This window comes from Bicyclus anynana, chromosome 21, assembly GCF_947172395.1.
Source record: "Bicyclus anynana chromosome 21, ilBicAnyn1.1, whole genome shotgun sequence".
In the NCBI taxonomy this organism is placed as follows: Eukaryota; Metazoa; Arthropoda; class Insecta; order Lepidoptera; family Nymphalidae; genus Bicyclus; species Bicyclus anynana.
This window is the reverse complement of record NC_069103.1, coordinates 11,026,004-11,170,182: the sequence shown is the minus strand read 5'-3', so window position 1 is coordinate 11,170,182 and position 144,179 is coordinate 11,026,004. Positions and strand designations below refer to the sequence as shown.

General features: G+C 38.5%; 10 protein-coding genes across 12 annotated transcripts in view; 5 read left to right on the top strand and 5 right to left on the bottom strand.

The window, feature by feature from the left end:
- The window catches only part of LOC112046452 (metastasis-associated protein MTA3), a 112,324-nt gene extending 93,994 nt beyond the window's left edge, over window positions 1-18,330 (top strand). The window contains exons 6-17 of the mRNA XM_052888111.1: window positions 490-692; window positions 6,300-6,488; window positions 7,536-7,669; window positions 8,799-8,920; window positions 10,511-10,611; window positions 11,979-12,101; window positions 12,288-12,507; window positions 13,208-13,426; window positions 14,191-14,328; window positions 16,566-16,732; window positions 17,562-17,668; window positions 17,943-18,330. Of these exons, the coding sequence (XP_052744071.1) occupies window positions 490-692; window positions 6,300-6,488; window positions 7,536-7,669; window positions 8,799-8,920; window positions 10,511-10,611; window positions 11,979-12,101; window positions 12,288-12,507; window positions 13,208-13,426; window positions 14,191-14,328; window positions 16,566-16,732; window positions 17,562-17,668; window positions 17,943-18,150 (1,931 nt within the window). The 3' untranslated portion in view covers window positions 18,151-18,330. The remainder of the gene's footprint in view (window positions 1-489; window positions 693-6,299; window positions 6,489-7,535; window positions 7,670-8,798; window positions 8,921-10,510; window positions 10,612-11,978; window positions 12,102-12,287; window positions 12,508-13,207; window positions 13,427-14,190; window positions 14,329-16,565; window positions 16,733-17,561; window positions 17,669-17,942) is intronic.
- A 10,541-nt stretch (window positions 18,331-28,871) lies between these two features.
- On the top strand, window positions 28,872-53,036 carry LOC112046439 (uncharacterized). Of its 2 annotated transcripts, none has more exons than XM_024083055.2 (2): window positions 28,872-29,283; window positions 45,049-53,036. In XM_024083055.2, exons 1-2 carry the CDS (start codon window positions 28,989-28,991, stop codon window positions 45,225-45,227), a joined length of 474 nt encoding a protein of 157 aa, XP_023938823.1. In that variant the 5' UTR covers window positions 28,872-28,988; the 3' UTR covers window positions 45,228-53,036. The 2 variants fall into 2 exon arrangements, with proteins under 2 accessions (XP_023938823.1, XP_023938822.1); XM_024083054.2 differs by lacking the exon at window positions 28,872-29,283 and adding an exon at window positions 36,365-37,252.
- An 869-nt stretch (window positions 53,037-53,905) lies between these two features.
- LOC112046411 (U3 small nucleolar RNA-associated protein 25 homolog) lies at window positions 53,906-60,672 on the bottom strand. The gene is made up of 8 exons (XM_024083017.2): window positions 60,045-60,672; window positions 58,630-59,235; window positions 57,944-58,186; window positions 56,369-56,643; window positions 55,798-55,953; window positions 54,884-55,079; window positions 54,627-54,803; window positions 53,906-54,214 (listed from the first exon to the last, which is right to left on the bottom strand). The coding sequence occupies exons 1-8, from the start codon at window positions 60,477-60,479 to the stop codon at window positions 54,050-54,052; spliced, it is 2,253 nt and encodes a 750-aa protein (XP_023938785.2). The 5' UTR covers window positions 60,480-60,672; the 3' UTR covers window positions 53,906-54,049.
- A 325-nt stretch (window positions 60,673-60,997) lies between these two features.
- Window positions 60,998-75,561, bottom strand: LOC112046431 (zinc finger protein draculin). The gene is made up of 10 exons (XM_024083047.2): window positions 75,209-75,561; window positions 74,834-75,118; window positions 73,533-73,683; window positions 72,724-72,830; window positions 70,108-70,295; window positions 69,132-69,259; window positions 67,702-67,910; window positions 66,839-66,997; window positions 66,356-66,490; window positions 60,998-65,682 (listed from the first exon to the last, which is right to left on the bottom strand). Exons 1-10 carry the CDS (start codon window positions 75,392-75,394, stop codon window positions 65,449-65,451), a joined length of 1,782 nt encoding a protein of 593 aa, XP_023938815.1. The 5' UTR covers window positions 75,395-75,561; the 3' UTR covers window positions 60,998-65,448.
- Window positions 75,562-76,083: 522 nt separating this feature from the next.
- LOC112046445 (TRAF3-interacting protein 1) lies at window positions 76,084-85,537 on the top strand. 2 transcript variants are annotated; one of them, XM_024083064.2, is made up of 6 exons: window positions 76,084-76,275; window positions 77,408-77,525; window positions 78,550-79,568; window positions 79,643-79,807; window positions 79,878-80,089; window positions 85,254-85,537. In XM_024083064.2, exons 1-6 carry the CDS (start codon window positions 76,273-76,275, stop codon window positions 85,405-85,407), a joined length of 1,671 nt encoding a protein of 556 aa, XP_023938832.1. In that variant the 5' UTR covers window positions 76,084-76,272; the 3' UTR covers window positions 85,408-85,537. The 2 variants fall into 2 exon arrangements, with proteins under 2 accessions (XP_023938832.1, XP_023938831.1); XM_024083063.2 differs by having other exon boundaries at window positions 76,084-76,450.
- Window positions 85,538-91,299: 5,762 nt separating this feature from the next.
- Window positions 91,300-125,612, top strand: LOC112046440 (mucin-5AC). The gene is made up of 7 exons (XM_024083057.2): window positions 91,300-91,482; window positions 105,029-105,191; window positions 111,847-112,085; window positions 114,957-115,130; window positions 116,032-116,220; window positions 118,815-118,993; window positions 125,473-125,612. The coding sequence occupies exons 1-7, from the start codon at window positions 91,431-91,433 to the stop codon at window positions 125,482-125,484; spliced, it is 1,008 nt and encodes a 335-aa protein (XP_023938825.1). The 5' UTR covers window positions 91,300-91,430; the 3' UTR covers window positions 125,485-125,612.
- Window positions 103,868-104,784, bottom strand: LOC128199263 (NADH dehydrogenase [ubiquinone] 1 alpha subcomplex subunit 8-like). Its single transcript, XM_052888064.1, has one exon. It carries the CDS (start codon window positions 104,461-104,463, stop codon window positions 103,924-103,926), a length of 540 nt encoding a protein of 179 aa, XP_052744024.1. The 5' UTR covers window positions 104,464-104,784; the 3' UTR covers window positions 103,868-103,923.
- Window positions 125,613-126,573: 961 nt separating the features above from the next.
- On the bottom strand, window positions 126,574-128,804 carry LOC112046448 (40S ribosomal protein S29). The gene is made up of 3 exons (XM_024083069.2): window positions 128,509-128,804; window positions 128,321-128,420; window positions 126,574-126,622 (listed from the first exon to the last, which is right to left on the bottom strand). Exons 1-3 carry the CDS (start codon window positions 128,568-128,570, stop codon window positions 126,614-126,616), a joined length of 171 nt encoding a protein of 56 aa, XP_023938837.1. The 5' UTR covers window positions 128,571-128,804; the 3' UTR covers window positions 126,574-126,613.
- Window positions 128,805-129,412: 608 nt separating this feature from the next.
- Window positions 129,413-143,671, top strand: LOC112046412 (adipocyte plasma membrane-associated protein Hemomucin). The gene is made up of 6 exons (XM_024083018.1): window positions 129,413-129,715; window positions 129,817-130,025; window positions 131,006-131,294; window positions 132,690-132,883; window positions 140,746-140,963; window positions 141,931-143,671. Exons 1-6 carry the CDS (start codon window positions 129,594-129,596, stop codon window positions 142,972-142,974), a joined length of 2,076 nt encoding a protein of 691 aa, XP_023938786.1. The 5' UTR covers window positions 129,413-129,593; the 3' UTR covers window positions 142,975-143,671.
- LOC112046413 (transmembrane emp24 domain-containing protein 5-like) lies at window positions 138,587-140,720 on the bottom strand. Its single transcript, XM_024083019.2, has one exon. It carries the CDS (start codon window positions 139,486-139,488, stop codon window positions 138,766-138,768), a length of 723 nt encoding a protein of 240 aa, XP_023938787.1. The 5' UTR covers window positions 139,489-140,720; the 3' UTR covers window positions 138,587-138,765.
- Window positions 143,672-144,179: the final 508 nt, after the last annotated feature.

Here is a 144,179-nt window from a genome sequence, read left to right as displayed (position 1 = left end):
ACCTATTGTGTAATGAATTTACTAATTTTGAAAAAAAATCGTACAACTTAATAACTTGTCAAAGTTTCATTAAAATCGGACGATAATTTAATTAGATAACACAAAGCAAACTTAGGTCGGGCCATGACATATTGAACTTGTTTTTCATTCAACAAATTCTTAGTGTAAATTCTCAGTCTGGCGCTAAAAGTTGGTGGTGTTACACACCTCTACCTCAGAGAGCGCGTTATACCTTTTTATGTGAAGTCATAAGCCATCTATTAGCCTTAGGCATAAAACAGGTCCTTGAAGTGTACAAAAAGGGATTGTTTCAAAGTTATCTAAGAACGCCATCTACTGGTAGCTTAAAATAACAAACACTATTTCATTAAGCCTGTAGATGGCATCACGCGCCGCCCGATTACACTTTTCATGACGCATTTACTTGTTTATTTAGTCAAGAGTGAGTAAGTTATACTTTATGAAATTGGTGGCGTTTGGTGGTTGCAGGCGAGGAGGACACGCGCACGAGCTCGGAGCTGGAGACGCTGGTGTGGACGCCGGCGCACGGACTGTCGGACCGGCAGATCGACCAGTTCCTGGTGGTGGCGCGCTCCGTCGGCACCTTCGCGCGCGCGCTCGACTGCTCGTCCAGCGTCAAGCAGCCCAGCCTGCACATGTCGGCCGCCGCCGCCAGCAGGGACATCACACTCGTACGTTGTGCTCACACTCGTGTGTAACTCGCTCACTGCTCGTCCAGCGTCAAGCAGCCCAGCCTGCACATGTCGGCCGCCGCCGCCAGCAGGGACATCACACTCGTACGTTGTGCTCACACTCGTGTGTAACTCGCTCACTGCTCGTCCAGCGTCAAGCAGCCCAGCCTGCACATGTCGACCGCCGCCGCCAGCAGGGACATCACACTCGTACGTTGTGCTCACACTCGTGTGTAACTCGCTCACTGCTCGTCCAGCGTCAAGCAGCCCAGCCTGCACATGTCGGCCGCTGCCGCCAGCAGGGACATCACACTCGTACGTTGTGCTCACACTCGTGTGTAACTCGCTCCACTGCTCGTCCAGCGTCAAGCAGCCCAGCCTGCACATGTCGGCCGCCGCCGCCAGCAGGGACATCACACTCGTACGTTGTGCTCACACTCGTGTGTAACTCGCTCACTGCTCGTCCAGCGTCAAGCAGCCCAGCCTGCACATGTCGGCCGCCGCCGCCAGCAGGGACATCACACTCGTACGTTGTGCTCACACTCGTGTGCAACTCGCTCACTGCTCGTCCAGCGTCAAGCAGCCCAGCCTGCACATGTCGGCCGCCGCCGCCAGCAGGGACATCACACTCGTACGTTGTGCTCACACTCGTGTGTAACTCGCTCCACTGCTCGTCCAGCGTCAAGCAGCCCAGCCTGCACATGTCGGCCGCCGCCGCCAGCAGGGACATCACACTCGTACGTTGTGCTCACACTCGTGTGTAACTCGCTCACTGCTCGTCCAGCGTCAAGCAGCCCAGCCTGCACATGTCGGCCGCCGCCGCCAGCAGGGACATCACACTCGTACGTTGTGCTCACACTCGTGTGTAACTCGCTCACTGCTCGTCCAGCGTCAAGCAGCCCAGCCTGCACATGTCGGCCGCCGCCGCCAGCAGGGACATCACACTCGTACGTTGTGCTCACACTCGTGTGTAACTCGCTCACTGCTCGTCCAGCGTCAAGCAGCCCAGCCTGCACATGTCGGCCGCCGCCGCCAGCAGGGACATCACACTCGTACGTTGTGCTCACACTCGTGTGTAACTCGCTCCACTGCTCGTCCAGCGTCAAGCAGCCTAGCCTGCACATGTCGGCCGCCGCCGCCAGCAGGGACATCACACTCGTACGTTGTGCTCACACTTGTGTGTAACTCGCTCACTGCTCGTCCAGCGTCAAGCAGCCCAGCCTGCACATGTCGGCCGCCGCCGCTAGCAGGGACATCACACTCGTACGTTGTGCTCACACTCGTGTGTAACTCGCTCACTGCTCGTCCAGCGTCAAGCAGCCCAGCCTGCACATGTCGACCGCCGCCGCCAGCAGGGACATCACACTCGTACGTTGTGCTCACACTCGTGTGTAACTCGCTCACTGCTCGTCCAGCGTCAAGCAGCCCAGCCTGCACATGTCGGCCGCCGCCGCCAGCAGGGACATCACACTCGTACGTTGTGCTCACACTCGTGTGCAACTCGCTCACTGCTCGTCCAGCGTCAAGCAGCCCAGCCTGCACATGTCGGCCGCCGCCGCCAGCAGGGACATCACACTCGTACGTTGTGCTCACACTCGTGTGTAACTCGCTCCACTGCTCGTCCAGCGTCAAGCAGCCCAGCCTGCACATGTCGACCGCCGCCGCCAGCAGGGACATCACACTCGTACGTTGTGCTCACACTCGTGTGTAACTCGCTCACTGCTCGTCCAGCGTCAAGCAGCCCAGCCTGCACATGTCGGCCGCCGCCGCCAGCAGGGACATCACACTCGTACGTTGTGCTCACACTCGTGTGTAACTCGCTCACTGCTCGTCCAGCGTCAAGCAGCCCAGCCTGCACATGTCGGCCGCTGCCGCCAGCAGGGACATCACACTCGTACGTTGTGCTCACACTCGTGTGTAACTCGCTCCACTGCTCGTCCAGCGTCAAGCAGCCCAGCCTGCACATGTCGGCCGCCGCCGCCAGCAGGGACATCACACTCGTACGTTGTGCTCACACTCGTGTGTAACTCGCTCACTGCTCGTCCAGCGTCAAGCAGCCCAGCCTGCACATGTCGGCCGCCGCCGCCAGCAGGGACATCACACTCGTACGTTGTGCTCACACTCGTGTGTAACTCGCTCACTGCTCGTCCAGCGTCAAGCAGCCCAGCCTGCACATGTCGGCCGCCGCCGCCAGCAGGGACATCACACTCGTACGTTGTGCTCACACTCGTGTGTAACTCGCTCACTGCTCGTCCAGCGTCAAGCAGCCCAGCCTGCACATGTCGGTCGCCGCCGCCAGCAGGGACATCACACTCGTACGTTGTGCTCACACTCGTGTGTAACTCGCTCCACTGCTCGTCCAGCGTCAAGCAGCCCAGCCTGCACATGTCGGCCGCCGCCGCCAGCAGGGACATCACACTCGTACGTTGTGCTCACACTCGTGTGTAACTCGCTCCACTGCTCGTCCAGCGTCAAGCAGCCCAGCCTGCACATGTCGGCCGCCGCCGCCAGCAGGGACATCACACTCGTACGTTGTGCTCACACTCGTGTGTAACTCGCTCCACTGCTCGTCCAGCGTCAAGCAGCCCAGCCTGCACATGTCGGCCGCCGCCGCCAGCAGGGACATCACACTCGTACGTTGTGCTCACACTCGTGTGTAACTAGCTCCACTGCTCGTCCAGCGTCAAGCAGCCCAGCCTGCACATGTCGGCCGCCGCCGCCAGCAGGGACATCACACTCGTACGTTGTGCTCACACTCGTGTGTAACTCGCTCCACTGCTCGTCCAACGTCAAGCAGCCCAGCCTGCACATGTCGGCCGCCGCCGCCAGCAGGGACATCACACTCGTACGTTGTGCTCACACTCGTGTGTAACTCGCTCCACTGCTCGTCCAGCGTCAAGCAGCCCAGCCTGCACATGTCGGCCGCCGCCGCCAGCAGGGACATCACACTCGTACGTTGTGCTCACACTCGTGTGTAACTCGCTCACTGCTCGTCCAGCGTCAAGCAGCCCAGCCTGCACATGTCGGCCGCCGCCGCCAGCAGGGACATCACACTCGTACGTTGTGCTCACACTCGTGTGTAACTAGCTCCACTGCTCGTCCAGCGTCAAGCAGCCCAGCCTGCACATGTCGGCCGCCGCCGCCAGCAGGGACATCACACTCGTACGTTGTGCTCACACTCGTGTGTAACTCGCTCCACTGCTCGTCCAACGTCAAGCAGCCCAGCCTGCACATGTCGGCCGCCGCTGCCAGCAGGGACATCACACTCGTACGTTGTGCTCACACTCGTGTGTAACTCGCTCCACTGCTCGTCCAGCGTCAAGCAGCCCAGCCTGCACATGTCGGCCGTCGCCGCCAGCAGGGACATCACACTCGTACGTTGTGCTCACACTCGTGTGTAACTCGCTCCACTGCTCGTCCAACGTCAAGCAGCCCAGCCTGCACATGTCGGCCGCCGCCGCCAGCAGGGAATCACACACGTACGTTGTGCTCACATTCGTGTGTAACTCGCTCCACTGCTCATCCAACGTCAAGCAGCCCAGCCTGCACATGTCGGCCGCCGCCGCCAGCAGGGACATCACACTCGTACGTTGTGCTCACACTCGTGTGTAACTCGCTCCACTGCTCGTCCAACGTCAAGCAGCCCAGCCTGCACATGTCGGCCGCCGCCGCCAGCAGGGACATCACACTCGTACGTTGTGCTCACATTCGTGTGTAACTCGCTCCACTGCTCGTCCAACGTCAAGCAGCCCAGCCTGCACATGTCGGCCGCCGCCGCCAGCAGGGACATCACACTCGTACGTTGTGCTCACACTCGTGTGTAACTCGCTCCACTGCTCGTCCAACGTCAAGCAGCCCAGCCTGCACATGTCGACCGCCGCCGCCAGCAGGGACATCACACTCGTACGTTGTGCTCACACTTGTGTCTAACTCGCTCCACTGCTCGTTATGCTGATTATATACTGGCTGATCGTAAGGCACGCTCTACACTCACAATGTTCTCGACGATGCGGCGTACACGTTCATGCTTCGCGCCGTTCGTCGTTATTTGCCTGTTTCAAAGGGATTTCGTATGGACGCGCGACGCGTGAACGCGAACGCAGTCTCGTACTTTTTCACAGTGTGGCACTGAAGTCAGAATGTCGTCGAAAGTGGGTCATATGCATATTTGTTTATGTTATTTCGTGTAGATCAGGGTTTCTCAAATTTTCGGCCCCACGAACCCCTGTTAAAATTTTCAAGTGACAACAAACCTCGTACTAACTAAAATAATAATTTGACTGTTGAAGAAATAAAAATTTTAATAAAAAAAATTCAACCGACTTCCAACTCAAAAAATAACTTTAACTAAAAAGCAAAAAATAACATCCTACCTATGTGCTACCTTCTGATCAGTTTGAAGGCGGTGCCAAGCCAGTGATGTTTTAATTAAATACGTTTAAACTACAAAATTTCTGAGGTTATTCCAGAAACATCTTTAATTAAAACACGACACTGTCTTGGCACCGCCTTCAAACTGATCAGAAGGTAGCACATAGGTAGGATGTTATTTTTTGCTTTTTAGTTAAAGTTATTTTTTGAGTTGGAAGTCGGTTGAATTTTTTTTATTAAAATTTTTATTTTTTTTATTTTTAGTGTTAGCATACCCACTGCTTGTGTACAGTCACAACCTATCTAAGTGGAAAGTTCTTATCAATACAAAATTATCAAGTCCAAACACAAGATAGCTACTGTGAGCCGTCGAGGAGTTCTCTTCACTGTGCTTCGTCTTCATCACCAGACCCTTAATACAGTCGCAATCCATCTAGGTGGAAAGTTCTCATCAATACAAATTTATCAAGTCCAAACACAAGGTAGCTACTGTGAACCGTCGAGGAGTTCTCTTCACTGTCCCTCGTCTTCATCACCAGACCCTTAATACAGTCACAACCCATATAGGTGGAAAGTACTCATCAATACAAATTAATCAAGCCCAAACGAAAGGTGACTGCTGTAAATCCTTGACGAGTTCCATCGTCTGTGTTTCGGCTCCATCATCAGACCAACTCCAAACCTTCATAAAGTTGTAGTGGTTTAAAATACCTTATGGAAACACTAACAAACGTACTAGCCGTCTCTACAACTTTCGAAAGTTCCCCTCAATTTCTCCAGGATGCCATCATCAGATCCTGACATGAAAAAAATGGGACCACCCTGGAAGTAAACCCTACAAAACAAAAAAAGAATTTTCAAAATCGGTCCATAATTGACGGAATTATCGCTGGACATACATAAAAAAAAAAAAAAAAAAACATACATACAGCCGAACGTAGAACCTCCTCCTTTTTGGAAGTCGGTTAAAAAAAAAACAATTTGACTGTTGAAGAAAATAAGGTTTGTAATTTGTAATATTAATGGGTGTGCTTGTTTCTTGTCACAAATGAATTCAATGTTAGGAGTAATTTTGGGCAATTTTAACCTTAAATCTGACTTGGTATCAGTTATAAATCTTGTCGCGAATCCCCTGCCATCAAATGGCGAACCAAATGGTTTCTCAAAGTGTGTACAGTTGACTGAGTGTACAGCCTAACCATAACCCATACTAAAGCTCAATGTCGATGTTTTCAGTTCCACGCGATGGACACGCTACACAAGTCGGGCTACAGCATAGAGGCGGCGCTGTCGTCGCTGGTGCCCGCGTCGGGGCCGGTGCTGTGCCGCGACGAGATGGAGGAGTGGTCCGCCTCCGAGGCGAACCTCTTCGAGGAGTCGCTCGACAAGTACGGCAAGGACTTCGCCGACATAAGAAAGGACTTTGTGAGTCTTTTGGACATTGTTGTCTTTATTTTGGGATGGCTCTTTATATTTCAACTAGTGGACCCGGTCACACACACACGGTCGGTCGGTTGATTTACAAGACGGAGGTCCTGGGTTCAATCCCCGGCTGGGCCGATTGAGGTTTCTTAATTGGTCCTGGTCTGGCTGGTGGGAGGATTCGGCCGTGGCTAGTTACCACCCTACCGACAAAGACGTACCGCCAAGTGATTTAACGTTCCGGTACGATGTCGTGTAGAAACCGCAAGGAGTGTGGATTTCATCCTAGTCCTAGCAAGTTAACCCGCTTCCATCTTGAATTGCATTATCACTTACCATCAGGTGAGATTGTATTCAAGGGCTAATTTGTAGAGAATAAAAAAACAGTCAGTTTAGGACTCTGAGAAAAAGCTTGGTGTTAAACTGTAATATACGACTGTGTGCTTAGTTTTAAATAAGTTTGTAAAATGGTGGTAAACGAAAAAAAAAACCTTGGCTGAGTTTGTTGTGGGCTCTTCTCGGACCAAGGCGCGTTTGGAACCCTCGTAACTTTAGTTTTAAGTTTACGACTATTATTACCACCATTAGATTAAATTAAATTATGACATAATCTTGACCTTTCAAAAGTGCTTGTAAACTAAGCCTAATTGAAATAAATGAATTTTGACTTTGACTTTGACTTCTGAGATGGTGTTTTGAGCCAAATTGTGGGTCAATAAATTTACCGTGATAGCCCAGTGGATATGACCTCTGCTTCCGATTCCGGAGGGTGTGGTTCGAATCCGGTCCGGGGCATGCACCTCCAACTTTTCAGGTGTGTGCATTTTAAGAAATTAAATATCACGTGTCTCAATCGGTGAAGGAAAACATCGTGAGGAAACCTGCATACCAGAGAATTATCTTAATTCTCTGTGTGTGTGAAGTCTGCCAATTCGCATTGGGCCAGCGTGGTGGACTATTGGCCTTACCCCTCTCATTCTGAGAGGAGACTCGAGCTCAGCAGTGAGCCGAATATGGGTTGATGACGAAGTTTACCGTCGCTGGTTCCAGTTGCCATGGAAGACGCTAAAGAACCTGGTGGAGTACTACTACATGTGGAAGACGACGGACCGCTACGTGCAGCAGAAGCGCGTGAAGGCGGTGGAGGCCGAGTCCAAGCTGAAGCAAGTGTACATTCCCAACTAGTGAGTGTTTGTACCACTTTACCACTACAATACTACCTACTGTGTGTTATTGTTGTTTTGCCCTTTTGTTTCGTTGCTTGTGCTGAGCAAATTTGAACCTTATTGCGTTTAGTTTACAAGATGTATAATTTGTTAAGATTTTAATTTCAATGGTCTAATATTCTGTCTACTGTCCGACACTTGTCTGTACAAGGCTATATATAGGCTATATATTATCCCCGTATTCCTACGGGAACGGGAACCACGCGGGTAAAACCGCGTGTCGTCAGCTACTTAATAATGTAATGATTGTAAATTTATTTCGTTCAGGATAAGGCATACCGACAATCATTTTGCTGATATCTCGCTCTTTTTCATCCCTTTGAGTTGCAAAGGGATGAAATCAAAGGGTGTTTGACATCAAATTTAGTATGTTAAAAAATTAATTGCTAATAGGTTGCCTAAAAATTTCCTGGCCAAACCATTATTAACTATCATTATTGATAGTTCAGCCTTATCCTGAACGAAATAAGTTTACAATCATTACATTACTAAATAGCTGACGCCGTGTGGTTTCACCCGCGTGGTTCCTGTTCCCGTAAGAATACGGGGATAATACATAGCCTATAGCCATTGATCTTCTATTTAAAAGTGGATGCACAATCAGCTACCAAAAAACGCCCCCACTCAATGAGTGCTAACACAACTTCTTGGCACTCGATTCAAGTAGTCGCATTTGCAAATTCAACCATAAACTCAATCCTTTAGATTGAATTTGCTCTGAATTTGGGATTTTATTGAATACTGGACTATATTTAAAGGTATAATTTTTTTTACCAATAATTCTAAAACTGTCAAAGCAAAATTGGCCAGTTTTAAGTGAAATTTTCTACATGATTGTGCGTCCTTTTATTATAAGAGGTCAATGCCTATAACCTTCCTCGATAAATGGGCTATCTAACAAAGAAAGATTCCTGAGATTAGCGCGTTCAAACAAACAAACAAGCTCTTTAATATTAGTATAGATTCTTGTGCGTTACATGGTAGGGTGGCCTTGATTGCTGTAGCTAAAATGTGTGAATGCTTTTTCTGTTTGTTGGGAGAGTATCAATGAAGGGGCGCATAGACTAAGTTGTCGTTGGATTTGCAGCAACAAACCGAACCCGGCTCTGATCAATAGTGCGCCCAACGCGGCGAGTAAAGGCGCCGTACTCAACGGCGGCACCAACGGCACGGCCGCCGTGTCGCCCAGCCTCTGCGCGTCGTGTCAAGGTATGTAATGGTCATAGCTGGGCATCGTTAATCAAATAGTTAACTTCGTTAATCGTTAATCCGCTACAAAAAAAGTTAGCTTCGTCGTCAACCCATATTCGGCTGGGCTCGAGGCCAATAGTCCACCACGCTGGCCCAATGCGGATTGGTAGACTTCACACATGCAGAGAATGAAGATAATTCTCTGGTATGCAGGTTTCCTCACGATGTTTTCCTTCACCGATTGAGACACGTGATATTTAATTTCTTAAAATGCACACAACTGAAAAGTTGGAGGTGCATGCCCCGAACCGGATTCGAACCCACACCCTCCGGAATCGGAAGCAGAGGTCATATCCACTGCTATTGTTAAACGATAAAGCGCTACATTCCGGAAGAATAAACGCAAGTTAACCCGTTAATATGACTGTGTAATATTACATTTTTATATCATTGTATGTGATCACCATTGGAAAAATAAGAATGAACACTGGGGAAAAGTGCCATAATTTGTTTTTTGTTGATGTTATCTATATTTAACATAAATATAGTAATTTGTTGATTTCTTTGAAAAAAAAATATTCATTATTTCTTACTTGTCTGAACCTGTTTTTTGCGTCGCGCGGCAAATAGCAGGCATTGGATTAACGACTTCTGCATATTAACGGAAATTAACGTGTCCGTTAACATTTTTAAAAGTTAATCCATTAATCGAAATGTTAACTTCATTAATTAACGATTAACGGATTAACGAGTTAATGCCCTGCTATGGTAATGGTAACTAGCAGACGCTCCGTGTAGTTACCGTTCCCGTGCGAATATAGGGATTAAATATAACCTATGCTATGACACTCGCAAATAACGTGACCCTCTATTGGTATAAGAATTTTCAAAATCGGCTTAGTAGATTCAGAGATTACCTCTAAAACTTCACAAACTCACAAACTTTACCTCTTTATAATACTAGCAGATGCCCCGTGATTTCAGTTAGTTTGTTAAGATGTAGCATTCTATTAGTAACGTAATTTTCAAAATTGGTTCAGTTTGGTTCAGAGATTACCCCTTTTCTTCCCTAACTTCAACAATGGAAATTTAAAATTAAAAAAAAAAGGTAAATTCGCCATATCTTTTAAATATGACCAATATTCCCATTCATCGTACAGCGTTTTTCGACTTTTTGAAGGGGAAATAGTCGGAAAAGACTGTTAGGAGTGGGTACGACAGTCCAGCGGGCGGCATCCGAACCAGCACCTCTCGGTGATGAGTCCGGCCCCATTACCGTTGAGATATTGAGACTCCTTTTAAAGTGTTTTACGGTGACAGTTGCCTTATGATGTCCATAATTCGTACTATTTAAAAGCGAAACGAACTGTCACCCTTACCGTGCTATCTCAGAAATACTAGGAAAAATTGGGTGGCACAACAATCCCAACAATTTAATGATAGCGCGAAAATTTTGGTATTTTGGATGTAAATATACTCAGAGGCACAATTATCCGCCCTCTTTAATATGACACGAGTATATTAAAGTGAGCGGATAGTTGTGCCTCTGAGTATAGTTAAGATTTTATATATTGTAGTGCTCATAAAGAATACATTATTTCATTTCAGTTACAAATTCAAACCACTGGTATTCATGGGGTCCACAGCATTTACAATACAGATTGTGTGGCTCATGTTGGCAGTACTGGAAAAAATATGGAGGACTAAAGGTGAGTTATTTTACAATAATCTTATTAGTATATTCCTTTGTTGATTTAAAAAAGCAGTGTGCATAGAAACGACTTTAGTAAAATTATTTTAAGAAATTTGACTTCCGTTGGCCTCGCTCGATTACACTTTTCGTAACTCATTAACTAGCTACTCCCCCAAGTCAAGCGTGCGTAAAGTATGAACTTCAATAATATTTAAATTTCTATTGAAGTAAAGTGCATTTGTTGGAACTTGGAGCCCCCGGAGGACCCCGAATAAAAGCTGATTATTCTATTTTGTAAAATATAGGGATCAGCAGATCACTTGAAAGAACAGATAATATGACACTTGAATGTCCGAGAGTTTTGACCATTAATAACAGGACCTGCCTCGCTAACCGTTATCCCTCTGGCAAAGATCAAAGATCAATGATCTAACACGGTTATAAAAACTGTTGCACAGACTTTCAAAAATACAAATGACAAACTTAGCCCGGGATCTGTGGAACAAATTTACAATTGATTACTATCAAGTTATTTTCCATGAGTAACTTCATCTCGATGAGACGCTTAACTTTTTCATTTACGAAAATTCTTGATTTAACTAAAATCAAGAAGTGTTACCATAACCTGGTACCAGGTTATTTTTATTTATTTATTTATTTAGTTAGTTATGAAAATTACTGAGCGTCGGAACGAGACAATGTACCACGGAATTTGTAGGACATTGTGGCTGTTAAATTGCCACTAAACAAACTATAAATAAACTATTAATTAAGCAGTAAAAAAACAGCTGGTTAGTAACAACTTTTAATAACTTTTAATAATACAAGTTGGGAGGAGAGTAGTTTACCAAAAGTTGTTACTAACCAGATGTTTTTTATACTGTTGCTTAATTATAGTGTTTTTAGATAGCATGAGTACGGTGACAGTTGCCTTATGACGTTCGTAATACGTACTACTTAACAGTCACAATGTCTTACAACTTGCGTGGTACATTGTTTCGTTCCGACGCTCAGAATTTTTTATTCCCAGAAAACCCAGTTAGCTACCAGAATCAAGAATTTTCGTGAATAAAAGAGTTGAGCGTCTCATCAAGATGAATGCACTCACGGAAAATTAACCTGATAGTAATCACTTGTAAATTTGTTCCACGGATCTCGGGCTATATACCTTTATAGACAATCTCCAAACCTTCATTTGATTGTGCAGAGCCTTGTGTTTGTGTTTTTTTTTAAGATTGTATTTGTGTAAATGCTGCAACAGTCACTGGTGGACCAAATAAATAAATAAATAAAAAAATCGCTTTTAGGGTCATCTTATTGTCGCGATCTGTATTACATGTTGTTATTTAGTTGTTGTAAAATGTGGGCATTGTTGTGTTCCAGACAGCGGACGTGTTCGGCGAGAGCGAGGCGGAGGTGGTGCGGAGCGCGCGCGCGGAGGGCGAGGAGACGGCGCTGTCGGTGTCGCACCGCCCGCACCGCTGTACTGTTGTCAACTGTGCTAAGGTACTGCTACTTGTTGCTATACCAAGCTTTTGTATACCAACGACTAGCGGTCGCCCACGAATTCGGCCGCGATTTTTCCGAGATGAAAAGTAATCTATGTATTAATCCAGAGTAAAGTCTTTTTTAAGGGCTAACTTGTTGAGAATTAAAAAAAATGAGTGCAAGTATGAGTTGTGGCTGTTGCAGGAGTTCAAACTGCGCGCGCACCTGGCGCGGCACGTGGCGACGGCGCACGGCGGGCCCGGCGAGGGCGCGCGGCCGGTGATGAAGACGCGCGCCGCCTTCTACCTGCGCGCCTCGCCCTTCACGCGCCTCGCCCGCCGCCTGGCGCGCGCGCTGCGCCGCCCGCGGCACTTCGCGCGCTCGCCCTTCTCGCCCATCAACCTGCACCAAGTGAAGCACGAGTGTGAGTACACCCACCATAAGTGCGCGTGTTGCACCCATTTGAGCATTATTATATTTCGGAGTAACTTTTTTTTTAATTAAAATTTAATACTTTTGACGAATGATTTTTAATTGGATAAGTTTAATAAGATTAATATCATATTTACCTTCGTAAGTAATGCATTATTTAAGAGCAAATTATTATTACTACTAATTGGTTATAGTGAGTTAAAGATAGTCACAATTTGTTTTTGAACTTAAAAATCCGCGCGGGCCAGGGTGTGTCTAGCGATGAATGAAAAACTCACGACTGATGCACCTCACTTCCCCGCAGGTACGATTTCACAGACGCGCAGTCTTTCTCCCCGTCGCCCGCGTTTTGACTGGTGGGAGGCTTCGTCCGTGGCTACCACCCTACCGACAAAGACGTACCGCCAAGCGATTTAGCGTTTCGGTACGATGTCGTGTAGAAACAGAAAATTGCTGTGGATATTCATCCTCCTCCTAACAAGTTAGCCTGCTTCCATCATATATTGCATCATCACTTACCATCACGTGAGACTGCAGTCAAGGGCATACTTGTAAAGAATGAATAAAAAAATAGACTGCCAGACTATAAGAACGGATGCGACAGGGCTGGATCAACGAAGACAGAGCCGCTAGAATTAGTATAGAAGTATTTATATGTATTTCTAGAAGTGACCAGTGTATGTTTCTCGCAGGTACGATAGCGATGGCGGGGCTGGGCGGCGCGGAGATGCGCGGTGCGGGCGCGGCGGGCGTGCCGCGCGCGCGCGGGCCCGTGGGCGCCGTGGCCACGCGCCTGGCCGCCGCGCTGGGCACGGCCGCGCCGCGCGCGCAGGAGTGGCTCGTGCTCACGCCGCGCGACCGCATGCCCACGCCCAACCACGTCGCCTTCCCGAAACCGCCCAAGGCGCCAGGTCATATTACTGCACTGTTGTTTCACTAAAACTTCTGTATGCACGTGTGACACGAGTGAGTGTCATTAGCGGTCGGATTGTGTCGTCACGACTCGAGATAGTACGAAGTGTTCCGTGAGTTAGTTGGGGAGCAGAGAGAGGCAAGAGCCGTGATAGCCCAGTGGATATGATCCGACACCGAGAGGGTGTGGGTTCGAATCCAGTCCGGGGGCGTGCACCTCCAACTTTTCAGGTGTGTACATTTTTAAGAAATTAAATATCACGTGTCTCAAACGGTGAAAGAAAAACATCGTGAGGAAACCTGCATACCAGAGAATTAACAGAGAATTTTCTCAAGAGAGTCAAAAGTCCCAAGAGTCTCTCTCGGGGTATGATTGCAGTCCCACTGTAAAGCAAATTCATTAATTAAAATTTAAATCAATTGTATTTATTTCAAGCAGATGCAATTATAAACACTTTGAAACTCAAACAATGAACACTTTGAAGTTTTTCTACTACCAGTTCTTAAGGCAAATTTCACTTGCAATTTAAATTGCGAAGTTGAATTTTTAATAATAAGACCTTAAAGGGGCGAATTCGTTCGCGAATCACGCGCGAGTTAAGAGTGCACGCGATTTACGCGCGTATTTTGAATTCGCGCGATGCTTGTGGACGCGATGTATTGATGTCTAGTACTTCGACAACGCGCGTATGAATTCGCGCGATACGATTCGCGACGAATTCCCTCCTTCTGGACAAGGTCTAAATGTAAACGTCGTTTGCAGACGGCAGCCTCATGTACGAGCGCGTGCTGTCGCGCGCAGAACAAGAGGCGCGGCGCAACGAGGCGGCCGCGCAGGCAGCGCTGCCCGCGCCGCCCGCGCTCAAGCGCCGCGCCTACGACGACGTCAACGGACTCGACAGTCAGTATCCGCCCCGCCCGCACCGCACTGCATCACACCGCATCACATCACATCACATCACAACATCACATCACACCATCACATCACACCTCGCGACGCCACGTTACTTCACGTCACACCTGCACCGTACTACACTACACCACACCGCACAACGACCATTCCTCAATCCTCAGACCAATTACCTTTGGACTTTGGAAAAAAGCCTGTCATTTTTTAAGGGGCATGAGGACATCGAAAATAATTAAAAAAAATATATCTTCGTCTTACACTACACACAACTCTATATTTAAATTGTAATACAACACGTGTAATTTTAACATGAATGAAACATTGATTCTATAGAATAGCGCAGTTTGTATAAACACTTTAGATCGTCATCATATACTTTTGACAGAGAGGTAATGTCTAGGGAGGCAGGTCCTATGGTAATTGGTCTGAGGCTCAACCACATCACACTACATCACGCCACATCACGTGACATCATCACAGCACATCACCTCACATTTCTTCGTCATCCAAATTGCACTGTGCATCGGCTATATATTTATTATTTACCAGTGACGAAAGCTGGTAATATATATTTTAGGCGTATTTATGTATCATTCTTTAACAAACTATCGCGCACTACTATTATTTGATTAGCGAATTACAATATAATGTGAGAGGTCCTTTGATTTGTCTAATTTGTCTAATTTGAATAAAAGTTTTTTTTTTTAATTTTCATAATAGCTCTGATGCAGCATCTATTTCCTAAACACATGCAATAAATTTTCACATACAATTTATGTTTTATACTCACGAACACATTTGCCACTACTAGTTATACCGGTATGGTCAACAACAGTATTTTTATATGTATTAATTATGCCTTTGCAAAGGTTTTCTAAATTTACTTGCTCAATATAAACAGATGGGTCCTTAAGTTGTACTATTATTTAGTTATTATTATGTATGTGTATTGAAAATATATTTATGATATCTTAATATATAAATGCGAAAGGTCATTCATTACTAAATTTCGATAACCGCTTGAAGTACAAAGATGAAATTTGGCAGGGAGGTAGTCTATAGTTAGTAGGTATCCGCTAAGAACGGATTTTGCGATAGGGCCGGATTAAAGAGGTCTAAGGGCGCCCGTTAGTGTATTTATAAAGTTAATATAAATTAATTAAGAAAATTTATTTATTTCTGAAAAACAAAGTTAAAAATATCATGTGGTAAGTGGCATAATTTAAAAAATTGAAGTTATATAAATACTAATTGCCTGTTTCTTATGAAATTATGAAGAATAACAGTTTCAAGGGACCAATATTTCTTTGTTTGTGCTGCTTTCTCTTGCTGGAGTAGCAACAGGTTTGAAACCATATTTTTTTACAAATAAAATTTATTCGAGTCTATTCATTTCCCACACAAACCACCCCTTATTAAAGTGATTGAATTATGTGAATTTTATTGAGCCCCACCTCCGTCCCAATATTGACTTATTAATATTGTATATTTTGCTTTGTTGTGAGACCACCGGCGTGAGGTAAAAAATGCACCACCTCGGTAGGTAATTAGATGTTGTGCGAATGTTTTATTTCACTTTCTATTATTATTCTTCCTTATTTTTTCAGTCATAGACAAAGCAAACATTAAAATGAAAATTACAAGCTTTGTTCATGACATCTATCACAGAAATAATACAGTCACAAAGATCTTGTATGTTAAATACAAGAATGTTGACTGTATAATTTCAAGGGATACGCTCAGCGTTTTATGTCTGGATGTAATTAACTGTGCATTGTACTGGATAGCAAAGTTCGCGTGGCATCTATTTTGTTTATATAATGGTGGAATACCACTGCTAGCGTTGATATCGCTGCTACATGCACAGTTGAGCCTCTCTCAAACAGATTTATTACCGTGTATACGGTTTAGCCTCTAAAATCGCACGGCGTCAAAATCTGTGTGGCAGAGGCGTTACATTTACCACAACCCAAATAGCTTGAATTGTTAACAACGTTGAAAAGTATAAAACTATTTCACAGTATTATTGTTAATGAGAGCTACTTGTGTACATTCATAGCATGACCGCCTAATTCAAAACGAAAAAAGATTACTAAATTTTTGATTAAAAAAAAATATATATAATTGTTATTATTGTCGCTCAAATGGTCATGCTATGTTGCAATGTGGTAATAAATGTGATGTGTCAATTGCTAGGCAGTAGTAAAATGTTGCCCTGTGTACACCAGGAGGCGCGGGCGGCGCGAGCGGCGCGCGGGAAGGCGGCGCGCCCCCCGCCAAGCGGCCCAACAAGCACCCGGCGCCCATGCAGCGGCCGTCGCGCGAGCAGTACGCCGCCATGTGCGCGCGCGCGCAGGCCACCGGACAGCCGCTGCCCGCGCACGTTTTTGCACACGTAAGTGGATAAAAAAAAGCAATTCGTCATCATCATATCAGCCGATGGACGTCCACTGCAGGACATAGGCCTTTTGTAGGGACTACCAAACATCACGATCCTGCACCCAGCGAATCCCTACGACTAGCTTGATGTCGTCAGTACACCTAGTGGGGGGTCGACACTGCGATTTCTAGTGACCTTAGGACCATAACGTCCATCGGCTCTTTAAACTATGTCCCCCGCCCATTGCCACTTCAGCTTCTCGTTGAGCTATGTCGGTAACTTTGGTTCTTCTTCGGTTCTCCTCATTCCTGATTCGATCACGCAGAGATACTTCGCGCATGGCTCGTTCCATCGCCCGCTGTGTGAATCTGACCCTTCTTAAGTGGCCCATAGATAGCGACAATATCTCAGAACCAAAGAAAATAATCAAGCTTACTGTTTTATTATCTCTGATGGGATGAGACGATAAGATTCGGACCACGCATTTTTGGAATCTCACAACCAAATATTTAAAAAAAATATTTTTTCCTAATTTGATCCTAAGTTTCTTCCTAATTCGATCCTAATAACTAATTAGCTCTTAACTTCGGGAAATAAAATAATTTGTCAGATCAGTACGACTTATATTTCTATGCTGATCATGAAAAATATTAAAAACATACAGAGGATTTTGGAATTTTTTGAGCGAAACGTGTTCATAAAGCTCAAAAACGTCGATATTAATGAAATCACGAATGCTTTATTGTAATTTTTTATTTCATCACTCTATGCCCATGATTATTTAAGTCATTGAATTATTTTCTTTTCATTTAATAATCACACAGTTTATATTCCATTGTCCCAGGTGAACGGCAAACCGACAAATTTGACTGGTCGCGGTGGCCGGCGTCACGTCATCTCATGGATGGACGCGCCCGACGACCTCTACTACAGAGCTACAGAGGCTGCCAAGTGAGATTTCTTTTTATTTATCATTCTTCGTAAATTTGGCAGGTCGCGGTGGCCGGTGACCAGCGTCGTTTGCTTATAATTACATCAGTAACAATACCATTTTTTTACCAACATTGGTTGGTTGCTTCCTAAATGTACTCATAAAAGCTCTGTCGCCATTGAAGACATGTATACTACCATTGATAATTTTATTCAATGACGTGATGGAATAGACGAATGTATTACACGTATTTAGTGTGGTGTGGTGTGTGTGACGGCGTGTGTCGGTTCGCAGGAGCGCGCGGCGGTCGCTGAGCTGCGGCGACCTGCGGCGCGGCGCGCGCGCGCCGTGGCGGGCCATGCGCGGCGCGCTCGTGGGCGTTGGCGCGCTGGCGAACGCGGGCGCGCTGCTGGGCGGCGGCGCGCTGGCGGGCGCGGGCGCGGGCAAGGCGGCGGGCGCGGGCGCGGGCGCGGCGCCGCTGCAGCTGGTGATCCTGGACTGACAGCAGCCGCGCCCGCCGCCGCCGCACCCCTACACCATGGAGGCGCTGCTCGGCTGAGCGCGCCGCTGTATATTGCCGTGTACAGAGCCCGAGGCCCCGCCCCGAACGCGAGATTGTATTTTTGGTAACCGAATCGCCGACGACGGATTCTGTAGATAATATTTTAAAACTATATTGTTCTTATGTGGTTTGATCTGGCGATGAGCAAATAATGTATTTGATACATAAAACGATATGTAAGTCTATTTCATTCGGAGATTCATTGTAGGATAATTTACAATTTTTTTCATAAATAAAGCACAAATTGGAATACTGCGTATTTTATTTCTGTGTATGTCATTTATTCACCCTTCATGAGCAAAACGCGACACGGTCTTGGCAAAGGAAGCTTGAAGACGAGGTGGCTTACTAAGCATATTTGCCATATCTTTTGAATATGACCAATATTCCCGTTCCCCTCCAATAAATTAGTCGGAACAAGACATTATTATTACTCGCTTATTATTTGTGATGTGACATTAGATATTAGTTAGCTAATCAATTATTTATACTAATCAGTTAGAATGCATTGAATGCACATAATATTCGTGATGTCTTTAGATGCGCTTTTCATAATAATCTTATACTTATACTTTTTGAATGCATTTACTGCACTTATTATTTGTGATGTCATTAGCTTTGCTATTCCTAATAATCACTTTCACATCTTGAATGCATTTACTGCACTTATTATTTGTGATGACTTTAGCTACGCTATCATAATAATCACTTTTACATCTTGAATGCATTTACTGCACTTATTATTTGTGATGAGCTTTGCTGTTCATAATAATCAATTGGACTTGTTGAATGCATTTACTGCATTAATTATTATTTGTGATGACTTTAGATGCGCTTTCCATAATAATCACTTATACTTTTTGAATGCATTTACTGCACTTATTATTTGTGATGTCATTAGCTACGCTATCATAATAATCACATTTACATCTTGAATGCATTTACTGCACTTATTATTTGTGATGACTTTAGCTACGCTATGATAATAATCACTTTCACATCTTGAATGCATTTACTGCACTTATTATTTGTGATGACTTTAGCTAAGCTATCATAATAATCACTTTCACATCTTGAATGCATTTACTGCACTTATTATTTGTGATGACTTTAGCTACGCTATCATAATAATCACTTTCACATCTTGAATGCATTTACTGCACTTATTATTTGTGACGACTTTAGCTACGCTATCATAATAATCACTTTTACATCTTGAATGCATTTACTGCACTTATTATTTGTGATGAGCTTTGCTGTTCATAATAATCAATTGGACTTGTTGAATGCATTTACTGCATTAATTATTATTTGTGATGACTTTAGATACGTTTTTCATAATAATCACTGACTTTTCGAATGCTTTTATTACTTTTCATAGCATTACATACGTACGCCATTAATAATGATCGCTTGACCTTTCAAATGCATGTACTGAACTTTGTGATGTCACCATTTCATAATAATTACTTGGACTTTACGAGTGCATTTAGGTAGTGCACTCATTTTTGTGATGACTATGCCTATGCTATCATAAACAATAATGGTCTTTTTGAATGCTTTTACTGAACTTATTATTATTATTTGTTATTACTATATAGTATATACGCTTTTCAACATAATCTCTTGGACTTTTCGAATGCATTTACTGCGCAATATTATTTGTGCTAACTTTAGATCGCTGTTCACAATAATAACTTATACACATTTCGAATGCATTTAAAACTCTGTGAGTTTTACTTGCTTTATTTTCATGCTTTCTTTCACCAATTTTTTTCTTTTTAAATTAATATGCATGTTTTTTATTTGTGTTATTTAAGTTATTTTTTATTTACTTTTCTTCATTATTACATGATGTGTTAATTTGTAAATAAGTACTACATTAAATTGATTTATAATCTAGTTAAATATTATTGTCTTAGTTAGTGTAAGTAATTGTAAATAAAACTAATAAATACATAAATAAAACTCCATTTCGAGATGCTTCTTGCATTTATCAAGTAAATAAATATTTATTCCGAAACTTTGGGTGGGTTGGTTCCGTTCTTACATTAGATCGAAAACAAATTATCTGTAACTTGTGTTAACACACACTATCAAGTTAACCGTCAAATCTGCAGCGCACTTAGATATGTGGGCAATGAAAATAAACCCAACCAAGGGCGAGTTGGACTCACGCACGAAGGGTTCCGTACCATTATCACGTGTGTTGTATGGGACCCCTTTTAAATATTTATTTTATTCTATTTTATAGTATTTATTTTGTTATAGCAGCAGCAGAAATCTGCTAAAATTTCATCTGTCTAGTGAACTGAACATATGGTCCCGTTATATCGTTTACTTACGGAACCCCGGAAAATATCAAAAACTATAAGCATGGCCACATTTTGAAATCTTTTTACTGCCTACATCCCTATAGCGCTGCAGACTTGACGGTAAACTGGATCGTGTGTAGCTGGTGTTATACTAGCCACCCTCGGGGTGGCTATACCAGTGCTGCAGAGCATTACAAAGAACGTTCCCCTTCTCAATGACTTTCCAAGCGCCAGGCCCTTGGCAAAGAACCAAGGCCCCGCTCCGCAGTCAACAGCAGAATGTTTATTTTATTTATTATATTAATTGTTGTCATTTTGTTTTGATGCACTTATCATCATCATGATCATTCACAACCCATATTTGGCTCACTGTTGAGCACGAGTCTCCTCTAAGTACGAGAGGGGTTAAGCTAATAGTACATCGCGCTGCCAAAATGCGGATTAGGAGTGGATATGACCTCTGCCATCGATTCGGAGGGCGTATGTTCGAATCCGATCCGGGGCACGCATCTTTAACTTTTCAGTTTGTGCATTTTAAGAAATTAAGATGTAATTATACCTATATACCTACTTAATTAGTGTAACTGGATTTTTCGTTCTAATTAATCTATATAATTAATCTATACTTATAATAAATCTGTAGAGAGGTCAATTCTGTACATGAAATATATTTCCAAAATAACTATCAGGGGATGATTAGTGATCGATACTGATGACAAAAATGCAATCAGTAAAATTTTTGTCTGTCTGTCTGTCTGTATGTTCTTTATAGAAACAAAAACTACTAGACGGATTTTAACGAAACTTGGTACAATTCTTCAACATACTCCTGGGCAGGTTATAGTATACTTTTCATTACGCTACGATCAATAGGAGCAGAGCAGTGAAGAGAAATGTTGAGAAAACGGGAGAAGTTACTCAATTTTTTAAGCTTACGTCGCGTGTACAGCCTTAATGGTTAAAGATACATAGAAATCATGTATGACGGAAATGTTCTCCTTAAAATTATCTATAAAAACACAATAGCATATATATGTCTATCTTTTATGGTTGACTCACAATAACACTTGTAACTCCCGATAGCTTAGCAGTTCGGAGCTTTCTAATTATATTTGTCTTCTCTTATGTTTATAACACTCATCACTCACTTCCTAATAAGAAAGTTAACATTATTACCTATTCAATAAAAAAAGAATCATAAAAATCTGTAAAGAAACACCAAAGTTATACATGAAATACGCCAAGCCATCGCGCGTGAATACTAATTCATGCTTTAAGGACTTTAAGGATTATTTTTGTGTAACGGTTGCCGCGCTCGACGCGATTTGCGGTGGGAGGAATAAATAAAGAAGTGCAGCCTTAATGAGTAGGGTAGGGGTAGGGTAGAGGTAGGGTAGGGTAGGAGAGGGGTAGTTGAAAGTTTACCACGACTTTCACGCGGACGAAGTCGCGGGCGTCCGCTAGTCTATACTAATATTATAAAACTGAAGAGTTTGATTGTTTGGTTGAACGCCCTTATCTCCGAAACTACTGGTCCGATTTGAAATATTCTTTCAGTGTTAGATAGCCTATTTATCGAGAAAGGCCATAGGCTATATATTATTCTGGTATTACTACGAAAACGTGAAACCGCGCGGCATAAATTAATAAATACCCACATGTCTGCAACTCGTGTGTTGGTCGCGATTTTAGCTTCAAGTGGAGCCTTCATGCATATCGCGACCAACACACGATGAGTTTTACTGGACGTCATGCCTGCAGGCATGTGGGTATATTGGACCGTGGGTGGCTAGCATTAGACTTTACGTGGATCGTACAATGTAAAAATAATATAGGATCGATACCCATACCAAAATAAAAATTAATATTTCAATTAAATTAACTAAGTACATTATTACCACCTTTTGTTTCTAAAACAATTAATTAGTAAAATTTATTAGATAAGCCAATTCGTATGACTACGCTATTCCCTCGCGACATATTTATGAGCATAAAGTTAAATTTAGTGCCCGTTAATAATATTATTATAGGTGGGTGCCTATGTAATTACGTATGTATTCATTTGTAATAACTGAAATTGTACAGAACTCGGAAACATCATATGTTCATTTTAATGGGAATAAAGATAATCTGTTTGTTTATATGGTCCAGTGTTAACCAGGTTTTTGATCACGAGATCCTGGGTGGGGTTAAAACTAAATTAAGCCTCAATAGCTCAACTGTAAGAGCGGTCGAATATATCACCGCGGGGTGGTGGTTCGATCCCCACCCTGTTGGTCTATTGTCGTACCCACTCCTAATGCAGTCTTTCCTGATTAGTTAAGGTCATATTTAAAAGATATAGCAAATATTCTTTAAAAAAATACCGAGGTTTTCTATCTTCTAAGAAATTTCCAGTAAAATTTCCTAGCTCGGAGTTGGGATGAAGAAGGGTTACGCGCCCTGCGTCGCCAAGTTACCTACCTTTTTTTACGTGGGGGAATCCTCATGGATACCTTCTCGCCACGGGGAGGCAAGAGGGTTATGTCGGACTTCAACCAACTAAAACCCCACGATGTTCCGACTCGCCGCCTGTTGACTGAGCCACGGAAATGTTTTTTTAAGTGACCGAAACCGGAAAGTTATACCTACGTTAAGCCGTCCCATATAAAATGTAAGATCTTTTCACTACGTAAGATTAGCTAATGGATTCACTTATCTTTTCCACCCCACTGAACATTTTCTGTGACAAGTTAGAGATTGATTGATGGGGTGCAGAGAAACGAGTTTATTTGAGCTTCGTATTTTATAAAACTCACAATACTACGAGTAACCGGCAACAGTTTGACGACCTCCGTGGCCACGTGGTATGCGCGGTGGATTTACAAGACGGAGGTCCTGGTTCGATCCCCGGCTGGGCCGATTGAGGTTTTCTTAATTGGTCCAGGTCTGGCTGGTGGGAGGCTTAGGCCGTGACTAGTTACCACCCTACCGATATAGACGTACCGCCAAGCGATTTAGCGTTCCGGTACGATGTCGTGTAGAAACCGAAAGGGGTGTGGATTTTCATCCTCCTCCTAACAAGTTAGTCAACTTCCATCTTAGATTACATCATCACTTAATATCAGATGAGATTGTAATCAAGGGCTAACTTGTAGAGAATGAAAAAAAAAGCAGTTGATACGACTGCGAGTAGTATCGATGTTCGATATCTTGAAAAGAACCTCAATAGTTTCTCAAGTAAGTTGCCGGACTCAACGTACGGATCATGGGTTCGATCCCCATCCGTTGGACTGCCTATCGCTACTCAAATTATTGGGCTAGCAAGAAAATCCTAATGTACTCGTAGTCTTATCAGCTATTACTTATCCGGAGACTCAAACCCAGTATCTACCCGTAATTAAGTTAACCACTACACCAAGAAGGTAAAGTCGACAAACATGTTGCTACAAATAGCTGTTAATGGGAAAAAGTGCAGCTTTTATGAAATCATTTTACACGTCGACAGGCCAGTCACATGAGCTTGATTGATTACATACTGTACTGTGGATCTAAATACCTACCGAGGTACAATGAAGCAATAATATCGCTAGATCGCCGATCCAATTATCCCTAATGGATGAACTCCCTGTGGCCCAGTGCGGGTAAGTCGTAGGGTGAATTTGGAAAATTGATAAGTTTTCCTTGAAAATAATAATGTCAGTTAGCATAAATTTACGTAAATTAGTTTTACTGATACTTTTATGTAAATTGTCATGATATTATTAATCGTAATATCATACGAGTAATATGGGTTTGGATCGTGATGTCAGGTTCATTTTGTTTTGTAATAACTAGACCACGCCCCTAAGATATAGCCTACGATACTCACAAATAACGTGGCTTTCTAGCGGTAAAAGAATTTTCAAAATCGGTTTAGTAGATCCAGAGACTACCCCCTATAACACCACAAACTTTACCTCTAAATATTAGTATAGAAAAGTTGCATTTCCTTCCAAGAAATTCTAGATTTAGAAGAAAAAGCGCGGAGAAAACCATATAGATTGGACAAACGAAGCGTATGTAATCTTAAAATACACTCAGAACTTTTTGGTTACGGATTGCCATCATGTAAATACCAAGCAGCCCATATGCTAATTACTTAAATAATTTCACTAATTTATAAGAAACCACCGTAACCGTAAAAGCCGTGATATAATTTCGATTGAACAGTTTACTTCGATTCGGAGGGCGTAGGTTCGTTCCGGGGTATGCGTGTTTAAAAATTAAATATCACGTGGCCAAATGGTGAAGGAAAAACATCATAAGGAAACCTGCATAAGTAAGATTTTTTTTATAATTCCCTTGGTGTGTGAAATCTGCCAATTCGCATTAGGCCAGCGTTGTAGACTAAGTGTTAGCAATGCTTCTCAGGCAACTCAAACACAAGCTACACGGCGTCTTCGTCAGCGAAGACGAGGTCCCCGGTATCTGACGTTACCCGGACGTGGGCTTTCTCACGATCGCGGGGGCGTCCAGACTGATACACTCAGGCCAAAACATCCTTCCCGAACGGCCGAGATCCGAGTCTCAGAGGAGACGCCCTTAGAAAGTCGCTCCGCCAATTCTGCTTCATTCTGCTTCTGCCTTACTACTGCTACGGCACTTACACAATCAGAAAAAAAATATTAGCCTAACCCCTCTCATTCTTAGAGGACACTCGTGATCAACAATGACCCGAATATCAGTTGTCAATGATGAAACAATACCTATAGGCTCGTTGGTCTAGTGGTTGGTAATGAATGAATGATGATAAGAAACGAGACATGAATGTAACTTTCAACATCAGCACCCATCCATTACTCATCTAATGGTGTTGTTGTGCATAGTTGTCAATCTTCTTTTAGGCCTTTTCAACAAATCCCTAATGTGTATGTGGGAATGAAGTGTATTGACTATTTGACTCTTTGATTATCTTTCTACAGCCATTTAAAAAATAAAGGTAAAACGAAGATATAATCGAAGAACGTATAGTACCTTAGCCTTACCCCTTGAGATTTTTAAATTTTTTTATTACGTTACAAATTAGCCCATGACTACAATCTCACCGGATGGTAAGTATCGATGCAATTTGTGCAAATTGTGAAGAATAAAAAAAAATCGGTACATACGTCTTTGCCGGTAGGGCATTTTTAAACGTGACCAATATCTTTCCCCTCTAGCTAAGCGTAAATTATAAGGTGATTGTCCTTGGGGGACCTCGGCTTTTTATTGACCCGGATCTCAGACTAAACACCCTAAATCAGCGCTGGTGTTTTTCTTCGTGATACCTACCTACTATTGCTCAAATGACATCGCTGAGGTGAGAAAAATAACTAGATTATTCCTATTTGAACGTCTATATTCAGTGAAACGTGTAAGTCCGTGAGTTGATTCCTCAAAGTAAACACGACTTTGAGCTTGATACCATACAAAGTAAGTAGGTAGATGTAGTAGGCGTAACATAAAAAGAGCACTGTTAATTGAAATTTGAAATTCAGTAACCGAATAGCTACAATTTATTATGTTTATTCATGAAGTTTTTTGATAAATCTTTAAGTCTTTGGCATACACTTAATATAAAGTACGAAATAATGTGTGTTTAATACTGGGGTCTTTCTTTAAATTTTCACTCCGGTTCAAGTCACGATTTTATGGGTCTTAACACTTCTAACACGTACTCTGCATCACACACAGACACAGATTTACTACTAATCGAATGTGAAAGAGAATATTGGTCCAAGTATGGCAAATATTAAATATATAACGTGTAGTGTACCTACTACTTACATTACCTACCTTTGGTAGGATTTTTTTTTTGTATTATAGCAAAAAAATATATATGAAAGGGAGATCACGTTGCAAGAAAGAGATCGAGTGCCATCATGAGACAGAACAACATTAAATAATGATAACAATATTATTTAATTTTGCAAAAATCATCCCATTCGCTTAACTTCTGACGGGCATCTTTTTCGATGACTCGACGTATACCTATAATCTGAAATATTAAATCTTATAATCAAATTGTGTGTCACGTAATAAGGCTCGGAATATAGAAGGGTAGGTGCATCGGCGTAATTAAATTTAACTCTGCGTTGTTGCTAGTGCAGTAGGTATTTACTTCTAAAGTTTTAACTATATAGTAAATCTAAAGGCCTCTATAGCTCTAGAGAGGTCGGACTCAGCACCGATATAGTCTCACCGGTCCAATCCCCGCCTCGTTGGTCTAAGGTCGTACCCATTCCTGATATAGTCTTTCTCGAATAGTTGGAGGGAAATGGGAATATTGGTCATATTTAAAAAGATATTGATAATATAATTTAAAAAATATAATATATTAAAAAAAATACAAAAAAGGTATCTATCACACTAATTACTTTAATATTATAAAGGCGAAAGTTTGTCTGTGTGTGTATGTGTGTAAGTATGTATGTTTGTTCCACCTTTACGTTGCGGTTACTTAAGCGATAAGGCTGGGAATGGAAATAGATTTTACTCTGGATTAACGCATAGGCTACTTTTATTCCGGAAAAATAAATGTAATCTATACTAATATTATAAAGAGGTAAAGTTTGTAAGTTTGTAAGTTTGTAAGTTTGTAACAATTTTTTGAAATGGGGTAATCTTCGGAACTACTGGACCGATTTTAAAAATTCTTTCACCAGTAGAATGCTACGTTATCGGGGAGTGCTATAGGCTATATTTTATATTTCTATCATATATAACTACTGAGATATCGCGGGTTTTCTCTTACAGGTCAGACCGAAAAACTTACTTATTCGCATGCGCTGCCTCAACCATTGCGTATAACTGAAATAAATGTATGGAGGCTTTTTGAACCTTTAAAAGTTCTACAAAAAAGTCCGCGACACCATATATCTATCTTTTATAATTTAGCAGATATAGTACCTTTAATAAATTATTTAAATTTTAAACTAAGGTTTACGTCATTATTTACACAAATAAACTTAAATCCTTATCAAAATAAATTATTTAATAATCACAAGGATATTATAGAGATAAGATTTGCCCTTTACAGTATGTTAATTAGTTATATAGTTTCGGAGATAATACAAAATTTCTGAAAGTCGCAGAAATGCCGCTATATGACGCCCCGCGGTTTCAATTACGTGGTTCCCGTTCCCGTATGAATATGAGGACCAAACATAGCCTATGACACTCGCAAATAATGTAGCTTTCTATTGGTAAAAGAATTTTCTAAATCGGTCCAGTAGATCCAGAGATTACCCCCGACAACCACGCAAACTTTACATCTTTATAGTATTAGCATAGAAGTTGCTTGGGAAATTATAGTCTTTTGGTCATTGCACCACGCACAAAAGGCTGGACCAATTTTGCTGAGGGTAGGGATAGGATAGAGGTAGGGAAGGGGTAGGATAGAGGTAGGGTAGGGGTAATTTAGGGAAAGTGTAGGTTAGGGTAGGGTAGGGTACGGATAAGGTAGGGGTAGTGTAGGGTAGGGGCAAGGTAGAGGTAGGGGAAGGATATGGAATGTATAGGGTAGGGGAGGAGTAGGATAGGGGTAGGATAGGGGTAGGGTAGGGTTAGGGTAGGGATAAGGTAGGGGTAGGGAAGGGTTAGGGTTAGCGGTAGGGTAGGAGTAAGGTAGGGGTAGGGTAGGGGTAGGGTAGGATAGGTTATGGATAGGTTACGGGTAGGGTTAGGGTAGGGTAAGGTGGGGGGAGGGAAGGGTTAGCGTTAGCGGTAGGGTAGGAGTAAGGTAGGGGTAGGGTAGGGTAGGGTTGGGTAGGTTTACGAGCAGGGTAAGGTAGAGGTAGAGAAGTTTACATCAATTTTTACGCGGACGAAGTCGCGGGCGTCCGCTAGTTTAAGTATAAAGTCGTATTTGTTCAGAAAAATATCATACATATTTTTTGGCATTTACCTACTATCGGTCTTGAGATCCCCCATATATCAAATTAAATATATCAATAAGTACGAGTATACCTATAAATTAGGTATCAGGTAGGGTTTTCTACCCTCATTTTTAATTCATTTGTTGATAAAACATTCACAACAAGTTTGCCTCTATTATAGTTAAAATTCAAGTTACGCAAAGCCAAACTCAAAGAGTTTTTTAAACTCGTAAATAACATTTATTTCGGGGTTTCCGTGATATGAATGAATTGCGAATGACGGTTGGATCTTCGGCGGAGTATAAAATTGAATACGACTAGCATGACGTGTGTAATCGGTTTAACGTCGGAAGGTGGAAAGTGTCCAGCGCGCGCCGCCACCGGACGGGCCGGACGCTGCCGCCGGACGGGCCGGACGCCGCCGGTCGCCGCCGGACAGGCCGGACGAGTCGTCTAGTCTCAGCCTCGCAGTTCGCACACTCGCTCGGAACATCCGCGACACGCCACATGCGGACACTCGACACGCGTCTAACGGACTGCATTTTGAACGCGTAGTCATTTGAACGAAACATGGTTCGGTAGCGCGATGTCGGGGTCCGCACAGGAAGGCGACGGCGCCGCGGCCGAGACGGGCGCCGCCGCGACCGTCCAGGACCTCTACCGAGAGAAACCCTCGAGCACGCTGGTGCGAGTGATGACGGTCATGGCTTATCTGTTCTCTGTGTCCTTCGCGGCGATCCTGTTGTCGATTTACTATATTTGCGTGTGGAGATCACCCGTTGTCGCTAAGTTTACCGATAACCGGGAGATGCTGCTGAATGCGAGACGCGGCGAAGCTGGCGACTACCACTTCACGTACGACGATCCTCACAATGTTACGGGTAGGTGGACTTGAATTTCAGTAGGATTTCAACGAAAACAAATAATATATGGAAACAAAATCAGAAGAGAGCAATTCATATAAAAAAAAATGCAAATTAACAGAACTGATATCAAAATATGCAGACTTAAACTATTTAGGACGTTGATTTAGTTTACTCATTTAGCTGACCCGGTGAACTTTCCACCCTATATTAGTTATAAATATTCTGGGTTCAAAACAATCACTCTGTTGAAGAAAGTAAACGAATTTTTTTTTCGGAATCTGTTAGTCCGATTCCAAAAAAATCTATTCACCGTCCTTCACGCACCCCTCATTTTTTAATCGCGAAATTTTTAGTATTTCTTTATGAAAGAAATCTATTCTAATAATTCATTTGTTAGCTAATGACAAATTTTATAAATATTGTAAGATTCAATCATCGATATAGGATAGGTAGGTAGGTCTTTCTCCACTCGGTTTTAATATCTTGACAAAAACATAGATTAACCATTTATGACATTTATCACACAGGTAGGTAGGTACCTATATCATATTTTTACGCTATAGGTACCTGTACTATAGCTATATTATTCACATAAATTCAATATAATGTGTTCATTGGATAATAATATTATATGACTGGTTCTGTAATGAAGCCATACTAAGGTTACTTCAAACTAGATATACTAGGTCAAGTTTGCTAGTAACACTATTAGTAAATGAGGTACTTAGATGTATCTACTCGCTGTATGTTTATTGAGTGAATTTTGTTGAAATGAAACTAGTAAAAAAACTAAGCAAACATTGATTAACTTTTAGCTAAAATCAGAATTTAGTAAATAGCCCCTACTTAAACCATACTCTATGTACTGTTTACCAAGTAACAAATTAAAAATCGCTAGTCAATAATTAACTTGTTCATTGCTGTCGCAGCGATGAATTGACAAAAGCTCGGAATACAAAAAAAAAACGACAAAAGCATTGGCTGACTAGTGGTTTATATTTGTACATTTTGTAGAGTAACTATTGTGTAAGTTTACAGTACCTAGTATCGCTGTAAAAATGTAGTAGGTAACTTCTCCCGTTTTCCCAACATTTGCCTTCACTGCTCTGCTCCTATTGATCATAACGTGATGAAAAGTATAGTATAACCTGCCCAGGAATATAAAGAATAATTGTACCAAGTTTCATTAAAATCCGTCGAGTTTTTGTTTCTATAACGAACATACAGACAGACATAAAAATTTTACTGATTGAATTTTTGGTATCAATTACTAATCTCCCCAAGATTTTATAAAACCGTTAAACCTGTAAATAGCGCGAACCTAAGTAAACAAATATAGAGACATCTGCTTTTTCTAGCGGCTAAACTTTATTTAACAAAATGCGGGTAACCTACTTAAGTACTTGGAAATTCTCTAGGTAATTTAATCTACTAGGTATGTATTTTCATTCTTATTGTAAATACTATTATATCCACTGTGCTTACGCTTTGATATAAATAAATAACATACCTACAATCAAAATGTTAGATAGCGATTCTGTTGAAAGTTACTACCTACCTACATTTATTTACGGAATAGCATTGTATAGAATACAAGTAGATAATTAGTACCCCTTCTAATAAGCACTTCTTCTAATAGGCACGTCGATTCTCTATCTACGATCGCTAACGCTTCGAAATGTAGAAAAATTTATAGGAATGACATTTGCTATCGAAAGGTCACGTGATCAGATCTGTCATAGCAAATGCCTTTCCTATACATTTTTCTAGTTTTCAAAGCGTTTGCGATCGTAGAAAGAGAATCGACGTGCCACTTGGCTACAGGGGTAGCAGTTCCTGAGATTAGCCCGGAGTTGCGAAGTTGGTGATGTTACTAAGAATTTCTTCGAAGAAAGAAAAACTTGAACCTAGGCCTCAAAATCCGAGGTCACGTAGTCTAACTACTGGACCAACGAGCACCATGAGTATTTATTTCTTCTTTAATATAAACTGCGCACCATCTTTTTAAATTAGACTAGCCGACAGAGATCTCGTGAGAATACGGGGGTAAAATATAGCCTATGACATTCGTAAATAACGTGTCTTTCTAGTGGTAAAGGAATTTTCAGAATCGGTTTAGTTGATCCAGAAATTACTCCCTTTAACTAGCGTTTTCACCCGCGTAGTTTCTGTTCCCGTAAAAATATAGCCCATGACACTTATAAAAAACGTAGTTTTGTAGTGTTTTCAAAATCAGTTCAGTAGATCCAGAGATTACCCCCTACAATACTACAAACTTTACCTCTTTTTAATATTGGTATAGACTAGCGATTTCATCCGCTTAGTTTCTGTTCCCTGTTGTTAACGTGTCTTTCTATCCAAATTGCTAATGTTTTATATGGTATTGATAATGTAGCTTTAGCACGGTTGAACGCGCTTGCCTAGAAGGTGTCTGTTCACTCTTGACTTGAAGTTATAGGTCGTAGGGAAAACGGAAGCTGGAAGGGCATTCTATAAATTCGCGGTGCGAATCAGTAACAAAGATCGAAAACGCTTCTTTAGAGCCCAAGGGGAATCAACTACGTATGCATGCAGATTCCTGCGATGCCTGGCATGCGACGCCGGCGAAGACGAGGTCCTCGATATCTGACGTCACCCAGACGTGGGATTTTTAACTCACGATCTCGGGGGCGCCTGGACTGATACACTCAGGCCAAAACATCCTTCCCGAACAACTCTTAAGCCGAGGTCCGAGTTTCAGAGTAGACGCCCTTTAGAGTCGTTCCACCCATCTACTCTGCTTCTGTCTTCCAATCAGGCGATGCTTCTGCGCTCGCACAAGCCCCCGGTGAAGCCTCTGAGGTCCTGAGGTCTGAGGTCTAAGGAGCCTACGGCACTTACACAATCAGAAAAAAAAGATGCCTGACAGTTCTATAATAAAAAAAGAAGGAGGAACTAGTCTGAAGAGTCCCACTACAAGAAATACTACATTATAACAGCTATTCCTAAAAGGTGTTCTGCGGAACCCTGTGGTTCCGTGAAAGGCCTGAGGGCCTCCGCGAAAATTGAAGATTTCCATATTGTAAATCGTTTCACTAGTGATAATTTTCATACATTTATCTGGACGGACGGCATACTAGTATGTCTCTAACCATAATAAATGTATGAAACAGATATCCTTCTGGCGCGCTACCACACGCCACGAGACGTAAGTGTATTTCCGTCTTTAATTTACTTCTTTCTTAAGATAGGGTTCCGCCGAAAAATTGTGAAACAAAAAGGGTTCCGAAGTCAAAAGAATTCGGGAACACATTATAAAATGTGTTAGCAATATACAAGTACCTATGTTTTGGCAACAACTAAGTAGATGTGTAGATATATACTTAAAGGTGTTTAGGTGTGAGGGGTTTCTTTATCATCCAATTAGTGGTAGTACCAAATTGTGTTGAACATCAATTACTCTAATTTAACTTAGCAAAGTAGGTGCCTACGTGTCTGTGGTGTGACAATGTTTGTGACTGGGGCAAGCACTAAATAGGTACGTTTAAATAAAAGTGACGATAGATACATTAACCTTTTATAAAAAACTTCTCGATGGATAGATACATTGAACTTTTATAATTAAAAAAAACTTCTCGTTTGATACGAATACCTATTTATAAGTTATTTTGGTATTATCAAAAAGCTTTTGATCGTCTTTCGGCTAAGGCGATAAGTCTTATCGATAAGTGTAGTGCACACTCAACATCGTAAACACAAGTGCACTTTAAATTTCCCCATAGTACCTAGGCAATATATGGGCGACCGAACTGTGGTCGGTGTTTAATTTTGAGAGTCCGTGATTTTGTATAGAAAACTGAAAGTTTCAGTGGTGCTTTTATAATAAAAGGAAATCCAGCAATGTTGCCGCTGCGGGCAAAGATAAATTTTGCCATTATTTACATAGGTACACCAAAAATACTTTTTTTATTATTATATCAGTACCTAAATTATATTGTTAGAGTATATAGACCCTCCCCTGGATCGGGCCCTGATAAAAGGGTTTCACTGTGTGTGTTTCACGCTATCTCGTATCTATACTAATATTATAAAGCTGAAGAGTTTGTTTGTTTGTTTGTTTGTTTGATTGAACGCGCTAATCTTAGGAACTACGGGTCCGATTTGAAAAATTCTTTCAGTATTAGATAGCCCCTTTATCGAGGAAGGTTATAGGTTATATATTATCCCCATATTCCTACGGGAACGAGAACCACGCGGGTGAAACCGCGCAGCGTCAGCTAGTACTTTATATTTATAAGATCAGTTTTGTACCAGTTCAGGGACCTACCAGTCCACCATAGCGAGAAGTCAAAAATATTACGAAATAGTATCTAAAACTCGAGCAAGATGGCGTAACGAGTAAGTAAAGTTTGTAAATCACTTTGTGATCTTTTCTGCCGCTTTTTTGAAGTATGTTTGAAACATTTAAAACGCTAAAGCTAAATTTAATTTTAATCGGTCTATCGGTTTCCGTTAGCCCGCATATTAAAGCAGCGTGCATTCACCATCCCTTCATCATAAATAAGAAGTGAGGCGTGCTCTAGGTCCAGTAGTGGGCCATTGAAATAGGATGATTGATGAAGATAAATATATTAACACAAGATATGTACTTGTACGTATATAATTATGTATTTTACTATAATCGAAATGAGTTTATTAAGAGATAGCGTTACTTAATCTAATACTAGTCTAATGTACCTATATTAATATTATAAATCTGAAGAGTTTGTTTGTTTGATTGAACGCGCTAATCTCAGGAACTACTGGTCCGATTTAAAAAATTCTTTCAGTGTTAGATAGCCCATTTATCAAGGAAGGCTATACGCTATATATTATCTCCGTACTCCAATGGGAACGAGAACCACCGTAAAACCGCGCGGCGTCAGCTAGTATTCGTATAATAAGAAAACATAAGGTATTATTTTCATGCAAAAGGTACGAAAAAAGAAAAACATCAAGCGAAACATTCGCCCTTATACCTTCCTAAATAGGTACTCTACTTAAAAAGTCACTAGTCACCAGATTGCATTAGTTTCGGGACGAATTAGTTTTACTGTTTAATTCAATTAGACTTATACGTACGTAGTCGCTTACATTAACTTGGCTTTTATTCTAGTTCAGGGGTTCCCAAACTTTAAGATAATGGAAAACACACGTTGATTAATCTTTTATTTTACGGAACTCTGTATAAGAAAATAATATACATGACAATGTATCATTTAAATAAGAACATAAACAGTTATTTATGTTTTCATTTAAATTATACAAAAAAAACCTATATTGCGGAAAAGATTGACAATTTGCAGTATAAACTTAATACCTACCCTACCTACGATAACTCTACCTTTCCTCTAGGTATCGTGCGTTAGGTATCATTTAAATAAAAACATATAAATAACAGTTCATATTCTTATTTAAACGATACAAAAAAGCTTTTATCGCTGAAAAGTTTGACAATTTACAGTTTAAACTTTCAGTACCTTCGATACTTCTATCTTCTCTAGGTTCCGCGGAACCCACTTTGGGAATAACTGCTTTCTACCCAATGAAATAATTCCGCCTTCAAGGGGATGAATTATATATCATCCGGACTCACACAGATGTCAAAGGTTTGATCCGCACTATCGTCGCGTAAACTAACACAGTCTTTCCCACTAAGTGTTCATTTACAAGAGCAGCAACTGCTACAGACGCGACTGTAGTCGGCGACGTCTCGGCGGCAGTCAAAGGCAGTCGACTGCAGTCGGTGACGTCTCGGCGGCAGTCAAAAGCAGTTGACTGCAGTCGGTGACGTCTCGGTGGCAGTCAAAGGCAGTCGACTGCAGTCGGTGACGTCTCGGCGGCAGTCAAAAGCAGTTGACTGCAGTCGGTGACGTCTCGGCGGCAGTCAAAGGCAGTCGACTGCAGTCGGTGACGTCTCGGCGGCAGTCAAAGACAGTCGACTGCAGTCGGTGACGTCTCGGCGGCAGTTGCTGCTCGTGTAAATGAACCCTAATTCAAGGGGAACGAATGGGTACATATTTAAAAGAGTTATGACAATTCGTCATATACAGTTATACCTAAACGTGTAACTTAACAAGAACTTAAAACTAAACAAAAACTTAGGATTAAGTAGGTTTTAAGTATACGAGTAGTTGTTTGTTAAGCTTTGAATCTCAAAATCAACTCATTAAACTGAACTGGGTTAAGTGCCGAAGAAAAGATAGGGGTAAAGAAAAGCGAGAAAAATGGCATAAAATAGTTGCATCAGCAAGTTTTTCCTTGCTTGTGTTATAACTGACGTCTCACTTCAAAGAAAGGAAAAGCTCTCAAAAGCTCTCCATATGAATAGCTTATTGTTTTTTTTGTACATTTATTTTTCCGACGTTTCTTAGCTAATTTCCGTGATTTTAAAAGTTGGGAGAAGATGTGAAATCGTTCAAAATTAGGCTAAAATGGTTAATGTTTCTGAAAATTTTATAAAAACATAGCCCAAAACATAAATGATTTATATTAAAAAACTTTAACCCCTTTTTAACTCTTTAAAAAATCTTTAGTTACATTTTTAGTATTTTCTACCTACACATACCAATTTTTACAAATGTATCTTGAAAACTTGCAATCCCTATTTCACGCCGTAATTTTTTTTTCGCGTATTACAAAATGAATGACATATTTTATTTGAATTCCTTCAGTAGTTTCGGCAGGATGCCCCGTCAACAAAAAGACAGACGGACACAAAAATCAAGAAAAAAATATTTTTGGCTTCCGTAGCTATTAAAACTTTCAAAATATCTTTAATGTACAGGATTTTACCTGTTACAGTTTTATTATAAGTATTCTCGAGATATATAGATTTTACCACTACGGCTATTAGTAGACAAAGTTTCCCTTAAAGTCGTTAGAGCTAGTAGGTACCTAGTGGCTGTAGATAGCCACTTTTAGGTTGTAAGGAGGTAGTTAAGACAAGGTAATATAAATTAGAGGGCATTAAAAAGAAGCGATGTCAGCGAAATTGTAATTGGGATTGCGAATTTATTGATCAAGTGTGAAGTTGCGGAGGAGAAGCGCCTGCTCGCCGCCCGCCCCCGCCCCCGCGCCCGCCCTCGCCGCCTGTCACTAGTGCCGCGTTATCCTCTGCCAAATTAACTTTGTTTGCGTATTGTTACTCGGACAGCACTCGACACCAATAACGCCGACCCAAACATATGTCCGTCCGCTCGTTATCGTCGGATCGCGTACCTACGCGTCACGAGTGACTAACCGAGGAGAAATTTCATCCGCCATAACCTACACACGATTGTTTTTCATAAAGCCGGCCGGACTCATAAAACAATACACAATATTTTCCGGAACGGGGGCTCATGACAAACGAATCGCGTTTGTGCGACTACGTCAGTAACTGGAATAGATTCAGATATTGCGGGGCGTGAAATTAAAGGATAAACAAATGAAGTCCGCAGCGGGCGCCACGATAATGAAACAGCAGTCGGCACCAGGAGGTGTCGCGCTGCAGACACGGGCGGCGTGACCCGGGACACGGCCGGGCCGGCGCAGCGGAACTGGGCCATATCGATAAGCGTGGCCTACTTCGTGGCGCGAGCGGTGCATTGCGGGCGGGCGCGCGGCCAGCGGATGTCGAGCAAGTCGTGCACGTCGGGCAGCGTGCGCTCGGGCGCGGGCAGCGTGCGCCTGGGCCAGGGCAGCGTGCGCCTGGGCCCGGGCAGCGTGCGCCTGGGGCCGGGCGCGGCGCACGAGGTCGTGCTGGACGCGCTGTACGAGCGCAAACGCGACAAGAAGACCGTGCGCGTCCTCACCGTCATAGTTTACGTGTTCTGCGTGTCGCTGGCGGCCATCATGCTCTCGCTCTACTACGTGTTCTTCTGGGAGCCCAAGGACGCGCACTACGCGCAACGCAAGGTGTCAAACACAGTCACGCCGCAAACCAGCACCACACCAATGCCCACATGCTTTTTGCCTCACACCGGTAGGTCACACTGTCGACACGCTTCTCATCTCATATCTACTTATATCTTTTCTTGTTTGGTAAACCATTCAAATACTAACATTCCTCAACGTCAACTCCTACATTGCTGTTCGGTCGCGTGCACTATGCTTTTGATATTAGATAATATAAGTACGGTGCACAAAATATTAGCAATGTTGTAAATAATGTAAGTCAATGTCTAATGCTCACATGTATAACATTTGAAGACAATAGTTTGTAATATTATTAATTTTATCTTTTTATAAGTAGGATATGTACCTATTTGTGTTCAGTTGTATAATTACTATGATGGTAATCTAACGGGTTTTGGAAGTTAAGTAGGAAGACGAGTATCAATGTCCGCCTACGTTTAGTAACATCTTCTTAACAATATTAAGAAAAAACATGCAAGGACATTCCCAAAAGCTCTATTACGAAGAACTTTTAACTACTCGAATAAAAAGTTTTGGAAATTGCTGCCATGGTAATCAAGTCTGTGTGCGAAATACGTCGATCATATGAAATGTCCGTCCATTTATGATTTTGTTCATATCTATCTATCTATCTATCTACTCAAACCTCAAATTCACAAAGTACCTACAGTGTTTTGGAAATCTATACTTTTAAAAAATTGTAACAGAACCAATTACATAATTATATCCAAAGATACAAATGAACATCTTTATCTGGTGACTACATAATCCGAAAGTACGGAATAATTCAAATGAAACTTGACACGATTAAGAAGGAGGTCAATAGTTCTCTTAAGGGAATGATGAGGGAGGGAACGAAACTCAAAATGTCTAGTGGGCTGAAATGCATTAACGGCACACAAAACTTTGGCTTTATGGTAGGAAAATCAAACTTTACTGTGATTTGCCGAAAAATGGGGGTCGAAAGTTTCAAAATAGAATTTTCATTTCTTTCATCCATTTTCTTAATTTTCTAGTGATAATTGATTACGTAGACCAAGTTTAATTTTTATACTTACTTAACTAGCGAACACCCACGACTTTGTCCGCCCTTAAACCTCTTCAATCCGGCCCTGTCGCAAAATCCGTTATTAGCGGACGTCAACTAACTAATTATAATCTACCTCCCTGCCTTTCATTTTCTACGTGAAGTGGTATTCGAGATTTCTTTTGCTTTTATTGTATTTACTATTTATAAAACTACTATAACTTTAATATGGATCATACGCCTGTGATAGCTAGACTTGTCAAATTCTGTAGACTGAAGATATTTTGATTTTTGAAAATCGGTTGGGAGGTAGCTAGGCACCTAACTATATCATAATACATTAATAACTTACCTAACATAAACAAGAAAATCGAAGTAATTATTCGGTAGTTATTATTTAAGTACCTACTTAAAATATATTTTTTCATTATCTTCCTACATCCTTTGGAAGTTTGAAAAACGCGAGTCTCCGATCCTTATTATTATTTAGACAGCCAAATGCATAACAATATTGTTTTCCCATTTTTTTTTTTTGGTTAATAATAATATTCATATTAAGCACGTCGCGCAGCGTGTGCAAAAGCGTCCGATCCGAGGGGCGACACTCGCCTGTTTAAGTCACCCCGGGGTGACGCGACCATGTACCTGTACGTTTGCGCCTGGAGTGCGCCAGGCCTGCCAATATTCCCATTCCCCTCCAACTAGTCGGGAAAGACTGTATTAGGAGGGGGTAAGACACTAGACCAACGAGGCGGGGATCGAACCACCCCTCGGTGATGAGTCCGACCGCTTTACCGTTGAGCTATTGAGGCTCTATTAAAGTAGTTGTGACAAAGGAGATGGTCCATATCAGGTCCACTCTTGTAGTCCGTATCATTAAAATTTAAAAAATACAAGGATTTTACTAAAATCTAAATAAGTGAATAAATCTAACTAAATAAAAAGAAAGAAATAAAATTATAACTCAAATTTTTGAGTTATCAAGATGGCGCCCTTAAAGCAACTATGGCAGGACAATTGACAGCAAACGTCAAATAGACTACTACATTGAACACGTCATCAATCCGCCATTGTTACCCATATTAGTGTTGCATTTCCTGGGAAATAATGAATATTTTGAAAGAATTAAAGTCAAATCGTAGATTTGTATAATCAAAAATAGTAAAAAAGAACATTTTCTTTTATTTCCGCCAGGGTACAATGACTGGTCCTGGGCTCCATACAATTTTGAACCATCTCCTATAATTTTACGCTGAAGTCTCATTTTCACACATAGTAAAACTTCCGCCTTTTTAGAATTCATATAAAAATGATACAATTACATCGACTAAAAGGAATGTGTAGGCGGCAATTGTTATTGTACGTGTTAAAGTGTAAAACTAAAAGTTCCGCGGACGTATTTGTGATGATGTAAATAACCACGAGTAAGCCCCGTTGGTTCAGTGGTTAGTCTATGTGGATTCGGATTAGCAAGACCTGGGTTCCAGTCTTAAGTCAAACTATTTGAGCTTAATCTTTTTTTTTCTCTATTGTAAAGTACCAATTTGGTAGTTCATAAAATTACGATCTAGCCTACTTATGTGACTAATTAGTAATTTAACTTTAATCTAAACTTACAATATATTATTATTATACTAAGATAATGTCCAATAACTTAATCTTAGTCTTTTACTAACTATTACGTCTTTAGATCACTTTGTTCACGTGATCTTCCATGTAGCACTTAACAATACACTATCGCTAGTCACTAAACACTAACTCAAATGGTTTGGTCCGTTTGAGTCTTCTCACTGTATTCGTAAGGTAGCTGGATTGTCTCGATGTTTACGTGATGGTGAAGTCTTTGTTCATGAGCAAGAGACATTTTTTGAGCTTAATCTGAGCTTTTATTTCTTATAATAGTTATTAGAGCTGTGATTGGATTTGATTGACTCCGTTTCCGGAGGGCGTAGGTTCGAACCCAGTCCGGGGCATGCACCTCTAACTTTTCAGATGTGTGTTTGCATTTTAAGAAATTAAATATCACGTGTCTTTAACGGTTAAGGAAAACATCGTGAATTCTCTGTATGTGTGAAGTGGATTGGTCTAGCCTTTCTCATTCTGAGCGGAGACTCGTGCTCAGCAGTGATCCGAATATGGTTTGATGACGACGATGATGATGATGAATAGTTATTCTGCTATTCGGGGTGACAAATCCTAAAAATCAAAATACTCGTATTATAAACATAGTTGGATGACCTCTTTATAACCTGCCCCCCTAGCCAAGTGGCACGTCAATTCTCTTTCTACGATCGAAATCGCTTTGAAAACTAGAAAAATATATGTGAATGACAGATCTTGATCACGTGACCTGTCGATAGCAAATATATATTGCAGGCAGGTATTGCCTGCCTTCCGAACCGGAGGTAGAGTCACTAGTCCATACAATTAGACAAGCCTGACGTTTGACTTCGTCTGCATGGAAAACTACTTCTAATTTCAAAGTACTGATATACCAATTTATCCTCCTCTGCTACTCCTGAGTCCTTTAAAAAGTTTTTTTTTTCAAATGTTACTTTTAGAGATTAGTGTATTAAACAATCATACAAACAGCTTCTTCTGTTTTAATACTAGCATAAATACATATAAAAACTAAATCTAAAATCCAAATTAAAATGTAATCATATTTCAGTCATGAATGTTGCAACATTACTCTCGGGAACGCTGCGGTGAATGTAAAGATATAAAGAGAGCACGGTGAGTGTTGCTGGGAGCACTGGGGCAGCAATAACTCTATATTTAGCCGGTAGTTACAATAACCGGCACTCGTATACACTGATCATGTTTATAACATATAAATCACTAACGATTTCAAACGAAATTGCTCTGGAATAGCTATCTGCACGCTGCGTCGCTCGATAGCGATATGTAGCAACGCTGTAGTATTAAATCGGCTAAGTTGACTGAATAGGCGTGAAACTACACGTAAAACAGCCTGGAAATAATGATGTTAATTACTGTTAGATGTGTTACTAGGTCATGGAAAATGAGGCGCTCAAAAGAGGAAATTTCCACATCTCAATGTTAGTTGTGGTCAACAACTAACGGTATTTAAACAAATAATACCTAAATATCGTCTATGTCGAGTTGTGTGTTCAGGAAGTGTAATAACTATATACACATAAATAAATAATGGAATTAAAGATAAAATTGTGCATGTGTGCGCTTAGTTTTGTAGTTTTGTATTCGGATCACTTTTTGTTTATGATTTTGCAGGGACGTTACCGATCTATAGTATAAAATTATCATTGTCTAAAAAAGGTTAACGTACAAAGCTACTTAGATCGAGATTAAAAAAATAAGTGAAGGTAGAGCTAGGTGGGTAGGTACTCTACGTTTTTCTTACTTTACTTTTTAAAAATGAAAAAAAAGCAATTTAAAATCGGTCGAGCCATTTTGGCGGAGTAGGTACCTACGACCATAAGCACGAGACTTTTATATAAGTACATAATATTAGAAGATCCTTTATAAACTGCTTCAAGAGTCAAGGCAATATAGTCTGCACTATAGTGTATTCCGTGGTCTGACTAGAACACAGTATTAAGTTCCGTATTCATTCGGGTAATTTAAAGGTGCCTATAGATAGGAAAGGGAAAGCTTTAATCAAAGGCTAGGCAGGGAGAACAGCATTTGCAGTGAAGGTGAAGGTTGAAAGGACCAAACCCTCGCCTATGTCACAAGGTATTGGAATGACAGATCTTGATCACGTGACCTGTCGATAGCAAATGTCATTTCCATACATTTTTCTAGTTTTCGAAGCGTTTGCGATCGTAGAAAGAGAATCGACGTGCCATTTGGCTAAGGGGTTGGGCTACTAGGATATTTTCTCTTAGCTACACAAAGGTCCCGAACTTCTCAAAAAAAGATTATTAGAAATACTTCATAGCCCAACCACAACTTATTAAGACTATTAAATCAGTCATCAATCGTATTTGTAGTATACAAGCATTTGCAGTAAGCAACACTTTTAAGGTAACATGAAACATCTATCTAAGTATACATTTTCCGCTTCGCGACTGAAGCCCAGAGAATTTATTAGTTAATTACCGTCGAAGGCCGCTCTTTATTGACTAATCTCTGTTTACAAACGAAAATCTACGGCTCTTGAAGTATAGATATCTACTGAATGAATGTTTATTCCGATCTCCATAAATCAATGTTACCGTTTCGGCAAACTCGGCCTTTTTATAAATATTTAAAAGAACACGTCTCTAAGAACATACGCGCTCGTATTTTTTCTGGGTTCTATTTTTTCCTTTATAGCTTACGTTGCCTATTTGAGTTTCTTTCACATCTTTTATGTTACTTTTTTCTAACTAACTAAGAACACATTGTTGTCTTACTAATAGATACCTACTACATAAAAGTGAAGATTGAGGGTGTTTCTTACTTTAGTGAAGCCGCAACCTCTAAACCGTTTGAGCTTGGAATAGAGACCTAATTATACCCTGGATTAACAAAGAAGCTTAACTATCTATCCGGAAAAAATCCATGGTGCCCGCGGAATTTGTGATTAACAGAATTTCACGAGTAGGTATTTATTCAATGGCGATCTTGATATACTCAGAAACAATGAACTTATTGGTATCAAGAAAATAATAATAATTGAAACTTTTCTTTTTGAATTTATTTATACCTAGTTATAATAATTATCAGTGCCAAACTTCCCTCCTTATAGAAAAGCGACTTATAGGGCTTGGACCAACTATACTGCTTAAATACAAGTTAGCGCACTTCGGCTGATAATGTACCAATTCTCTTCATCACAATCAGATGCTAGTGATAAGGAGAGGACGTGCTCTCCGGCGCACGTGAATGCTGGGGCTGAGAATATTTAGCTGTTTTTGGAAGAAATTGTAGCTCAGTACTTCATAGCCTCACCCAGGAACTAAAGCCATACGATCAATGAAGCAGGTCATTTATTTATATATAGCCTAATAAAATTTTACCTATAATCTTACTAATTGCGCCCTGCGAAAAATAAACATGTAATTTTTCCTGGATAAAAAGTAGCCTATGTGTTAATCCAGGCTATAATCTATCTCAATTCCAAATTTCAGCTAATTCTGTTCAGTGACCACGACGTGAAAGAGTAACAAACATACAATCTATCATAACCATCATTTTTTCGCAAATCTTCGCAAATACCATGGATTTTTCGAGATATAAAAGCCTACCTGTTAGTCTAGAGGGTATAATCTATCTACGTTTTAAATTTCAACCAAATCGATGCAGTAAGCGTTATAGAGTGACAAACATCCAAACATACATATACTTTCGCGTTTATAATATTAGTAGAATTTATTTTGTAAACAATCTTAGTTTTTTATGTATTATTTTTTTAGTAACTTTACAAACCTAATTGTAAAAATCTCTCTCTGAATAAAAGTCATCAAGTTTGTAGGGAAAATACATCGAGGTCACAATTTTTCACCTTCAACTCTGACCTAGATACAGTACGTACCTATGTAGGGCTCTTGCTTTATTGGGTACAGTATAGGTGTACAGTAGATACAGAATACAGATGCACTCTGGATAACAATGTACCTCACTCTAATTAATTAAACACAGTAATTAACCATATGAATTAATTTATTTGATGCGAAACCTCTCTATAACCTATGACCTTGGCCTCACTAGAAGTGAAGCACAGAAAACATATTATGTACATATTAGAACGAGTACCTACCCAAAGCTGCTCTAGTAGGACCGTAAATGGGGAATGCCCAACGGCCCATACAACGTTGGCCATAACCATATGGGCTATAAGAACCCAGGTATACCCCCGTATAAATAAGGAAATATTTTTAAAATTCAAACTCTAAATTGATTGTGAGCCGTGATAGCCCAGTGGATATGACCTCTGCCTCCGATTCCGGAGGGTGTGGGTACGAATCCGGTCCGGGGCATGTACCTCCAACTTTTCAGTTGTGTGCATTTTAAGAAATTAAATATCACGTGTCTCAATCTGTGAAGGAAAACATTGTGAGGAAACCTGCATACCAGAGAATTTTCTTAATTCTGTGTGTGTGAAGTCTGCCAATCCGCATTGGGCCAGCGTGGTGGACTATTGGCCTAACCTCTCTCATTCTGAGAGGAAACTCGAGCTCAGCAATGAGCCGAATATGGGTTGATAACGTAAACTCTAAATTGGTGAAATAGAGCTTAAAAGTTTACATTGATTTTCCACGCGGCCAAAGTCGCAGGTGTCCGCTAGTATATAATAAGGATCTGGTTCAATAATTAGTTTAATAAAAGTACGTTTCTTGAAGAAAAATACATTTTTTTCATCACTCTTTTATGGCAAAACAGTTGAAGCTTTTTTTTGTATTATTTTTTTCTGTTACCAACAAGAAAAAAACAAAAAAGCCAATCATAAGTCTTAAAAAAATGTAACACTCAGGTTGTATGGACAATGAGCTTGGAGCTTGTCCCCGTTGTGGACAAATTAAAGATGAATTAAAAATGTCGTAGAACGTTGTAGCCAACTTTTTTGGATAAAGTAATTATTTCATTATTAAAGTAGAATTATCAAGATTTTTTAGATATAAGTAAACTGCCGGGTAGTTAGGGTAGGCCTAGGCCGGGTATGGGCATTTCCCTTTGGCAGGGAGCGGAGAAGGAGAATTTTCCTCCAAATTTGATATTTAAAGGAATTCCTTAACCCTACGACCGCGGACCGCGGACCGCGAGGAATAAAGAATACCTTTCCTCGGAGTTATTCTCCACGTCCACATGATGGACCATCCACACGGTGTATCCATAGAATGCTAAGATTATTTTCTCGTTGTTTGCAGGAGGAAGCGATACCCCAGTGAATGACACAGCCACGCCACCGACCCTAGATAACATCGTCAACTTTACGAGCAGCAACGACACCGCGCTACCAACACTCGACTATCTCGACGACTCGACGTCGGTGGCGCCTCAAGACACCACCGTCGACGGCGAAGTCGACGTTACGACTGTCACATGACAGAGAGAACCCAGCAAGAATGTTCGCAATCAAACTATTTGTGTATAGTTACATTAGTCGTCTAAGCCTGTGATAGCCTTCGACATTTTACAAAAGCTGAAAGCCGGAGACTTCGCGCACTGTGCCGCTACGACCAATCCTTTGGCCGTGGTCACAAAAGGTACAGTTTCCCTACGACCACGACCACGACCGGTTCCGTGTCCATTTTAGCTGTCACAAACAGACAACGGAACAGTGCCTAATGGCAGTTTTTGAAGGAATTGAAACAGTTGTGCAGTAGTGTAACTAGATGGCGCTGTTTCAATTCCTTAGAAATTCGCGTTTACGTTTACGCGATCGTGACAGTATAAAAACATTGAAAACTCCCACTAGACACTCATGTGTACGCAGTGGTGAATGTCCTGCTTGTCGTTGCGTATGTTTTCAGACATATGTTGTCTGTCCAAACCATTGAAAATTTAATATTTAACGGTAGGTAGGTATGTTATCGAAGACGATGCTAAGTAGACATTGGGGACATAATTTCTCATATTATCCAGAAAAAAATATAACTTACTCCTAAAACTAGTCACCCACCTGTGTGGCTAGCAAACTTTCAGCTTCTATTAAATGAAGAAGGTCTAGTTATTACAGTCCCGCTCTAGTCACTGGTTGAGCGCATACTGCCGACTGATTTATCGCGGCCTTATATTGTGATCCAAAGTAACGTTCGCCGTCTTTAATGTTCTGTGAGAACATAATAATAACTCTATCAAAACAATGTACCTACTTACTTACATGTTACTTTTACATACAAAACATATAACAGATACTTTACAATGGGGAGCCGAAGAGGGGATTTTGGGATTTACCTACTCGAGCGTGTCAGTAAAGCCTAATCTTTCATGCTGTTGAGTACCTCCACCAAGTACTTACTTACCTACGAGCTCTCAATATAGAGCACCTTGAAAAATAACTTCATAAATACCAGTATGTCAGTTAAGAGAATGGTGGATTAGTTAATAGTTAAAAAGTGCATTTCGAAGATCGCTGATGAACCTAAGGGAACAGAAGGCTTCCAAAGTTTCCAAATAGAACCCCCGTCTTTTGTTCTCGAGCTAATGAACGCGGATAGTTTTTTTAGTTATTTTAAAGGGGGTAATCCTAAAACAAGAAAAACACACTGACAAAGGCAAGCTGAAATAATATTTAAATGAAAAATGTCTTTAAATTATGTAGTTTTGTTCTCTAACGGTAGAATCGTAAAATTTACCTACCTACGAGTATATAACCATTTAATTTTTCCTATAATTTAATCTACAACCCCGACGCTCGAGTAAGTACATGTTTAGCATCCTGGGCTCCCGTACCATAATGTGTATGTAATAAAATATATCAATACAGGGTCATCAACCATCAGTCAGCGTTCAAGGGACTACTCAAAACACCAATATATTTAACTAAGTTGTACCTAATTAAGTAAATATCGTAGCTATGTAAAATCTAGATGTATTTTGCGCCTAATCAGTTGAATACACGTATTGAGATAAATTAATTGTTAAAAACTCTGAACTATAGTTTTCGTAATGTTGTGTGGAAAAAGATATTTATTTTAAGAGATTTTAGGACGTACGTAAAACTTAATGGACAGAGTGTCTGGCAAAGTCAGACAAAGGTAGGTACATCATTTTCAGATGGCTGATTCAAAAAATCCTAAATTCATTTACGTGTATCACAAACAAGCTTAATTTACAAACACTTTTGAAACGTCAAGTTTGACTATTTATAACGACTCTACCACCGGCTCGGAAGGCAGGTTCTGCCGGCAAGAAACTTAAGCGTTTTGAAAAAGAAATCATACAATGATACAATAATTTACAATTGTTAACATCATTAAAAATTCTTTTAGTTTTACTTCCTGTGTGATAGTTTGTCAGCCTAGGTTTACCATAAACTTCATAATTGGCTAATGGTAAACTTAGTTTGGACTGTGATGACTTAGGAAGATAGTATGTTCCAAGGCTCCAAAATTTCCAAACGTCCAAATATAAAGCGTAGTTTTTAATATTTTCCTTGGCTTTATATTACAAATCATATGCTCACTTAAATTCGCGGCAACCTTTCGAAAAAACTTTCGTTATTTATTTTTTCTAAAGAGAACTTTAAAGTTCTCTAGCGAAAGGTTGCCACTCGTAAGAAGTTGATATTCTGTAGATATTCAACTAGAAAGCGCTGTGTTGGTCGACCCCTCACCAGGTGACTGAACTCTCCCTCCCTACAAAAGTCCCTATAAAAGTCCCTACAAAAGGCCTATGTCCTGCAGTGGACGTCCATCGGCTGATATGATGATTCTGTTGAAAATGTCTAAAAATTACGTTTATGCTTGAGCAATTGGGATCTGGAACTACTTTCCAAAGCTACCCCGGTACAACTTAATGAACTGTCGCACTTACCTAAAGTAGGAGGATGGCTTAACAAATCAGCCCTCCTTAAATGAGGTAGGTATGTCTGGCTATGGCAGACTCTTAGTGTATAAATAGAACCTATTATAATATATAATAGTCTAAGGTCCGGCATTAGAAATGTATACCTTCATCTGTTATTTATTAGTGATAAGACATACTTAAATGATAGATAATGTTTACAGTGACACATTGCAAAAAGGTTGCCTAGTTCAATTGCGACCAAACAAACTTTTCATACAAAATCTAGGAAACCATGAACTAGATCAATGGCAACCTAATGTAATAAGTTTTCATTTGACATATTAGACGACTAAACAGATGTTGAATATATTTAGATAACTTACTCAAGATGTATGGAAATGACATTTGCTATCGACAGGTCACGTGATCTGCCATTCCCATACACCTTTCTAGTTTTCGAAGCGTTAGCGATCGTATAAAGAGAATCGACGTCCCGCTTGGCTGGGGGGCAGTTTATATCTGAAAACTTCACAGTTACAGTGTGAAAGCAAATACGATTTATATTAATTAAACAATGAGGGAAGGACGTAGATAAAAAAAAATAATAATAATTTAATACTATCCGGCCGCAATTCAACTAGGCAACCTATTTGCAATGTATCAATGTGAATATTTTCTATAAATTTTTTTCTTGTACCAAATAAATAACAGATGATGGTATATATTGCTTACGCCGGATCTTGTACTATATACGAGTATGTATTATGTAAGTACCTTAATATACAACGTGTCCCAAAATTCAACGATAAGCGGGCGCCAAAAGATTGACCTGCTCATGAGCACTTAAGGAAAAATAATAAAAAAAATATACCTAAATTTTTTTTTTAGTTACAAAATAAATTTTAAAATTCTTTGAAAATTTACACCTTGTATGATATTTTGAACTACCGCAGCTACAATTTCTTAAATATGCTTAAGATTTTTTTTGTATCGGAACCTAAGTAGTACTACTATTCACCACAACTCTTAAAAACACCACAATGCCCGCAGTTTTTACACAAAAGAAAATCAAAATATTTTTTTTCCCTCAAATTTTTAAAGATTTTTACTTTCAGTCTACTTTGACTCATGGTCTTGCAAAAAAAAGTATGAACACCGCTATGGCAAGTTATTTTCAAAGTTGACGCAACTAATCAAGATTTCAAAATAGTATAATACCCTAGGATAACTAGTCACAAAAAAAATATGCGTACCATTTGTAAACAAGAACCAAATTTCTTAATTGTTCTTGTTGTTAGTAATAAATTTTACTATGTTCCAAAAATGTGTTTGTTATTTTAATTACACAACATTAAAGTAAATGTTCGAATTGTTTTCCACCGGCATTAATACAGGCACGACATCGCCTTAAAAACGACCGTTTTATTTTTCGCGCATATCTTCTAGCATTGATATGTGCCGCAGCCTGAGTGATTTTTTGCCGAAGCTCGTCCAATGTCGTAATCGGTTTTGCGTAGATCCTGTCTTTGAGACAACCCCAATAAAAGAAATCCAGGGGGTTTAGGTCGGGTGATCGGGGTGGCCATAGGATAGGACCAAGTCGCCCGATCCAACGCCCCGGATACTCGTGGTCTAGGTATTGTCTCACAGGACGAGCGTAGTGAGCTGGGCAACCATCATTTTGATACCACATATTTTGAAGGTCGCTTAGGGGGACGTCTTCTAGTAATTCTTGCAAATCATTTTGTAAAAAGTTCAAATAACTGTCCCCATCTAAGTTTCCTTGTAATTCAAAAGGCCCAATCACTTTTCCATTTAAAATGCCCGTCCATAAGTTGACCTTAAATTGATATTGGGATTTGTCTTCTCTCATCAGGTGCGGATTCTCATTGCTCCAGCTGTGTAGGTTGTGAAGATTTAAATAGCCATCTTTCTTGCAGGTTGTTTCATCCGACCATAGTACTTTATCCAAGAACTGAGGATCTTCCCGATGCTTTTGAAGCATCACTCGGCAAAATGCGATCCGCAGTGGATAGTCCCGTGATAGTAACGTTTGTACACGTCTGTAATGATATGGGTGTAGCCGATGACGTTTTAGTATTCGATGTGCTGAACTTTTTGGGATTCCCGTAGCTGCTTCTATGGCACGCACTGAGGTAGTTGAATCAATGTTTATTTCATTGAGAACTTCTTCATCGCATTCCGATCTAGGTCTTCCAGCGTTTCTTCTAGCTGACGGCAAACGACCCTCCGAAAACGCTTGATGCACATTCATAAATACCCGATAATCTGGATATCTTTGAGCGTTTGGGTACCTTTCTCGATACAATCTGCTAGCAGCGTTAGCATTGCACCGACATTCTCCATAAATGAGATGCATGTTAGCGTATTCCATCGGCGTGTATGGTTGCGGCATGATAACGCTAAACAGTCCAAAATACACCAAAAGTCCAATTCACAAAACACAGGCACAGTCCAAAATAATGCCAGGTCAGTTCAGTTTGCAGATCACTTAAGTCCAGTCCAAAATGCAAAGCCAAAAGTCGTTAGTACGAGAGCCACGTCAATTGAATACGGAAAGTTGCGCAGTAAACAAAGGAGCAGAGCGTACTGACTTGCTGGGAACAGGATTTTCTTTACCTGCATCATTGTCATTCAACAAAGAACATCTGTCTATCCCTCTCTAACGTATACTTATCGCTATCTTTCTCTCTCTCTCTCTCTCTTATTTTTAAATGTTATCGTTCGTTCCATTAAAATTCTAGGAAATTGCAACGTATGACTCACATCATTTTGTGCATAAAGTAAAAGTGATTTCTAGGAGCAAAAACATTTTAGAAATTTAGTTCTTGTTTACAAATGGTACGCATATTTTTTTTTTGCGACTAGTTATCCTAGGGTATTATACTATTTTAAAATCTTGATTAGTTGCGTCAACTTTGAAAATAACTTGCCATAGCGGTGTTCATACTTTTTTTTGCAAGACCATGAGTCAAAGTAGACTGAAAGTAAAAATCTTTAAAAATTTGAGGGAAAAAAAATATTTTGATATTTTTTTGTGTAAAAACTGCGGGCATTGTGGTGTTTTTAAGAGTTGTGGTGAATAGTAGTACTACTTAGGTTCCGATACAAAAAAAATCTTAAGCATATTTAAGAAATTGTAGCTGCGGTAGTTCAAAATATCATACAAGGTGTAAATTTTCAAAGAATTTTAAAATTTATTTTGTAACTAAAAAAAAAATTTAGGTATATTTTTTTTATTATTTTTCCTTAAGTGCTCATGAGCAGGTCAATCTTTTGGCGCCCGCTTATCGTTGAATTTTGGGACACGTTGTATAGAAACTAGCAGAAAGCTTAGCTAGTAATTCTTTTGTAATGATTAGGTAGATTTAAGATAAATAAAATAATTGTACTAGCCATATTTTTACAGAATTGGAGTAATTCCTTCAATTAAATTATGATCTCTTAAGATATTTCTAAGCCGCTTGAAGATTTAGTCTAGAGTATATAAATAAATACGTATCAATTATTATAATATTTAAGATAAGAAGTACATGTTTGACTAATTAGATATGATTTATTTTATTTATGCGAGTAGATTTTGTATTGTAAGTTTTAAAGGTATTGTTTAGATATTTTATTGTAAAATGTTGTTCTTATTAGGTAGGTATGTACCATTCGTTAAAAATGTGTTTGCATGGACTTTAATTTAATAGGTAGAAAATAAGTGCTTTTGAGCTTAGTATTTTCAGGAGTCGCATACTTGTAAGAAATGTTGGTCGTTAGTTAGTCGTTATCAACCCATATTCGGCTCACTGCTGAGCTCTAGTCTCCTCTCAGAATAAAAAGGGTTAGGTCAATAGTTCACCACGCTGGCCCAATGTGGATTAGCAGACTTCACACACACAAAGAATTAAGAAAATTCTCTGATAAACCGAAAACATAATTGAAAAGTTGGAGGTGCATGCCCCGGGCCGGATTCGAACCCACACCCTCCGGAATCAGAGGTAGAGGTCCAACTTTTCAGTTGTGTGCATTTTAAGAAATTAAATATCACGTGTCTCTAACGGTGAAGGAAAACATCGTGAGGAAACCTGCATACCAGAGAATTTTCTTAATTCTCTGTGTATGTGAAGTCTGCCAATCCGCTTTGGGCCAGCGTGGTAGACTATTGGCGTAACCCCTCTCATTCTGAGAGGAGACTCGAGCTCAGCAGTGAGCCGAATATGGGTTGATAATGATGATGAATAATCGATATATGAAACGGATAAAATTCTGTAACTGCTGAAAAAAATTGTCCATAAAAGCGTCTTGTTACCTAGACTATAAGATATTATTTATTACTCATACACACTCACGAATCTAAATTCTAAATAACATATTCCTATAGTAATATTTTTGATAGATATCCAATAATACATAGATATATCGACGCACGTGTTTGTTTGTTTGAAGCTAGTATGAAGATATAGATATAAATTGACTAAGGATTAGTGTTAGCTGTAAGATTAGATCGTTTGGCAAGACGTATGTTCTGTTTGGAGTAATAACGGACTAAAAGCTTTGGCAATAAATAAGACAAGTTAAGATTGTCTGGCATTTCTACGATCATGGATGGAACATAAAATTACACCAACATAATATTGTTCGAATGGTTAGGGAGATGATATCAATACAAATATTTATACCCAAGTAAATTGAACTGTCTGTCTGTGATTTCAAAATATTTGTGTTTTCTTCAGGGCTTATGACCACCTACCTAGTTCTTTACACAATACTAAAACATACATAAAACTTTTTTTTTAATTTTGTCTGTATGTCTGTTTTTCATGCAGAGAATTTTCTTAATTCCCTGCATGTGTGAAGTCAGCCAATCCGCATTGGGCCAGCGTGGTGGACTATTTTCCTAACACCTCTCATTCTGTGAGGAGACTCGAGCTCAGCAGTGAGCCGAATGTGGGTTGATAATGATGATGATGATGTCTCTTTGTCCGGGCTAATCTTTGGAAGGTAGGAATTAGAATTATATAGAATCTGCGTAGTTCAGCAAAAACAAAAAAATAAAGGTACCTAATAAAAAAAAATACATACAGCCGAACATAGAACCTCATCCTTTTTAGAAGTCTGTTAATTACCTAATGGCGCTAAAATTCAGTAGTCTATAGTACATGCGCTGGCCATTAGAATTTGAATTGGAAGCTTGGATGCCAAAGCTTACCAGCGAATAAATAGTGAAATCTCTCCAAAAACTTTCCATCCAAAGCTCTTTCTAAAATAAAATTGAAGTACCCACAAAATTCGTGTAGTTCTACTAATTTGTTTCCATTACCATGTTGTTTTTATAGCTGTATATACTTTATACTCGTAGTACCTTTTAAACAGTAAATAATATAGTCCGAAATTATGTTGTGTTATTTAACAATACCCTACATCATCCTTTTACTATTTTGTTCTTTATGTGTGTCATAGGCCGTACAGACTACTTCAGTATTTTAGTCGAGTACGAACAATTTTTGGATTTACCACCCAAAATTCGTTTGTACTCTACTAAAATACTAAAGTAGTCCGAACTAGGCCCTATGGATGGTACCTATGGCAAAAAAGATGTCCACGTTTATCTTCTTTCAAAAAAAATTAAACCTCCTCCTTTTTTGTCAACTATAAAAAAACATAGTGCCATCTATAAACCTCAGGCATAACTACATCGCAACAGGTTCTTGAAGTGTTCAAAAAGGGATTGTTTCAAAGCTCTCTAAGAGCGCCACCTACTGGTAGTTTCAAATAGCAAACACTGTTTCACTATGCCTGTAGATGGCAGCACGCAACACCTGATTATTTTCACACATTCACCAACTCACTCCTTAAATCAGTGTTTCCTAATCCAATTTAATGCGTCCAATCAATAAGCGTGCGTACAAAAGTTTTACTTCAATAATGGAACAGGTACAGTTGGATGCAAACTTTATGACGTCTCGGAAATTAGTTGTGGGTGAAATCAAGATGCGAGAGAAAGGCGCGCGCGGGGTGATGCACCGCTGCCCCGCCCCTACCTTACCGATGATACCTAAAATTTTATGTGCATCTTAACGCATGTCATAAAGTTTGCATCTATACTAATATTGTAAGAGGTGTTGTAGGGGGGCAATCATTGGATAAACCGGAGCCACGTTATTTGTGAGGCTTTATTTTATCTCTGTATTATAACGGAAAAGGGAACTATGCGGGTAAAGCCGCGTGGCACCGGCTAGTCATAGTATAAATGAAACAAGCGTGTGTAATGGTGGCATTCGTGTATTAGTCGCCGGTGACGAACATGTGGAGGGCGCGCTCGGCGGCGGCGGCGGAGCACGCTCGCGCGGCGCCCAGCACGCCCGCCAGGCGCGGCGCGTCGTACCGGCAGTACAGCGCGCTCGTGTATCAGTCGCCGGTGACGAACATGTGGAGGGCGCGCTCGGCGGCGGCGGCGGAGCACGCTCGCGCGGCGCCCAGCACGCCCGCCAGGCGCGGCGCGTCGTACCGGCAGTACAGCGCGCTCACCGACATGTTGCAGTCGCTGCCGCCGTACTTGTTCTGATTGCTCTCCTGTATTAGACAAACACATTTCATTTAATAATAATAATAATAATAATAAACTCATTTACATAAAAAAAAAATGTAATTTTACAAAACAAATTTATTGGTATGGTGTATACATGTACACAGACATACACAACCACAGTATTTATGTTAAGACGCCGGGTAGAAAAATATTTAAATAATTTGATAACACTCCCATACTATCGACCACGTCCAGTCGCGTGCGTCACTCGCAGTTTGGTTCGAAACTAGTCGGGCATACGCCGACAATAATCACATGAGTTTAACTATGTTTATATTAGTGTAACTATACCAGAATACTGTAACTGCATTTCGGAGAAGCGTAACGGTTAACTAGCAGTAGTTTCAGCTCTACCCTCATTTTAAAAGCAAACTAAGTATTTCTAAATCAACTTACCTGCATAAGATTACACATTTCCGAATAGAAATGCGGGTAAGTCGGCAGCTGGTAGAATATTATGTGCCTGATGCCTTTTATCCTTAACCTTCTAAAGAAGTGAACTCTCTCTGAATACAGAAGAAAGTGTGCTTCCGTGTGAAAGAACATGTCTCTAGCCCGAGCTATTTTTGCATCCTGGAAACAAAAGAAGAATTTTGTCAATTTGGTCATATTATAGATTTATGTTTATTAAAAACAAATGAGTCATTAATTACCTTCGAATATTCGCATATCTGTACGAAACTGATGTCTTCCTTCTTGAAGTAATTCCTCAAGCGGACGAAATCGAAGTAGCTCGGCACATAGAGCAGAGTGTGGCTCATGAGCGTGTCGCGTTGCTTCGGCAGGATCTCCTTCACGAAGTAATCAAATCTGGCGTCCACTGATGACAGCGGATTTGTCGCATTGAACCTGTAATAAACGAGCGAGATGTAGATAACATGACTGAAGTAAAACGTCGTTCAAAAATAATTAATTTCTTTTTTGCAGTCGGTTAAAAATGGAAAAAATAAACAATTTACCATCTACGAGCCTCAGGCATAATTGCATCGCAACAGGTTCTTGAAGTGTACAAAAGGGATTGTTTCAAAGTTCTCTAAAAGCGCCATCTACTGGCACTTTTAGAGAATTACATTTTCCTAACGTGCTCATAAACTTATTCCTGAAGTCAAGTGTGTGTAAAGACGATTTACTTCAAAAATTGGATAAGACACGGTACTATTCTTTTTTGGTACCAAGTGATTAAAAAAGTATGTCACTATATTTTATTAAGTCACTATATTATTGAAGTAAAACTTCTGCTTTTGTATACTACTATACACTAGTGCATATATCAGTACGCGTGCGGAGTCTTGCCACTTAAGAGCTGTGGCGTGCACAAGGTTTTTAACTAGGCTATGAACTTTAGGTACAAATTACACAAAATTGAAAATTCCTCCTCCAATACTGGTATGTAATGAATCCTCAGGGTATGGATTGCGTTTATGCATCTCTGAAATGTACGCCAATGCTTAAGAGTGAACTAGAAGTTGGACGACTACTTTATAACAATAGAGTATAGAGTGTTGCAAGCCTAGATAGTGTATAAATATAATAAGGAAAACTATTTCTATGTGTATTATATATATACCTGTGAAACAACTGTGGCACTTGTACTAATACTTGCTGAATGCTGCCCACTTCAGGGAAGTTCTCCACCAGCACCTTGCCGGCGTAGTTCTGACACTTTCTGTTCATTACTGACTTCAGTTCCGGCAGCGACACTGAAGAAAATACCAAGGTTTGCCTGGAGAGACACATTTTCTAAAATAGTCACAACTATACCCAAAACTAATTAAATTACATTTCGAAAATGGGGATATAATGCTTAAATTAATCTACCATGCTGCTTTAATTTAAGTTTTATCACAATATTAATTTGTATTGAAAAAGAAACACTTGTGAAACTACGTGTGTCTACTTTATGTGCGCCGTCCAAAGATTCGCAATCACTCATAATATTTTTTATATTAGATTACTGGTGGACCTGGTCAAGCTTCGCTTTGACTTATGTGAACTTCTTCGCAATCCCTACCTTACCCTGCCCTACTACTACCTTACTCCTACCCCTACTCTACCAGCCCTATCCTTACCCTACCACTACTCCACAAATATTTTCACATTTATAATATTAAGTATGGATGCCACAAAATCCCACTAACCTATAGTATTTTGCCCATCCGTTCACCGCCCAAGATCGGACTCTTGAAAAGTCAGTGCCGTGAGTCTTTTTGGGTTGTAAATGAAAGTGATCCAAGACGTGCAGCAAATGGTCCCAGTTCTGCATGTAGAAGACGTCGGCCTGGTCCATCACCAGCACCTCTACGGAGGCCAGGAAGTCGTAGTCGCGGTCTTCCTCGCCCTCCGCGCCCACTATCATCCTGAGGCCCAGAGGTGATGCTATCAGTATGTCTGATGAGTAGAAATCTGTGTACAGCTGTGAAATACATAATATGTAGACATAGTCATTGTCAACATTTAGAAAAATATTATCTTTGACCAATATTCCCTTTCCTCTCCAATTATTCGGAAACACTGTATTAGGAGTAGCAGTGATGTGCTCAAGGTTTTTAACTAGGGTATGCACTAAACTATTACAGAAGGAATTTTCCACTTTGTAATTGTACAAAGTGGAAAATTCCTTCTGCAATTCAGGTTTGTAAGAAGTCCTCTGGGTAGGCAGTGCATTCATGCATTTATGATATGTACGCCACTGAGGAGTAGGTACAAAAGACCACCCGATCAAACCCGTGTGACCTCTCAGTCCAAATTTACATTTATTTTTTCTGTACTAAAATATATATTTCACAGTATAATATCCAATGGAAAATATTATAATTCTTTCTATACTAAAGCCATATTCAGTGTTCAGTATGTATACACATGTTAGTAAACAAACAAACAAATCAAAAATGATTATGAAACACAGCTAAAACTCACGTGATATTAGGTCGGAGTATGCCAGACTAGTTTGGATCGTGCCGCATTGCAAGAACCATCATGACTAAGGGCTCCGTATGGGTTTGAAATGAGTCGGGCACACTCCAACCTAATATCACGTGAGTTTTAGCCGTGTTTCATAATAATCAATTAAATCAAAAATGTATGGTATAAATTGGTTCGTTTGTTCGTTATCAACCCATATACGGCTCACTGCTGAGCTCGAGTCTCCTCTCAGAATGAGAGGGGTTAGGCCAATAGTCCACCACACTGGCCCAATGCGGATTGGCAGACTTCACACACGCAGAGAATTAAGATAATTCTCTGGTATGCAGGTTTCCTCACGATGTTTTCCTTCACCGATTGAGACACGTGATATTTAATTTATTAAAATGCACACAACTGAAAAGTTGGAGGTGCATGCCCCGGACCGGATTCGAACCCACACCCTCCGGAATCGGAGGCAGAGGTCATATCCACTGGGCTATCACGGCTCTCAATTGGTAGTATAATACAACTAATAATAATTATAATTAACTTGTTTTGTAAATTAATAAAATTGAATTTCATCAATAAGCTTCAAACAACTAGATATAGTTAATATATTTTGAATAAAATTTAAAACAAAAGCAATACATAATTTAAACTAAATAAGTTATGACATGCATTTTCGACCTTCATTTCTAATTTGTTTGTTGGAAAATAATAAACATTGAGTTATGGCTTTAGTATTATTAAATTTGATAGTATAATTTCCTGCATCTACAATATGGCATGATTTAACTTTCAATATTTACCTTCAAGGTTTTTTTAGTCAACGTCAAGCCCAATCTGAATGTATCATCCGTGTTGCCGGTAAACAACAGCTCATAGTCTTCTGGTTTTGGATTTTTAGTGGGCATCAATATCTCTCCTCCGGTGAAGTCATCCTCAAACCTATTCTTGTTCACAACTTGCCCCGACCCTTTGGGTACCACTATATCTATTAATGTCTTCACCACTCTGTATGCTGCATCTTTGAAAGGGACCATAATAAGTACCTGCAACACATAAGATCTTAGAAAAGGATATATTATAATAATTAGTAGTGACCTTGAAAATCTTCCCTATTCTTTCAATTTTCTTCCTAATTGCTAAGAATAAAGAAAAAAAAACTTTAAATAAAAATAAAAACAAAAAAAAATACAAAAAAATTGCTAAGAATTGTATTTTATACAAAGTTCTGCTATAGCAGTTAATTTGTAAGCTAATCTTGTATCACAGAAGAAACATTCCTGCCAAACAAGTCTTTTTTTCTTAGCAGCAAAGATTGAGTTTTTATGCATTGAATTACAATAATATTAAACAAAAATAATATACCAAAACATCATGAAAATGTTGTCACTATGTAGTCAATTATTTACAGACTGGAAGATCTACTTTAAAAGGGACTGGATATCCTTGCCTCGAGAGTTAGTCTCTAAATAAGCAAAAAATTAATTACCTTTGGTCTAACTAATCCCTGATCCTGATAATCTTCTGATAAGTCCTTTGAGTTTTTAGCAATTTTTGCATTGTGATGCAATATTTTAGTTCTAGTTTTTAACATGTGATTCACAACATGGAGGCAGTATGTAAATCGGATTTCATCTGCATTACTGAATGTCCTCTCGGGGTAATATAGATCTTGATAGTTATTCATGATAGACAACAATTCCTTTTGCAGGGGAGTGAATATGTCAGTGAGCTCCAAATCTTTTTTCACTAAATTCGTTTTATTTGCGGATACAATGTTTCCATGAATTTGAGATTTAAGATGAAGTTGTTTAAAATCAACATTGTTTATTGTATGAGGCACTGTTGCTAGAGGTGCATATATTTTCTCTTCCAATAAAGAAAACTTAGGTTTCTGTAACTTCGAAGATGTCACAAGTGGTTGTGGTATACTAATTACTAGATTTCCAAGTGTAGGCCATCTTTTGTGAGTGTTTTTTACTGTTGATGGTGTGTTTGATAATGCAACAATGAGCTGATCTTCTAAATCATATTGAAGATGTTTTGTAAAAGGGTCATTTGAGGTATCCAATTCATTATCAGCTTGTAGCTCTGTCTAAAACATACAAATATACATTCTCATTAAGATTTTCTTACCACCAAGACTCACCACCAAGGGGTTCGACCTCCGCCCCGTTGGTTTATTGTCACACTAACTACTAATACAGTCTTTCCCGACTATTTCGAGGGGAATGGGAATCATGAATGGGTCATATTTAAAAGATATGGCAAATATAATATATAAAAAAAATAATTATAAACCTTTATGCAACCAGTACATATTAAGACAATTAAGGTGCACATGGTCTTGAAGTACACAAAATAGCAAAGCGATTTTGTATAAGTAGTTTTATGAGCATTGTAAGAACTACAACCATAGCATAGTGTGCGCTAAACTTCTGCTTGCTCTATAGTTGCAACACTCCAAGCTGTACAAGCTAAAATCTCACCAGGATATGATTTTGTACACTGCTCGACTCTTAGTGTCGCCATACACGGGCCAAACGGGACAGCCACAAATGCCGCCACAAGAAGCAAGAAGGGGCCACAAAAGTAGCTGAAGCGCGCGACAGCTTGTAGCTAGTGGTCGACACTTGTGGTCGGTGGCTGCTATTTTTTTAACCCACATAAAGTATCATAATCGCGCGAGTGGCGTGTTGCGGCGTTTGTGTCGGCATTTATTGTTATTGTAGCGTGTGGCGGCACATAAAATGTATGAAAACTACAGGAAATATGCCGGTAGCGGCGTTTTGTGGTTGTAGCCGGCGGCCCGTGTGCGTGTGAGCCCTTAGATACACTTCCTGTTCAAAACAATGTTTGAGGCATACTATACAACCTGGTCTGAAAGTAGGTATGTTTACTTACTACAATTTCTTCTGAACTATCTTCTTCATCAGAACTATGAGTGTCAGTATCACTCTCGTTTCTTTCTGTGTCCATTTGTTGTGTTGTGTCGTTCATCTCATCATCGTCAGACTCGTCACCAGAGGTGTCACCCTCACTCTCGGCAATCATTTTATTATTGCCATTTTGTTTGAAACAAGAAACTAGTTGTCCATACGAATCTTCCTCAACTTCTTCTTCACTCTCAGAAACAGGTTGTTGTTTTTGAAACCTCTGTTCCATTTGCCTTTTCTTTGCCAGCTCCTCCTCAACCTTCTGTTTGTCTTTATATCGATTAAATAAAGCTTTTTTATTTTTAGAATCATGTTCTTTATTTATATTATGTTTCTTCTTTTTATTTACGCCTTTGAAGGAACCTTTTCTCTTTTTATTCATGAACTTTTTGCCTCTGCTCATTTTTGCAGTTAAGTAATAAGCTAATTAGATGATAATTAATAATGATAATAGCATTATTTAGGGTATTTAGTACACGGAAATCTTACGTCCTATGTGCAAAAGTATTTTTATTAATTTATTGATAAAATCTCAATAAAAACATTAGTAGATTTTAGGTTATGACCACAGACCACAAATGAAGGTTATGATCACAAACGGCTAAAAAGATATGATGACACAGATCATAGACCAAATAATTGTCATTGTCAGTCTCAGTCCACAGATTAGTCTATATTCCGAGATTGCTTTTACTAACTATGGCTCTGGGTTCTAGCGTATCTAAGAATGATGATAGAAATGATAATAATTTCAACTAACTGTTTTCTGTATTTACACAATACACACACAAACGAGCTTTTTTTTTTAATTTTTGTCTGCTGCTCTAGGCTAATCTTTGGAATGGTTGAACCAATTTATTTTTTATTCTTTACAAGTTAGCTCTTCACTACTTATTAAAATAAAATAAAAAAAAACCTGAATCTCACCTTCAAAGTATTTTATTTATCATATTAACATAATTATAACAATATTATTTAAAATGCAATCAGTGCCAAAACTATAAAAATTAAATAACTGATAAAATCAACATTTTTTAATTATAAAATTGATTAAGTGAAAAATTATAGCTTACAAATTACGTCAAGAACTACTCTCGGACGATATTAATAGACGTTAGTCGACTAAAGAGCACATATTAAGTGCAGTGTTGATTTCTTCACCATACAAATAACATCACAATTACGTTCTCAAGTGGATCGAGCTTTAATTTCCATATTGAGGAACGTCTAAGAACGTTTTAACAGGTCTTAGAGCCTAAGCAGACAGTTTTTTTACACACAAAGAAGTTTTTACTCAAGAAGTTACTCACATACATATAACAAAATATGATGCTTTACAGTATTTGCTGGTAGGGCGGTAACTAGCCACAGTCAAAACGACTACACCAGACTTCAATTAAAAAAATATAAAATCCTAAATTGCTTCGACCTGGGAATCGAATCCAGGACCTCTTTATACAAAATGACATAATTTCTAATTGAGACAGTCTGTCTGTTTAGGCTTGAAAAACGCTAGTGTGGTCTTAAATATTTTAAAATAAAACAGTAATAATTATTATGAACACTGAACAGCATGCTATATAATTTTTTTTTCAATTATTTCATTTAAATCAATCAAACTATGTAAATGTGACATAATTTATAACAAGTATTTCTTTGATTTCCTTTAGTAACATAAAATCTTCTTTAATATATAAAAAAGATGTTGGCCAGGGTCAATTTTACATGAGCCTTTCTTTAATTATTATTATTTAAACACTATAAAAATAACTGTAATGTGAAACATTTCATTGATTTTAGTTAATATAATATAACTCGAATAAAATTTATTTCATAAAATTTACATAAAAATTACATGATTCTCATATAAGTCAATTTCACGATAAAGGCACATTAAGCATTGCTTGATTTTCTTTTTAGATGGAAATTGATCTGTTAAAATTCTTAAAATTACACTAACAACTAATTCTTACTGTACCCGTTACAAATATAATATAATGGAAGAATAACATAATTGTATATGATCGAACGATATTTTATATTATAGATGTGTTATGTCTCAATGATAATTTTATGCTATAGATCGGTTACGTCCCTACAAAATCACCGCAAAAAGTGATCTGAATAATAGGCTACAAAACTGAGCGCACACATGCATAATTTTATCTGTAATTCAATTATTTATTTATGTGTATATAGTTTTTACACTTCCTGAACACTCAACTCGACATTGTAGACGATATATAGATATTATTTGTTTAAATAACGTTCGTTGTTGCCCACAATTAACGTTGAGATGTGGAAATTGCCTCTTTTGAGCGCCTCATTTTTCATGAACTAGTTACACATCTAACACTATTTAACATCATTGTTACGTGCCTACAAAATCTGAAAAAAGTGATCCGAATTTAGCACAATCCACTGAGCACAATTTTGTGTTTACTTACAATATATATTTGTGTATATATATAGTTTTTACACTTCCTGACCACACAACTCGACTTTGTAAATAATATTTAGGTATTATTTGTTTAAATAACTTTCGTTATTAAGTAAGCGACTTAATAAAATTAAGACAATTATGCACATTTGTCCGCCTCAGTTTTGATGCGCTATTGCCATATCTCTAGTATAAAATATCATTGATGTGATCTAAAACATTGTGTGTATGACAAACACTAACATGATTCCATATTTGTATTTAAACTATACCCAACCATATTATTATAATATTAAACTTAATAATAAATATTCTATATCTCCCACCAGAGCAATGATAATAGTATGTATAATACCTTATACTATTAACTGCCGTCTAAAACACCAGCCCCCGTAGCCAAGTGGCAAGTCGATTCTTTTTCTACGATCGCTAACGCTTCGAAAACTGGAAAGATGTATAGGATTCACATTTGCTATCGACTTCGGTCACGTGATCAAGATCTGTCTGTCCCATACATTTCTCTATATAGAATAGAATCGACTTTTCGATTAATATAGAGAAATCTCGATTCTCTATAGAGAATCGAGATTTCTCTATATAGAATAGTATAGAATCGACGTGCCACTTGGCTTGTGGGGCTGGGCCTGTAGCCATGTGGCAAGTCGATTCTCTTTCTACAAACGTTAACGCTTCGAAAACTAACAAAATGTATGGGAATGACATTCACTATCGAAAGGTCACGTGATCAAGTTGTCGATCGGAGCTGTCATTCGCATACATTTTGTTACTTTACGAAGCGTTAGCGTTTGTAGAAAGAGAATCGACGTGCCACATGGCTACAGGCCCAGGGTACACCTCGTTCACAGACATGTCTTTTATTTTTATTAACTTAAGTTTACTCTAAACTAAAACAATAAGTTACTCTAGGTAATGATTTGATTGATAAACATATTAATAACTTAAATAAAATATTTAATTGTGATTAATTATTGCTTGTCTATGTCCATTAGCCCTAAGTTAGCGTCCCCCGACATATCGAGATGAAGACAAATCTCGACCAATAGCGGCGCATCTAAAACATCGCTCTGTTCTTGTTTGAGTTGGGATCAAAGAGGCAGCGATATACATGGTGCTCGGGAGTATTCCATTGGGGATATATTCTCTAAGGAAAATTAATTAAAAATGTCTAAGAAACATCTGTTCTAAAATGAATAGTTTCGTAGTGAAAAGTATTTCTTTTGTAAATAGATTTTAAATTGTGGCCCTTATATATGCGATATAAGCCTTATATTATGACCTAGCCAAACTTATTCATTGATAAATATCATGAAGTAGCTTACTAACGAAGTTCGGAGTGCCAGTTGCAATATCTAGTCGATATCGACAGTCTTACCACTACGATTACGTATTTAAAATTGCAAGAATAGATAAAGAGGCTTGTGTTACATGGATAGCTGGAACTATTTGAATTACTTTGTATGAAAACATTGAAATTTTTTTTGTTAAAAAAAAATAGTTATGCAGTTTTGCTCCTATAAGTGGACTTGTCAACACCCTCAAGTTATGGGAATTACTCCCGAGCACCCTGTATAAATTCCACTGAAGAGAAAAAGTATTGTCGACCAATAGCCGGTCGAAAATAGATTCTACAGATGTAGAATAGGAATATTTTATTTTGTCATAATATACATAATAACAGAACAAAAAATAACACTGTTGAGGCAAAATATGAATGAACTTTTTTATGAACATAGCTTTCATCACAACTAATAAGTAATTACCTTACACTAGTTACCTTATTACGGCGAATTGTTCTAAAGATTACATAATAGTCCTTCACTAGTCCTAAGCATAAACCCAACTACAGTATATTTTGTATAAATCGTAATAAAATATAAAATTCACTTATCAATAAGTTTGGAAAATCTTGTGTGCTTCCTTGATTTTCCAAAAAAAAAACACCATTTTTATATTTCATTCATGTATTTTTGGTATTGCAGTGCCACGTTTGAGCTTACCTAACTTGCCAGAAAGTGGTTGATTTTATTGCGAAATCTTTGCGGCATTTGATCATCGTCATGGCGGACATTTGCTGCAGAATTGTTTGATTTATTTCAAATTTTACAATCCCCAAAAATGTATTAGCTCTCAACGCACCTTCTCGTCTACCCTTCATGATTATGATTTTTCGGAAAACAGACATTATGTTTACATTTCATTGATATTATTTTGGCATTACAGCGCATTTACAAAGCTCGATGCGTGCCACGACAAATTTCGTAAAGACAAAAGGACATGTCGACCAATAGTTATCATCATCATCATCAGCCCATATTCGGCTCACTGCTGAGCTCGAGTCTCCTCTCAGAATGTGACGGATTAGGCCAATAGTCCACCACGCAGACCCAATGCGGATTGGCAGACTTCACACACGCAGAGAATCAAGAAAACTCTCTGGTATGCTGGTTTCCTCACAATGTTTTCCTTCACCATTTGAGGCACATGATATATAATTTCTTATAAAATGCACACAACTGAAAAGTTGGAGGTGCATGCACCAGACCAGAATCAAACCCACACCCTCCGGAATCGGTGGCAGAGGTCATATCCACTGGGCTATCACGTCTCATAAGTTTTAATGCAAATGCTTGTAGCTACGATTGATGACTGATTTATTAAGTCTATGCGGCTTAATAGTATGGGAGCCGAAGAGAAAATTTTTGCAGTTACTCGAGTGCAAGAGATGAAGTTATGGGAGTATATTTTGCACATTGTTAAGTATTTCCACCAAGTATGAGCCCTTAACATTGGTGGGTACATTTAGGGCAACCACGGCCAATAAACTGGAAATATACTTCGCATTGTTGCGTTAGGACGTTTCCGGTTCAGCCGCTATTGGTCGACAAAGTCTTTTTCTCTTCACGGGACCTACTTAACTTGCTTGCGTCAGCTCCGCGGCGTTCTGCTCGTCCTCATCGGAGACCTGCTGCAGGATGTGCTTGATGATCTGGTCGATGGTGTGCGTGTCCATCATGCGCGCGATGTCCTTGTCCTCGATGACGTACAGGAACAGGTGCTTGGCGTTCTCGCGCAGGCGCTGCACCAGCGTCCACTTGTCGCGGTCGGCGGCGCGCGCTCCGCAGTTCTCGATCACCTTCTCTAGCACCTGTTCATCATCATCATATCATCATCATCATCATCATCATCATCATCATCATCATCATCATCATCATCAACCTCAGACTATTTACATGAAGTCTGTAATTTTCTAAGGAAAACGAGTTTAGATTTTATACAGTAAAACCCGCCTAAGACGATCACGCTTAAAACAATTTCTCGGATAATGCGTCATTTTATGCCAGTCCCTACAACTTGTGACATGTTTTCATACATTTCCTAACGCTTAATACGATTCGTCATCCTGTTTAATACGCCTACATGTCACACACGTGTAATTCCAATTGCAACAAATAAATTACATCAGATAAATCAGGACATCATAAAGGTCTTTAAACAAGGTTGGAGGACAAGACTAATACATAATATCTTAAAGAACTGAAAAACCCTGACAGCAAACGACCCTTGACATGATGCGATTCTAAATTTTGAAAATGCAGTGCACAAGTAAAATTTAATTGAAATTTTCGTTATTACTAATGCATCAAAATCTTTTTGTAATACCAGAATAAGTGATTACTTTAGTAGCATAATTAGGTACACCAAAGACACAAATTTTTATAACTATGTATGTGTACATTAGTTATATTAATGAAACGAAAATGAAATGAAAGAAAAATATTGCTAAATAATCCAAGAGTTTCAACAGTTCTATCACATACCACATCAATAGATTCATCCGGCCATCCAAAGCACTCCAGCATTTCCTTGTCGATGAGCTGCATCAAGAGCTTCCTGAGACTTTGCGCCAGTTCTTCCTCAGACATCAAGGGCGACTCCTCTTCTTGCAATTCTTCCTACAAAAACAAAGAACAACTTTCAAAATAATAAAACTTTTGGACAAAATAGTACAATTACTCATATTATTCATAGAAACTACTACTTTATTTTTCTGTTCAAGCAATTGCATAATCTTGATTGCACACTCTGAATCTATAATTTGAATACATATCTCAAAAAGTACTGAAACAATTTTGATGAAATTTGATGATGATGATGATGATAATGATGATCACGACGACGATGATGATGGTGATGATGATGATAATGATGATGATGATGACGACGATGATGATGACGACGATGACGATGTAGATGACGATGACGATGAAGATGATGAATGATGATAACCGAAGTGAACGGACCTCCCTGGCAGCCTCCTCGCCGGGCGACATCTCGCGCAGGCCGCCGTACAGCACGCCCTCGCCGTACCCGCTGATGATGCGCTCCGACTCCGCGTCCAGCACGTTGAGGATCGACTCGATCTCCGACTTGCACACGCGCTCCACGCTCACCACGGAGCCCTGCGAACGATGGATTTACTTTATGAAGTAAAACTTTTTCACACACATGTCGGTATAACGGGTTAACATAAGAAGAGGATTTAAAAAGCTAACAACAATTATTCAATGATAACATATCAGGTCTAGCAATTCCTACTAAGAATTTATAACCTTGAGTGAAGTCCCGGACTTGTGACGGTTGTATGTAGGGTTAAAGAAAGAAGAAGTCTTAAAACTACTTAACACTTCCCTTCTCCACTCAAGTTATTCTCTCCGCCTTCTTAGCACTCGGCCTCCCACTAACACCTAACTTACGGAACACTTCATACTTTCTCGGGTTGTCGCGACCCAAGCCAACTGTAATCGGACGAGGCTTTTAAGATGCGTGCTGCCATCTACAGGCAGGCAAGGCAGTCAAACAGTGTTTGTTATTTTAAACTATCAATAAGATTACCATTGTATCATTAATCCCTTTTTGTACAAGGACCTGTAGCATGAGTGCGTACGTCATCTGAGTCTCATACATAGCGCTTTGTTTTTAATTTTTGAAAGAAGCCTTACTTCAGTCGTACGGTTTACATTCGTTTATTATTTCATTTTTTCCTTTGAGTAGCTCGGCTCTGGTGGTTGAGGTGCTCGCCGCGCGCCCTCTGTTCTATGTCGAGGGAGGCCTAACCCTGTAGTGGGCCGTTAGAATAAGCTGCTAATGAATGCAGCACGCTCACCAGCACGCGGCGCACGTGCTCCAGCCGCTCGCGGAACACCTTGGGGTGCGACTTGCGCACGTGGCGGATGAGGTGCTCGCCGCGCGCGTAGGCCCGCGCGCGCACGCAGTACATGCAGCGGCGCGGCTTCTCCAGCGCGTGCGTGCTGAGGTGGCGGCGCATGTTCGTCTCGTTCTGGAACCGCTTGTTGCACACCTCGCACTTGAACGCTGTAACGTTTTAGCTGTTTTTTATATATTGCGTATTAATTGATTATGAAACACGGCTAAAACTCACGTGATATAAGGTCGGAGTATGACCGACTAGTTTCGAACCCATACAAGGCCCTTAGTCTGTATGCTGGAAGGCGGAATTTGGTGTCTATTTAAATGAGATCTGACTGTAACTCGAATTCGCAATAAATATAATATGTATTTTGATTGATTGAAGTTGTAACTTTCATTTATTTACTTGCAAGCTGGACTAATAGATTTTTTATTATAAGAAAAAATTTGATACCTTGGATTACATTGTTCCAATTTAGGAAGTCCGCCATATTGGATTTAGACTGACGTCATTTAATTTTTCAAATGATTCTTAGAATGCCTTTTTATTTGAAATGAAGAAAAACTATTATTCAAAAATTTTACTACACAAATTGCCTAAGAACTATTATTGTAGTGGCCTCCACTACCTGAGCAAAGCAAGACAATTTGATACCCATATTTTAGATGCGATTATAAAAACTGTCTCTATAGAATTGTTGTTTCATAGTTGTAATGACGGCCTCCGTGGCGCAGTGGTATGCGCGGTGGATTTACAAAACGGAGGTCCTGGGTTCGATCCCCGGCTGGGCAGATTGAGATTTTCTTAATTGGTCCAGGTCTGGCTGGTGGGAGGCTTCGGCCGTGGCTAGTTACCACCCTACTGGCAAAGACGTACCGCCAAGCGATTTAGCGTTCCGGTATGATGTCATGTAGAAACTGAAAGGAGTGTGGATTTTCATCCTCCTAACCTAACCTAACCTAACAAGTTAGCACGTTTCCATCTTAGACTGCATCATCACCTACCATCAGGTGAGATTGTAGTCAAGGGCTAACTTGTAAAGAAAAAAAAAAAAAAATCGTGTTTGTAGGTTAAAGAGCTCCTTAAAAATACCTTTAGGTGTAGTTGGGTTAGGTTTAGTGAGTAAAAACCAGACAAAACTTCTAGTTTAGTATAAGTTATATACCAAATCTAAGTTAGTTTTCCTCAAAAAAGACAGACAATTTTGTTTGTGAATGACGGAATTGTTCACCTTTAAAAAAAAAGTCCGCGACAAAAAATAAAAAATATGTCTATCATATGTGTACAATTTTACGAAATTTTAACTATGATTAATCCTTAGTTTTACACATTTTGTTGGACACAATATAAGTGACGTTATCCTGGTATGTTAATCCTGGACTTACGTTCATAATGCAGTTTCAGGTGTTCTTCAAGGGAGTCCTGGTTCTTGAATCCCTTTTTGCTGAACTCACAGTCTACAAATGGGCATGACAAACCATTAGTCCTGTGTTGGTTTTTGTGAATTATTAATCTGTAATGAGATACATTCAGGTGAATAATAATCACATATTCTCGTAAAATAAAACAAACCATACCATATATACTTTGTCTACTTTTGGAAGTTAGAAGTCAGACATTAATGATAAAAATTACTCTGTGAGGTACAGGGATGTAACCATCAACCAATAACTTCCCATTTTTGGGTTTTTCTTACTGAATAGCTCCACAGTAAAGTGTTCTCATCACTGAGAGGTTGTCTCATCACCGACTGCTTCACCATTGTCAAATCCACTTTAGTCTCAGTCTTTTCCGACCAGTTGAAGGGGAACAGGAATATTTGTCATATTTCATAGATATGGTAAATCTAGGACATCAAGCGGGTTGCGGGGAGCGGCTGGATGCTCGCAGCTCGAGACCGTTTTGTTTGGAAGTCCATGCAAGAGGCCTATGTCCAGCATTGGACGTCCATCGGCTGTTAATGGTGATGATGGTAAATCTATACTAATATTATAGAGGTAAAGTTTGTGGTGTTGTAATCTCTGGATTTATTAAACAAATTTTGTAAATACTTTTACCACTGGAAACCCACGTTGTTTGTGAGTGAGTGAGTGAGTGATATTGGCTATTACCGCGAACGGGAACTACGCGGGTGTGTAAGTATTTAAAACTAGCTGACCGCGCGCGGTTTCACCCGCGTGGTTCCCGTTCCCTTAGGAATGCGGGGATAAAATATAGCCTATAGCCTTCCTCGATAAATGGGCTATCTAACGGTGAAAGAATTTTTCAAATCGGATCAGTAGTTCCTGAGATTAGCGCGTTCAATCAAACAAACAAACAAACTCTTCAGCTTTATAATATTAAGTATAGATAAACATTTACTTGGCCTCAGTCTTGAAGGTGTCCCCGCAGGTGGTGCAGCAGTGGCCCGAGTGGTTCTTCATGTGGCGCTGCAGCTGCACCTTCTGTATGTAGGAGCGCTCGCACAGCGGACACTTGTGCGGCTTGTCCGGCACGTGTGTGAGCACGTGGCGCCGCATCACCTCGATCGTGTACGTGTTGTAGCCGCACTGCGCGAGTGTGTGATCACCTTTAGTTATTGTATCTCACCTTCGTACGGCCTTATGTATAAACATGGAAACTAACATGGGAGACTAACATTCCAAGGGACAACAGTATAAAAGTGAATAAATATTATGACCTAACAAATGAACTAAAAATGGATGTCGTTAATATGTACGCCATAGAAGTTGGTGCGAGAGGATTACCAGCAAAATCTCTCTATAACTTGCTTAAAGACCTCTGCAGCTAGTATAGATTAGAACGGGTATCCACAGCTGTTCTAATAGGATCTTACCAAATTTGGCTAAGTAGGGAAAATAACACAAGCGGAGGAGGTGAGTGTTAATTGGTTCTCAAGGAATTCCTTAAACCTACATCCAGATCACAAGTCCTGGACTTTGCGCAGAGTTTTCAAAGTCAAAGAGTCAAATGATTTAGTGATCCGGTACAATGTCGTGTAGAAACCGAAATAAGTGTGGATTTTCATCCTCCTCCTAACAAGTTAACCTGTTTCTATCTTAGATTGCAATATCATTTACCATCAGGTGAGATTGTAGTGAAGGACTAACTTGTAATGAATAAAAAAAATATTTGTTTGCCACCATGCACCAGACACTTGTCTTCATGGCAACATTTCTCTAGAGACCCTTGAAGTTATTTATCTTTAATAGGATCTTAGAAAATCTTGGATAGGGTGCCTCTATCTATACTAATATTATAAAGAGGTAAAGTTTGTAAGTTTGTAAGTTTGTCACATTTTTTAAATGGGGTAATCTTCGGAACTACTGGTCCGATTTTAAAAATTCTTTCACCAGTAGAATGCTACATTATCGGGGAGTGCTATAGGCTATATTTTATATTGGTATCATATATATTAGCCGAGTTATCACAGTTTTTGTCATACAGGTCGGACTGAAAATCCTCTTAAACAGACTTATTCGCATGCGCTGCCTTAACTATTGTGTAAAATTGAAATTAATGTATGGAGAATTTATGTATCTTTAAAAGTTCTACAAAAAAGTCTATACTAATATTATAAAGAGGTAAAGTTTGTAAGTTTGTAAGTTTGTCACATTTTTTAAATGGGGTAATCTTCGGAACTACTGGTCCGATTTTAAAAATTCTTTCACCAGTAGAATGCTACATTATCGGGGAGTGCTATAGGCTATATTTTATATTGGTATCATATATATTAGCCGAGTTATCACAGTTTTTGTCATACAGGTCGGACTGAAAATCCTCTTAAACAGACTTATTCGCATGCGCTGCCTTAACTATTGTGTAAAATTGAAATTAATGTATGGAGAATTTATGTATCTTTAAAAGTTCTACAAAAAAGTCCGCGACACCATATATCTATCTTCTATATATTAACAGATATAGTACCTTTTGTGTTTTAAAAATTATTAATTTTATATACTTAGGTTTACGTCATTATTTAAACAACTAAACTTTAATCCTTATTAAAATAAATTATTTAATAATCACAAGGATATTACGGAGATAAGATTTGCCCTTTACAGTATGTTAATTACTTAAATAGTTTCGGAGATAATACAAAATTTCTAAAAGACGCAGAAATTCCGCTATATGACGCCCGGCGCTTTTATTTACATAGTTCCCGTTCCTGTGTGAATATGGAGAAACATAGCCTATGACACTCGCAAATAACGTAGCTTTCTATTGGTAAAACAATTTTCCAAATCGGTCCAGTAGATCCAGAGATTACCTCCTTCAACCACACGAACTTTACCTCTTTATATTATTAGCGTAGAAGTCTCTATTTCCCTTGGTCACAACTCTCGAAGGACTGGACCGATTTTGCTAAGGGTAGGAGTAAGATAGAGAACTTACAGGGTAGGGTAGGGTACGGGTAGGGAAGCGTAGGGGTAGTGTAGGGGTAGGGTAGGTTTAGGGCCGGGTTTAGGGTAGTGGTAGGGTAGGGATAGAGATAGGGTAGTGGTAGGGTAGAGAAACGGGTATGATAGGGAAGTGGTAGGGTAGGGGTAGGATAGGCGTGAAATAGGGGTACGGGTGGGATAGGGGTAGGAAAGTGATAGGGTACGGGGAGGGTAGGGGTAGGGTAGGGTAGATGTAGGGGTTGGATAGGGTAGGGTTAGGGTAGTGGTAGGGTAGGGGTAGTAGTAAAGTTGACATCGAAATTTACGCGGACGAAGTCGCGGGCGTCCGCTAGTACCTAATATTTTGGTCATAATTTTTTTTTCTTATTTTAAAGTTCAATGAAATGTATATGATGTAATTAATAAATAATGTGTTTATTACATGACATGTCCACTTACCAAAGCAGAGTTTCTCCAATTAGCAGCTTTTTGACACAAGAAATATAATTACTGATTTTTTTACAAACAACAATAAGAACAATATTATACTATTGTATTTTATACTAATGTAAATCAAATAACTGTTTCAACATACCACATCACAAGCATATTTCTTCTCCCCGTGTATCTCCAGATGTTTAGTCATCGCCGCACGGGAGCCCGTCATTTTTCCACAATAATCACATTCCAGCTGGAGGTTCTCTACAGGAAAACAAATTAGTAACTTTACAAGTGTTAAGGGGCACATAAGACAAATCAGAAATGTAAATAGTTATTGAAGCAAATCTTCTTCATGCACATTTGGAATGAGGACCCTGAGGTTTCATGTAGGATGGTGCAGGTGACAGTTTGTTTCACTCTTGAAAGTTTGCCACAATTCACCATAATAGTAGTAGAACTAATGACAGAGCACTGTTCACTAAACAAACACCTTTCGGTTCTATGTATAACCGATAGTCCCCTGTGCAGAGCATGCATGGAGGAAGAAGAAACCCCGATACATGTTTAGATGCAAAGGTATATCTGAACAACGTGTGTTCAGCGACCTGGGCAGCTAAGCTTCTGGAGAGAGGCCGAATGGCTGGAGTTACTCCAGCGAGGACCAGCACCAAATGGACGTACAATACCAACCCCTAGTGGCCAAGTGCAGAATAGACCCAGAAAAGAAAAAGAATAGTAGTATTATGAATGTCATACAGGTGACTGTCACCATACCCATGTTATGAAAAACATTAACACATAAAAAGTAAGACAACATGAAACAGTGCAATGGAATTTGGTTCTTATTAGAGTGAGTGAGAATCTCTTATAAGTTGTGTATATTATGCATATTATGTGTAATATCATTTTATTGAAGAAGTGTTATTTCTATTAATAACTAATTTACATTATTCTAAAACTTACCTATGTGAAACTTCTGTGTGTGTAAAATCAACTTGGAGAAGTTTTTGGTGCTAAACTCACAATGTTTGCAACTGTAATCTAATCTGCTAATGTGTTGCAGTCTGAGGTGCACCATCAGATTGTCTTTCCGCGTGAAAGAAGCATCACATATCTGAAAGTAAGAAAAATTACTCTTTGAAAACATCATACTAGCGGCCCCAGTCAAACTTCGCTTTCACTAATGTGAACTTCTTACCTACCCTACTCTGCTCTACCACTACACTAAAGAAGTAGCCTATGTCACTCTCCATCCATTCAACTATCTCCACTTACTTACTCTTACTCTGTCACTCTGTTCTGCCGTGAAAGACAGAGAAACAAACAAACAGACAGTCAGACACACACTTTCACATTTATAATATTAGTATGGATTGACTTAAATTGTTTATATGTAAATTGTAATAAAGTAAAAAGTTATGTTACTGCTCTTTATATGGAAAGAGTGTTATATAATAATAAATAGCCTTTTAATCTAAACTGCCTTTGGTATACATAAATTATATGTTTAAAACATTTATATTATGTCCCTCCGTTCGTAGTGTCATGCATGTGCTTCCACTGCACCCTGTTGTGTGTGTTGGGTTTGGATTGTTTTATAAAATTATATTTATTTTAATGGTGCTCAATGTAAGTCTCATAATCTAGTATTGTATGTTATTTCTTATCTATTCATTATATATCTAGCCATTTAGAGCACATAAGCTGTTGTACCTGGTCATTATAATCAACATTTGACAGTGGATCAACCTGCAATGGAGCAGCCTGAGTTGTTTTGAATTTGAAAGCTTAAAACAACAATTCTACTCCAGTGCAAGTTCTCTACTATGCACAGTGAGCCTTTAAAAATATGCTAGTTATGATCAATAGAAATTTTACACAGTAGTCTGCTCTGAAATTGCAACTTGCTGAATGGCACATGTGCATAATAGAACAGCTGCACAGATGATAATATAGGCACATTATGCAGATACACTTTCTCTTTAGAGCAATGAGACAAATATCTTAGCAATTGATGGATTCACTGTGCAGGTCTTGGAGAGAGAAAAACTTAGAGCAGAGCCATGGACTTGTGATCAATAGGTGTAGGGTTTAGGAATTCCTTGACAATCGGTTAACACTCCCTTTCTCAGCTCTTTTTGTTTCTCCTGCCTATTCAAATTTGGTGAGATCCTGTTAGAATTCACTAGAATTTTTATGAAATTTGGCATAATTTACAATTATAAACTATTTGGATTCTAATTGAAATTTAAATCAATACTCACTTCACAAGGAAACAAATTGACATTTTTGCCGTCGCAACCCTTCTGCTTCATATGTCTAGCAACATGGGAGCGTCTCACAAACTTTGTGCCGCAGTGCTCACACTCAAATATTTCTCTCTGGTGAATCAACTCTACGTGTCTGGTAAGGACCTCATCGTTTGGGCAAACAACAAAGCACTGTTTACATTTGATGCTGCCTGGAGTCCTTGAGTGTTCATTTTTGAGATGGTTTTTAAAGTTTATCTTTAGTTTAAACTTCTTGTTGCATTTAGAACAGTTGTAGGTCTGAAACGAAAATAGATGGTATTGTTCATTGACAAACTTAAAAATAATTGATGTAAAATACATGAACGATAATTATCAAACTGGTCATACCGTATCTCGTTTTTGTGCGGACTGCAATACCGATGTCTTGCAATATTGCAAATGAGCTTTGTACTGCTTGGGGGAGTCGTAAACCTCCTTACAAAATTCACACGCTTCGGAAACATCATCTATCTTATTTTTGATTTTGTTTTTAGAGCCTGGAGGTCGTCCTACTTTGTTAATCTTAGGAGGCATTGTGTAAAACGCATTTATTATTTAGTTTGCTCCTTTCTGAGACGTTTAGTTTAACTTTTTACGAGACCTCACTATTTAGATTGATATTACTTTCACTCAGGCGCTGTAGGTACACTTTTTATGACATGGCTCACCAAGATAAACGTCAAATGAACCACCATGACACCAACATGACCAAAGACTATAAAATCACCATGGACAAAACAAAATCATGTCATAGACAAAAATTCTAAAGCTGACACCACAGACGTCAAATAAAGGCTGACACATAGACCAATGACCAAGTAATTGCCAATTCGTCTGAGATATCTTAAAGTTAGGCAGTGAAAGAAATAGAAGATAATTACAACTGTATGTCAGACCGAGACAGAATGACAGGACTCGTAAACAGAGAAATTCATGGTTAAATACATTTGGTCACAGATTAAGATTACTTGAAGGTAACTTAGACTAATTATATAAGAACTAGTATCGCACCCAAATTCACAAACAAAATTGTTATTTTTCGAGGACAACAAGCTTAGATTAGGTATATAACTTAAACTAAACCAAACCACCATCCTACTTCACAAAATGATATTTTTACGGAGCTTTTTAAGCGAGGAACTCGATTACAACTATGAAACATCGAATAAATAGAAACAGTTTTTATAATCGCATTAGATCGTTGAATATATACCTACTTTGACAGAAAAGTAACGTCTAGAAGGTTGTTCCACAATGGTAACTTCGTCCAACGATTTTTACGTGAATTTGACTCCGTCGCTATAGTAACCAATGAAATTTTATAAACGTAAACAAATACTTAATTCTATTCTGTAAATAGTAGTTACCAGTCATCATATATTAATTTACTCTTTGCCAGTCATAATATTTTTATGGTTAGTCTACAAAAGTATCTTTTACTGATTATAATGTACAATGGAAAAGGAGATGAACCCCGAGATAGTAAAAGCTACTCAAATATCACTCGGGAAATACGTGAAACGTCCTCCACTTACTGATAAGTTGTTAAAAAAACCACCATTTAGATTTCTTCATGATATCATAACTTCGGTATGTACCTACTATCGATTCAAATCTAAACTTATTTATTTAAATTCATCCACTGCTAGACAAGCCTTTTGCATGGCTTCCAAACAAAATGGTTTCGGGCCGCCAGTATCGGACGAAAAGACGTCGCGGAGTTTCTCGAACGCTGGCCAACCGAGTTGGATTCGGTGATTTACCTCCTCAAAATTGGACCTACCTAACTAGACCGTGTGTCCTAGGTATATACCTACACCCACATCAATGCCTTGACAACCACATCGTCGGCAAATCGCAGTTGAGTGATTAACCTACTTGCCATTGATGTTGATGCCAAATCTACAGGTCTTCAAACGCATCTATACAATATATGTTCTCAAATCGTGCCAAGTTACATTTGAATTAATTTAGTAGTTTCAGCATGATGCCCTGTCAACAAAAATCCGGACAGACAGACAGACGCGAAAAATAAAATATTTTTGGCTTCAGTATCGCTAATGTCCTAAAATTTTCAAAATATATCCAATGTACAAATTTTGACCTCTTAGTTTTATTGTATTTTAAAGTTATAGATTAGTATGATTTCTGTCATACTGTGAAGTTAATAGGTACGTAGGTATAGATAGATATTCTATTTTCCGAAGACGTGAATGTGTGTAAGGTTTAGTAGCAACATGTAATCGTGTTCACTAGAAGCTAGAATATCGCTCGTCACCGATGTTTGATTCAAATCCTCAGTGTAGGATCCCCTTACCCGGTTCCGGCCCGCCGCCTGAACTGGTTAGACGTAACACGAAGGCAGGTTCTACTGGACCTGAAAAGGGCAAGACGGGCTTACCACGTCACATGTGTATAAACGCGGTGTAAATAAGTTTATTTACAACGCGTTTATTTACAATGATGACACAGCCAGACTCGCATACTGCGACCGAACGCAAAGAAAATAGATAATGTCATGACCTTATTAGTCTGGTGTTGTTACAGGTATTGAAATCGACAGGGTTTTTCAGTGGTTTATTTGATGAGGAAGAGTTGATTTCTGACAATGTTAAAGATAGGGAAAGTAAAATATTGTTTCTCAATAAAATAATAACCGTCATAGGTGAGTAACTGAGTACACATCTAATATTGTGACACAGGGTTATTATCATAGCTGGGCACCGTTAATCCAATAGTTAACTTCGTTAATCGATAATCCGCTACAAAAAAAGTTAGCTTCGTTAAACGTTAAAGCGTTACATTCCGGAAGAATTAACGCAAGTTAACGTTAATCGTTAATCCGTTAATATGACTGTAATATTACATTTTTATATCAATGTGTGAGATCACCATTGAAAAAATAAGGATGAGCACTGGGGAAAAGTGCCATAATTTGTTTTTAGTAGATTTTATCTATATTTAACATAAATATAGTAATTTGTTGATTTCTGTGAAAAAAAAAAACAGTCATCATTTCTTACTTGTCTGAACCTGCATTTCGCGTTGCGCGGTAAATAGTAGGCATTGGATTAACGATTAACGAACTTCTGCATATTAACGGAAGTTAACGTGTCCGTTAACATTTTAAAAAGTTAACTTAAAAGTTAATCCGTTAATCAAAATGTTAACTTCGTTAATTAACGATTAACGGATTAACGAGTTAATGCTCAGCTATGGTTATTATGTAACTCGGTGTACCATTCAAGTAATCAGTTTACATCGTTTTTCATTGTATTTTTGTTTTTGCAATTATCTATCATTGTGTTTTCAACGAAATGACACAATAATCGTCATTATATGTAAAGTAAAATTAGTCTAATAGTGTTAGTAGCAGGTAGTAACGTTATTTTAACGAATTACTGATATTTACGTTATTTTGTTGAAATATTCATGTTAGACGATTGTTAAAACAAAACTTCATTGCCACTTGATGTAAAATGGCGTAGTCAAGGCAATTTCGTAGAAATAACTATATTAGATGATCACAAAAACGAAAATACGACGAAAATCGATGTAGCGACTCATTGTTTGGATATATACAATAGGAATTCTCCTCCTAATAAATATGTAATAGTATGGAGCTATAATTGGCTCTATATTTTTGATACAATCGAGAATATTTTTTATTGTTATAACACTAATTTCAGGTACTACAACGGGAAAATCTTTGTCTGTTAAACCATCAAAAATAATAGCTGGTCAAGAGCCAGAAAGAACAAATGAACTTTTGCAATGCCTTGCTCTTGCTTTAGATAATAATTTATCTTCAGACGAGGCTGTAAAGTCATATAAAGAAACTGTAAAGTTGAATTCATCAAGTAACAAAAAAACCAGGGATGCTGTCAGCCCTGTAAAAAAAAGTTCCGAATCGAGAAAAATAAACTCTAAAAGTAGTGATAAATCGATAAAAAACGTTAAGAGTGATAATAATGGTACTAAATCTAAGAATAAAGAAATCAACAACATTAAAAAAGAAACAAATTCAAAAAAATCATCGCTTCCACCAAAAGCCACTAAAAAAGTTATAGAAAAAGTAAAACAAGCGAATACTATAAAAACTTCAGACGACGAAATTATAAGAGATAGTGACAATTTTGAAATAAAAGTTGATCAAAATTCTAGCCTCGATGTGCTTGATGATCTGGATGATGCAGATGTAACAAAAGAAGTTAATGCTGAACCCGATGTAAATGTTAATAATGAATATTTACCATCACAAGAATCATCAAAAGATGAGGATAAACATGAAGGGACATCTAAAACTGAAAACATTATAGCTGAAGATAATTTGACAAATCATGAATATTCAACATTTGGTACAGAACACGTGGAAAATAAATATGAAAATAAAGAAGAAACTATAAAATCAAACAATGAACTTGAACAATCCATACCTCATCAAAAAACTGAAGTTGAAATAATCCAGAAAAGTAATGAAAATAACAGTACAACCGATCACAATATTGTACAAACGCATGACAAAAAAGTCACTGACACTTCTAACATCAAGACATCAGACATCAAGAGACCGTCAAGCGTTAGACCATCTTCTTCAAGACCAGGTGCACCAAGGATTCGCGAAAAGCATGATAATATTATTACAAGTGTTGAAAATCTTGTGGGATGTAAAGTAAATATTATAGCAGAAAAAACAGTCAATGAAGAGGTATGACAAAAGAGAATATGAAGTAAAATGTTATTGCTGTGATCAATTATTACTAAAGTTAATTTTATTTATAGGAAGATGAACCTACCATCGTAATAATGGATAATACAGATAACATCACAAGTATGCAAGAGGAAAATGCCCATTTACAGACATCATCTGATCAGCATGGTCATTTGGTTCAACAAATTTTGAACGCACAAAAAGAATTTACCCAAGCTGCAGGAATTACAGAAATTGCAAGTATTTCTTTATAAGCTGATTTGTCTTTTTTGTATTCTGATTTTTTTAATAATCTTTTGTTATTAGGAGTGGCAATTTGGAGCTCAAAAAGCAAGAGATGTAATGCATCAAGAATTTGAACAAATAAGGTTTAATGTGCAAGCTCTTTCGAGAGTAGCTAATCCCCTCGGCAAATTATTAGATCACATTCAAGAAGACGTTGAAGTAATGCGCCAAGAACTGCAACAATGGAAGATGTCATATGAACATGCTTCAAAAGAACTACAAAAACAAAAAGCGTTAGTGGCTTTCATTATTATTATTTATACATAGGATCACAAATGGGTTCGAGTAACAAACTCGTCAGCCCAGAGTTGGGAAGTTGATTGTAAAACGCCCCCATGCCTCAGTGAGCATGTTAAGTAATCGGCTCCACTTAATATCATTAACATCATAATTTAATTATTGTTAAATATTTCAACTACTAGCTGACGCCGCGCGGTTTCGCTCGCGTGGTTTCAAACTCTTCAGCTTCTTCAGCTTTCAAATATTATCGACCTAATAGGCTACAAGCCATTGGAAAAAATTAACCTGTGAAATGAGCCAACTTGAATAATGCTTAGAAGGCTATTACTATAACAGAGGGGGTGTAGTGGAGTATTAGCGCCTGTATTGTCAGTCGGTTTATATCTACAAGTATTAAACGATATGGTCAAGTTAAATGCGTTGATACCCCACAAACTCTCTTCAGTGGCTCCAAGCAGCCGTATTGCACGCGGCGGCCACACCCCGGTAAACCGCGCTGATTCGCGGGCTAAACCTGGAAGAGGGGGCCTGACACTTCAGTGAAAGGCTTTCAGCGGATCCCTCCCGCAAAAGTGCATAAAGTCTGCCCTGGCGAGAAAGGCAACCCAACGCAGACATGCAACGGAATTGGCGGACTCGGCGAGGCAGCAAGGCAAGGTGGATGGCCTAGGGCGGCGGTAGAGGGCGATAGAAACCGTCGGCCAGACACAACATCTGATCTTCTCTCCAATCGTAGCGGATTTCCGTTCCACTGGACCCAGAGAAGTGAAGACGAGTGTGTGCATCTGTGTCCTGCGCAAACACTGCTGCACCCTAATATATCCTGCGCACCTGACTGCTTCCGAAATTTGGACTCCGATACAAATTAAGTCCTGTGGCGATGGGTTGAAGTAGAGAAGTTCGGTATGATGTTTACTGGATTTTGTCTGATGCCTACACACAGGCGGCTCCGGGGGTGTGTGATGCACCGTGGTCGCTTTTGCACTGCGCTTGGGGTGACAGTGTGAACTCGGCAACACCCGGGGTGACAAAGCAGCCCTATTTAGGGAGGCACTGCTTTCCCTGCGCCGCCAGGGAGGGAGCTAGAAAAGGTGCTCCAAACAAATGCTCACTCCACTATATAGGGAAGGTAGTAACCACGGCTGCCTCTACATCTGAAATATCGTGGTCGACGCTACAAACGTAACAATAGATCTATAACTTCTAGCATAACCTTAGGCGCATGGAATGTCCGTACGCTTCTTGATCACGATAATAATGCCTGTCCTGAAAGAAAGACGGCTATCGTAGCTCGAGAGCTCCGCCGCTTTGACATAGATGTGGCTGCTATCAGTGAAACGCATCTTCCTGATGAAGGAGAGTTAACGGAGCATGGTGGTGGTTATACTTTCTTTTGGAAAGGCACTCCGGAGACTGAAACAAGAAGGTCAGGCGTAGGGTTTGCTATTAGGAATAACTTAGTAAAGCGCCTCTGGGAGTACCCCATACATATATCTGATCGCATGAGCACTCTGCGCCTTCACTTAGAAAATGACAACTTTCTGAATATCATCAGTGTATATGCACCTACGCTTGACAAACCTATTGAGATTAGGGAAAAATTCTATGAGGACTTAACTCGCTATGTCCAAAGTATCCGCTCTAGAGAGCAAATGATAATTCTAGGGGACTTCAACGCCAGAGTGGGGAAAGATTATACAGTGTGGCCGAAAGTGCTAGGAAGACATGGTGTTGGTAACATAAATAGTAACGGCCAACTGTTACTAAGTTTCTGTGCTGAATTCGACCTAGCAATTACTAATACCATGTTTCGGTTAGCTGCCAAGTATAAAACAACTTGGATGCACCCAAGATCCAAGCACTGGCATCTAATTGACTATGCAATAGTAAGACATCGCGATCTATCCCAAGTGCAAATCACGCGCGTAATGCGTAGTGCGCACTGCTGGACTGACCACCGCCTGGTTATTACTAAATTGAAGCTCTGTTTACGTGCTCCTCGAAGATCTTGCAACGCTAAGTCCTTACGTTTGGATTTAGAAAAGCTTAGAAACCCAGGAGTGAGAGAGGAGTATCGGCAATCCCTGGAACAAACGTTTCCAATACTCGGATCAGATACTGTAGGTATTGATTGGACGATCTTCTCCTCTCACCTTCTGGACACAGCTGAATCCATAATAGGGCGTAAAGCGGCTAAGAACATAGACTGGTTTGACGTAAATGATGAATGCCTAAAGGCTGCTATTAGTAGGCACCGATCTCTTCTACAACAACATACAGGCAAGCGGCAAGGGGAGTTACCTGCTAACATCAAGATGAGTGGTGTGGAGCTGCGCAAGCTCTGTCGTGAAACGAAGAACAGATGGTGGCAGGACAGAGCACGTCACATACAGTGGCTTTCTGATACAAATCAGTTCGGAGAGTTTTACTACAATGTTCGTAGGCTGATTGGTGCCACCCCTCGCATCAGAGTACCGTTGAGGACTGTCAACGGTGACCACCTACTAAATACCAAGGAAGAGGTACTGAACAGATGGGCAAGTCATTTTAAAACGCTGCTCAATGTTGATCGAGGAGTGGATCTTCAGCATATTGCAATGTTGCCACAGCTTCCCGTATTTACAAATTTGGACGAGCCGCTGTCATTGTCTGAGGTCGTCATTGCCATTAATCAACAAAGGAACGGTCGAGCGGTGGGTACGGACCTTTTATCAGGGGAGCTTCTAAAATACTGTGGCGAGGAGATTCACAAAGTCATCTGGAATCTTTTTGGGCGTATGTGGGACGAGGAACGTGTTCCAGATACATCACAGATTATTCCTCTCTACAAAAACAAAGGTAACCGCTCTGAATGCAATTCCTATCGGGGTATATCTCTCTTATCTTCTCCTGGTAAAATCTTTGCCAGGTTGCTTTTGAACCGCCTAAAGCCATTGTCAGAAAGCTTGCTACCAGAAACTCAGTTTGGCTTCCGGCCTGAACGTGGTACATGTGAAGCTATTTTCTGTGTCCGTCAACTGCAAGAAAAAAGCAGAGAACAAGGGCAATCCATCTACTTGTGTTTCGTAGACCTTGAGAAGGCTTTCGATAGTGTACCAAGAACTGCGTTGTGGATGCTGTTAGAAAAACTGGGCTGCACAGAGAAGTTCGTGAAACTTTTGCGCCTCCTCCATGACAATATGACGTGTTGTGTAGCAGTTGATGGCGAGCAGTCGGACTTTTTTCATGTTACGTGCGGGGTCAAGCAAGGGTGTGTTCTGGCACCCACCATGTTCGCTTTGTATTTCGCAGCCGTAGTACGCGAAGTTTTGCAAATTGTGAATGAAGGTGTCAGGATTCGCTTTCGGACAGATAGTGCACTCTTTAATCCAGCTAGGCTTAAAGCAAAAACTAAAGTATCTTACGCCATGATTACTGACATTATGTATGCAGATGACCTCTGCTTCGTGGCAGATTCTTTAGATGGCCTACAACAGCTTGTATCCATCTTGGATACTTATTGCTGTAAGTATGGCCTTAAAGTTAGCACAACAAAGACAGAGGTAATGTATGGTGTGGGCCACGAAGACCTGTCCATACAACTTGACAACAAGATTCTCAATCAAGTTGATAAGTTTCGATACCTTGGGAGCACCGTAACAACAAAGTGTGATCTCGATATTGAAATCAATAGCAGAATTAGCGCGGCGGCAGCAGCATTCGGTAAGCTGAACGCCAAGGTCTTCAGCTCACACGACCTGAAACTGTCTACGAAAGTGTCAGTATATATGGCTGTTGTATTGCCTAACCTTTTATATTCGGCTGAGACGTGGTGCTTATATCGTCATCACATACGCACACTCGACCGTTTCCACCTTCGGTGTCTCAGGAGCATAATGAGGATCCGATGGCTCGATCAAGTGCGCAATACTGAAGTGCTACGAAGGGCCGGTGTGGATGGAATTGAGGCTTACCTTATTAAGCGACAACTACGTTGGTGTGGGCATGTCCTGCGAATGCCGGATGAGCGGGTAGCTAAACGCATCTTCTTTTCAGAACTCCAGAATGGCAAGCGCAAGTCTGGCGGCCAGTACCTTCGGTACAAAGATGTTCTGAAAAGACACTTAAAACGTTGTAATATAAATCCCTCGCGTTGGGAGGACATGACTACAAATCGTGCAAAGTGGAGACAAACGGTGAAAGACAAGACAAAGGAGTTTGAACAACAACGTCGACTCGACTTAGATCGGCAGCGAGATGATCTTAAGCTTCGTCCACCTGTCGCAATTCCATACAATTACTGTGATGGTGTGCTAACCTGTGCCCTATGTAGTCGCACTTTTAAGGCCAAAATAGGGTACATTAGTCACTGGAAAGCACACCAGAGAACTATACATCCGAGTTCCTTACCCTGATTTGAGGAGTCTGAAGCGTCGCTATAGCCGAAATCGGCTTTGAGGCATCATCATCATCACTATAACAGAAAATAACTCAGTGAATGGAATATCTCAGGTACAAATAAGAATTACGACTAATTAAAATGATTAAAAATAAATGTCGAAAAACCTAGTGCCGTACAAACGGTGTATTTGCCACGTAGTGGTGGTACCGGCATAAGAAGTCAGTGCAAATTTTTAATTTGCCGATAATTGCAGAAGCAATATAGGTAATTTATTACTGTACAAAATTTGTGTAATTCCTTTTGTACACATATGTACTTTACCCGTAAACACCGTTGGTACATATTTCCAGCGCACAGGTCGAAAACATGGGTCGCAACCGTATCCCTACTCCCATATGATATAAGGTCATTGTAAAATGTACGGCATCATGTTCAAAATATTATTTAACACGGACAAAAAATTTAATAATATTTGTTTAAATAAATAATTATCGAAATGTCCCGTTCAGAAATGACGGCATAGTGCTCAGAGTTATTTTCTGATATAGTAACAACCTTCTAAGCGTTATTTACGTCTGTTTATTTCACGGGTTAATTTTCTCAATGGGCTTGTAGTCTATAAGTCTGCCAACCCACATTGAAACAGCATGGTGGGTCTAATCTAATTATCCCCTCTCCTATTATGAGGGGGGGGGGGGCTTATAGTGGGCCATTGAAATAGGCTGATAATTATTATAATTTATAATATGATTCTAATAGAAGCTATTTTGTTACAGTGCAACTGAAGAATATTTATTACCCCTTTATGCACGGAAAAAGCAATTAGATGTGGAAATAGCAGAGAAACAGGATAAAATAAACGATCTAAAAATTATAATACATAAAAACGTCTCTAGGATTGATAAACTATTATCGAGTGCGAATATTTAATAACCTATTGTTTATTAGACATAAATTATATAATGTACTTAGTAATAAATAATATAACTACTTAGATATTAAGTACCATAATTATAATTGTTAAAGTTTGCACATTTCAATCAGTAAAATATAATAAAACCTTGTGCATTTGTTTATTCGCTAATACCTATAGACCGGTCAATCTAGACCACAAAATGAGAAAGAGGGTACATAAAATCCCAACAACCTGAAAATCAGTAAAATTGTTCAAAACATAATTATAAATAATGTTTAAAAGTTCCCCATCATTCCCGTGTATAGAAAAAAATTTATTCAAGGTCAAAGGTCAAAAAAAATTAGTTTGTCGCGATTTTCAGCAAAACGGTAAGTTTTATCATAAAAGTACTTCAGACAAAATAGGGATGATGACAGTTTTTTAAATTGTATATAAATTAACAGTAATGCTATGCTAATAGTAAAGCAATTTCGTAAAAGTAACGGGGTATCTGCGATCATAACTTTCGGAGCTACGGGGATTTAAAGGGTCAGATTTGCGGCGCTGCCGCGGATCCCTGAAAACGCCCCATACAAAATGGCACGAGCTAATGACGTCGTAGGCAATGTAATGATGGTTAGATTTGTATAGGCGTTCAAACAAAATTACTAATATCTTTGTTATATGTGCGTTTATGTTTATAGTTCATTTATTAAAAAATATCACATTAAATGTAAGGAAGCTAAAACTGTATGAATTTTCATCTAATTACGACAAAAGATTTTTAATAGATTTTGAAATTTTATAATCTCATTTATTTTGCAAATATCCAGACAATTTTTGCTTTTTATGTATAAATTAGTTAACATTGACCTTATTTACCCGAATGTGTCATATAAATCGATATATTTAAACCTAGTCATCATCCCCATTGTAGATCATAAAATTATCCATAAAAAATGTATCAACACTTTTTTTCTTACGAGCCACTGTTTCTGACCTTCACCTTCGAATATCTAAATTGAAAGGGCTACTATGTGTGCTCACTGTAGGTATATGAGTATCAGTCCTTCTAAAAAGCTCGACTGATTTAATTTGACTATTTGTTTCATTTATGACCAATTTAATGATATATTTGTGCATGTTAGTTATTGGTTTGGATTTATATCCAAACCAATATGGGGAATATAGTATATGGGATCTGCTAGTAGACATAGTAGATAACTGTTTATGTAACCTATATTAAGTTAAAAATACCTTGTTATATAAATCAAAAGTCTAGTATATAACAAGTGAAATCTATTTATTTTAAGACTACAATTATTAGAGAATAAAGGACTAAGACATAAAAGCTTAATCATTACAAATTACAACTAAATTAAAAATAAATATCAGCAGTGCAGTTTATCTTTGCTGTATTACATAATAGTATATTTCTAGAGGGAGCATCTAACGAGGCCAGTAGTGCTAACATGCGTCAAACAAGATGATTTAGTAAAGAGATATAGACCAATTTCAACCATTGGCTGTGCACGCCGGTATTACTTACTGCTATCTCTTTCATTGTGTTGGGACGATTGGACCTCTTATAATAAAAGGACATACAATCATGTAGAAAATTTCACTTAAATCAATCAATTTTTTCAATTCAATTCAATTTTGCTTTGAATGTTTTAGAATTATTGGTAAAGAAAATTATACTAAAGGCGTTTAAATATAGTCCAATATTCAATAAAATCTCAAATTCAGAACAAATTCAACCTTAAGGATTGAGTTCAAGGTTGAATTTGCAAATGCAATTATTTGAATTGAGTGCCAAGAAGTTGTGTTTTTTGGTCGCTGATTTTGCATCCACTTTTTAATAGGAGATTGATGGTTGGGACGAAAGATATAGAACTGGAACTACAATGTCACCATTGGACGACATTTTGTCAATTTCAATTCACAGGTCGCATGTCAGCACTCCTGATGGGATCAGTCCAAAGCAGGGACTATTCCGCCCAATTCCCGTGGTATACACAGGTTCACCGTCTCATACCATGGGACATGGGACAGTGTTTCCCATATGCCTTTGCATTTACATAGAACAAATTGTATCTGCCCAAATTGTGGCGTAGTATATAGATGTAGATACACCCGGTAGCCAACTATGCCAATGATCACACATTATCAATAATTCACATAAGGTATGAATAGTATTAACTTTAGTTAGAATATGCACCAAACTTATAGTCTACTCTGCATTTACAATATGTGGAAGTGTACAAGTATTAAAACCCCGCTGGGATATGTTTTTGTACACTGCACCATTGAAATAAAAGGCTATCTATAATGCTAGGCTATATAACCATAATGCTAGCCACTGATTGTGTGTTGGTCGTGATCTGCATGATGTCAGGCAGATTGAGACCAAAGCTGGATCTATATCTGTCTGACGTGTCATGTTGTGATGAATCAGAACAGAATCTGTATTATACATGTTATATGTCAATGTTTACACTTATGTGTTGTGTCTTGTCGTGATGGCTGCTGATGTGCCGCATACAAAATGTATGATACCGATTCTGTTGCATCACAACATGACACATCAGACAATATAAATCTGGCTTAACACACAATCAGTTTTATCAGATGTCCTGCTGTTGCAGTTTTATCAGATGAACTTATTGGATGGTGAGTGGCTAGCATAATGCCTTTCAAAGTGGAATCAAAGTTTGGTGCATCTCTCTATATCATATTTTATAATATATTTAACCAATCTAAGATAATATTAGATTACGAAATAGGCATTTACTTCCTTATTTGCATTTCTAACTTAGCAAGACCTAGTAATACAATAATTAATTAATTATGTTGCAACAAATAATAAAAGATTCATTTAGGTATAGGGGGATGTGGAGGGCTATCCGAGTTGTCACACATGCTCACATAGCATCCGCGCCCAACACGAGCACGTCTTTGACCTTTCAGCATATTCGCAGCTTGTTCAATACGCATCACCAGTCTATGTTGATTCTCCAAGCGTTCCAAGCAGTTTTTGCATATAGTTTTAGGAAGAGGGTCTGAACGAGACACCTGAAAGACCATAAATCGATTAAATTATGTTAAAAAATATCTATAGTCAATCAAAAATTAAGAAACACTTACGTTAATAGACAGATATCTATTTATTTTTTCAGATATACACAAACGTATGCCTTCTTCGCCATAAATGTGAAGAACAACTCGATGCATTTCAGAGCACAATCGACATATAAATCCTGTTAAAACGCCTCTATCTAAGCTGCCCATGGTTAAGTTTTATTTAAAACTTAGCTAAATCAATAAAAATACAGGAAAATGTAAGTGTATCATGAACAATGTAAGTATTTTGTTTATTAATTTCCGTAATTCCGTGGTAATTCCGTATCACATCACAGACACAGACCCACAGACATAGACTTAGATGCCCACAGATGACAGATCACAGAATACAGATTATATATGAAAATATTTGAGAAATATTATCTATGGTATGACGTACAAACCACAAACGGCTAAATTATATAATCTTTGGCTAAAGTCATAAATAATAAAGTCCACACACAGATTCTATTGCAGTCAGCTGGAATGGACAAAAAACACTAGCGCCATCTTAAATAAGTCCACAACATTTCTTTCTCCGCGGGAGTTTAAAATCTGTATTAAACATAGATTTACGAGTACCTATTAATCCTATGGTATTTAAATTAAAATTAAAAAGTAAGAAGCGATTTTCGAGAGAGAATTACTGATGAAATACCCAAGTTCTGTTTTGAATTATAATACCTGCGCAATGGCATTTCCTTTTTGCAAGCTATTTGTATTCACCCATATATTAGCTATATTTTTCTCCCTACTGCCCCTCCACACTGTTGAGTACAATAATTTATCCTATAGCAATGTATAATGTATAGTCGGATGCAATCTTTTTGACGTTTCCGAACATCGTGCATTATGCTGCGCAATGCGCAATACAACTTTAAAATACTTCTAATGTCCCCGGCACAGAGTAAAGATCGTATAAGTGAGTCTTTACAAGCAGTGTGGTGAAGGCGGTGAAACCCATAAAAAACAAACGTCACGCGTCTCCTTGACATCCGCGTAAACAAACTTTTTTCATAATTTGTATTTAAAAAAATTACACTAACAGCAATTACGTAAATTAATTTAATAATCAATAATTACCAATAAAAAATACTCCATCTTATTTCTTTAGTTTGTGTGAACAGTTTTTAAAATATTTAAAAACATAAGACGCCATTTTTCTTCAATAATTCGGCTTCGTGTCGTACTTACTCGAGAGTGTATTACTTTTTGAATTTTGTATTTGGAACGGCTACGATACCGTCATGTTCCGTATGCTCCATCTGCCTATTATTGAATAATCTGTGGTCCTCGGTTAAGCAAAGGCGCGGCGGCGGCGGGAGGGCATCACCCCGCGCGGTTTAGTGGCTAGTCATGAAAAGATGACGGACAGACTGGCGGACTTTAGCATTGGAATAATAATAGCTCGTATCCATTCTATGAGTGGATATGAGCTTACAAAATTAATAATAATTATTATTATTACCCAAACCTTTAACACATTTTAGATTTTGCCAGTAGATGTTACTAATGCAGGTCAAAATGCCTTCTGCAGGGATTATCAAAAACATATATGATAATAAAAAAAAGTACGAAAGCCTGAGATAGTCATACATCATCACCCATATTCGGCTCACTGTTGAGTACGAGTCTCCTCTCAGAATGAGAGGGGTTAGGCCAATATCTCTCCCAATGCGGATTGGCAGACTTCACACACATTGAGTTTATTATCCAATTTCACATTATCCAAGTGATATTTTTATATTTTCTACGGGACATCACGAGGAATCAATTCTCTAGTTGTTAACTATAACAACTGGGAACATACCTAATTTCTCTTAATAGGTCGCTGCAAACATGCAGAAGAGATTCAAATATGGTATCCGAGTAAGCCGTTTAAAGGATTTCTTCTTCGGGAAGGAAATACAGAAAGAGATATAGATAATAATATAAGCCCTTTTTTCTGATATACGTATTACTCAACAGATATATGTTCAACCTTAAACTCCGGGACTAAGATCTGTGCAGACTCTGTCTAGAGGCAGAGGAGACACCTATGCACATCTTATGCAATTGCCCAGCTCTAATACATAAACGCAAACTCCACTTAGGAAATTTCACAGTAAAGAGGTAAAACACATCCCAGCTTTGAAACTGCTGCTGTATTGGAACCAGTATTGGAGGGGAAATCTAGTCAGTGACGATCACAATAGATCGGTAACGGTCAACTTGATACAGGGACCTCGAGAAGACCTGTAGAGCCGCGACATAAAGAAGAAGAAGAAGAAGAAGAAGAAGAAGAAGAAGATATATGTATTATATTTAAGTTTTTTAAATTCAGAGTGCTTGTCGGCATAGGCCTCCTCTAAGTCTTTTCCACTCTGTTCGATCTCGTGCTACCCTCTTCCAGTGATTTCCTGCCATTAGTCTTATATCATCGACCCATATCTTCATCTGTCATCCTTTGCTGCGTTTTCCGTCTCTAGGTCTAGTCAGAAACAGTTGAACCCTACTTGCATTGGCTATCTCGAGAGCTAAAGGTATACTAAGCACAAAATCCTGACGACCTGTGCTGCGTTTTCTGTCTATAAGGTACCAGTCAGAAGCAGTCGAACTCCACGCCTTGCCTATCTCGAGCTTAGACCTTATTAATGGTCTTAGATCTCGAGAGATATAGATCCTAAGCACTAAATTATTCACGAAGTATGATATCGTACTGCTAATGATACTTAAAGAGGACAAGCGTTGTAGCAACAAAGTGCAGCGAAAGTACTAGTGTCCGCCAAATGATAATCTGTATCAACAGCGGCCAGTACTTATGCAACCAGCGGATCCGAACCGCCATTTGCCTTCCCCAGCCGCAGTAGGCAGTAGACTCCAGCCTCGGCCCGCGGCTGCAAAAAGTGCCATTGCAGTGTAACGACGTACTGTGATATTATTTATAGTGATCGAGATGAAACCGCTTTTATCGCTCTTTCTTGTGGCGATAGGATGTTTCTACACAGGTGAGTTTTTCAACAGATTGCATAAATTTTTAGTATGTAACAAATTTAAAATAATTTATTAAATATAAAACACGGATGAAACTCATGTGATTATTGTCGGAGTGAGCCCGACATTTTAAACCCATGTGGGGTTCTTAGTTATGAGCTAGATCATTCAACGCGGCGTGAGCTAAACTGAATAATTTATATTAAATACACTGTCTGACGTCTATAAGATGTTGGTTTAACAAGAGAAAAAGTTCATTAAAATGTATCTACTTACGGAAAAAAATTATAAATTAAAAAAAATGGTAAGCTCGACACATAATAACATTGGGTAACCTTTACCTATCGAATCGAGTCTTATTCATCAAAATCGGACGAATATAGACTAGGCGCTACGTGGGAACATATACGTAAAGACATATATACATATTCAACCGACTCTGCCATACATCATACATGAATGTGCGAAAGCCATCGCAATATTCTTAACGATGACTACCAATTAGACTTCGTAATGAAATCTCGTAGTATTTTGAAACTTCATTTAACTTTCATTGAAATAAGTAGATATCTAGGTAGTTATTGCTTAAATATTTTGCTAAATCAAATGCCGTAAGTAAAACAAAGTAAAAACCATCAGTGATTACAAACAAAATAACCACAGAAAGGTCGCTGGAAAAGTAAACATATTTTAGAACATTTCCTGTCCCGATATTGATAAAAGTTGTGTACCTACCTACATCTTGCGTCCGGCGTTTGTTATGTTTGTCAGGCTGTAGGACGCAATCTTGAACACATTCTATTGTAGAACCCATTAACTTTTAGCGTTTTCTGTTCTGTGATAAACCTAATGGCGTGCACAGAATACAATGCTTACCCTATCGGAATTTTCGCTCCGTTTATTTTTAACTGAGGAACTACCTAACACAAGAGTTGACGGTGTTCACGCTGCATATTATGTTAAATGTGGTACAGCTGCTGTATCTAGTAGGTATTCGCGCCAAAACTTCTGACTCCCAAAAGATTCTCTGATCTGTTGATTTTTCAATGTGATTTATTGGTATTGCTACAAACTCCCTAGATCAGAGGCATAGCTACCGACGTATCAGCCGTATCAATGATACGGGGCCCACGGACTTCAGGGGCCCCTTACGTGTAAAAGTAAAAATTTGTAAAATGTAAACCACAATATCATTTAATTCCTTGCTTAAAAGCGTGGGCCCAAAACTTGGAAACATCCTACAGAGGTTAAGTCATTGACATAAGTATTTATTTTAAGCAAGCATTTATGTTTCTTATGTGAGAAATCTTTATCCTTCATTAAATCCCTCCCAACTAATTTTTATATGGGGCCCCTCCAAGGCATGCTCCGCCATTCTAGATACTGTATACTCAAAAACCTTAGCCAAACCACTGTAGGTATTATCTAATTAGCATACGATGCGGCTTATGATTGATTATTAATAACTAAACGATATTCACCGAACCAAAGTCCTTTTGGTATTGAGAGCGACATTTTCACCTTGTGAGACTTTACTGCATTTCATAACCTGCATAAAAATTCAGGCTAAAGAATTAACATCAAAAAGGTCCAATATTCGATACCGGTCGTTGCATTAAGGCCCAGCTTATTTGGAGGCGAATAATTATAATAATGAATTAATAGTATTCTAGTGTCTTGAATCTCTAGAAGATGACTAATTTTATTGAAATGCAAGAAGCACGCTCGTGTTCGATCAAACTCGATAGCCCCGCAGTTGAAATGCAAAAGGTCTGGAGTTTGAATCTTGTTTTGGACTCGCGCACCATACCCATCTAAGCCTTAAGGAGACTTGTGCTCAAAAGTGAGCCGAATATGGCTTGTTAATGATGATACTTTCCGAACTTGATTGTCTGTTTTGCAAACCTCGGCAGTTAAGGTAGAAATACTTAGGTAGATAGATTGTATTTGTACGTTAAAAACAATAAAAATAACTAATTGCAGGAAATTTGGCCTCATCTTGTCTTATTAGTAATTTGACGGATAGTTCATAATTTACTCTATGAAACTATTACAAAGTTAATTATAGACGTCCTAGTACATAAATATATACTTAATACCTAACCTATGCATCCTAGAGAGGTGGTGCAGTTGATATTGATAGTGTCGTAATATTCGACGACCTCTTTGGCGCAGTGAGTTTGGTTTTGACACAGGTCTTGATTTTAATATATAGTTCAAGTTAATATAAAATATTTATAAAATGATGTACTTGAAGACGAAAGTCTTCGAACAGTGCGTGTTGCCATTGATGACCGGCCATCAATGGCATGTGGCATGAGTGAAGCCATGTGGCTCGTCGATTCTCGACGTGCCACATAGCTGGGGCATGGCTTCACGATCACGTGAACGTGCCACGTGTTCACGTGATCACGTGGCACGTGACACGATCACGTGCCACGTGATCACGTGGGCCACGTGATCACGTGATTGGCCCACGTGATCACGTGGGCCAATTGATCACGTGGCCTATCGATAGCAAATGTTATTCCCATATTTTTTTTTAATTTTCAAAACGTTAGCGTTTTTAGAAAGAGAATCGCCGTGCCACATGGTTACAGGCCCATAGACTACACTTTATGCCGGTATTGTCAAGGGAACGTATACATACCCGTATAGTTATAAATGCAAAATTGTCTTATTAGATTTACCAGAGAAGCAGAGAACGTTCGGATAACAACATAAATGGCAATAATATATAACAGACCGGCACGCTGAGATAAAAGAGAAGAATTTACTCATATGACCCCGATGACAACACACCAGATTTAATCTAGTGCCACAATATATTAATGTGGAAAGTAAAAAGCTTCCAATTTTGTTATTAAATACTTTAACCTTTTCGTCGTAAAAGTAGCACAGACGGACACAAGATGTGTCATAACTCAACGGACAAAATAAAGCTACCAGTTACGAGCGCACTGTTATGGAAGCTTGCTAACCTGTAATAGAGCAAAAGCCTGTGGCTAGACCAGACCTTCTTCCAAACAAATAATATTCCAAAATCAAAAGAAAATATGAAACCAAAATGCAACACGTTACAAAATGCATTCGTCGTTATCAACCCATATACGGCTCACTGCTGAGCTCGAGTCTTCTTTCAGAATGAGAGGGGTTAGGCCAATAGTCCACCACGCTGGCCCAATGCGGATTGGCAGACTTTACATGCGCAGAGAATTAAGAAATTCTCTGGTTTGCAGGTTTCCTCACGATGTTTTCCTTCACCGATTGAGACACGCGATATTTATTTTCTTAAAATGCACACAACTGAAAAGTTGGAGGTGCATGCCCCGGACCGGATTCGAACTCACACCCTCCGAAATCGGAGGCAGAGGTCATATCCACTGAGCTATCTGGGCTTGCAACACATTAACGGGCAGATATTACTTTCCTTTTCATTCTTTTTATTAGGTATCTGTTAAGATGCCCCCTTTGGAAATACAAAATGTAACGAACCGGTATCTCGCTCGACATTCACATACACCACGTAACAGATTACGTTAAGTAGGTTGTTGGTCTGTTTTCGAGTGTTGGACCATAACTTAGCTATGTACAAAAACAACTAAGTACGAATAGGTTTGAATTTTTCAATGCACATGACGGTGAACGGTCATAAACACCCGTAATCTATACTTAGGTATAATAAATCTGTAGAGAGGTCAATTCTGTACATGAAATATATTTCCAAAATAACTATCAGGGGGTGATTAGTGATCGATACTGATGCCAAAAATGTTGGGAAAACGGGAGAAGTTACTACTGTAAGGGCTGGATTAAAGAGGTCTAAGAGCGGACGAAGTCGCAGGCGTCCGCTAGTATTAAGTAGAACTTGAAAATTGAATGTCATGCCAGCTACTCACCATCAATCACGTCGTACCTGCAACGCTAACAGCAGGTCATCCGAAAAAACTGATCGTGTGTTGATCGCGATTTGTTTGATGTCATGCACACCGCGACCAACACACTATCAGTTTTATCGGATGTCCTTCCGTTTGCGCTGCAAGAACATTTTATGATTATTGAAAGTTTGTCAGACTATGCCGTAACATACCATATGTACGAATAAGTAAGGTAGCCAATTAATTATAAGTTAAACAAACATCTGGTTCGTTAAATTAATAAATAATGAATACTTTGTGTAAGCGAACTAAGATAGTAGGGTATTTTATTAGTTATTACTATAGGCATCTAGTAATAATAATACTTTACAAAAATCCTTAACCTCACGGAACAAATCATAAGTTTCAGCACGAGGACAACGTCGCGGACAGCTAACAGTTATATACGTTTCAGTTTTACCGATTGTTCAGGGTTATAATTGTAGTGATTAAGTACTTGTTACAATTGCCTGTTATCATTATTTGTGGTTTGTTTATTATGCATATTAAATTATTTAACGGACTAAAGTTCCGCCCGCAGCTACTACGTAGCCCTGAACTGAGCTTACCGACACCTTTCACGAGATTATCAGTCAAGATAGGTGTTTTATATGAGGCTGCCTTTTTAATTTGTTTTTTATATTATTTTTTGTAAAAAATGCCCAAATAACAATATTACGATATGTCCTATATGATCCGATTAGTCACTAGGAATTCAGAACACTTAACGACACGATCATTTTATTCATTTGTAGATTTACATTTTTGCTAAGTAGTTACGAGTAGTAGATGCTAGCGGCCGCTTGCGACTCCGTCAGGGAGAAAATGTTTTTCATTTAGCTCTTATTCCCTGTTTAACTCTATTAGTCTTTAAATTAGTAGTAGAGCTTTCTCCCGGGGAAGTACTACATGATCATTTCAGCCACTAAGCAATAGGTTTTGTATATAATGGCATATGTGTTTCTGGTGTATGTATTCATTATTCACTACCCATTAAGTGGTAATGCCTTTATGTACCAGCCTAATGAGGCTGCATATCAACGCGAAAATGTGTAAAGGAGCAAATACAGCTTTAAACAAATTAAATACAAAGCTTCTTTCTATAGGTAGTTATTTCACTTATCGGTTTCAGCTTTTTCTGTCGTGGAACCCGGTCTTGATTCTGTATCCCTGCTCCCCTAGTCAAGTGGCATGTCGATTCTCGAGATCTTGATCACGTGACCTGTCGACAGCAAATGTCATTGCCACACATCTTTCTAGTTTACGAAGCGTTAGCGATCGTAGAAAGAGAATCGTCGTGCCACTTGGCTAAGGGGGCTGGCCATTACTACCATGCATTTGTTATTACTGCATTTTAAGACCATTCTTTTTTACTTTTTTAACAACGAGGACGTTTTTGATGTTTAGTGTATAAGCACTAACAGATGCCCCGCAGTTTCATGAGTGGCGATAAAACATTGAGTGGTGGTTTCATAAGTGGCTATGTTACTCGTTGATAATGTTTCTTCCCATTAGAGAAAACATTTTAAAAATCTGTTTAGTGATTTATGCGTGAAGGCGTAATAAACAAACATACAGCATTTGTTTAGTATAAATTTATTTGGGTAGGTAAGTATACGTATACGTAATGCTCACCGATAATAGCCGTTTTGGAGGTTTCAGAGTGATAATGTTCCACTCCAACAATTACTATTAGATATTAATGATAATGTTCATTGGCCTTAGCCATGTGGCATGCCGATTCTCTTTCTACAAACGCTAATGCTTCGACAACGAACAAAATGCATGGGAATGATAGATCCGATCGACAACTTGATCACGTGAACTGTCGATCATGAATGTCATTCCCAAACATTTATAATTTTTGAAGCGGCATTTGTAGAAAGAGAATCGACGATAGTTAAAGCCAATGGAAATTATATTAATATCTAATAGTGATTGTTGGAGTCGAACATCATCTGATACCTCCAATTCTCCAAATCGGCTTTTTACCGTACCTACCTTTATAAAAGTTTACCTGTGTAAAACTACCAGTTTCCCAACACCGGATCATAGCCTGATTTCAGTACTCGAATCCACGACCTCGTGAACGTGATCCGAAGCCACAGCTAACGACTGGACCAAAGACTAGTCGACAGTGACCCACGATTAGGTACATAAATCTATTGCCTCGTAAAACGCAAATTGATTATGTTAGTAACTACAAAATACTGTGGTAGGTAGGTATTATAAAATTTAAAACCACGTTGGAATCTATAATGGAATAAGTCCAAGGCACTATCAATTTATTTACTCGTAATAACTCCACTCGCTTTAATGTAAATTTTGTCAATCATTTTGAAGCCGAACCGCGCGTTTATTATTTACTTGACTTATTTGCTCGTCATGATCAGCCACATACATGCCTCATAGCCTAGATACATGGTATTATAATATGTTTCCAGCCCCTGTAGCCAAGGGGCATCGATTCTCTTTCTACCATCGCAAACGCTACACTTGGCTACAGGGTCTGGCCTTCCTTCCCACTAAGCACATTGGGCAAGTGCTCATGGGACCCGCGATCGTTGGGCTCCCTGTTCCTCTTCCTGCTAGGTCATCATAAACGGCATTTATTAACAGCAGAACTTTACACGTTATACCTATCTGTTTTGACTAAATAGTCCTGTCCTACTACAGAGAACTATAAACGTTATAGAGGGTCCCCATTGTATTAATGTTCCCACTCATAATTTCAAACATTGCTGTTTAGAGCAGCCTGTATCCTGCAACTCTGCAATTCAATCAAAGTATCAGAAATGACAAGTGAGGGATTTATTTATTTATTTGGTCCTAGTAATAATAGCTAGTGATTCTTACAACATTTACATAATTACAATCTAAAATACAACTCTTAAGAGCTGCGGCTGAAGGAACAAGCGGCGAGGTAAACGCGGCAAACCTTATAGTGGCAAAAGTACGCCCATATGGTCCGAGCCACCATGAAAAGAAGAGAAAAAAAAAGAGACAGAAGAAAAGCGAGAGATCTAAATATAAAACATGGTTAGCGTGAAGAAATGCTAAGCGGTTCCGCGCTGACCACGAAGCACGAGGAGGTTATTTTTAGTCCGTGCAAGTCGGACATGCCCTGCCGACTAGCCGGCAAAAGTCCGGAGGGATTTTTTTGCTCCCCGAAGAAAAAAAAATAAAATCTAAAATACAAATACATACGGCTCCGTACAATCAAATTAAAGGGATCTCATATGATATGAGGAAAGTCATGGACGGATACTTAAACACCTTCAAAGCTAAATAGTACTTGTGAGCATTTAAAAGAGAGCGTAAAACGTCATGTCTAATCATAACGAGTTTAGTGACTGGTCATCGATGACCAGTCAGTGTTACCAACTCTCCAAAATATTTATGCCTAAAGTTGGTGTCAAAAACCCCTAAAATAGCCATAATTATTGAGTTGTCCCCCTAAAAAATATAAATTCATAATAATTTAGAAATAATATGCTGTCATATGTTTCAAAAGTCTATATTTAATACAGACAAAATACTACGTCTTTATCTGAAGATTCAGATTTTTTGAAATCATACATGTTGACAATGAATAAATTTAGCAATTTTTTTTATTCGATGAAAATTGCCTCCAATTTCCTCAGAGTGGTTGTAGAATAATGTAATATAATATGTCGTTATACGTTGCTAGGCCAAGAAAGAAATATTAAAATTATCATCAATTTAAAAATCCCTGAAAATACCCCTAAAAATTTCAGACCGCTAAAAAAATCCCATTTCACTTATTTGCCCCCTAAATCTGGGGGGAAACCCCTAAGTTGGGAACCCTGTGACCAGTCACTAAACCTACGAGTAAGTACTTGTCTATGTAGCAGTACTTAAACATGTATGAACTACTGCGAACTGATTTTTCATCCGAATAGCAAACATATTGAGTACCTTCTTTAGTTAGCCGACCCCAGCCTTATTTTAGGTTTTGATTATTTTATTTTGTAAACGAAATATTTTTGCGACCTTTGACTTTTAATAAAGAGGTTTACATGTAAGCTTTTAGATGTAATAGTCAAGAATGCTAAAATATAAGGTTAGGTACATCGATCGTAGATCGTATACGACTCGAGATTGTTGGCTGGACTACAAGATCCGATTGATTTTGATCGTTTGCCATTTTTGCTGATGCTTATGGTTTTCTTAACCTTATTTTGCCCCCTTTTAAATTGTTTATTTATACGAAGGGCTCAACTTTTTAAACTTATAAATTTTTATTCATTTCAATCAATTTTACATTTTCATAATATCATTATATTTAAAGTACTTACATTTAAATCTAAAAAAAATAGTTAAATAGTTATTAATATAATAAATTTATATTGGGAGTCTTTTTAAAAGTTTAATAATATTTTAATCTGCCACTTCCATTTTGTGCCATCACAAAGTCCTCTAATTTTCTCTGTATATTTCGTCTACTACCTAATGAAAGTCTCAAATGCCCACAAAAGCAATAGGGATAATGACTAGGTTTGAATATATTGATTTTTATGATACATTCGACTAACAACAAACCGCCCATACAAATCTAACGTTCATTATGTACCTACGACGTCATTAAATCGTACCATTTTGTATGGGACGTTTTTCAGAGATCCGCGGCAGAACCGCAAATCTGACCCTTTAAATCCCTGTAGCTCCAAAAGGATTGATCGCAGATACCCTGTTACTTTTACAAAATTCCTTTACTATTAGCATTCATATAAGATACTAGCGGACGCCTGCGACTTCGTCCGCGTGAAACTCGATGTAAACTTTCAACTACCTCTGCCCTACCCCTACCCCTGCGCTAACCCTTCCCTACCCCTACCCTACGTTGAAATTTTTCCTGAATTTTCTTTGCTATAAACCTCACGGAGCCCGAGACCTTTCCAACGAATGCAAAACCGTGGAAATCGGTTCGTGTGTTCTGGAGTTATAGCGTCAGGAAGGAAAACCCGACTTATTTTTATATAGTAGAATATATACAATTAAAAAACTGTCATCATCTCTTATCATCATTCTGCCAACGTTGAACCTGTGATTTAAATACTGCAGCAAGTAAAAATAGTACATACACCTCTACAAGTATTACACGATCAAACTAGATACCAAGTCGTAATGCTATTTAGACTGGAATCGTATACTTACGTGTAAACTGTAATAAATATTGGATAGAAGCAGGCGTTACTTTGCGGAAGTTCATCATGATTATATAATGATTTATTTATTTTGCTATCATCCGCGAAAATTCGGCGAACCCATGCGACAACGTCACCCAGGTCCGACAAAATACTGACAAAAGACAAAATGCAATTGCAAAAAGACAATTGCACGTTGTAGAGTCACCATCTCCTGAGGATGCTCCGGTTTCGGGGTGAAACGTACGTAGAGAGTATTTTGTCGGACCTGGGTGACGTTGTCGCATGGGTTCGCCGAATTTTCGCGGATGATAGCAAAATAAATAAATCATTATATAAACTGTAATACTTAATATTAAAGTTTGTTATTTATATAATAGATTAATGTTGCAATTTGCAAGTCATTTAAATAAATATAGACGTTGATATTAACCGTACCTACGGTTCGCCTGCGGCAGACCGGCAGTAGGAAAATGAGGTTTATGTAAGACGCGTAATCGGAATTGCAATTGCAAAGAACGCGTTGGTAACGTGTACCTATATTGATATAACTTCCAAGTAATATTATTTAACTAGCCGACGCCGCGCGGTTTCACCCGCGTGGTTCCCGTTCCCGTAGGAATACGGAAATAATATAGCCTATAGCCTTCCTCGATAAAGGGGCTATCTAACACTGAAAAACTTTTTCAAATCGGACCAGTAGTTCCGAGATTAGCGCGTTCAATCAAACAAACAAACTCTTAAGCTTTATAATATTAGTATAAATATTTAATTTTTACTTGCTCATCGATAAAACAGTACTGATTGATTTTATTATTTCTCTTATTTACTTATTTGTCCTTTTTCATTTAATTTTTAACAATGTTAATAAAATACAAAATATTATACTTCTCATCAAAAAAATCGAAAATTGACTGGACTGTTCGATTTATTGATGAGAAGTAGGTATAATACAAAACACTAATAAACATTTCTAAAATAAAATACTCAAGTAACATTAATAATTCAAATCACAAACTGTCTAGATTATTTAGAGCAAACTAAAAACAAATTACGTGAATAAATTAATCCATTTAGTAGGAGTAATTTACTAATATTATCTTAGGTAAGTTAATTATTAATAATATTATATTATATATCTATACTAATATTATAAAGCTGAAGAGTTTGTTTGTTTGATTGAACGCGCTAAGCTCAGGAACTACTGGTCCAATTTGAAAAATTCCGTCAGTGTTAGATAGCCCATTTATCAAGGAAGGCTATAGGCTATATATTATCCCCATATTCCTACGGGAACGGCAACCACGCGAGTGAAACCGGCGTTAGCTAGTTTATTATATAGATACTAGATAGAATTAATAAAAAGTTACCAATATTTACTTCTACTACTCGTAAATTACATTAAGAAAAAAGTTTATATGAGCAGGTAGCAAAAGGAAGTCAAATCTTCTACAACAGTTGTGTCAGGAATTAATCCTAGTTACAGTCTCACAAGAGACGAGTGGACAGTTTCTGAGTGATCTCAGTAAACGTGGCATCAATCGCGTTCCGGGGAACGGTTCGCCGTGTCATGGGTAGCGCACCAAACTACTAGACTACGGGTGCGGAGCTTAGAGCAGCCCTCCGCAACGACTGCCTTACTGTGTAGAAACGGACTCCCGATGTGTAAACGCCGCGCCTGTTATATATAGTTCGGGAGCGAAAACACTTCGTTAGCGTGAGTTAGGACTTGTATGAGATTTTATACTTTTGTCGGTTTGTTTCCTTTTTTTGTTGTTTTACAATGTATGAGTTAAAAAGTATAATTTTAAGCATGTTATCAATGATATTATTAATGAATAATTTATTAAAACCATTTTGTTAGTTAGCTGTTTAACGGAATGGGAAATAACTAATCACCTTGAAGCCATTTTTTACCCGACTTCCGAAGAACAGTTATGGTTTTCGAGTACTATTCGTATGTAGGTAATTATTACCTATCTATGTAATTTAAGCTCGTTTGGCACGCTTTAAGGCCCTTTGTAGAAAATACGTAGGTACGCGTATATCACATTATGAATTTGATACTGATCTTTTGAAACCGATCAAAAGAGTTAATATTTTATGATAATTTTTATGTAAAAACATTGTAAAAATGTCATTAATCATTTCTATCTTTTGTAATAATTGTATAGAATGTAGGTTAATAATTTTTCTGAATGTATTAAATTAAAATTAATTCTGTAGATATTTATAATTTGCCAAAACTAAAAAGTTCATGATTATTATTCTATTGATTATTTTATATTAACTTCACAATTTCACAGAACAGAAAATGCCATAATACCTATGGCTGTGTTAATTTTAAAAAGACGTGCCGTGTAAGTGAGCCATGATAGCCCAGGGGATATAACCTCTGCCTTTCATTCGGAGGGCGTAGGATCGAATCCGGTCCGGGGCATGCAACCCCAGCTTTATTTTTAAGAAATTAAATAATTAGCCTTATCCCTCTTATTTTGAGAGGAGACTCGTTAACACTATGTCGAATATGGATTGCTATTGATTACTGGATATATTGCGAGACCTCGTGGTCTCAACATGGTCATTAAATCAGGCGAGTGGTTTCCAAACAGTACCTACGTAAAATAATTTTATATACCTCGCTATATATTATCGTCTGACTAATAAGTTATATCCACTTCGGGGTTACGACACTGATCGAGGCTCACCCACTTTACGGTGCATTTTCGGTGACCTTCACAACAACAAATGCTTGCTGACCGGCTTTTGTCCGCTCTCTTGTTGGTAGGTCTGCCGCTTGTCTGAACTAATTAGCTTGGACTTTACTTTTTATAGTGTTGTATGATTTTTATCGATACATTTTAAAACATATGTAAATTAGCGTGTGTTTTATATCCGTAATCCAATACATTTGAAGCAATAGTGATTTCTGTTATAAGTTTATGTGATGCTATAGATTTATTAAGTGATGCTTTAGATTTAAAGAAAATCTTAATGTTTCTCAATATTTCACAAGAACGTTGCATCCTTATTACATTTCTTTTCATAATTTATGTAAATACTTGACTATCTGAGACTATCTGATCGGCTTTTATATTTCACAATGATTAAGTATGTCTAAAACTATACTATAGTTTACCATAAAAACAAAGTTTTTGTTTTTTCAATAAGGAATTACCAACTTGACTTTTCAAATTACGACTATCGAATATACGATTTTTTTTTAATAATTACAGTTTGAAAATATTATAATTTGCACTATCTACAACTGAAAAGATAGATAGTATTACTAAATAGGTAAAAAAAAACCCAACTTGATCAGAATATAATTTAATATCGTAATAAAAAGAGGTACTTTATTTAGAATTTACTATTCCGTTGCCCAATACAAGCGATTACCGAAGCGAGCTGGCGGTCGAGGCTTGCAATCCGGGAGCGACGGTGTAGGGTCGGGGACCTTAGGCGCACACGGGCAGGGCTCCGGTGGCGGCGGAGACGTAGGACTGTGGTGAATCCTTGCACGACAAAAGTATCCAAACGCAGGACGATTCATGCATAACTTTTCATCCATACACGCGTCAAACACAGCCTGAGTCTTCCGACAGTTATGGAAGGTGTAGTTACCGGAGCTTTTGTCTATGCAATTCGCGTACTGATTGAATTCAAGCTTGCAGTTGTCTTTGATGTGTTTGAAGAGCTGCATAGTGCACGCGGTGACTTTCTTCCCGATCTCGACGCAGGGCCGAGGGTCTTTGTTCTCGTATCGGCACAACATGAACTCGTTGTTAACGGCTTCGCAGTGCTTGCCGACGTACGGCGCCGCCGACATCAGCGTCGCCGTCGACAGTTCGCACTCGTCCACTGTCAGCTCCGAGAACTCGGGTAGTTTCACTCCGTTCGTTATAACCATTATTAGAGATCTGTATGACTATATTTATTTATTTTGTACCTGTTTACAAGTATTCGCTGTTTTCTTTTTAAAATTGACACATGTGACCTAAGTCAAACTGTCAAATTTATTTTTTTATGCAATTGATGGTAATTTATTTAAACTTATTGTCCTACCTTATGCCAGGTCAAGGAGTATACATAAAAAACAATAAAAAAGGGACTTCTTAGGGATACTTGTACCGAATCGTAAATCTATGGAGTATAATAAAATAATAGTTTTTTTTTCTGAAAATCGGTCTGCAATGAGTAAATCAAGAGGTCGCCATTCGCTTCTACCTGTTTTAGGTATAAGTACTGCGTTTTGTCATAAAATAGAATATAATATAAGTACTTATCCTATTTTCATATTAAAACTTTGAGCATATGCAAGAAAATACGCTAATAGACATCTTAAAGTAGATTAGATATCAGACTGCTGTACAAATGTACATACGTTGTCAGTTTGTCACTCATCATCAATTTAAATAGTAGTTACTGTATGCTATAGTGTAACATTTATTTACATCATATAACACGTGTTTCAGGCGAAGCTCAATCACTGTCGTGTCCGAAGGTACGCACGACCAGCGGTTGGTTGGACCTGTTCCCCATACCTTGTCGGAAAAGCACCGACTGCTCGATCATGGGAACGCAACACCTGTGCTGTAAGGGATTCTGCACCAAGGGAGTTGTAGCACAAGCGATACGGTTAGTGGTACATTCATATACATAAACGTTTGGCTGGTGGGAGGCTTCGGCCGTGGCTAGTTACCGGCAAAGACGTACCGCCAAGCGATTTAGCATTCCGGTACGATGTCGTGTAGAAACCGAAAGGAGTGTGGATTTTCATCCTCTTCCTAACAAGTTAGCCCGCTTCTATCTTAGACTGCATCATCACTTACCATCAGGTGAGATTGTAGTCAAGGGCTAACTTGTAGAGAATAAAAAAAATGTATAGCTTTACATTCTTTTCGATTTCATCAAATACCTCATGAAAAACATTGGAAAGTATACAACCTTGAAAATTGATCTCTCATAATATTGTTACTATAGAGTGGCTTTCGATTCGTATCTAACTCTCTCTATCTGTAGTATCGCGTAAGACAAAGAGAGATAGAGACGAATCCGAGATTCACACTGTCGAGCTAAAAACATTGTTCCAGAATTCCGCTACTGTTCAAATGGTTATTCATACCTATATTTTTTCTTTATAAAAAGAGTTACGATCAATAAATATAACCTTTGTTTAATTTTATTTAAAGAAAAACCGTTTCTTAGATTTCCGTAGTGATTTTAATAAGAATAAGTTATCTAATTTAGCTATTGTTAGCTATTCAATTGACGAATAAAAAACTTACTTCACAACAAATATTTAAAATTTACTTTCATTTAATTCGTTTAAACACTAAAAACTGCCTATTAAATTGCAAGCAGGAAACGACTAAGTTTTTATATTTCTTCTTAATAAATATTTCAAAGTCTATCCACGAATAACATTTTTTTACCTACGGTAGGTACGGTAGTGTTTTAGTCAATATCTATACTAATATTATAAAGCTGAAGAGTTAGTTTGTTTGTTTTATTGAACACGCTAATCTCAGGAACTACTAGTCCGATTCGAAAAATTCTTTCAATGTTAGATAGCCCATTTATCGAGGAGGGCTATATATTATCCCTGTTTTCCTACGGGAACGGGAACCACACGGGTTTAACCGCGCGGCGTCAGCTAATATTCAATAAAAGATAATAAGTAAAGTACCTCAGTAGGTAATAGGCAATACCTACCTGCTTTATATTATAAATGCATAAGTGAAATTGATTGTGTATTTATTATGCTTTAATTACTCAACGGATCTCCATGAGATTTTGCACAAAAATTAATAAGCTTTGCTTCAGATAATTTTAAATTACAAGTGAATTACCAACAAAGATTTTATACTATCAGATATGTTTGACAGCTTCAGTGCCGCAGTGCGCGGTGGATTTCCAAGACGGAGGTCCTGGGCTCGATCCCCGGTTGGGCCGATTGAGGTTTTCTTAATTGGTCCAGGTCTGGCTGGAGGGAGGATTCAGCCGTGGCCTTACCACCCTACCGACAAAGTCGTACTGCCAAGCGATTTAGCGTTCCGGTGCAATGTTGTGTAGAAACCGAAAGGGGTGTGGATTTTCATCCTCCTCCTTACAAGTTATCCCGCTTCCATCTTAGATTTCATCATTACTTACCATCAGATGAGATTGTAGTCAAGGGATAACTTATAAAGAATTAAAAAAAATGTTACGTGTCTACAAAATCACCGCAGAAAGAGATCCGAATTGAACTACTCCACTGAACGGACATATGCACAATTTTGTGTTTATTTACATTATATATAGTTATACAAGTTTTTACACTTTCTGAAAACACAACTCGACATTGCACACATATGGTATTATTAGTTTAAATAAATTTCGTTGTTTACTATGAGACTAAATTAAGACAATTAGGCACTTTTTTTCGCTTCAGTTTTGACGCGCTAGTGGCATATCTATTAGTATAAAATCTTTGATCAACAACGTATTCTATTTTAATATCATACTAGACATAATATACATAGACACACTTGTTTTGCTTTGTATTGTAGCGTTATGTTTTTGTTGTAAATCAATACACACGTATTTAATAAACTTTTAGTTATTTATCACATTTTGCTGTAAAATTAGCTAAAGTTAGGTGACATATACAATATACATACGCAGGGTACATTTATTATAAAATGAAAAAAAATTATACCAATATTATAAAGCTGAAGAGTTTGTTTGATTGAACGCGCTAATCTCAGGAACTACTGGTCCGATTTGAATAATTCTCTCAGTGTTAGATAGCCCATTTATCGAGGAAGGTTATAGGCTATATATTATATACCGTATTCTTATGGGAACGAGAACCACGCGGGTGAAACCGCTAAGCTAGTATACTATAAAATAAAATAGACGACATAAATTTATTACTCTAAGACAGACAACGTATTTTTATGTAAACGTATTTTTATCGCACGGCTTTCGTAAGCATACTCAAACAATTATTTATTTCGTTATAAGTACCTATACTGGTACGAAAAGTTGTTAAAATCAATACTAAATGATGCAGCCTTCAAATGACGAAATGATCAACCAATACAACTATTATTTAATTATTTTCAGAATGTGTTTTTGTTAGTGTATGAGTATATTGAGAAACTAAAAAATTTTAATAAAAAAAATACAACCGACTTCAAAACCTAAAAACATATCCACTAAACTAAAAAGCGAAAAATAACATCATAATATGTTCTACCTGCTGATCAGTATGAAGGCGGTGCTAAGCCGGTGATGTATTAATTCAAGCCATGTGGGAATATCTTATAGATTTAGATTTTGCAGACAGTGTTGTTTCATGTGGTCCTGTCAGAAATGGCTTAAATTAAGACAACACCGTCTACGCACCGCCTTCAAACTGATCAGCAGGTATGATGTTATTTTTCGCTTTTTAGTTTAGTGGATATGTTTTTAGGTTTTGAAGTCGGTTGTATTTTTTTTATTAAAATTTTTATTATTTTTCCATTTTTAGTGTAAAATTTCATCTCAAACGAATACATCAGACCCCTAATGACAGTCACAGCCCGTCTTGCTACAAAATTCTCAGCAATACAAATTAATCAAGCACAAGCACAAGGTAGCTACCGTAAACTTTTAAGGGGTTCCCTTAATTGACCTTGGTCTTCATCATCAGACCCCTAATAACAGACACAACTCATCTAGGTAGAAAGTTCTCAGCAATACGAATTAATCAAGGCCAAACACAAGGTAGTTACTGTAATCTGTTAAGGAGTTCCCTTAATTGTCCTTGGTCTTCATCACCAAACCCCGAAATGACAGTCACAACCCATCTATGTGGAAAGTTCTCATTAATACAAATTAATCAAGCCCAAACACTAGGTAACTGCTGTAAATTGCCGAGGAGTTCCCTCGTGTGTTTTATGGCTCCATCATCAGATCGATTTTAAACCTTCATGAAATTGTAGTGCTTAAAAGTACTAAATGGAAAAGTTTACGAACACACTAGACACCCATATAATTTTTGAAATTTCCCCTCAATTTCTCCAGGATTCCATCATCAGATCTTGACATCATGGCAATGGGACCAAATGGGGACTATACCGTTTCAAACAAAAAAAGAATTTTTGAAATCGGTCCAGGCGTCTTTGAGTAATCGGTGTACATACATAAAAAAAAAAAAAAAATACCGACCGAATTGAGAACCTCCTCCTTTTTGAAGTCGGTTAATAAATAAAAGTTCACGGTTACGACAATTATGCAAGTTTAGTAATAACTAGCCGGCGCCCGCGATTGCACCCTCCTAGTTTCGGTACCAGTGAATAAAGGGATAAAATATAGACCACTCATAAATAACCTGGCTTTCTAGTGGTATAAGAATTTTCAAAATTGGTTCAGTATAACCAGAGATTACCACCTACAATAACACAATCTTTATCTCTTTAGAATATTAGCATAGATAATTCCAATTAGCAAATAAATGATTTTGATGTGAACAATTTGTATTAAGCCGCAATAGCTCAGTGGTAAAGGGGCCGGACTCATCACCGAGGGGTGGTGGTTCGATCCCCGCGCCGTTGGTCTATTGTCGTACCCACCCCTAACACAGTCTTTTTTGACTACTTGGAGTGAACGGGAATATTGGTCATATTTGGAAAAATAAGGTATATGGCACATATTCTTTTAAAAAATCATAAAAAAATGTAATAACAACTTTTACCTGTAACTACTCGTAATAAAACTTATACCAAAATATTTTTAATATACAATTTATTTACATTGAGCATAATTAAATATTCTGTGAAGAATTTTAACCCAAACAAACGTTTGAAAATCATTTAAAAGTAATTTAAAAAATATGTCGATGCGGACGAAAATGACAAATTGCCACATAAACCACAAAATATCCTTCATATTCTAAAAGTGCTTTACACTTTATGCTATGTTATGTGTCGTATGTATAGAACACTTAACCTGAAAATAAACGACCTGCCCCCCTAGCTAAGTGGCACGTCGATTCTCTTTCTACGATCGCTAACGCTTCGAAAACTAGAACAATGTATGGGAATGACAGATATTGACCACGTGACCTATCGATAGCAAATGTCATTCCCATACATCTTTCTAGTTACCAAAGCGTTAGCGATCGTAGAAAGAGAATCGACGTGCCACTTGGCTAGGGAGAGTGATACAAAAGTGAACGGTTAATGCTCAGGTTAAGGTCATTGTTATTACAGTTTCTTAACAGTCTATCTTCTGTAACGCCCACGATAAATCAATTATACTTAAACCTACCTACTATTACGTTTAAACATTTTTTCTAAAAGTTCTGATGTGTCGTAATCATTTTAATTAGTTTTATCTGATTGGTCCGTAATTATTATTTGAATTGATTTGACCTTCATTAATTTGATGATGTTTTACTCTATACTATTAACATATTTTAAATTTTTATTGACAAAACAAAAATCTCGTCAATAACTTTTAATAGTAGTAGAGCTTGTTATGACAGAGCTCCACTGGGGTAACACTAGCACAGCTCTGCGTAATGTAACTTTGTTTACCTGCACACCCGAAAGGGGTGTGGATTTCATTCTCCTCCTAACAAGTTAGCGCTTCCATATTAGATTGCATCATCACTTACCATCAGGTGAGATTGTAGTCAAGAGCTAACTTGCAAATAAAAAAACGAAAAAATATGCTATGAATTTCACTTGCTATCAGGTGAATCATTATCTTGTTCCATCAATCACAACTATAAAAATAACACAAAGCAAACAAAAAATCGAAGAAGAATGATATTACCTACTAAAGATCACCTACTAATATTATAAAGGCAAAAGTTTTTTTGTAAATGTGTGTGTTTGTTCCTGCTTTGTGCTGCGAAGCGTTTGGCTGAAATTTGATATGAAAATAGTTTTTACTCTGAATTAACACAGCGGCTACTTTTCATCCCGGAACAATCCATAGTTCCCGCGGGATTTGTGAAAAACTGAATTCCACGCGGACGAAGTTGCGGGCGTCCGCTAGTATAATAATAATGTTCACTATTCCTCAGTCGTATCAATTATTAATTTACCATTTATCTGTAAAACTATACCTAAGTTTACAACCATCTGCATTTCCTTATAACTCTTGAAACTGTTCATTTCGCAACCTTTCTTGTGATTGACGGTGTGGTGCCGTTGATGTCTTTTGTATGACAGAGTTGTCGGTACATTTTCTTTCCTATATTACATTTGTTTGTTTTACATACTATTTCTGTTACCAGTTTTTTTATTTTTGAATTAGGTTTATGTAGAATTAAAAACCATATAAAGTGGTACCAAACCACAGTTTGTTACCACTTTATGATGACAACTGAATTTCAAATTACGTATTCCTTACATTTATGAGATAGGTACCATTGTGTTTTGTCCGATTTAAGTAAGCAGTAGACTTATATTGTATATTTCAAATATCGTTATCGTTTTATTACTGACTAGCAGATGCCTGCGACTTCATCCGCGTGAAAATCATATTTTCACAAATCCCGCTGCAATCATGGGTTTTTCTGGAACAAAAAGTGGCCTATATGTTACTAAATAACCTCTTCCATTTTCCTTTGAAAGTCCCATTGAAACCGGATCAGCCGTTCTGAGGATTAGCTCGGACAAACGTGTCTGTTTTTAGTATCGTGTAAATAGCTATAAGCACTTAAAAAAACTGGGTTATTTTGAAATCATATTCATATTTTATTTATATGTATTGATGTACCTATTCTCTCATTTATTTATTTGTATGAGGCACAAAAGTCGCGCAGCGGGAAGATTTATTATGTTATTATAGACTAGCGGACGACCACGATTTCGTCCGCGTGAAAATCAATGTAAACTTTCAACCCCTATTTTACCAGTTTAGGGGTTGAGTTTTAAAAAATTCTTGAATTACATTACATTTCGTATTTTTGATTTATGAACAAATTTTCAAAACTGTGACTCTAAAAATTAAGGACTTTCCATAAAAACTTTCAACCCCTATTTCACCCCCTTCCATTTTTATTTTAGGGTCAAAAAGTACCCTGTGTTTTGCTCCAAGGTTCGATTTACCAAAATTCATCTTGATCGGTTCAGCCGTTTAGCCGTGAAAGGTAACAGACAGACAGACTTACTTTCGCATTTATAATATTAAGTATAGATTGTATTGATGTACTAAAATAATGCAGTAGATTTATATGTCAGTTGCAAATGCACACCGCTTTAGCTTTTGTCGCTAACAATAGCATCACAAGCGTAAATTTAAAACATTTTAGAGCCACAGAGGAGAGTAGTATAGTCGAGCTTAGTACGACCACGAGCACTAGCACTAGCACCAGCACTACAACTACTACAACTACAACAACCCCAAGTACCACCACCAGCACGACGACAACCACGACGACGACGACGACGACGCCGAAGCCGACGACAACTACAACAACGGAGCCGCCGCGACCTTTCCTGCAACTGCTGCCCATACAACTTACACCAACGTCAGCTCCAGTTAAAATAGGTAGGTAATATCTTTATTAATAACTTTTTTTTAATCCTTTACAAGATAGCCCTTGATCACAATCTCACCTGATGATAAGTGATAGTGCAATCTGAGATGGAAGCGGGCTAACTTGTTAGGAGTAGGATGAAAATCACACTTTTGGTTTCTAAACGACATCGTACCGGAACGATAAATCGCTTAGTGGTACGTCTTTGCCGGTAGGGTGGTAACTAGCCACGGAAGAAGCTTCCCACCAACCAGACCTGGGCCAGTTAAGAAATTCTCAATCAGCCCAACCGTGGCAAACCCAGGACCTCCGTCTTGTAAATCCATCGCGCATACCACTGCGCCACGGAGGCCGTCAACTTTTTCTTCAGGGATTTTATTTATATTTGTTACAATCGAATTCTAAGAAGATGACCTGAGCCCTGAGTTTTGTTTTCATCAGAAAGGTTGGTTCTCTTCAGAGAGGTCCTGAGTTCGATTCCGGACCAATTTAGAATTTTCTTAATTGGCTGAGGTCTAGTCTGGTGTAAGCTTCAGCTGTGGCTAGTTACCACCCTTCGTAAAAACGTACCTCCAAGCGATTACTGCGTACCAGTCCGATGCTATATAGAAACCTTCAGAGGGAAGATATAAACTTGTACCTCTTCTAAGTAAGCCCGCTTCCATCTTAGATTGCATCGTCACTTCAGGTGAAATCACAGTAAAGGCCTAACTTGTCATAGAGTACCTAAAAAAAAGTCCTACAGTAATTTAATAATATTGAGGATATAAATAAAATTTAGGAGTAAAAGGCTAGCTTAGTATAGACATGTAATGCGGATTGATGAAAGTCACATTATCAGAAGAATGTTGAAATTGCAAGTGGAAAGACACAAGAAGAGAGGAAGACCAAAGACAAGATGGTTGGAGTGTGTGAAAGGGGACATGTACATGTGAAGGGAGTGGATGATGAGTTGATGAGTAATAGAGGTAAATGGAGGAGATTGACATATTTTGCCGACTCCACCTAAGTGGGATAAGGTAGTACAGGCGATGATGATGAGTAATTAATTAAACTTGAAATTCTAAGCAAACTAGTGGACTTCATTCGTGACATGAAAATTCTGTGTTTCATAAATCTCGTAGAAACCATGGATTTTCCATAACATTACGATAAGAATGTGCGTCAAGCGCTATATTGAATGTATTTAAAAAAAATAAGTTAAACACGCAACAATAAAAAATATATTTAAATATGCTCAATGACTTTGGAGTCAAATAATTTTGTTTTTAACTTTTAAGGTTATTTAAATGACCTAGGTTTTCGTATTAGTCTGTTTTTGTTACATAATGAATGCTAGTTTTTGAGGTAACGAAATTTGAATGGAAACTTTTAAAAATTTCATAATAGGTTCACTGTAATGGTATGTTGCCGCCACCAGCCCACCAACACCAGAGTCTTATATAAACGCGTTTTTTAATCACTTGAGTAGTTTTAAAAAAGAATTCATAAGCGAAAAGAAAAAAAAATGTAGACCACACGAGAGCTTGTGTTGGCCAGACCCTCCTCATCAATAATATTATTATAAATGCGAAAGTAAGTCTCTCTGTCTATTACCTTTTCACGGAAAAGCTGACCATTTTAACCACATAGATAAATTGGATCTTAGATCAGAACTTAGGCATAGGCATAGGCGAGTATAGCGGGCGGGCCGGGTGGGCCGGGCCCACCGTAGAATGATCCAGTGCCCACTCTAGAATTCTGGCCTACCGATTTAAAACTTTTAACTACAAAAAAAATTAACAAAATCAGTCGACCCGTTTCAGAGGCCACGTCCACAAACATTGTAAACGACATTTCTATGTGTGACGACTCTGTTCGCGGTATGTCATGGGCTGGCCCCTTAAGGTGGGCCTGGGCCCACCCTTGGAAATAATCCTAGATACGCCAATGGGCATAGGTACTTTTTATACCGGGTAAATCCATGGCTCCCGCGGGATTCTTGATTAATAGGATTTCACATAAAGTAGCGAATGTCCCCTAGTTTTATATACCTAATAGGCTAAGGTTTGTCAGTTGATGCCCCTACAACAGGTAACTTGTACGATCGACAACAAATAGTGTTTGGACCATACTGTGGGAGGTACCAAAAGTTTGGACTCCAAATTCCACCTATGGTAGGAAATTTCTGACGAACTTTCAGAATTAATAAAATGAGGAATAACTGACCATTATAATTAAAAGAAGAATTTAAAAAATGTAGATTTCAATCGCTTACGTTCTATTCTAGCCTCAATACGAGATTTATAAATGATTAGATATTGGGTAGGGTACTATAATAGCACGCTAGCATAACGTTATTATATCGAATTACTGTTAGTATTGAACCCAATCGAGTTCAATACTAACAGTAATTCGATTCGATCGATCGATCGATATGTAATCTTTGTTTTGTAACAAATATTATGACCCCTACAATGTTACCATTGTCAAAGGTTTAATTGTTAGTAGTTTCGAAGTTTTATTGTTGATAGAAACTGCGTTATGAAATGTACAGCAATATTTTATTTTAGTTATTAATTAAAAAAGTCCCAAGCTTTTTACGTATTAGGTATACAAATAGATAAAGCCCAACCTATTATTTTAATTTAAATGTGAATGTTAATTCGTTTGTTTATTGAACAAACATGCATTTTAAACAATTTTTTTTGTTTAGATTCTGAACTTAGGACTTTGAAATTTTAGCTCTCTGAGTAACTCTTATCTTTTGAGTCACATATATGGTTCTGAGGTACTAAGAGTGGAAAAGATTTATCCCATATACAGGGCAAGTTACGTACTTGTGAATAAAAGCGATAAACAGAATCTAGCGCCGAATTTTTAAATAATAATACTGTTAACAGGTAAAACACAAAAACTCGCATGCCCAAAGAATGTTGCCATTGGACTGTTCCCAATCCCTTGTGAGTCGAATGCACAGTGCCGCGCCAGCAGCGGGCCCGGCCAGGTCTGCTGTGCGGGCCAGTGCGTGAAGGGAGTGCCGGCCCAGCGGCCCGTGTCTGAACAATCACACCAACGTGAGTATTGGTAACCTTGTGAAGCGAATGCACAGTGCCGCGCCAGCAGCGGGCCCGGCCTGGTCTGCTGTGCGGGCCAGTGCGTGAAGGGAGTGCCGGCCCAGCGGCCCGTGTCTGAACAATCACACCAACGTGAGTATTGGTAACCTTGTGAGTCGAATGCACAGTGCCGCGCCAGCAGCGGGCCCGGCCAGGTCTGCTGTGCGGGCCAGTGCGTGAAGGGAGTGCCGGCCCAGCGGCCCGTGTCTGAACAATCACACCAACGTGAGTATTGGTAACCTTGTGAGTCGAATGCACAGTGCCGCGCCAGCAGCGGGCCCGGCCAGGTCTGCTGTGCGGGCCAGTGCGTGAAGGGAGTGCCGGCCCAGCGGCCCGTGTCTGAACAATCACACCAACGTGAGTATTGGTAACCTTGTGAGTCGAATGCACAGTGCCGCGCCAGCAGCGGGCCCGGCCAGGTCTGCTGTGCGGGCCAGTGCGTGAAGGGAGTGCCGGCCCAGCGGCCCGTGTCTGAACAATCACACCAACGTGAGTATTGGTAACCTTGTGAAGCGAATGCAATGTAGACTTCCAAACCCCACGGTCTTGAATTGAACCGCATGCTGCCGATTACCCGTATAATGTCATCGGTCCATCTACTGCTTGCTCTTTCCAACGCCTTGGAACCCCTACGTTCGAAACTCCTGAAACTATCTGCCCCGCCCATTGCTACTTCATCAGCTTCGTGTCTCATCTCTCATCGTCCGAAACTATGTCGGTGACTTTGGTTTTTCTGCGGATCTTCTCATTTGTGATTCGATCACGCAAGGATATCATTAGGTACATAGCTCGCTCGCCCGCCTAATTATTGAAAACTTTTGTCAGCTGCTTATAGGTTAATAGTACCTATATATAATTTCAGCAATTCTTGGTGTAATTCCCCGCGAGTGTCCGGCGACGCCGCTCGGCGAGCTGTTATTCGAAGTGCAGACGTGCAAGACGGACGCGGACTGCTGGCCGCGCGTGTGCTGTCCGGACGGTACCCGCTCCTACTGCCGCACGGCGCGCGCCCGGCTCGACCTCGTGCCGGTCGCCAACCGGATAGACACGCGTAAGCTACTGTTATAGTTCGAAGTGCAGACGTGCAAGACGCGGACTGCTGGCCGCGCGTGTGCTGTCCGGACGACAGCCGCTCGTACTGCCGCACGGCGCGCGCCCGGCTCGACCTCGTGCCGGTTGCCAACCGGATAGACACGCGTAAGCTACTGTTATAGTTCGTAGTGCAGACGAGCAAGACGAACGCAGACTGCTGGCCGCGCGTGTGCTGTCCGGACGGTACTCGCTCCTACTGCCGCACGGCGCGCGCCCGGCTCGACCTCGTGCCGGTCGCCAACCGGATAGATACGCGTAAGCTACTGTTATAGTTCGAAGTGCAGACGTGCAAGACGGACGCAGACTGCTGGCCGCGCGTGTGCTGTCCGGATGGTACCCGCTCCTACTGCCGCACGGCGCGCACCCGGCTCGACCTCGTGCCGGTCGCCAACCGGATAGATACGCGTAAGCTACTGTTATAGTTCGAAGTGCAGACGTGCAAGACGGACGCAGACTGCTGGCCGCGCGTGTGCTGTCCGGACGGCAGCTGCTCCTACTGCCTCGTGCCGGTCGCCAACCGGATAGACGCGCGTAAGCTAAGTGGTTTTTGTGATATTACCTATCTAGGTCTTTGTTTTATTTAACCGCTTCAAAAACCGGTTCTATCTTTGGTTATCAAACAGAAACACACGTAGACGCCGGTGTTTTCGTCCGCATGCAAAACCCTTAACATACCATACCAATTCCAAAAAACCAACTGTTGAGTTAAGTTTTCCATTTTCCGCAACTATTTTCCCTCCACCTTCATATTAAGTAGGTTTTTCACCATGAATATGGTACACAAAAATTTAATCCGACTGGTTTAATGGGAATGGGAATAAAAAAACATACAAACAAACTGTTGAGCTTTATAATATTTTGTTGTAAAGCATACGTATAGTACTTTAAAAAAAATATCAATTTGGAACTTGGAGAACATCCCATATCTCTACACCATGGGATTTAATAACATGCAGATAATTATAACCTACCTAGCGGACGCCCGCGACTTCGTGGAATTCAGTTTTTCACATATCGCGCGGGATTTTTTCGGTATGAAAAGTAATATGAGTTAACCTAGGGAATTATCTAAGTACCTACGTTTTAAATTTCAGCTAAATTGGGTTAATTAGTTGAGGCGTTAAAGAGTAACAAACATCCATACAAAGTTTAGCGTTCACAATATTAGTTCCACCCAGCTTTGTAAACCGTAACCTACGCTACGCATTTATTGTATCTACTTTTACTCATTGGAAACTAAAGTTATATAATTATAAAACAAAATATTATGATTGCAACATTGTATGAGGCCTATTAAATGGTTAATACTAGGTTTAGTTGCGAAATTAATGTCACGGTCTAACATTATTATCGAAGACCGGCGCAAAAAACATGAACTACCTACCTACTCTACTTACTCGTGGTCATTTTGATCTCAGGCCATTGGTCACATTGAAATGTAATCGTATGGTGATGTGGTAATCCATTACCTGCCATTACTTACCGTAATACAGTAGGTATGTACCTACTTTTAACTCTTTACGTGTTTAGATTATAATCAAAACTGCTCGTAATATCTGTACATACTCGAATCTACTAATACACTAATACCAGAAAGAGGTTTTTGTGGTGTTGCAGGATTGGATCTACTAAACCGATTTTGAAAATTCTTTTTTTCTATTAGAAAGCCACGTTATTCGTGAGTGTCGTAGGCTATATTTTATGCGCGTATTGTTTCGGGAACGGTCACTACGGAGGTAAAACTGCGGGGCGGCGGCTAGTTAGATATAAATAAGCAAGATTTTATTGCTTGTTTGTTTGTTAAAAATTCTTTCACATTAGAAAGAAGCTATAGGCCATATTTTATTTCCGTATTCCCACGGGGATGGGAACTACGTGGGTGAAACCGCCAGGCGTCTGCTAGTACTAGATCTGAAACTAATAAGAAGTAGGTAAAATTCAAACTTTTGATGGCCTCTGTGGCGCAGTGGCATGCGCGGTGGAGTTACAAGACGGAGGTCCTGGATTCGATCCCCGGCTCGGCCGATTGAGGGCTTCGTCTGTGGCTAGTTACTAGTTACCCTACCAGCAAAGACGCCATTATCGCCAAGCGATTAAGCGTTCCCGTATGTCCTGTAGAAACCGATAGGGATGTGGATTTTCATCCTACTCCTATACTTAACAAGTTAGCCCGCTTCCATCTTAGATTGCATCATCACTAACCAGCAGGTGAGATTGTAGTCAAGGGCTAACTTGTAAAGAAAAAAAAAATAACTACTATTCAAATGTTCACAGAAGAGTGGTGAATTGCCTATTTGCTCCAATGAAAATCAGCCCCGTGTATTATGCTTGTATGTAGTGCACGGCATATGCTGAGCTGTACACCCTTTCTTTTTAAGGGTTACAGACAGACATGCTGTCATAAGGATAGGGTATTTATTGACTGTCTGTAACTTTTAGATATGAATAAATTTATTTTTCTTTTTTTCAATGGTTAGCCTGTGTGCCTTTGGACCATGAGGGTTGGGTTCAAGTCCTGTCAACTTTTGTTAATCTATTGTTTATGTTATACAGCTGTCCGCATGCTGGAGTCCTATCTACAGTGCACGGCGCCACCGCAAAACGACGCGTTCCCGCAGCGCTGTAGCTCCAGTATCGACTGCTTCCCGAACCTGTGCTGTGCGGAGGGAGGCAAGAAGCACTGCCGGCCTCCGCAGCGCAGTCTCTTCGCCTTGCTGGCTGGTGCTGCTGCGGTACGATACTAAAACATACTATGTTTAACCGACATCCGGACCGGAGTCCGGGTGATCGTGGAAGAGCTGATGGCAGGGCTTTCCACTTACCTACAATGCCAAAGACCAGTAGCGGCCATCCAAGCAGGGATGGCTCTACTCCGACACGTGTCCAACTGAGCCCGCTGCCTCGACGCAGGATAGCGAGAAATCGCAGTCCGCGCGGGGCCACCGGAGCTAAGTACAAGAGTAAACCCGTAGGCCTATTGGCCTCAACCCCGGGAAGGGTTGAAAGAAAACACCGGGGGAGAAAGATCCCCCGCGACACGCCCGGGCAAGGAGGCACTGCCTCAAGGCCCGTACCCCCGTCCCGTGTTACACGGGTCGGAGGAGACCCGACGTCTAACCGACATCAAAAAAGAGGTTTCTCAATTCGACCGTATATATTTTTTAAATACTTCAAAAACATAAACGTAGCCACGAAACTAAAAAGCAAAATGCACAACGGTCAATTATTCTCACGTTTCTGTAGCACCCACGACTATAATTGATCGTGTGTTGGTCACTGCGTACATGACTTGTATAGTATGCCGCGTGGGTACAGCCGTTTGCTTTTCAGAAACGTGACAATAATTGACCGTCAATGGCAACCTTAATAATAACATTAGGTACATAGCTACAATGATCACAAGAGTAGGTGATCACTTTGAAGGCGACGGTTTCCATAATCAGACCACTCCTAAGAAGTTATGCGTGTTCATACATAAAATATACGCGTCGATTTGATAACCTTCTCTCCCTAGTCAATTCGTCGGTTGAAAGAAATAAATTTAAATTATTATTCATCGGTTCATCCTCTATTATTATTAATTCTGAATTCAGTTAATATCAATTTTGGAAATTCAATTCATTTATAGGACATAAGTTTCATAACATAATCATCGACAATAACGAATTACACACACACAGGTCTAATTCACATTTCATATTCACAATTCAATTTAATTCAATAATATTAATAATGAGACTGTTTTGCATTACAACAAAACAGGTATTATGTGTTGAATAAAACACACAGCGTTGAGTGAAGAAAGCTGTCCTAATTCTACCTTAATTCATGTTGTCTATGGTTAAAAACTTACCGAATTCGCTGCTTTTTAATACCTGTCTCTTTCTTTCACCAGCAGGCATCCTTCTCTAACACACTAGGATGCCCAACACCGCTGTTGTCAAAGTCATAGTCTTTAACTCTCCAGCAAGAGAATTGCTGCAACGCTGTGTGTTTTATTCAACACATAATACCTGTTTTGTTGTAATGCAAAACAGTCTCATTATGTGTTTTCTAAAACACACAGCGTTGAGTGAAGACCTGTTTGTTATCTGCTGGTGATAAAAATCAAATGCTATGATGAAAAATAATAAATAAAATTAAGTACTTATTTACTATTTTATTAGTCCCATAATATTATTATATTATTACACAATTAAACATAAAATATAAACTTCTAAAAAAAAAAAAAAAGAAACCAAAATTCAGAAACAAAATATTTCTTTAAAAAATGTTCTAGTTAATATTAGAAAAATTGAATTGTAATAAATCAACCTTAGAACTATTATTAAGTTTATTCACTGGTCTACAGTAGAATCTTTGGAATGTTTTGAGACTTTTCCAGTTTGCTCTATCGAGTATCTCTTGAACTGGCCTATTCTCTATCCAGCTTCTTGATGCCACTGCTGACCGAATACTACCCGGTGGTGCATTAATGTTTGTCTCATTAAAAATGGATCTTATCCATCCTGCAATCACTGTTCTGGAAGCAGGTCTCAATTGTCCTGTTACAGAGATGAATAAACTTCTGACATCTGTATCCATGCTTCTTCTATGTTCAGATTTTTTTAAAAAATCAATTATGTGCTGAACAGGGCAAACTCGTCGGTCTGGATGTCTCCGCAACATCCAACCTGACTGCCTGTGAGTTTGTGAATCAGTCTTTGAACCAAACCTTGGCCAAAGAATAATCCCCTCCTCAGAAAAGATAAGATTCTCGGGACCATCTTCTAATAATGTAAGATCATGGATTCTACGTCCTGAAGCTAGTAGAAGTATTAAGGCTGTTCGCCTAGCTATTTCAAATAGAGAACCCGAGTTAGTTGAAGTCTTTAACCACTCAAATAAAATTGCAGTATCCCATATAGGTACTTTTGTTACTGCTGGCTTCGCAAGTGAAATGGCTTTTAGAACTTGATTAATAAAAAAATGTTTAGAAATATCTGGCTCTGTAGTTGCACAATAAGTTGAAATAGCAGATCTATGTAAGAGAATGGTTCTATAAGCTAGCTTATCTTCTAAAAACAATTTTGCCAGAAATCTAGCAACCTGCTGGCCTTCAGGTGTTTTTGGATTAATCCCGTTAGACTCACACCAGGATAACCATCTTTTAATTGGGGCCTTGTATGTTGCCAAAGTAGATGTCCGCCAGCTACTTTTTAATAAGTTCTGTTCTTGTATAGACCACTGAGCGACCTGGTTGGCCCACCCCCAATTTTCCAGGCCAGAAGACTCAAATTGTCCACTTGTGCTGGGCAACTTCCTGTGCTCCAATCTATTAAATTCTTTCGGAGGTTTTCTACTGGAAGAGGCTCTGCCAGGGCCCTCGCTCGCAGGTCTGGCAACCAGAAACACTTGGTCCACTCTGGTGCTATTAGAATATATGTCCCCTTTGCACTGTTCAAGTGAGCTAGAACTCTTGGTATTAAGCTGGGTGGGGGAAATGCCCAGCCCAACTGATAGTCCCATAATCGGCTGAAAGCGTCGAAGAAAGCTGCGGAAACATCTTTGCAATCTAAGGTGACGTATTCTGGAACGACAGATGTTTCTCTTGACGCGAACAAGTCGATGTCTGGGATGCCCCATACCTGAAATATTGCCTCCGTGGCTTGGGGCAGCAGATGCCACTCTGGTATTTTGCGACCCCTTGATAGGCGATCCGCAATTCCATTGAGACTCCCTGGGAGATATGTTGCCGTGAGTGTTAACTGCAACTGCTCTGCAAGTTTTAGGACTCTGGTTGTGAGTCCTAGCAGTGCAAGGGAATGCGTGCCACCCTCGTTCCTCAGATATGCCACAAGGGTCCGATTGTCGGACTGAAGTAATATGTGTGCCCCTTGCAGAGTCATCCTCTGACTGCTTATGGCTGCGAACACAGCATACATCTCCTTTCTGTTTGAATGCCAAGCCCTCTGATGTGGACCCCACCTTCCTGACAGGTAAGTGCTGTTTATGTGGGCTCCCCACCCCGAGTTTGCTGCGTCTGTTGTTAAAAAATGAGTCACGCTCTTCTTGACTATCGGTGTTGAACTGTTTGCGACAGTTTCTAACCACCACCTTAGATCCTGCTGCACCAGTAGAGGTAAACCTCTTCTTTCCCTTGGCCTGTCCTGCGTAAACATCCTTAGAAACAATTGAGTTCTGCGACAGTGCAGACGACCTCCTGCTACAGCGTAATTTGCAAAGTTGAGCAAACCTAATAAACTCTGAGCTTCTTGCAGAGAACTGTTTCCAACTCTCAACATCTTGGTTATGATTTGTTGTATCTTTATTGTCTTCTTTAAAGGAAGCTTTATCAAGTTTTGCTGAGTGTTCCATACTAGACCAAGATATTCTACTTCTTGAGATGGTTTCAGGACAGACTTGTGATAATTTATCTTCCAACCTAAGGTCTCTAGTGTTCTCAGTGTTTCCGCAACCTGAGAAACTAACATTGTACGATCCTGATTGACCAGGAAGAAATCGTCTAAATAGACAATTATCCGGAAACCCTGAGCTCGTAGAGTTTCTGCTATCCAATTTGTAACTGTAGCAAACATCTTTGGAGCCGATGACAGGCCAAATGGCAGAGCTGTCAACTGTAGCACTTCGTTGTTGTAAAATACTCGTAGGAACCTCCTGTGTGTTCTTGCCATTGGTAAATGAAAGTAAGCCTGATGTATGTCTATCTTTACTAGCCAATCGTTTGTCTGTAAAAAATTGGCTACTTCTGTTTGTGAAATTAAAAGGAAATGTTTCACTGAGACATAAAAATTTAGATGTCTGAGGTCGAAAATTGGGCGTACTCCCCCATCTGATTTTTTTACTAAGAACATGCGACATAGGAATCCTGGATTGAGTATTGGTACCTTCTCTAAAATCTTCTGTTCTTTTAAATTGGAAATGATCTCCGTCATCTCCTTTGTTACTTTGGTTGCAAATTTTTTTAACACCTGGTTGTCTGGATATTGAAGTGGGGGTCTCTTTGTAAATGGTATTCGGGCACCTGTTATTAAATTTATAATTATATTGTTTGCACCCTGCTGTTTCCACTGGTGAGCATGGTCTCTTAGGCAACCCCCTTTGAAAGATTTGAATTGGTTGTCATTGCTTACTAGTGGTACTGGGTGGTGCATTCTTTCTGTAATTATTCTTACGAAAGGGCAGATTCTTACTCTTTGGATTTTGCTTCTTCTCAGGTCTATCCTCTCTCTGTGTTCTTTGAGCACCATGATGTTTCTTGTTTTGACTGTACTGTGTATTAAAAACTTTTTTCTCCTTGATATAAGAAGGAGTACTAAGCCACACCTGAGATCCACCTAAAGAAGATATAATGGGCTGCAAAGCCTCCCTGCTAAAGAGGTATTCCTGACTAGGTGGAACTGTTTGTAGAGTGGCCCTTAAATTTGGGTTTCCAATTTCTTTCAAAATGCGATCTCGTCTCACTTCTATGCATTCTGCCCGTTTACCACATACAATCTGCATTGCAGTTTCAGAATTCCTATAGGACGGGGACCCTGGACCAAAAATATTACTAATCTTTTCAAACAATGAATTTGTTGTTATGCTATTTGAATTACTTGATGTCCAGTCTAGCAAATTTTGTAAGCCTGACTTCAGTAGCTGTCGTTGTTCCAATATATTATTTGATAAACCCGCTAAAAGATTTTCCGTGGAAGCTAAATAGTCTTTAGTCTTATTATAGTGGCACAACTCCTCATTAACTTTGAGACCTATAAAACCCGGACTCGCCATGCAGGATTGCAAGGCTCTTTTATATCTAATACCCCGCCACGCTTGGGTGTCAAACTGTTGTAGTTTGGATATTTCTACTAGGCGTTCCCCATCTGCTGGTGGTATTAATGTCTTTGTATCAACTTCTGTCCCGAGCATGCCTAATGATATTTTTAAATCTGAAGCCGGGTTCTTTAAAAACTCGGTTGGACACGGTATATTCCCATTAGGGATTGGTGTTGTATTTGTATTTGGCAGTAGTGGTAAGTTAGTGAGATAAGAAGAGATAAATCCCACTTGCTGCACTAATGTATCCACTCGTGGATCTGAGTACGATTGATGTGAATAATTGTACTTACGTCTCTTATTAGGTGGAAGTGACGATACTTCCCGCTCGTCCTCCGAGGACGAACTTGAAGATGAAGATTGTGCACCCCTCTTTCGGCCCGAATGTCGACCCTCGTCCGAAGCGTCTACATTCGACCCAACACCCTCACGCGAGCGCACCTCCTCGTCCGTTTCCATTTATAAAGAGAAATCACAAAAAACTGCTAAGAAATAAGAAAAATTTTTGCGACAACACTTTTCGGCAAAATTTTTACAAACGCTATGACTTTGACAACAAGCGGTGTTGGGCATCCTAGTGTGTTAGAGTGCCTGCTGGTGAAAGAAAGAGACAGGTATTAAAAAGCAGCGAATTCGGTAAGTTTTTAACCATAGACAACATGAATTAAGGTAGAATTAGGACAGCTTTCTTCACTCAACGCTGTGTGTTTTAGAAAACACATAATAATATTTATTTTATTATTTCATATTTAATAAAAAGTATTATTATATTAACATTTAACAATTAACATTAACAATAACATATTAATTTTAAAACAAAAAGTTTTATAATATGTTTATTGATTATGATGAATAATATGACATCTTGCTATTTCTAGCGATATTTCGCTGAAATAGGTTTAAAAAATTTCTAAAACTACTAAACGGATTCTTAGACTTTCACTTTGTGTCTGTCAAGTACCTAAGATTATTATTTTTACCTTATATTTTGTGAAACGACAAATGCAAGCGCGTGGTAAAATTGTGCAGCGCCATCTAGTTTGTACTTTCTGTATTTAACATTACCCTCCTTCTGACGCAGTTGGGTAAAAACTTAACCAACAAACATTTACTTTCGCATAGCCAGGCAAGATAATAATTAAAAAAAAACATGGTACTAATGTATTCAACTGTACTACAGCCCTTCTTGAAGAATACTGTTTACCAACAAACAAATTAAAAATGAAGGTATAAATCACTAGTCATTTCACATCTAATAATTATTATAATTAACTTCTTTAATTTACTAATAATAAAATGCTAGCGAACAGTGGCGGGATATGTTTTATATTTTGGTCTGGCTTTAATATTAAAACTTGCCTGTTTATCTCTAACTAAACTTTATTTTTTCCAGAGATTGGGTTGATCACCAAGTTGAAGAAGAAAATAGTTTTATAAGTATAATGTAAATAATTAGGTAAAAAAATTGTATAAACATAGCAGTATTTTTGTACTTTTTAAAATTTTATATTAAATGGATCTATTTATATTAAATTTTTACTTTATTTCATATGCCCATTAGGTATAACTAACGAATGACCGCGACTTCGTCCACGAGAAAATCAAGTGACAATTTTTTTGAAAATATAATGGCTATTTTGGAAATATGTATTGCCATCGCGGAGTTTTTCATGTCTAAAGTAAGGTTTTGTTTTACCACAGAGATTAGGCCATATTTAGGCAGCGTTTTCGATTGAGCCAGGCGGCTCAAATATTTCCTGCAATATGCAATTATTTTCATATTTCAATAAAAATACAAAATCTTTCATATTTCAATAAAAATACAAAATCTTAGCAAGTATATCATATCTTGGTGAAAACTGCAAGAACATCCGTTCTGTGAGTAATCGTGAAGAGACAGACAACCAGATGCGATAAAGGCTTGACTTTTAATGAACTCAATACTAACTGAAACTTTCCTAATAAATCACTCTAAAATCTATTACTAAAAACTGCATGAACATTCAGTTCAGTAGTCTTTAGTTTATCGTGAGCAAACAGACATTGCGGCTTAAGACTTTTACGTATATCACATATATGCATACATGGATTATGATGATGGATGGCGTGTATGAAGTCTGCCAATCCTCTCAAAAATCAATAAATCAATTGGGCCAGTGTGGTGGACTATTGGCCTAACCTCTTTCAATGTGAAAGGAGACTCGAGCTCAGTTGCGAGCCGAATATGGGTTGATAATGAATAACAATTTAATAGAGGCAGATGTTACTTTGCAAAAGTTCATTATGAGAAAGGAATAATTGATTTATTTTGCTTTTCTCTAAAATATTTGATTGCAGTTTTCTTGGATATCCAGTTTCAGAGTGAAACATACATACGAGACAAAAAAATGTCAGCTCTAGGTTGCTGTGCTGCTTAGCTTGGTTTTATTTATGGTTAAAAGTAAAATAAATCAACTATCCCCACTATGTATATTAATAATAAAAAAGAAACAAATTATGGTTTTAAATTTTTATTAACCTAATACACTCCAACATTAGTCCAGCTGAAACAAAAAGAAAATGTATTATTAATTAAAATGCCTAAAATTACTATTTATCTACTCTATTAACATGAAACACTAATTACGCAATTTTAAAAAATATTATAATGACATTATTGGCCGAATGGATTTAAGGTTAAGAGCTAGTGGACATCTTTGGGTAGATATTTAAGGCAAAATAAAAACTTGTCCTATACTTCTGATATACTACCCTAACAGTACTAAAGAGCTGACTGGGGAGTACTGGGGCTAAATCAACCCCTATATCTCCAGTGAATATCTGTCAGGCTTGAATTTTATTTGCTTAGGTAACTTTAAATGGAATATGATAGTAATACTAAATGAGGCAAAATATTTAGTCCATTCTTAGATTTGCCAGATGTTTTAAAACTTTAGCAAAAAAGTAGTTTTTTACTCTAAATATAAAAAGGTGTACACATAATATTATTTTTATACCTATAAATTTTTAATAGTGTTTTGTATGATATTTTGTATTTGTAACATTGTTAAAAAAATTTTAAGTTATAAAAATTTCTCAACAAGTGTACAGTTTATATTTCAGCTAGCTTCATTTTAATATTTATAGTTGGTCCTAACATTTCAGTGAGTCAGTCATAATGCTTATTCATCAAAACTTATGTGCACTCTTTCCCTATCCCTACCCTAAAACCCTACCCTCCTACCCTAAAAAAACAACTTTATGGAGTATTCCAAAAAAAGATTTGGGTTTAACACATTCAGTGATTCATTTTTATATTATAGACAGAGTGTAAGTAGTAAAATACACACAGTAGCATAGAATGGATTCTCATTACCCAGATAGGAAATTGGCCACCCACTTTTTCAATAATTACTTGCAAGCATTGAACAGGGTAATGTCTCCTCTGGCTGACAAAATATTTAATTCAAAATATCTATAACTTGTAGTTCAAATTCCCTAAAAGGTATTTTGTGATTTATGTATCTCAAACAAAAAAGAAAACTGTATTTAAATACAGAATAGCGACTCCATTAAAACTGACTGTTGCCCTGAGATTTTCCAGGAGCTAGGTACTTAATGGGTCCAGTGTCAGCAGTCAGGGTAGGTAAGTAACAAAAACTTATGGGGCAGACTGCATTTGGACTTCGGAAGAAAGGTGTTAGTATGTTAATTGACATATGTTTGTCTAAAGTTTATAAATAATGTTCTCAGTTGACAATCTTGTATGAGGTCTGGATAACAGCTTTTAGTGTAGTAAATTTTATTTTTAATTTGTCTATATTCAATGAATTTAGTTATAAAGCAGTAGTATTTCCGAATCCACAAGAAACTTAATTGATGAAAACTATTTGATATTATATAGGGTTATCATTACTTTTAGTTTTAGAGATATGATTCGACAATTATAGAACATGTGGCCAGCTTGATTATTTTAGATAATCTTTATATTAAACAAAACATTTAATAAAATAAATATGTTGTTTATGAACTTGCCTAACCTAACCTAAAACCTCCAATTTAAATTGATTTTCTCTTCAATTATCACTAACACATAGTTTTGTGAGGCTATTACCCAAAACACTGAATCACTGGAATATTTGATAATATTATATTGGCGTTTTTAAGCTAAGGCTACAATTTTCACCATCGCTTAGTAATAACATTTGGACATGTAGGTAGACAAACCTATTAGCTCAGATTTGGAATAGATTCTTGTTTACCTTTTTGAATCCAATGTCATGAGCATACTCTCTGAAGCATTGTCTGCAGATGTTTAAACCATATTTGCGAATAAGACCGTGACGGTTGGAGCAGGCTCGGCTGAAAGGAAAAATAGGATACTTAATAAAAACACGTGTTCTAACCAATGCAAGACTGTAGGTAAAATATATTGTAGTTAATTACATACCATGAACGTGATCCTTGGCCGTATCTACGGGGGTGTGAGTACCAAATATTTGCGTGACCCATGGTATATTCTTGGTTTTTACCAAAAAATTGTACAGAAATATGTACAAAATGGCGCTGACAAATCGAAAAGAATTTTATTTACCACAGACACAGTATGTCCCACAAAAGAATTTGACCACAGATTCTGATTTATATTTTATAATATAGGTCTATGGTCTTTGTACTCAGACTAATTACATATTTTAGACCATTAAAAAGAATGGACCTGTTTCACACCCAAATTCACCAACAAAAAGTCTGTCGTTTTTTGAAGGGGACGAGGTAAACTCACACATCGAAAACATTTAACTCCATTACGTATATTCTGTGTCCATACACTACACACAACTATATAATTAACTCGCAATACACACACACGCGTAATTTTTACACAGTCTAACCAACACGTCGCTTAGACTATCCACAGAATATATATATATATAGAATGTTCGATTACTTGATCGATTTTTTGCTGTTCCGTCAAAAGAATCGAATCTTTGTAGAAATCGCTTTATTATAAATTTGATAATATTATGGTAGAAATACTTACAATTGAAACGTTCCTCCATCTTTTACTGAACTACAAGTTTTTGGCCGTTTTTTATGCCATTCAACTATACAAACCGGCATTTTGAGGGAGCTCTTTACACGACGAAAACGATTACAATAATGAAAAATCGATTCTATAGCAACAGTTTTTATAAACGCTTTAGATCATTGATTCTTGATCTTTGACAGAGGGGTAACGATTTACGAGGCAGGTCCTTTCTTTTGAATGGTCTAAGTGTTTCATGACGTTCGATATCACTGATTGCATCTATAATTTGTCTATAGCCGCTTTTCCTTTTATTTTACTCTAGTATTCTGTCTGTGACGGTATCTTGTGGTGTGTTGTGAAGTGCTGTGAGCAGCTGTGAGTGTGAGTGAATGAAGAAAAAGTCAAAAAGATTTAAGAATCGGTCGATGTCTTTGCTTTGATTTTTTTTTGTGGGTTCATCATCATCAATCAAGTTTTCAAGTTACTTACTTTCGAATTATCTTGCAATGGGAATTATTGTAGGAATTATTAAAAGAATTTTGAAATTAGTATTGTATGGCGCACTTTTTGCGGCCTTTATTGTTTTGATACCTAATCTGCCGCCTTACACAAAGTTTACCCGTATCGAGTAAGTTTTGAACTTGAATTAACCTATTCATATCAATGATAATTATACCGTTATGTGAAAGTCATGTAACGTGTTCATTATTACCTGATAATTTCTTACAGGCTCGAACCGACCCAAGCCCTGGTGGGTCCTTTAGCCCCTAACGATGTTTTAAATAATGCAGAAGCTTTATTCAAAGATAAGTTGTTGGGGCCCGAAGTATTTCAAATATGGAACGGAGAGATATACACGGGGCTCGCTACCGGTGAAATTGTAAAGGTGTCACCGGGCGGTCACGTTACTTTCGTTACTAAAATTGGACAACCGTGTAGTAAGTATTGAAATATATTTCTTGTTATAATTTTTCAAGTAATAACTACCGGCTAGTTTGCTTATATTAACACGTTCGCTGCGGCACGAGGTCAATTGACCTAGTACCAGCAAAAAAGGATTTTAACGTCTTTAAGAGTTAAAAGCTTGATAAACCTCATTCCGCACCACAGAATGTTTTAGTACGAGGTCAAAAAACCTCGTAACGCGCCAGGGGAAAGTAAAGAATAATCAGTGCCGCAGAATGTGTTAAATAAATAATCGAAACGCTGGCACAAAATAAAATATATTTAAAATATATTAGTAGTGTTATGTAGTGACTTAGACCCACCAGACTGCTTTAATGCAGGTTCCTGGGTTTAGTCTGTTATGGTTTCATTATAATCATGGTTTCAGCAGTGAATTAAATTGTCTGAGACCACTATGTTATGCTCTCCGAGGCACAGATGATTTCATTATAATCATGGTTTCAGCAGTGAATTAAATTGTCTGAGACCACTATGTTATGCTCTCCGAGGCACAGATGGCAAAGATGTACATCTTCCCCACTGAGCTAAGAATATTACCACTTTTTTGAAAATTCATTAGAAGAAAGAAAACTCTGTTTCACAGCCTAACACAGGCCTGAAACCTGGACCTTGTGATTTGAATCTACATAGACTAACCACTGGACCAAAAATATATGGAACATCTATCTATCTATACTTAGATGACTTAATAAATCTGTAGAGAGACATGAAATATTTTCAAAATAAGTATCAGGGAGTGTTTAGTGATTGATACTGATGCCAATAATGCAATTAGTAAAATTTTTTTGTCTGTATGTTTGTTATAGAAACAAAAACTACTCAACAGGTTTTAACTAACCATATTTACAGTGATACTACTGTAAGGGCTAGATTAAAGAGGTCCAAGGGCGGATAAAGTCGCAAGTGTCTGCTAGTATTAAAATGAAGTAGTAAAATCCATTTTCATTTTCAGCCAGTACACTCCAAGAGCACATATGTGGACGCCCCCTTGGTTTTGTAATAGATGAAAAAAACAAACTCTTATATGTCGCCGATGCATATTACGGGATTTGGAAGGTTAACTTAGTAACAGACAAGAAGCAACTGCTGGTGTCTCCGCGTGTGCCTATTGATGGAAGAATCCCAAAGCTGTTCAACTCGGTTGCTTTAGATAAGAACGGAAACCTTTATTGGACAGATTCCAGCACTGACTTCCAATTAAAAGATGGAGCTTTCGCCGCTCTTGTGGATCCAACTGGAAGGTAACTACCATAAATCTAATAATCTGGGGAAAAATAATGTCATGGTTAACACTAGATTTTTAACTAGGAAATGCACTATGAATACAAATTGTACAAAACTGCAACTTCCTCCTTCAATGCAGGTTTTTCATCTACAGGGTAAGCAATGTATTTCTGCATCTAAGAATTGCTAGCATCCTAGCAGCAGCCGATAATGTTTTAGTTTTGAATTTCAATAGGATATATATTTTTTAGTCTATAAAATTGTAGTATTGATACTCCTTCACTGAATAAAATATGGCTATTTGTAATTATTATTTGTAGATTGACAATCAGATATGTAATCACAATGTTGCTGTCTAAAAAACATTAAGATTTTAATTTATTTCAAGACTAGCGGACGGCCGCGACTCTGCCCGCGTGGTATTTAGATTTCACAAATACCTCGGGAACCATGGATTTTTCCAGGTTAAAAAGTAGCCTATGTGTCTATGTGTATCTAGGCTATATTATATCTCAATACCAAATTTCAGCTAATTCGGTTCAGTAGTTGAGGCGCAAAAGAGTGCGCTTCATCTCGGGAAACCATGCATTTTTTCCGGATAAAGAGTAGCCTATGTGTTAATTCAGAGTAAAATCTATTTCCATTCCAAATTTCAGCCAAATCGCTTCAGTAATAGCGGCGTTAAAGAGTAACTAACAAACATACAAACTTTCGCGTTTATAATATTAGTAGGATACAGCCCTAGAATGAGTAAATAAATTAATTAAAATACATCATATTCATTGTTCTGGCTCCAATGTCCAGGCCATTGTAAATACTTGAGTCATATTATGCTTTATTCATAAGATATCCTGAGGATTTATTATGAACTTGTATTCGAGAAGTATTCCATTTCGTACAAGATATCATCAATCATTATTGTTAACGAGCCATATTCGGCTCACTGTTGAGCACGAGTCTCCTCTTAAAATGAGAAAAGTTCAGGCCTTAGTCCATCACGCTGGCCCAATGCAGATTGGCTGACTTTACACAAGTAGAGAATTGAGAAAATTCTCAGGTATGCAGGTTTCCTCACGATGTTTTCCTTCACCGTATGTATACACTAGCAGACGCCCGCGACTTCGTTCGCGTGGAATTAAATTTTTCACAAATCCCGCGGGAACTATTTTAAGGTAGATTTAGATTATTGAAAGGTATGGATCTCCAACTTGGTGGTCGGAGCTACTCAAAGAATACTCAATGGAGGAGCATTGTTTATTGAAAGATAACTCTCCAAGGTTGTCACAATCCTCAGTCACAAGGGACTGACTGGAGAGAGAGAGTATACAGTGCTCACCCTACTTAAAAACCTCGTGCACACCACTACTTTCTACATGCTTAAGTATTATTGTAATGTGGGTTGTTTTTCACAGACTATTCCACTATGATGCCGCCAAGAATGTTAGCAAAGTCTTGCTTGATGACATATGGTTTGCCAATGGGGTGTTATTATCACCTGACAACGATTATGTACTAGTTGCAGAATCATCCAGATTTAGAATTATCAAGTATTATATAGATGGACCAAAAAAAGGCACCTCAGAAGTTTTTGTTGCTGGATTACCAGGTATGTGGTTTTTATTAATGACTAGCGGACTCGGTCAAGCTTCGCTTTGACTTATATGCAATTTTTCCCTATCCCAATCCTGCCCTACTCCTACCCTTACCCTTAACATCTATAATTGACTCTTATTTATTATAGCAAATTTATGGTTTTCCCGGCAATTATTCTAATTTTTCTCACCTTTTAAACCTTCCCTATACCGCCACGAACATTTCAAGACCAAGAATTTATATATAAAGATTATATTATGATTTATTTTGTTTGTATCATCATTAAATAAACATATAACTTATTATACATATTAACACATAACTAGATGTATGATTATGAACAATAGTAGAAATATGTCATAAACCTAAACATATTCGAGCATTAAGAAGTTAGAAGTTACCAGATCACTTTTTAAGGCTCTGCACCCAAAGAGTAAACCCTATAAAGACTGCACTGTCTGTCCGTCTGTCACCAGACGGTATCTCAAAAACTGTAGTATTTAGACAAGTTTCATAGACAAATAAATAATATACATTTTTCATACAAATATAGGCTGAAACGGCAATTGCGCTAAAATCTTTAAAAGATTTTTTGTTACAACTGCCAGATGATGATTATTATGTTGCTGCTAAAACAACCAATAAAAAGAAACAATATAATAAATATTTAATTATTCCCATATAAGAAACATAATTTTTAAACAATGGTATGTGAATCCGACTCTCACTTTCACTTGGCTGGTTTACAGTGCAAGCAATATGTCAAGTAATGTTTTATCTTAACATTACATGAAAAAGTTTTTGCTTGAAGACTTTGATAACATAATAAAAATTATAAACAATGAGTTAATTAATTAAGAACCATTTATCTCATTAAGTGTATCTTGAATAATTATACACTGTACGGATGATAACATCAAGATATAAGATACTGTTCAAACATCAAATAATTCAGTTTTAAAATACATATTACTTGGTATTAAGTCTAAATTTAGTGTTATTGTTGAAACACAAAAAATCAACAAGTGCCTCATAAATTTATTTTAGCCGACTGTATATATATATATATATATATATATATTTTAACTAGCGGACGCCTGCGATTTCGTCCGCCATTAGACCTCCTTAGTCCGGCCTTCTTGCCAAAATCCGTTCTTAGCGGACGTCTATTAACTAAATTACCTCCCTGACAAATTTCATCTTTGTTTATCAAGTGGTTTTCAAAATTTCGTGATGAACGACCTTTCGCATTTATATATTAAGATTATCAACAAATACAAAGAATATATAAAAATAACCGGAATAGTGCGAGTCGGACTCGCTCACCGAGTGTTCCGTACGTTCATTATAAAGAGTTCACTAATATGCTCTTTATTAACAACCTAACCTAATTGAAATAAACATCTATATATCCACGATTGGTTGTCACCGGATGACATTTGTTACATAGAATCTCAATTTCGTATAAGTCAACTAACATACGTCAGAGTTAGTGAATTAGCCTGCAGGAATCGAATTGCGGAGTTTTTAACAAGCTTTTCTCGAAATTCAGCTTCAAACACTTACCCTTTTCTAACCGACTTCAAAAAAAAGGAGGAGGTTTCTCAATTCGACCGTATATATTTTAAAGATTTAATTATAAATGAATAGTTTACTACTTCGGGTTCGTGGACTTTATACGGTTTGAACTATTAACTTGATACCTCCACGCATTCCCAATGGATCTTGACATACAAACAGACAGATGGACAACAAAGTGGCCTCATAGGCCTCATTCGCACGTGAGTTAAAAAACAATACGTTAAAACCCAATGTTCTTCATTGAATTCATGGTCTATTTCCAACGCCCAAAATATAAAATGAAACATTGCTCGAAAAAATGCGTCGTGGTTTAAAAACGCTGTAGTGTGAACATATATATTTGGAACGATTTTTTAACGTCCGTTAAAAAACTCTCGTGCGAAACCCTAAAAACTAAATTAATCTTAAAAATCTTACAAAACAAAGTCAAATTAACATAATTAAAAGTTTCCACGCACGTACAGTTCTAGGAGTTCAAGTTCAAGGACGCGGTAGATACGAGTATATGAGAATTCGTATTTTATACATAAATTATGAATTACTAGCGAATTTCACCGACTTCGTCCGTGTGGAAACCTTGGATTGAAGATTGTCGTAACTCGTAACAATCTTCAAGGTACTATGTTGTTATCATTGTCATTGTTAATTAAGGTATGATGGGGCTGACATGTTATTTATAGTAAAAGTCCCTGAAAATTTATAGATTAAAAAAAAACAAAGGTACTATAAATACCGTCCTCTAAATTAAATCAACATTAACAACCCATATTCGGCTAACTAACACGAGTCTCCTCTTAGAATGAGAGGGGTTAGGCTAATAGTCCATCACGCTGGCCTAATGCGGATCGGCAGAATTCACACACGTAGAGAGTTGAGAAAATTCTCAGGCGAGGTTTCCTCGCGATGTTTTTCTTTCAGCGGTTGAGACACATGATATTTAAAAGTTAGAGGTGTATGCCCCGGATCGGATTTGAATTTTAATTACCACTGCGCCACATCGCGGTGGATTTACAAAACAGAGGTCCTGGGTTCGATCCCCGGCTGGGCAGGTTGAGATTTTCTTAATTTGTCCAGGTCTGGGTGGTGGGAGGCTTCGGTACCTAGTTACCACCCTACCGGCAAAGACGTACCACCAAGCGATTTAGCGTTCCGGTACGATGCCGTGTAGAAACCGAAAGATGTGGATTTTTATCCTCCTCCTAACAAGTTAGCCCGCTTCTATCTTAGACTGTATCATCACTTACCACCCGGTGAGATTGTAATCAAGTGCCAACTTGTAAAGAATAAAAAAAAACATAAAAGGTTTTATTCTTTAGTTCAAAAAATATTATGCAGTTCGGCTCCTATAAGTAAACTCGTCAACACCTTGAAGTTATGGAATACTCCCGAGCACCCTGTATATTAACATAACTTTCTATTGGTAAAAGAATTTTCAAAATCGGATCAGTAGATCTAGAGACCCACCTCACAAACTTTAGCTTATAATATAATAAACTTAACTCTTTACAATATTAGTATACTTTGTATTGTTTCCACTTGATACAATGTTCCCATGAATAGTTAACATACAAAGTTGTTAGCTGACAATGTCAACAATTTAGTATTATTTTATGTTAGTATTAAAAATTAATTGCCTGGTTAATTGGTCTTAATATTTTTTTGGAACATGTATAAAATTAAACAATTGTGGTAGAATGTTCTGTGGTAGTTTTGACTAAATTAATTGACTTGGTTATCATGTTTACGTAAATATGTTGATTTTGTATTGTTTGTATATAACTCAAAACATAAGGTGCATTAGGTCAAAGGTTTCTGCATATCTATACAAATATTCATCATCATCATCATCATTAACAACCCATATTCCGCTCGCTGTTGAACACGAGTCTCCTCTCAGAATGAGAGAGGTTAGGCTATTTGTCCATGCTGGCTAAATGCGGATTGGCAGACTTCACACACATAGAGAATTAATAAATTCTCAGGTATGCAGGCTTTCTTGCGATGTTTTCACCGTTTGACACAAATTTCGTGCACTTCATAGGTGCTAAATTGCACTGCATACCCTAAGGACTCAGTACAAACCTATGTTGGACTATTTAATAGGTACATAATTTGACAAGGAATTACACACTCACGCACACATTATTGTAAGTAATTATGTTATTTTTTAACTAATAATTGTGTCTTGGCGAATGAGCAGGGCTCCAGTAATACAGGTTTCCACCTAGTCCAGGGCCCTTGCATATTCACGTTTTTTTATTTAATTTTTTTTCATTACCCAATTTTTAAAGTACATATCCCACTTAAAAACCTTATGCACGCCACTGGATACATTCTGTATTCTGAGCTTGATACCTATGTTTATTTAATTATCGTTATCTGTCTTTGTTTAATTTAATGCATCATTGTAGGGCCAGGCACTCACCAAATAAGAGATACCTAATCGCTAGTTAGACCAACAATGTAATTACTTGTCGGTGTGCCGTATCCATGCCGTTCGTATGAGGACGAATTTTATTACTAACTAGCTGACGCCACGCGGTGTCTCCCGCGTGGTTCCAGTTCCCGTAGGCATACGGGGATAATATATAGCCTAAAGCCTTCAACGATAAATGGGCTATTTATATTTAACACTGAAAACATTTTTCAAATCGGACCAGTAGTTCAATCAAACAAACAAACTTAATTATTGAAGTAGCTTTATAATATTAGTATAGATCCTACTATTATTTCTAATAGTTATTTACCACATTATGTTAAACAATATTTAGGTATATTATATATAATTTTTATATATGATTTTATTGGAATTTTTGTACTATTGATTTAAAAAAAAAAAATTTATTAATCACACAGTAACAAAGGACAATGGTCTGGTGTTTGTTGATAGAATTCATAAGCGTCTACTAATGTAAACTATTACAGTTTGTAGAAAATAATTTATTTAATTTTATGAAACAGAGTAAAAGGTCTAATTAAGCCCAAAAACTAAAATATATTCACATCAATTACATTTAAATAATTGAGTATGGCAACCATACTATTTATACGAATATTGCATATATCGGACAACTAGCGACGCGCACGATACCGAAAAGCCAGTATCGAATCGAATAAAATATCGTCATTGAACTACACGTATGTGTAGTTCAATGACGATATTTTCTATTATATTATCTATTTTTATATTATATTATCTATTTTTAATACAAAAATAGAGTAGATCCCTGGCTCCCAAACTAGCTGTAACTGTATCTTGGGAGCCAGTGGATTCCCATTAGTGTAAACAAGAAAGGTGTATTCGTAAAACAAGATCAAACACAAATAAATAAATAATATCAGCTTCCAGACTCAGTAGCACAGTATTAACATTGTACTTGCAACGGTAATACTGTGCTCCTGAGTGATTACTAATATTATAAATGCGAAAGTAAGTCTTTCTGTTGCCTTACCATGGCTAAACGGCTGAACCGATCAAGATGAATTTTGATATAATGGTAATTGGGACCTTGGCGCAAAACATAGGGTACTTTTTGATCCTAAAATAAAAATAGAAGGGGGGAAATAGGTGTTGAAAGTTTGTATGAAAAGTCCTTAATTTTTAGAGTTACAGTTTTAAAAATATGTTCATATAGGTACATGAAAAAAATACGAAATATAATGTGATTCAAGATTTTTTTTATTCAACCCCTAAAGTGGTGAAATATGGTTTGAATGTTTAAGTTTGAACCTTGATTTCCACCATGAAATTTTTTTCAAAATTCTTATGCTGTTTTACTGCATAAAAACAACAAGATTCATCTATCTATTATATAACTGAATAATTTACACAATAAGCAACCTGTATATGTTTTCTGTATTTAATAAATATTTACTTATATATGATATCTACCTGACCTAACTGACAGTGTCAAGTTTGTACTTGCAATTATTCATGAACACATTTATTTTTAAACATGTATTAAATTTTACGGGATATTATTATAATATGCGAAAGGTCACTTAAGAAATTACCGCTTAAAACGTATAACGATAAAATTTGGCAGCGAGGTAGTTTAGGATTTTGCGACAGGGCCGGATCAAGGAGGTCTAAGGGCGTATGAAGTCGCGGGCGTCCGCTATTAAAATAAATAAATATATTAAAAATTAATTTAATATCGAGTAAATTAGCTACATCATTAAATATCCATTTAAACACGCAAAAATATTCATCAATATCGGTCCAAACTTTGATCGTACATAATTGATTTTTATTTATTATAGATGTTACATACAATCATATATCTTTTTATAATTAACCTTACGCAAGGACATTCAACACTTTACAACAGGCGAGGCGAACAACCTCTTTATCATATACACCTGTGTAGTTCCCACGCAAATCATGAACAAGATCTGGAAGCTGGACCACACGTCGACTATGAAAGTGTCTTCCAGCGCCAAGTAACTGTCGCGAGATTTACTCGCTCCATACATGTCTAGCATATGGCGGGCATGCACCACGTGGTTCAGCATCCTCTTCAAGTGGTCTATTATCTTCGTGACTGTCATAGTATAGTTCTTCCCCCCTTCATCCACTCCTATCCATTCGAGTATTTCCTCTTCCCCGTGTTCTTTGCCATCAGCGTCCACTGATGACACTACCCCGTCTCCCTGGTCGGTCACCTTGTGTTCAATAACTACGTATACGAACACTAGTTTCGAATTCATTATGCTGTAAGTGTTGTCCAAGCAGAATACGTAGTCACCGTCGTGTTGTAATTCCATTATGATCGAGTTTTGTGATTGTTTGTAATCGGACACCAGTTTGGCGCCTTCGGGGTCTGTCACCTCGAATGTTATGTCCAAGTCTCCGTGTTGGCCGTCCAGCACTTGGTAGTACAGCTCCATGGTTTGGCCAACTGCGCCTTTCTCGAAGAAACACGTCCTGGTACCGGCGTCCACTCTGAAGTTTAGATCTTGTTCGTAAAATTCCAACTCTGCGTGTATTTTGCTAACGCTTGCAGCTATCGCGATTAATGCAATTAAAGGATACATTTTATAATTCTAACAGATATATATACGTACAAGTGTTTAAAGACTACTGATTTTATTAAAACTGAATTGTATGGATCGTACAGTGTTTACACAAGTGTTTGACGATACATGCAGGTAATAGTGCCGAGTTACAAGGGCGAAAATTAACCCAGAAATAATATTTTGAACGTAATATGTAATTCGGATATATCTTGACTAAGTAATATTAATAATAAAAAAAAAAGAAAATCTAACCTAATTATAATTTAAATTCATAATTTATACTAACTTTCGTGATCAAAATCGGAAATGAAGAGATCCGAACAGTACCAAAACCATCGTCATGGATCAACGAGTAGCGAAACTGAAGCAATGGACAGGGCACATCATTCGCAGAGCCTTGGATGTTGGGTTCAAAGGTGCTGGAATGGCGACATCGCACCGAAAGTGCAGTTTTGGTCGCCGCTTACTAGATGGATTGATGATGTTTCGAATTGTAGGGACCCGTTAGATGCAAGCGGCTGAAGACCGTGTTGTTTGTTGAACCTTACAAGATTCCTATGTCCATTATAAGACTTCTATTATTTAAAGCAGTGATTCCCAAAGTGGTCTATGTCGACACCTAGGGGTCTATGACAACCTGCAAGGGGTCTACGTCAGCGAAACATAATTTGACGGTCCATGAAATGAAAATGGGGGTCCACGGTAATGGATCTTAACACATACACTGGTAGTACCTATTTACTTACATCATATTATCTTATATCTTTATTAACCGACTTCAAAAAAAGGAGGAGGTTTCTCAATTCGACCGTATATAAATTTTTTTTATGTGTGTTCGCGCATAACTTCGTCGTTTATAGATGGATTTTGCTAATTCTTTTTTTTATTAAAGCATCAGGTTCATCCTTCTCACTTAAAAATATTGACTTATTGCTTATGTTATTTTATTTATAGTTTTTTTAATGTTACGTATATTTTACATAACAGATACAAAACTTTGATTTTTTGTGTAGTTTAAATTTAAATTCAATTAATAAATGTATAAATTAACATGTTTTATTATTTTATCGTGAATCTGAATCGCTTGGTGGTACGTCTTTGCCGGTAGGGTGGTAACTAGCCACGGCCGAAGCCTCCCACCAGCCAGACGTGGACAAATTAAGAAAATCTCAATCTGCCCAGCCGGGGATCGAACCCATTACCTCCGTCTTGTAAATCCACCGCGCATACCACTGCGCCACGGAGGCCGTCAACTTATTTTTTTTATTGTTGCAGGGACTCCAGACGTTCTGCGTGCTCTCCCCGACGGCTCGGGCGTGCTAGTCTCGCTGTACGTCGCCTTCGACCACGAACGTCCCCTGATCACCAAGACTATGGCCGCCGCGCCGCTCGCTAGAAAGTTCGTGGCACGACTCGCGCGGCTTATTGAAATACCATTCGAATTCCTTCAGAGTCAATTCCCGAATTATATATTCGAAAACATCGTATACCAGGTAATTATGTACCCATACTACTTGTTTATGTTTATCATCATTCATCATCAGTATCAACCCATATTCGGCTCACTGCATAGCTCGAGTCTCCTCTCAGAATGAGAGGGGTTAGGCCAATAGTCCACCACGCTGGCCAAATGTGGATTGCCAGACAGAGAGAATTGAGAAAATTCTCTGGTATGCAGGTTTCCTCAAGATGTTTTCCTTCACCGTTTGAGACACGTGATATTTAATTTCTTAATATTCCATATATAATATAGACCGGATTCGAACCCACACCCTCCGGAATCGGAGGCAGAGGTCATATCCACTGGGCTATCACGTCTCTCGTTTATGTTTATAGCGTGTATGAATACATATTAGGTGTAGACCACGGCAACTAAGTTGAATCTAAATGACAGCTGTCTTTGCAGATTTTTAAAAACAAAAGTTTTAGACCCGTGGTCCGTGGTTGCCCGTTACATTAAAGGTGTCAGACAATTAAAAGTTGCGTACGCGATTGTAATGTCGCCAACGTGGTGCTATGGTTAATCGTCCATACGTCACAAACACTCGAAAATTATTTACTGTGCATACTTAGTTCAACTTATTGGCCGCGACCTATACCTAATCTATAGTTAAAAATAATCATTTAAAGTTAAAATTCGTGTATTCATTAATCTGATGTTCATTTTGGAATTTATCGATGCAATTTGACATAGCTTTATCACACGAGAAAAAAATATTTTGGGAAGTAAAGCCGAAAACTGAAAATTAAAGCTGTAAAAGTCCACAGCAAACTTAGCAATTTTTTCTTACTATTTCAAAATATTGTTTATAACTAATACTTACTAAGTACTCTGCCATATGTTCGACTAATTCCTAAGCTTTTTCATCATTAATAATCATGTACATTATAATAATGCGCTTAACGCAAACCTTGAATTTATCAAGAGACATGCTGTAACATTTAAAATATTTATTTTAGATTGGCAATTTCGGAAGTACAGGCATGATAACAATTGGGAAAACAGGATTGGTTCAAATGGACTGGAATGGCAACATCGTAGCATCATACTATAATACTGACGGAAGTCTGCTTCACATTAGTGATGCGATAGTTGTTAAAGACAAGCTATATACTGGTTGTCCGCATTTACAAAACTACATCGGTGTAGTACCAGCCCCGCCTCAGTTGATAAAAGCATTCACTAAAAAAGCACCTGTTCGGGATCAGCCAAAAGTAGAATCTAAACCACAGGAGCCAAATAAACCTAAAGTTGAACAAAAGGCTATACCCAAGAATGATAAACCTGTAAAGCAAACCACTCCTCCGACTACAACACAAAAACCAACAACAAAAGTCCCTAAAGAAGAGGTGAAACAAAATACTGTTGACAAAAAAGTTGATCCCAAGAGTGTTCCTAAACAGAAAGAAGAACCCAAACCCAAAGCTCAAGCTGAAGTTAGGAAAGAGGCTAAAGCAATACCAAAACAAGAAGAAAAACCTAAAGTAATACCAAAAGAGGCTAAACCAGAGCCTAAAGTAGTGGCAAAAGATACTAACACAAAACCAAAAGTTGCACCACAAGCTGAAGCCAAGCCCAAAACCGCACAAAAGGAAGATAATTTACAAGCAAAAGCTACGCCACAAACAAAACCTGCAGATAAAAATCAAGAATCGCAAGGAAAACCAGCTAAGGTAACGGAAAACAAAATACCGAAAACCAATGACGTAAAACCAGAAGCAAGTAAAAAGGAATCTGTGCAATCAAAAGTCACAGACCAGGCTGGCGCTAAAGCAACTAAAGCACCAGAAGCAAAATCTCAAGCACAAAATGTAAACACAAAACCAGCTACTGACCCCAAGAAACCAAAAAATAAGGCTGAAGAAACCAAAAAGCCGAAGGCAGAATCTAAAACAATTCCGATTGTAGAACATATCCCCTCAGACACTGCAAAACCCACAAAAGAAAAGTTAAAAGTCATCAAAAAGAGTGGACCACAAGAAATACCTAATCCCAATTTATAAGGTTGTGGTATAGTTTTAATATTTTATTTAAATTACGTACTCATTAATTTTATTAAAAAAGACAATCATTTCAATTTACTAAAAAAGACAATCGTACTTTATAAGTATATATTTACAAATTGTTATTATTTTATTGTATATTTTGAAATTGTTCAGATGTTTAGAAGGTTGTATTGTTTTATATTTTTACGTGGTTACCATTCCGAGAACATTCCTTTTATACGTAGGTAGGTGTTTATGGTAAAGATTTTTTAGTATTTGACAAAATATCTCGAGATCTTTAAAATATTTTAAGTATTTTTAACTTTTTTTTTGTTTTGTATTTTGGTACCTACACGAAAATTTACATCAAAATTATTTAAAAATTAAAAAAAAAAAGGTATTAAAACGATCTCGTTTTCTTTTTCTATTTTTTTCTATAAAATGTTTTTAATATGGATTTTATTTTATTTTATAAAAAGATATAAATTCGTGCAATATACAGAAATATCATAGATAAATAATATACTTAGTGAAAATCTGTCTTTTTTCTTTCTTCATAAAGAAATCTCATATTTTGTAACAGCATACCTAAAATGTTTTTAAAGATTTTTTTTTATACTTTATAGTTGTAATTATATTTGTTAGAAGGTTATCTTAGATACTAACGTCTGTTTAACAAGCAATAATGTTTTTAATAAAAGGTTTTTGTACGATATAATGTTCATTTTATTTAATATTCACATATAACCGTGGGAATACAGAAATAAAATATAGCCTATGACACTCGCAAAATATAACATGGCTTTTTATTGGTAAAAGAATTTAAAATTGAGTTTTCCATGTGGCCTGTACCACATACATACTCAAAGTGAAATATTACTTGAATACGGTGAATCTCCCTGATTTCAATAAAATATTAATTCAAAATCACGATATTCCTTAAAAACATTAGTAGATATTTTTAGAATATGATAATTTATTAACATAAAAGTGATGTTCGGTTGTAATTTTTTATTACTTTTACATTAGATTATAATTCCAACATTGATTAAAATTGATATCATTTTGATAAAAATTTGATTAAAATATCAGTCAAATCCGCGAGTCCACTATATTAATAACTAGCAGAACCTCGCGATTTCACTCGCGTAGTTCCCGTGGGAATAACGGGTTATAAAATATATGTTGCTCACTGATATTGTAGTATTCTATTGATGAACGAA

What these genes read in the sequence shown, in the direction of transcription:
- LOC112046412 (XM_024083018.1), top strand. Translation starts at nt 129,594, where the DNA reads ATGGGAATTATTGTAGGAATTATTAAAAGAATTTTGAAATTAGTATTG. An exon ending in TAAAATTGGACAACCGTGTA is followed by an intron (nt 130,026 to 131,005) that starts GTAAGTATTGAA and finishes TTTCATTTTCAG; the next exon opens with CCAGTACACTCCAAGAGCAC. An exon ending in TCGAAAACATCGTATACCAG is followed by an intron (nt 140,964 to 141,930) that starts GTAATTATGTAC and finishes TATTTATTTTAG; the next exon opens with ATTGGCAATTTCGGAAGTAC.
- LOC112046439 (XM_024083054.2), top strand. Translation starts at nt 36,901, where the DNA reads ATGTCGAGCAAGTCGTGCACGTCGGGCAGCGTGCGCTCGGGCGCGGGC. An exon ending in ATGCTTTTTGCCTCACACCG is followed by an intron (nt 37,253 to 45,048) that starts GTAGGTCACACT and finishes CGTTGTTTGCAG; the next exon opens with GAGGAAGCGATACCCCAGTG.
- LOC112046440 (XM_024083057.2), top strand. Translation starts at nt 91,431, where the DNA reads ATGAAACCGCTTTTATCGCTCTTTCTTGTGGCGATAGGATGTTTCTAC. An exon ending in GATAGGATGTTTCTACACAG is followed by an intron (nt 91,483 to 105,028) that starts GTGAGTTTTTCA and finishes CACGTGTTTCAG; the next exon opens with GCGAAGCTCAATCACTGTCG. An exon ending in GTCTGAACAATCACACCAAC is followed by an intron (nt 115,131 to 116,031) that starts GTGAGTATTGGT and finishes ATATAATTTCAG; the next exon opens with CAATTCTTGGTGTAATTCCC.
- LOC112046431 (XM_024083047.2), bottom strand. Translation starts at nt 75,394, where the DNA reads ATGCCTCCTAAGATTAACAAAGTAGGACGACCTCCAGGCTCTAAAAAC. An exon ending in CACACAGAAGTTTCACATAG is followed by an intron (nt 72,831 to 73,532) that starts GTAAGTTTTAGA and finishes GTTTTCCTGTAG; the next exon opens with AGAACCTCCAGCTGGAATGT. An exon ending in ACCTTCAAGACTGAGGCCAA is followed by an intron (nt 69,260 to 70,107) that starts GTAAATGTTTAT and finishes ATCTCATTACAG; the next exon opens with ATTAATAATTCACAAAAACC.
- LOC112046413 (XM_024083019.2), bottom strand. Translation starts at nt 139,488, where the DNA reads ATGTATCCTTTAATTGCATTAATCGCGATAGCTGCAAGCGTTAGCAAA.
- LOC112046445 (XM_024083063.2), top strand. Translation starts at nt 76,316, where the DNA reads ATGGAAAAGGAGATGAACCCCGAGATAGTAAAAGCTACTCAAATATCA. An exon ending in TTCATGATATCATAACTTCG is followed by an intron (nt 76,451 to 77,407) that starts GTATGTACCTAC and finishes GTGTTGTTACAG; the next exon opens with GTATTGAAATCGACAGGGTT. An exon ending in CTGCAGGAATTACAGAAATT is followed by an intron (nt 79,808 to 79,877) that starts GCAAGTATTTCT and finishes TTTTGTTATTAG; the next exon opens with GAGTGGCAATTTGGAGCTCA.
- LOC112046448 (XM_024083069.2), bottom strand. Translation starts at nt 128,570, where the DNA reads ATGGGTCACGCAAATATTTGGTACTCACACCCCCGTAGATACGGCCAA. An exon ending in GGCCAAGGATCACGTTCATG is followed by an intron (nt 128,421 to 128,508) that starts GTATGTAATTAA and finishes TTTTCCTTTCAG; the next exon opens with CCGAGCCTGCTCCAACCGTC.
- LOC112046411 (XM_024083017.2), bottom strand. Translation starts at nt 60,479, where the DNA reads ATGAGCAGAGGCAAAAAGTTCATGAATAAAAAGAGAAAAGGTTCCTTC. An exon ending in ATAGTTCAGAAGAAATTGTA is followed by an intron (nt 59,236 to 60,044) that starts GTAAGTAAACAT and finishes TGTATGTTTTAG; the next exon opens with ACAGAGCTACAAGCTGATAA. An exon ending in GGATGGGCAAAATACTATAG is followed by an intron (nt 55,954 to 56,368) that starts GTTAGTGGGATT and finishes GTGTCTCTCCAG; the next exon opens with GCAAACCTTGGTATTTTCTT.
- LOC128199263 (XM_052888064.1), bottom strand. Translation starts at nt 104,463, where the DNA reads ATGGTTATAACGAACGGAGTGAAACTACCCGAGTTCTCGGAGCTGACA.